Source organism: Arvicola amphibius, chromosome 3 (genome assembly GCF_903992535.2).
Source record: "Arvicola amphibius chromosome 3, mArvAmp1.2, whole genome shotgun sequence".
NCBI classification, from domain to species: domain Eukaryota; kingdom Metazoa; phylum Chordata; class Mammalia; order Rodentia; family Cricetidae; genus Arvicola; species Arvicola amphibius.
Window position 1 is genome coordinate 4,122,036 of NC_052049.1, and position 131,964 is coordinate 4,253,999.

A 131,964-nucleotide genomic window follows, 5' to 3' on the forward strand; every position below is an offset into this window, starting at 1 on the left:
CTGGCCTGGCAGGCCCTCCTCTACCAGGTTCTTTTCTGACCCTTTGTTTATTCTTTCAATCCCTCCTCTCCCTCCACAATATAACCCCCTCTCTTCATTTGTCAGACATCTGCCTCTCCCTTGTGAAATCAATGAAGACATAAAAAAAGCTATTTTTCAAATACTCATGAGCCCATCCTGACTTTCATGTTGGTCCCTGGCAACATCATTCAATTGCACACAGAGAATTCTGGATCCTTCTCCAGCTCTGGAGCTGCACTCTTAAGAACCTTCATGCTGCAGTTTGGTCTAATGGAAGCCAGCCTGACAGCCACCTCCTTTATCTGACAAGATGGCCTTGCTCTGGCACCTGTGTCCCAAGCCACCACAGGCTTGGACCTTACACGCTGCCCTCTCTGCTGGCAGCTCCTGTGCAGAAACTCAATCAGCCTTGCCATGCAGCCTGTCACCAGCACCTGGGCCCCGGTGCCCTTCCAACTCTGTGCTTCTCTGCATTTTCCGCCCAGAAAAATAAACACATTCCCTAAACAGCCGGTCTTATCTGGCAAGGAGAAAGACCAAGGCACTAATTTACTGCACAAATGTCCCTGAGCCAGGTACTTTATGCAGAGTCCCGTGCTGGGTCCTGGGTGAGAAGATGAAGCTTGAGCCAAGCCAGAGCCCTCATGCCCGGCACAATGCCTGGCTTTCAGTGTGAGCCCCTCTAACTTCCTGCCAGCCCTGATGAGGGAAACCAGGACTCATCATCAATGCTCAGAAACCACATCTCTACCCGCAAGACTGTGAGCTGGGGGAAGTCCTGGTTCAATGAACAGCTTAGAAGGCAGGAGGACTTCAGGAAAGGGGGCAGAATGGGCATGGCAGCAGGAAGGTCTCACAGTGACAAGACAGGCCCAGAGAGGGACAGGTTCACGACTCAGCAACAAGGTGGGGATCAGAGGTGAATAAACAGTACAATGAAGGCACAGGGTGCCCATGCATTGGCAAGTTGTAAGATTAACCTCGCTCTGCCTTCCAGCACCGGCAGGCACAGGCACTGAGGATTCCTTACTCCATACGAGAGCTGCTGTTGCTGTTTACTCTGATGATGATGGTGATACAATACGATCATAATGAAGATGATGTAATAGATGAGGTTGTGATGATGGAGATACTGATGCTGATGGTGCTACTGATGACGATGATGATGATGATGATGATGATGATGATGATGATGAAGATGAAGATGCCGCAGCTAGAGATGCTAATGGCACACACTAGTGATGAGACAGCCACTGCTTAGTGATGACAATGGAGATGATGAGCATAAGGGTGTGGTGCTGTTGAGGGGGTGATGATCAGAGGGATGGTGAAGATGTTGTTGCTGATGGGATAATGATGATGATGACAAGGACGAGGATGACGACGACGACCATGATGACGACGACGATGATTATGATGATGATGACGATGACAGTGATGTGACAACGATGATGATGATGATGATGATGATGATGATGATGATGATGACGACGATGACTATGATGACGACGACGATGATGACGATGATGATTATGATGATGATGACGACGATGACTATGATGACAATGATGATGACAACGATGATGATGACGGTGGTGATGACGACAATGGCGATGATGATGACAATGACTATGATGACAATGATGATGACGACGACGACGACGACGACGATGATGATGATGGTGATGATGATGATGATGACGACGACAGTGATGTGACAACGATGATGATGATGATGATGACGAGGACGACGACGACGATGATGACGACGATGATGATGATGATGATGATGATGACGAGGACGAGGACGACGATGACGACGATGATGATGACGGTGGTGATGATGATGACGATGATGATGACGACGATGACGATGATGATGATGATGATGATGATATGATGATGATGATGATGACACAATGATGATGATGATGACGGTGATGATGACGACGATGATGATGATGATGACGATGATGATGATGACGACAATGATGATGACCACGACGACGATGATGATGATGATGACGACGACAGTGATGTGACGATGATGATGATGATGATGATGATGACGACGATGACGATAATGATGATGATGACACGATGATGACGACGATGATGATGACGATGATGATGGTGATGATGACGAGACTGTGATGATGATGATGATGATGATGACAATGATGATGATGATGATGATAGCCAACATTCAGGGAGGATGTTCAGTAGGATCTATCATAACTTCATTTTGCAGATGAATTTGCTGGACATAGGCTTAAGCAGCTGAACTCAGAGACTCTGGACTCTGTCTCTGCAGAGGTTCTTTATCTGGAAGTGTCTCAGGACGGAGTCTCCATCGCTTCTCCTCCTGTCTTATGACAGGAAGTAAAGCATAGCCACGGTGGGACGGCCAGCAAGGACCAGGGACTCAAAGACGTGGGTCCTGTCACAATGGCCAACTTCTCCCAGGGGTTTTGTGCAGCCAGTCTTTCACTTACATGTTTCCATCATGGCTTCAACCGTTAACCCCACACTGTGGACACGGCTGTGCTGACTGCCAGGTATAGAAATAACACGGCCTTCTGAAAAGGCCCTCCCATACCACATATGACTGTGGGCCAATACTGAGCTGGTAGTATGACCTGAAAACCACATTCCTTCCAGAGAAGTTGGGCCGGGGACATTTGTAGAGATGACATTTTGGGGGAAATGCAGAGGATGACTCTATCTGTGTACACATTTGTGTGTGTACTCTGTGAGGGTGCAAGCATGCATCATTTGTGTGTGCCTGGAAGGGTAACATGAATGTGCATACCTGCACACACATGTGAGTGTGTTCCTCACACAGGTACATGTACATACCCACATGCCACACTGGGAGAAAGGTGAAGTTTTCTGTTTCTCTCAATGTTCAGGAGTTGTAAAGTCACTGGGTCCTGAAGGGACAGTGCCCATCTGTCAGCTGTAAGCTGTCCAGGACTGTGAGGGACAGACAGAAAGGAGGTCAGGGTCTCAGAGCCCTCTATGCTGGGATGCAAATTCTGCACCTGACTGAACACAATCACCAAACAGCACCTTTCTCCATCACAGTGAAAAGACTCCATTTCTCCCGGTTCAGTCATTGTAAAGACTCCAAATGTTATAGAGTATTAGCCCTAGTTAGCTGCCATTAGCACACTGAGTAGCCTTTGCTGGATCAACACACTGCAGACAGGTAGGTACCAGTGGGGATGCTCATGACTGGACTGCATAGCTCACAGTACCATTCACACATGCATAGACAGGTATGGATGGGGATTCCCATGAATGGGCTGCATAGCTCGCAGGTACCATTCACACATCCACAGATGAGCAGAGGTAAACATTTCATGGATGGGCTGATAGTCACAGATATCATCATTCAACCCTCATTTCTACTTCTACCAATTGCTGCCACCACAGTAAACTCATCTCACTCCCCTGTGACTGATGCTACATGCCAGAACATTTCTGTTCACACTTTCTGTCTTCCATCATCATATAAACCTCATAGACCTACCTACATACATGAATGTGTATATGGGTACTACTATATGTATTTGAATATATTGGAATACACGTACCCATTGTATACATTCATATATGTGTATTTATGTGTCTACATGCAAGTGTGTCTATGTATAGTAGTTGTCATTATTTACCTCCAAACTTGACTGTATCCATCTTTTCTCTTGTATTATTGCTTGCTTAGAGACATTGGACATTGGATTGACGTTGGATTTAGGCCCACAATATGTCCACAACCATCTTGAGACCCTAAACGCCCCGCCACTCACAAAGATCCATTTTCCAACAAAGTCACATTTACAGACCCTGGGGAATTTAGACATCTTTTGTAGAACCAATATTCTTTCTGCTACAAATGAAGAGTCAGGAGGGGGAGGAAGAGAGACAGAGACAGAGAGAAAGAGAAAGAGAAAGACAGAGAACAAATGTATAGGCAAAAAGAACAAATTTCCTGTGGTGTTATGAGAAGTTCTCGTGCTTACTTTAGATTCCTGAATGGGAACACTTCAGTAGACAGTCATTTTCTGAAGAGCTGGAATTGGAGTAGCAATTATGAGCAGGGACCAGAAGTCTACAGTTCTATTCAGGCCAACATCCCACTGAGGTCAGAGAGAGGCAGTGCTAGACAGGGGCCCTGAGGGAGTGGCTCCTGGATGCCCTGCATGGAAATCACTGGAAAAGAGACTCTCGAGGGAGCACAGGGCCTGGGCTGAGCTCAGGGCGTTAGTGCACAGACCTTGTGAGAACCTGTCATGTGCTTGCTCACTGAGATCATGAAAATAACTGTAAGGGAATTTCTATAAATCCTACAGCATAACGGCAAGAATTATGAACAGGAGAGGGAAAGGGAGGAAACTCATGTGATCTGAATCTCATTGGGGGAATGAGGAAAAATTAATTTAAAAGATATAATCGAGAGGACGGACAGAATTGAGAAACCCTTGTGCAGAAATGGCTGCTACACTGTTTATCCAAAGTAGACATACTTGCTGTACCAAGACCGCGGAAATTATGGCGGCAGTAAAGGACACTGGCAGTCACAAAGAGAGGAAGGAGCACACAGAACAAGCGACAGTAAGGTCCAAACAGCAAGATGACTGAAAAAGAAAAAGAAAAGAATTAAACCTTAAGGAACCGAGGAAAGAAATCAACACAGTGATGAAATGAACAAGGCAGAGGACAAGCAGTCTCCCCGAAGCCCAGTCAGACACACAAGCTAGCGCTTCTGTGTACCTGATTCCCCAGCTCTGCCATCTGCCCTCTTCTCTGTGGACATTTCTGAGGTCCTTCCTCCACAGTGGCTGCAGTCGTCCTCTCCTTCTCCTCTCTGGGAGACAGGAACCTGTGGTTCTCCTGAACTGTGAGATAATGGCCGGTCTGCATCTTCCCTGGCGCTGCTCCATGAGGAGAAGGCATCACCCTGGAGCCAGGGCCTACAAGAGCAAGTGCCTGAAGGACAGACAGTTATTTCCAGTCTGCCACATGCCCTAAAACCACCTCCACCTTGATTGCTCTTGCGTCCTCATCTGTAACTACAGTCTGGAAGCCTGTGACCTCCTTTGGGAGTGAAAGAAAGACAGCTGGAAAGAAATCACTAGCAACCAGCTTCAAAGGAGGCAGGCATATTGTAGCAAATCTCCTCCAGGCAGAACCTCAACAAAGCCTTCCAACCAACCCCCCCAAGGCCAGCCTGCTGGAGGCTCTGAAGACAGATGCTGTAGCCTCACCTGTGTGGCGCAGTTTTACGCTTGCTGGCAGCCGGCGTGTCTTTCTTCTCCACGCTCCAGCAGATGAGAGCCGCGCGGCCCAGCTTTGTTATTAAATCATGTGCCCATAAGGACTGCACCTGTGTTTTAGTTGTGGTTTCTATTGCTGTGATAAAATACTGTGACCAAAACCCACTCGGGGAAGAAAGGGTTCTTGCAGCTTGCCGTTCTGCATCACAGTTCATCACTGGAGGAAGGCAGGGCAGGAACTCCAGCAGGGCAGAAACACGGCCAGGAACTGAAGCAGAAGCCACAGGGGAGTCTGCTCATTGGTTTGCTGCTCCGCCTGCTTTTTTATAGCTCCCAGGACCGCCATCAGGAGTGGCACTGCCAAGTGAGCTGGGTGCTCCAGCACCAATCACCAATCAAGAAAATGCCCCCACCGACTTTTCTGCAAACTAGTCCCATGGAGGCATTTTCTCAATTAAGATTTCTTCTTCCCAGATAGCCCAAGCTTCTGTCCAGGCTGACACAAAAATTATCCAGCACAACACGTATCTATGGCAAACTCGCTGAATGGGTGACGGAATGGATGAGTGGATTGTACTATGAGTTCTGAGGCCTTGTAGAGACAGGATACCCCATTCTGTCTGAGGATTCTGTAGAGGTGAGAACTAGTGACTGGCTGCTCTGATTCTTTAACCTTTCTGCTTTCACCCCATGATATGTGACACCAGGTTTGTATTATTAAGACCAATTAGAATTCGTGCTGCATTGGATAGATGAAGCCTCCAGGTCTCCAAAAAGACAGGGTATCACCAACTGCTATACTGCTGGTCTTCCTCAGTCCAAGCACCATACGAGGCCAGAAGTTGCTCAGCTAATAGAAACAGAATTATTTCCATCTTCGCTCCCAGATCCAGACCCAGGGAAGTGTCCCCTTCCCTCTGAGCTTGTGTTGTGCCCCTGAATCATAGCAGACCTTGAGAAGGAAGCTCCAGCGTCCAGTCTCTTAAGGCTTGTTCTCACTCAGCTGCCATGCTTCAGAGAGCCATAAACCACAGGGATTGGGTCCTATCCAAATCCCAGACAAGCTTCTGGCTGGCACTAGCATCGCCAAGGAGGCGTGTGAGAGAGGCCACCACCATCGCCATTGGGCAGCAAGGCTGCAAGAGACCCCAAGCCAAAATCATCCAGCTGAGCCCAGCAGATACCACAGGAGTAGGAGATGGAGAATGAGAATTAATGTGTGGGTTTTAAGATAATTATTTTTGCCTTACGTTGCTAAGTTTTGGGGTGAATAGATACCCACCCCAAAGGTAAAGGAACAGGCAAAGGAGTAATACGTGTTGTTGAAACAGAGACAGCAGCTGGGCACCTGTCGGTCTCCCGACAGTAAGCCTCCCCCTCCATCCTACTTTAAAGCAGAACCACGCCACTCCTTCACTCCACTTCCAGTCCTTTGAGAGGCAGACGCCAGTAGGCATCGTCAGCATCCTATGCCAGAGAAAGAAGAGGCGGTGCCATTTAGGGACTCATTAAAATGTCCACTTGCAAGGCACGTCCCTGGGGTGATTCATTTAGGCTGCCGATTTGACGAGCTCTAGAAGCGCCGGGAAGACAGACATGCCTGTTGGGGATTATCTTTTTCTTTTTTCTTTTTTTTCTTTTTGGTTTTTCGAGACAGGGTTTCTCTGCCGCTTTTTTAGAGCCTGTCCTGGAACTAGCTCTTGTAGATCAGGCTGGCCTTGAACTCACAGAGATCCGCCTGCCTCTGCCTCCCGAGTGCTGGGATTAAAGGCGTGCGCCACCACTGCCCGACTGTCGGGGATTATCTTCACTGGGCTGAGTTCAGAAGACTTGCCCACTGTAGGTGGCACGGCTCCCAGGACTGAGATCCTGGACACATCCTGTATAAAAGATGAGCTGTGCGCTGACGTTCGTCTCCCTTGGCCTGTTGACCGCGTGTGCGATGCGACCGACTGCCCTGAGCTCCTGCTGCTGTCGCCTCCACTGTATGATAGAAAGCTGTGAGCACATAAACCTTCCTTCCTGGGCTGATCATCGGAGGGTTCTATCACAGCAACAGAAGAAGAAGTCAGACAACCCCCAAGGCCACTCCCACTGCAGCCTGAGCCCATGCAGTTTGCTCACTAATGTAGTATTTTCTCCCAGGCTCTTCCTTTGTGGATGTAAAACTGTTTGCCCAAAGACCCAATATTTGAGCATGAGCAAGGTTGTTTAATAATTGATCGTTAAATAGCTTCAACGTAGACCATAAGTCAAAGTGAAACCCAAGATGATCATCTGAATAAATATGGCTGGGTCAATAGCATCACTATGGTAAAGCCCTGATGTCAAATAAGCTAATGTTTGTGTGACAAGAATTTCAGTCACCTCAAAACTTGTTAAAGAGAGTCAGCGTGGGGGGAGAGCATGGTGGCATGAATCGGGAATACCAGCTCTCAGACCGCAGAAGCAGCTGTGTGAGTGAGGACGGAGAGGAGCTCGAGGGCAAGACCAGCCTAGACTGCACACGCTCCTCTCTCCATAAAGAGTCAGAACATTATAGCCAAGACCTGAGGGCAAACAAGAAGCCGTCTGGCTGTGTGGAATGAAAGCTCTTTGCTGTCAACAACATGTTCCTCCAGCAGAGTTTTGACAGAGCGTGTAGACTCTGGACCTTGGGGAGGTTAGCGTCCTTCCTGCTCCAAGGAGGACATTAAACAGGCACGGTCTGTTTTGTGGATGTTTTCAAAGCTACATTAAGGCTCGGTGCAGACTGAGTTCAGCAGTGGCAGAGAACACAGGCACCCCACGGTGGAGAGGAGTAATCAAGACCGTCTGAAGGAGCTCAGAGTATTCCAGCTCCTCACGTTTACAAAAACAGCCTCAGAAGACCCCCACTTGTTCCTTCTCGTTTACGGGAATCTAGCCAGCAATGTATGTGTATACAGACAAATGCACGCGTGGGTACGGTAGAACATGAAGAAGTAAACAAGAGAGGCTAGTTATAAGGGATGGCGGAGGACATGGTAACGGAAGTGGAAGGTGATCCCCAGCACCTGACCAACTTCCCAGCCACGCAGGACAGCAGGCAGTGCTGAAGCAGACCACTGAAGTGTCGACCACTGGAATGTTTCAAGCATTTGCAGACCAAAACCTGGAATTAACTTTGATTTTTAGAAAGATGTTGTCAGTAGTCCTGATCCGGTGAAGGAAGTCTGTTCCCTGCTGGAGACAATGTAGCTATTCGTTCACAGGCAGCTTCTCTTTGACACTTAAGTTCAGTTGACTGGGAATTGCCCAAAGCTTGGCAAAGTTGTTTCTGCTGAGGACGTTAGTGACGGAGTGGAATCAGTGCCAATGTCTTTCTGTAAATAAAGCGAAAGTGGGAGCCTTCCACCGTGTAAGCACAGAGGGATCAGAGGGCCCAGAGCTCTTTATCTAAACCTCTCTAGCTTGCTCTCTGGTTCATATGACTGTTCTGAGGGCTGCATAGACATAAAAGAAAAAAATAGTGCATGTCTCCAACTGAAAGCAAAGGATGCAAACAGGCCCCTTGTCAAGAAACGGCATATGTACTTGATATAAAAGAAGGCAGAGATTAATACCTACTGGCATTTATGAATGCAACCTGCTGGGAAAGTGTAGCCAACAGATGTATCAAATCCACTATGGTCCTCAGGTGAGGCTGCAGGTGTTTGAAAACGAGGAGGAGGCCCGGGAAGTACACTGCTGGGGTGGCATTGACAGGGCACACTGCATGTGCTTACTCGGGAAGATTACTAAGCAGACCTACCCCGCCCCCTAAAAAAACTAACAATATCAGTGAAAATGGAAAATAACAAAACACAATGAAAACCCATTTTCAAACATGAGGAACATAGAACTTGGATGTTCTGATTGTAAAAAAACATCCTCCAAGTCCCCAAACAGAGAAACATCCACCTAAGATGATTCAAAGGAGCCCGCCATGGAAGCAAACTGTAGAAATATTTCAAGAGCTTAGCCTCACTCTGTTGTTAAAGTCCTACACCCAAGACAGCTGTTTTCTGTTACAAGGAGAAGAACGTGGGATTGATTTCCTCAGAGTCTGGACACCTGAGAAGATAAGGATGGCTTTGAACCCGCTCCAGGACACCTGAACTCTCTCCATCCAGGAGTGATCACGAAGACCTAAGTTCAAAGGAAGATGGAGATTCTGAAAACAAACAGGTGGATGACAGGATGTGGTCGATAGACTAAAAGACACCTCACCTTAGAGGCCACCAAGCAGCCACACCGGACCAGGAGAATACCAAACAGGTGCTTGAAGTTCCAGCTGAAACCCCCAAGAGGAAACACTTCCAGCATCTCAGAGTCAGCAGGGGTTGTTGATGAAGAGTTGCCAGGAGACACCAAGGACGCTGTACCGGATTCCCCACCAATGTTTCAAAACCGTGGGACATTTCCTCAATCATGCTTGCTTTCTGAATCCCTTGGCGTGTTTTGTAGAAACACAGGAATTTTCCAGCCATGGCTTTCCTCACCAACAAGCGTGTGAAAGCAAGAACAGAACTAATGTGGGATTGTGGTTATGACACTGGGACACGCCTGATGGGGAATCCCCTGCAAATGTGGGTTAATAAGTGACAGGAAAAAAATAGCATAAGTCCACGCTAACGCCTGCCTACTCATGAAATCAGCGGAACCGGCCTACATTACAGCCTGCAGGAGCCAGTGGAGTATATCAGTTAGTTCCAATGTCTCCCTAGCTCTTGGAATTCATATTTTATTTAGGATTTTATGTAACTTAGGCTAGGAACAAAATAAGACTATTTCCATATGCATCAAGTATTGCTTGCTTTTACTGTCATTTAACTTTACATGAATGAAATGGAAATATATATTTTGTATAAAAACTACTGTACAATTTATAGCTTGTTTTTATATATTAAAGATAAAATTACAACAAATTTGTATGTTCTCTTAAAAATCTTATGACATGTGAGTCTAAGCAAAGTCGGTGTGCATTTTAAGCAATTTATAGCCTAGCCAAAGCACTTAGCAAGACAAAAGAACAAGGACTTCCAAATCAGAAAGAAATAATTTCTTTTGCTTTTAAAAAATTCCACACATATACAAACTGCTAGGGCTGTCAGAACAATTCCATTAACTTTCAGGGCACAAGCCACTTAGAAGTCCTTCTGTCTGGAGCTGCATTAACTCTAGAAATGCACCAGGGAGAATTTCTTCCTGTGTGATGCCATCTATTTTTGTTTTTATTAAAATGTCCTTATGTGTATAGGCTTTGTATGTATGGGTTTCAAAACTATCTTTTAGACATACTGTAAGGTAACTTACATGGAATTTTAAAATATTTATTTATTTATTATGTATACAATATTCTGTCTGTGTGTATGCCTGCAGGCCAGAAGAGGGCACCAGACCTCATTACAGATGGTTGTGAGCTACCATGTGGTTGCTGGGAATTGAACTCAGGACCTTTAGAAGAGCAGGCAATGCTCTTAACCTCTGAGCCATCTCTCCAGCCCCCATGGAATTTTTTATAATATCAGATTTGTCATTAATGTTATATTTAACTTTATATATAGCCATCTTACTAAACATGTTCCTCTCCAATAATTTATATGCTTTAATGTTTCCCTAATAATTACATACAAATTAATTCTCTCTTTTAAATTACATGCTGCTGATTTATTTCCCCTTTTAAAGTTCATAAAGAATTGCATACATTAGCTGGGCGGTGGTGGCGCACACCTTTAATCTCAGCACTCGTGTGGGGGCAGAGCCAGGCAGATCCCTGTGAATTCGAGGTCAGCCTGGTCTACAAGAGCTAGTTCCAGGACAGGCTTGATAGCAGTGAAACCCTGTCTCAAAAAACAAAAAAAAATTGCATACATGAATTCTGTGTTCACATCATATTTCACCCCTCTCTTTCCCCTCCAAAGCCTCCTGTATCCCCCACTCCATCTCAAACCCATAATCTCTTCTTACTATCGTTTTAGACACACACACACACACACACACACACACATGCACAGACACACACCTACACACCTACTCGAGTGCACACACACACACATACCTTGCTGAATCCAGTTAGTGTTCTTGTGTACATGTCTCCAGGACTGACCATTTGGAATCAAATAACTCATCATGGGGCTCATTCCTGAAGCACACTGACTCTCCTGCTCAGCAGTCATACCTATCTGCTGGTCTTCATTAGGGGCGGGGTCTTGTGAGGCCTCCCTCCGACATGCCAACTAATATTGTTGGTGACTTTGAGAGCATCTCAGATTCTATGGAGGCAGCTGCTGCACCATGTATAGGAGAAATGACCTCACAGCAGGCATCCTGAGCATCTGGCTCTAGAGTTTTTCTGCCCCCTCTTGGTTAGTGTGCAGGGGTTGCCTTACAGATGTATCAGCTGGAGATGAGCTCCCATGCTCGGTTTTCCTCTGCATTCTGACCAGTTAGGGTTTTCTGCACTATCTCTGTTTCATTCATGAGTAAGAGCTGCACTTATCTGTGGATATACGGATAAGCATTTACAACACAGAGATGATGATATCGGTTTGGGAAAGTGGCAGTCATAAAATGGGTCATCTTATCTTCCTGCTAATTTTAAAGCGGATGCTTAAACATTCCGTGACTAGAAATTCCGTGACTAGTACGCTGGCAGACACTCCTAACGGACGTCCCACCTAACCCAGCCTTTAGACCAATGTCAGTAACAAAACACCCAAGATAACTACTCCCTCCCCGCCAGTCCACAGAGCCTTTTTGTGTATGTGTTTTATTATCTCTAGGAAAAAGAGACCCAGGATTTTCCCTCCTGCGTGCTGTGTGCTTCTTTCTTGCTTCTTCATGCTCCATGAAGCCAGCTGAGGTTGTCAGTACAATGAAGCCAAAATGGCAGGATGGTGGGGGGAGGGGCTGTCTTCTGTCATCTTCTTAGATCTCTGAGCTACACATCAAATCTAGGGCTGGTCACTCCATATTTATTCAGCCTCCCTGAGAGGGTCACAATTTTCCCCAGCTCTGTGGTCATCAATGAGTCCAAATTTGCTGATGTGACCATAATTCATCATCATAGTTAGGAGCAGAATGATGGCTTTAGGGCGTGGTCTGATGAGGACCTGGCATTTCCTCTCTTAGAATTGTTGATGACTTTGAGAGCACCTTTCAACACTTTCTTGTGTGCCTTGGTGGTGGTGTGCAGAGATGCGCACCATGGTGGCAGTGGTGTGCAGAGATGCGCACCGTGGTGGCGGTGTGCAGAGATGGTAGAGAGAGGATAACCAGCTTGTTAAACTTTCCCATGGGCTTCCACCTGTGCTCTAGTTTCACCTCTGCTTTTTGAGGTCATGAGGAAGCAGTGACCCATGGCAGGAAAGAAAGAAAAGAGTGAAGGGAAGGGTTGAATATTCCTCGGTGACCTCAGCTCCTTTCACTGGGCTCCACACATCAATGACCTGCACCTCCATGGGGCTATTTGGCTAGAGGTGAAGTATTCTTAGAGAAAGCTCACTGCATCTTTAATCTGTATTGTAAACACCTCTTCATGCTGTTCCTTTTTCAGTTGTCTGTCAGGGGCAGTTTGGCTGATTGATTGACAGCTGTCTGACGTTTCCTGCTTGGCTGGCCACAGCAGCGGTTTCCAGGGATGACGACAGCTCCATGGGAGAGGCTGTTGTGACGGTGGACAGTATGATGTCGCTCCTGGAGGACAGCACGGGGAGGAGGGCAATCTCAGCGTCAACAGCACCCTCTCATAGAGGCCACTCCTTCCCCTGTTCCCCAAGCTGCCATCAGTACAGTCATGGCTGTGTGTGAAAAACGCTCTAGGGGGAGCCGTCAGGGGGTTAGGGAGAAACCTGGTGCTAGGGAAATTCCCAGGAATCCACAAGGATGACCCCAGCTAAGACCCCTAGCAATCAGATCTGTAATCAGATTGGTGACTACCCTAACTGTCATCAAAGAGCCTACATCCGGTAACTGACGGAAGCTGATGCAGAGATCCACAGCCAAGCACTGGGCTGAGCTCCTGAAGTTCAGTTGAAGAGAGGGAGAAGGGATCATTTGAACAAGGGAGATCAAGCTCACGACAGGAAACCACAGAGACAGCTGACCTGAGCTAGTGGAAGCTCACGGACTCTGGGCTGACAGCTCGGGACCTGCATAGGACCGAACTAGATCCTGTGAATGTGGGTAACAGTTATGTGACTTGATCTCTTTGCGGGGGAGGGGAACTGGCAGTGGGACCTGGACTTATCCTGTGTGCATGAACTGGGTTTTTGGAGCCCATTCCCTATGGTAGGATACCTTGCTTAGCCTTGATACAAGGAGAAGGGCCTTGGTTCTGCCTTGACTTGATATGCCAAGCTTTGTCGACTCCCCATGGGAGGTCTTACTATCTCTGAGGAGTGGACGGTGGGGTGGGAAAGGAGGAGGTGCAGGGGGGTGAGAAAAGGGGAGAGGGGGAACTGTTAGTATGTAAAATGAAAATAAAATAAAATAAAAAAGAAAACCCTCTAGTTGCCCAGTGAACACTTAAAACCAGTTTCTCCCCGAAGATGTTTTTTAGGTGACGCGAATCATTTTTGTGGCCACCTCCCCGTGTTTTGCCTCGGGAGGCTCTGCTTTGGCCATAACTAGTTCAATGACCCTGGGACCTCTCTGCCTAGATCCACTGCAAGTTTCCCCGCTCACAAGCACCCCGGATAGCAACGCAGTGGTCTTCAGTCTGACTGAGGAGGACTTCTCCCGTACACCACAGCTAATGTTCCTGAGTGCCAAGGCCAGGAGTGCTCTTTCAAATAGTTGTCCCTCGCTACGCGGCTTAAGCTCCAACAATTCTCCTCCACGTGGTTTCTGTATTGAATTGTGAGCTTTCATCAACGTTCGAGTGGGCTGTGCTTCTTACTAAAGAACAATCAACTCCCAGGGTAGGGCATCCTTAGGAAGAGGTAGAAGATGAGCTCCAAAGAGCAACCTGGTGCAGAAACGGCAGAGAGCTGAGCCCATGAAGGACGGCATGAGGACTGAGGAGAGAGAGGCATTGGAGGACAGAATGCAGACGGTGGAGCTCACGGAGGGCCAAGAACGCCAGGAAGCATCACAGATCTAGAGAGCTGGGGCCGTGGAAGAGCTCTGCAAAGCCATGCAGAGTTACCGGCTTCAGCCTGAGGGGGAGCTGTAACACCATTAAGTGTTCATTGTCTTCAGCCCTGGCTGTAGCACTAGCTGCTGGGCGCTGGGCCACTGGCACCTAAACTCTGAGCTAAGAAAACTCCCAGTGTTGTGGTCCCGACACCCGCAGTCAGAGCGGCTAGTGCTAGGGGCTGCACTCCTCCTAATCACATTTCCACCCAAGCAGAACAAAAGAAACTCAGCTTGTTGGTGACAGTCCCGCCATCTCCCAGCAGTTCCTTAGGCATGGGGTCAAACCTTCAACACAAGGCGCCTTGGGGCACAGTCAGCATCCACGCAATCCTTCACGCGGCATTAGAAACATCCTCTGGTGCTTCCAGGTAAGAAGGCTCCTAGTTTCATAGCGAGCAACTAATTTTATTAGACCCTTCAGAGATAAGTCTTTTTTCCAAAAATTGTCAAATTTTAGGTGTTCTTATATGAAACCCTGGGTCCCTGCATATCAGTTATTTCATTTTCTCATACAATGTGGTGCTCCATTTATTCATATCCTGCTAAATCATTGCAGTCATTTTCATAAGTAGGACAGGCATAAAATTGGCTTTTCTGTACTAGCTTTAAGGTCCCTGATCAAGACTGCTCATAAAATGAGCAAGGGTAAGACCATGCAAAAAAAATTATTTTTTTTTTCTGTCTCAGCTTGTCAGTTTCTTCAAATTAGCTTGCTCATCCCACTGAGCAAGATGGGAATAAATCCAAAGTAGGGCCAAGAAGTGTTTTTATATGTCATAAATTTATAAGTAGGAACCTGTTTGCATGGGCTTAGTTATAATTTCTTGGGGTGCACTCTTTTAAAATGCCTTAGGACAAGGGACGCAGTGCCGAAAGAGTATTTTACCTAGAATTCAGGGGGCCCTGGCTTTGATCTTCAGCATCACAGGACACAAAGAACAAAAAACATGCTGATGGAGGAATTACTGAGACAGGTTGAGTTTGAATGTCAAGGTTAAGCCCAGTCGCTGTTGTTAGTAAGGTGTCCCGAGTGAGTGTTTTCTGCAGCCTGGATTAACAGTGCTGCCTCAGAAGAAGCCAATTTTTCTCTCCAATAATCCAATTATTTCCATACAGAAATTTCATACACTCTCATCTTGTAATGAAGCAGTCCAGTTTATTAGACAGTATTTGCTCCCTGCTTGGCTTATTCTGGGAACACAGCTGGCCTGATGGGATGGATGGGGTGTGGTTCCCGGTTAGAGAACAATGAGTTGAGTGAGACCCGTGTGCTGACAATGATGCTGAGTCCAGCATCCGCACACGCAGGCTGCAGCAAACGAGGATGGTAATGAAAAAGCTACCTAGCACCAAAGGAAAGTGGAGCAGAGATGCTGATGACCCGATGTCCTTGCAGATTCCAGGACTCCGGATGCTGACAATGGCATTTGTAACATTGTTACACGGGAGAAAAAGTTGAAGGGACAGGTAACAAATAACTATGCTAATTGCTTAGTGCGGAAAAGACTTGTTAGAGGTACCAAATGCCAGGCGGGAGAAATAGATGGTGATGGTTTGTACCAAATGTCAGATGGGAGGAATAGATTGTAAGATCTGTTACAAGATGTGGCAGTGAGAGTTAATGATAATCCACTGTGTGTTTCAAAAGCAGCGGAGACTTTAAAGGAGCAATAAATACTGGGATTACAAATGGGTTAATTATCATCATTTCAGCACGCCATGGTGTATAGCGGCATCCTAACATCACGTGGTACTCTACAAATATATACAATTTAATTTGCCAATTAAAAATAGAATGAGATCTATTTTGACTTGCTTGTAAGGTTTTATCTTACCCTATTTGCAATGTGCTGGCATTTCTCATACGATAAGAAAAAAAATAAACGCATAACAATATAATTACAGTTAGGCTCTGGCTTCTTTTATTTAAAGGACTTTTTTTTTTCAAGAACTAAGTTATACATTTTAACTCCAGGATGGGAAGCAAGGATTTTTGTACAGCGCTCTGAACTTAACGCAGGTCTAGTGGACAGGTCTGCAATCCCAGCTGCTCTGGAGACTGAGGAAGGAGGATTCAAGTTCAAGGCTTACCTGGGCTGCGAGTGAAGCCAAAGATAGCCTGGGAAAATGAACGAAACCTTGCTTCAAAATGAAAAGTAAAATAAAAAGTAATAGGCAGCTCAGGGGCAGAGGGCTCGCTTAGTTTGTGTGTGGTGCGGGTTCAATCTCTGGTGCCCCCCCCCCAATAATAACAACAGAATAAATAAGGCCAAAGCGTAGAGTCAGGAAAAAATTTAGTGTGGCTTTTTCTCTGGAAACTCCCTCCAAGACCCTTTTCCTTTTCCAGGCTCCCCAGAAGCTGTTGGCTCATGAGGGCTGTGTTCTTGTGTGATGACTCAGGCTTCAGCAATGACAACCTGACTTTGAGCCTGGTGCCCAGCCCTTTAGGCAAGTTCCTAAATCTTGCCAGGTATCCCTTGAACTAACAGGTAAAATGGAATAACCTGAAACACATATTTAAGAATGAAATTCCTAGCAGACTACGCATTGCAAAAACTATTCAACAGGCTGCGTGTGGTGATGTTCGTATGTAGCCCACGCATGGGAGGCCAGCTTTGTTTATATAGTGAGCTCCCAGGGCCAGCCTAGGCTAAAAAGACCCTGTCTCAAACAAAACAAAACACATTCAACAGACAGGGCTAGCAATGTGCAGAATTGTAGGCACAGCTGCTCAGGGGGCTGAGGTGAGAAAGAAGAGCTCAGATTTAAGCTCAGCTTGGATGAAAAGAATATGAAAGAGAAGGAGGAAGAGAAGGTAGACGGGGGAGGGCGGGAGGGAGTATGAGGGAGGAGGGAGGAGGGAGGGGAGGGAGGGAGGGAGGGAGGGAGGAGGTCGAGAGCGACGAGGGGGAGGAGGAGGAAGGGAGGGAAGGTAGGAAGGAAGAAAGGAAAGAAGGAAGGAAGGAAGGAAGGAAGGAAGGAAGGAAGGAAGGAAGGAAGGAAGGAAGGAAGGAGAGGGGAAAAAAGGAAAGTTTGGAACTGGGACATAGGTCAGTGGTTTAATTCCTAGCAAATGCACACATGCACACACGCACACTCACACACACACATACACATGCGCGCACACACATTCACTATAAAACACTTACACCATTGATTATTGAAGATGCCTAGCAAATCTAAGCAGTCAGCAGAGTAGAGGCCTGGGCTCCTGATGGAAAAGGCAACATGGGATGCAGGATGCAGAAAGACCATGCCCCCCAAGAGCCTGGGAGACAACAACAGGCTTACTGAGCCCCGCCTTGTGTCATTACATCACCTGAAACGCAGGCTGCGAGCAGCCAGGCTTTATCCTAGGACCAGAGGCCTCCCTGCAGCACTGGTACCAAAGTCCTTAGCCAACGGGTTCCCACTGAAGCCATTTCCTGTAACGTGCTTGTTATCTGTTTTCAGCAGGGCATGCATGATGCAGCTGCTCCATTCCAGGCTTTAGCTCTAAGCCAACCTCCCTGTGTCTCTAGCTCCTCCTGGGACAGAGGAAGCCAGCTGAGTGCCAGCCTTCACTGCTTCTGAGAACACAGGATCAGCCGCCCCACACTCCTGCTGCCCTGACTTCCCCACCTTGAGAGGCCAGAGAAGAAAGCTGCAAACCAAAGGAAAGCCTCCCTCCCTCCCTGAAGCTGTTGTTGTCAGGTGAGTCATTACAGCCACAGAAAAAGACTAACGCTGGTGACATCTGGGACCTGCCTGTGTCCCTTTTGCTTTCCTGCTTCCTACCCAGGCCACTCTTAGGCACTCACCAAACACATGGCACTTTCTGAAGCGTGTCCAGGGCTGAGCCAGGGTAGCACCCCCATCATCAGCTTCCTATAGGTATGGATGGAAAACAATGCTCTCCCTCTCCTGGAGCTGGGCAGCGACTCCATAAACAAAACCATCACAGAAAAAGTGTGCCCATACTCTCAGATCTCACGGCAGACCGTGCGAGCGCACAGGTTCCCGACAGCCCCCCACCTTGACCTTCCTCGTTCATTCCATTGCTCTCAGAACCCCCCCCCCCCTCGAGCATGGCCAGCAATGCAGAAACTCTCTCCAGAGTAAGCTCTCATTTAATTTAAAACACGCTGTTTTACTCCTGGGATGTTTCCAAGTGCTCAAGAGAAATGATTTTAAAACAATTACGCTCCTCTCTCTAGGAAATTACGGCGTCTGCTTTCTTGTTCATGTTTCTGAGAGCGACTCTCCACTCAGAGATCCCACCAGCCACCCCACAGGCCGCAGAACTGCCCCCAAGGGAACACCTGAAAAGCCCTTCTTTTATGGCCAGTTCCGATCAGCAACAGGAGGAAACTCTGAGCCTGGCTGTCCCCAGCCCAGGACCCCAGGTAACAGGGCAAGGCAGAATGTAGACATCTGGAGAAAGAGGAGCCGAGCAGAGCCGTTCCAAACAGCGTCTTGTTTTGAAGTCTAGTGTGTGCAACACCGAGTTGTCCGTTTGATCCCTTACTCAGCCACAGCTACTGTGTGTAGGAAGTAAGACATAAAAGAGCCGATGGTACTTGCTGGGATCCACGCACACAGTTAATGACCATTTCCTTAGGGAGCCGAGTGTCCTCCTGTATTGTTCACTGCTACCATACAAATGACAAAGACAAAAGCAGCAAATAGGAGCATGTTCGTGAGTGTCCACAGCATGATTCATAGCAGAGATGGGATGGATAAATACCAGAAGGTAGGAATTCCAACACGTGGGAAGCCTGAGAACATCACACCAAAGTGGGGGGGGGGAGCCACCCAAAACTAAATGCTGCTACATGATGCCCTTCAGGGCTGACAACGTCCTCGGGACACAGAGCTGGCTGCCAGGTAGAGGGAGGAGCATGTGCCCAGGAACAAGAGCATTGAGGAGAGCTGGTGGAGAATAGGAATGAGGGCCAGGGGAGCAGGGGAACGGAGAGGGCTTGGGAAGGAGCCATGAGGAGGGCCTTGGGCAGAGCGGTGGGAGAGCTTCGGAAGGTGCCCTACAGTCGGGAAATGAGAGGGGGCGAATAGGAAATCGCTGCTTAATGAGCTTACAGTTTCTGTCTGGGATGCTGGAAATTAAAGTCAGTTTTATGTTAACGTAATTAATAATATTCATAGTGTGCATATTTTACTGCACACTAAGCCCCAGACCCCGTAATCTGTCATCTCACAGTTTCATGGGTTCTGGAACATGGCCTCAGCAGGCTGATGTGACGGTGTCAGAAACCTGTCTCCTGGATGTTTCACACGGGCAAGATCCACTTCTATCCTCCAGGTTGTTCGGTGGCATTCACTAGGACTGAAAGTCTGGCTGTCTTGTTAGCTCTCATCTAGGACGCCCAGCAGGTCTTTGTCCTACAGCCTCGCCCCTGACCAATGCCTCTTTGCAGGAGGACCCAGGGACCTCCAGATCAGTCACCTGTGAGGTCAGCTGTTCGTAAAGTAAGTGCAGGCATGAAATCCCTTTCTGGTTCTGCCTGATATCCCAGGAACGGTGCGGTAGGGTGTGCCTGATCAGGAGTCATGGGAACCATGCCAGAGTTTTACCTATGTGTCCAGCCTTTGCCTCAAGGAGTCCGGTTAACCCAGAAATGAGCGGGTGACGACGGGCAGGCTGACTGACGACGCCCTTCGGTTGGCATAGGACCCTTGTGAGAAAGAAGATTCTACAGTCAGATGTAGACCGGGGTGGGGGGGATGGGTCTGTTCTGGAGGCCCAGCCTGCTTTAAAGACCTGGGCAGTCTCCTTGAGAAGCCACAGACGATGGAAAGGCCAGCGCAAATCCTTCCTTCCATCTCTCTGGTAAAGGAACCCCTTGTGGCTCTCAATTAAGAAACACCAGCTTCATAGTCTGGCTCCAGCTGTTGCCTGGACATGAAAGCCATAAAACTGGGTCAAGCAAATGAATTCAGGCCTCCAGAGCAGGAGCTCCTGCTAATCAGTTGATCTAGAAGCTGCCGGTGCTTTGAGGATGGACCAAGTGACTGTTCCTCACCATGGCTCCCTGGGAGGGACCTGAGACCCATGCACCCGGCCCTGTCACAGTAGGCTCTCCAGAGTGGGCCAGGTCTTCTCAAGGCCACTTATGTGATCCTGGGTGACGGTCAAGGTGGAGAATCAGATAATCATTTGGGGACTAACTTCTATTCAGATAGAAACCATCTAAGTTGGTTTCCCTGGAGGAGCAGCCAGCTCATTAGAGCAAGAAGTACAGCCATTCAGGGAGGGAAAGAAACTAGCTGGGCACAGCTAGGGCAGAAACGGCTCATTTCAGGACACCCGGGCTCAGCTGATGAGCGCTTAGAGTGTGCCCTCAAGTACCAGATGCTAGAGGCACAGCCAGTTGCACACGAGATGGACGGGGATCCTGGCTCCAGAAGGCTGCAGTCTGCAAATGTGCTACACTGGGTGACAGACCCGTCAAGTGCTAAGGGCCTGGAATTTTTACATGGAGCAAAACTACCATTTTGTACTCATCATGGCTGTGCTAAGACAGAGTGTTCCTTTACCTCCTTTGCTCCTGGGAACTTATCGAATGATAGAATGCTGTGTGTGTGTGTGTGTGTGTGTGATGTATGTAAGTGTGCATGGTATTGTGTGTGTAAGTGTGCATGGTATGGTGTGTGTAGGTGTTTGTAGTGTGTGTGTGTGTGTATTGAGGCTTCACGTTACACCATTAACATCAGTTAGCCAATGTATCTGTGAGCGCAGACCATTGTGAAATCCAGGTCCCACTGAAGCCCCGCCTCCCTGCAGATGGGGTGCTCATGGGGAGCAGTGCCACCAGGGCTAAGCCAGGACCCATGTGCAGTACTCAGTAGAACCTGCCACATAGAGTGTGGGAAATCAGTGCACATTTACAGAACTGAAATGGACCAATAGGAACGCTCTCTTTTCTCCCACTAAGTCGGGACCAATAGGAACGCTCTCTTCTCTCCCACTAAGTCGGAACCAATAGGAACGCTCTCTTCTCTCCCACTAAGTTGGGACCAATAGGAGTGCTCTCTTCTCTCCCACTAAGTTGGGACCAATAGGGGCGCTCTCTTCTCTCCCACTAAGTTGGGACCAATAGGGGCGCTCTCCTCTCTCCCATTACATCCAGTCAGGCTCTTGGGGAAGCATTCCAGTCTTGAGGGAGCAAGAGCATATTGAAAAGGTGAAAAGAACACCCTTACACCAGAAGGAGCAGGCGGCAGGGATCCCAGGCAGCGGTGGTTGGAAACGATGGCTTTCTATCATTGCAGCAAGGGGTGGGCCATGCCAGACACTGAGAGGTCCAGAATGGGATCTGCACACGTGGAGCAGGAGCCTGCTTCCCAGTCTTCCTGAGCAGAAGACATGACGCTGGGCACACAGGCGTGTGTATCAGAGGGAGAGAGGACAGGAAAGGACAGACAGGGAAGGCTAGTAAGGAGGTGCGGAAAAGTCCTGGGACCTCGCTCTACACTTACCAGTACCTGTGTCAGGAGGCTCACAATTGCCCGACTCCACATCCGGGGCATTTGACACTTTGTCTTTGCCAGCATTGACATCTCAGGCACAAACCCACACTCGGACACACGAGCATACACACACTTAAAGTCTTTAAAAAAAAAAAAACAAAAACAAAAAAAACTTCATGATATGTACCATGTTGGAACATGAAGTTAATCTGAATCTATGTACCTGGGACATGGTCACTCATGTGTGGCTCCAGCTACGGAGCCTCTCCTTTCAAGTGGGAGCCAGTGCCGTTGACAGGAAGGTACAGCGCCTTCTCCGCAGACCTTCAGAGGAGGACTGGAAACGTCTGAGATTTGGACTAATGAGCTGCAGTCCTGAAGACACGAGGCTCAGAGCAGTCTCGCAGAATGCAGACCAGAAGGTTGAAGAGACATGGCATAGCATACAGACCCTGAAGTCCCATGTGGCATTTCCAGACTTTAAGGGTGTGTCGTGCAGTCAAGCTTCCTGACGTCCCAAGGCAAGTCTCAGACCTCTCCACAAGGGGGCACCAGAGCCCACATATCACAGGGACAGTCCGAGCGTGGTCCTGAGATGGGACTGGGATGGTGGCCTAGTGCTGGTTAGCTTGGAGGGGCTGAACTACATTTCCCAGAGGCCCCTTTCCCGTGTGTTCGGGTAACGTGGGTGGTGAGACGCTTCCTTTTTTGAGCAGCACATGTGCTCCCTAGGTCAGAGGCTCCAGTTTGCTCTACAGATTACAGGTTGCTCTAGTTAATGAGATCACCGCAGCCCTGTCTTGATGCATAGGGCTTCGGCTCCCACAGGTTGTCCTCCAACCTGACTCTGGCTTAGGCTCCTTAGCACACTGCAAGTAGTTCATGGGCAGATGCGGCCTGCTGCGCTTGGTCTCCGCTTAGCCTTACCTACCTGTACCCTTCACCTCCGCTTCCACAAGGGTCTCCCCGCAGGCTAGCCCTTGTGATGCCTGTGTTCTGGTCTAGCGGATCACTCCCTTTAGCCTCCCACTGCTCACAGGTACCCTCCTGGAGGATGACCTCAGCACCCCAGGACACCCCCCCCCCTCTTGCCACAAACATGGGTGTGGCCCTGCTGATCTCAGCATCCCAGGACTCCCCCCTTCTTGCCACAAACATGGGTGTGGCCCTACTGACTTCAGGCTCCAGATTAGTGACAGCTGCCTGCTTCTGTCCACCTGAGTGACCCACGTCCTGGCATGGACAGATTTCTCTCCTGAACACATTGAATTAGGGACTATGTAGGTGTTGGCTAGGTTCTGCTCCACTCCTTTATGGACTTGTGGGGAGTTTGAATGTAATGGACTCGTCTCATAGGGAGGGGCATTATTAGGAGGTGTGGCTTTGTTGGAGTGGGTGTGGCCTTGTTGGAGGAAGTGTGTCACTGTGGAGGTGGGCTTTAACATTTCCTATGCTCAGGACACCACCCAGTGTCCCAGTTGACTTCCTGTTGACTACAAGATATAGGACTCTCAACCCCAGTACCACATCTTGCCTACATGCTGAAATGCTCCCCTGCCATGATGATAATGAACTGAACCTCTGAAACTGTAAGTGAGCCACCCCAATTATTTTCTTTATAAGAGTTGCCATGGTCATGGTATGTCTTCATAACAATAGAAAACCTAACTAAGACGGCTTGTCAGGACCCCTCCCTAGTAACAGCAGGTATCGGCCAACAGGAAGCTAGCTTATCCATCACCTTGGTGGATTAGAGACCATGAGTGACCGAGTCTATTGTAAACCAGGAAAGGATGGAGCCAGACCACACTGGTGTGGGCCTCAGGAGGGTCAAGCAGGAGGCCATCTCCTCTCACTCCCATGGACCAGCCTGAGGGTCCTGGGAGCCCCAAAGGCTCTGGATGCTGGTGGAGCATAGTGCACTTGAGAGGGCGCAGGAGAGAGGGGAACCAGGTCTCAGTTTCTGACCAGGAAAGACAGAGCAGGGCCTTTTGCATGAGAACCTGGGGAAAAGCCAGCACCTTGGGGCCCAATGTTTAAATGGTCTAATAGTCAGGTTCAGGGACGTGGGAATAGGACAACTTCATCTCTGCCAGGCCTGTCACGATCCCGATGCCTGTGTGTGGAGGTCAAAGGACATCTCTCGCCTCCCACTGCGGGCTCCAGGCATGGAGCTCAGGTCATGACTGCCGAGTCTCTCACCACCTTACTATCGATTCATTTCTGTAACTTCCCAAGTGTTTGCATCGTGTCAGCAACACTGACATAGGACAAAATGAGAATGTGTATGAGACGCTTTCTTCTCGGGCTCAGCACCCCACGCACGCAGTCTTCTCCCTACAGCCATTATGTGTCCTGAGGGGACACGAGGTGAGAGCCAGGCTGGTGGCTCTGTGCCCTTCCACACCTGCTTTCTTTGCACACGTTGACGCGTACTAGACACACGTCAGCAAACATGGCCGCCTACTCTGGCGCCTGCAGAGTTTTGTTCCTGTGGACATCCCACAGTTGACCCAATTGTTCTGACCGACCCGTGATGTCGCTGCCTTCACGTTAACACTACTGCGGCTCAGGAGGCGAGCTTGTCCCCTCTTAACAAACTGTGCAGTCGAAATTCCTCCAAGTCCATTTCCTAAATCAAAGGGTTTGAACGCTTTTTATTTGGCAGCATTGATAAAGCTGCCATCCGTACAGGTTTAATTAACATGCACTTGGCCCATACAATATGACAGGAATGAAAACTAATTGCTTGGATTTGCATTTCCTAATGAGGTCGGGCATATTTTCACATGTTTATTGGCTGCTAGTATTTATCTATTTTGCCAATTTCTCTCTTTGGTGACCTTTTCTTGTTTGATTTGGAGGCATTCTGCATTTATTTAAAAAAAAAATTAGCCCCTTGATTCATCATGCTTTGTAATTTGTCGTTATCTTATGCTGTTTTGCATGTGGGATTTTTTTATGTAATTGAACTTGTGTATATCTTTCCTTTCATGTTTCTGGAACTTGGGTCATATTTTAAAAGATCTTCCCCACTCCAACACTGTAAAATCCAGCAGGCTAATTCATAACCCCCGAGACACAGTATATGAAACCCACTGCAGCTCACCCCCAATGCTGCAGAAACCAGCAGCGAATTCGCGCTTCTCCCGAGACATGGTGTAGGAAACCCACCCACTGCAGCTCACCTGCTTTGCACCTACCTGACAGCTGATCTCAACCGTCAGCTTCATGAGACCGAGAATTGCCCAGAATATGGCCCTCTGGGTGTGCCTGAGGGGATTCTCTCGGGTTAACTGAGTCCGGGGCTCTGTCGTACGGTGACAGCCCATCTGAGTTTCCTGCACTGTCCCAGCTTCTCATCTGACCGCCTCCCTGGCTGCAAACTCAGCACTGATCCTTGGGGGCCCTGTCTTGGAGTCACCAAATGATTTGTCAGATGAATTATTAAATGAAGTTCACATGGGCAGCAAAGGCATTGCAGGTCTTGCCAACAGGACTGACAACCTGAGTTTGATCCTTGGAACTCACAAGGTAGAGATCTGCCCCCTCCAAGCCCTTGGACTCTCCACACACAAGCCACAGCGTACGTGCACCCACACAGAGACATAAACAAACAAAGAGATTAGGCAGCCCCCCTTCCACAAACAAGTGTGAAAAACTAGGAAGTGTAGGCAACACAGAGCCAAAGGCAGTCACAGTATGTTCAGTGATGGAGAGCAAATTGTGTCAGGCCAGGTGGCAGATCAACACACGATGGACTTTCACAGTTTAGAACTGGCTCAAGTATTTAGAGATCTTGTTATTGGGAAATATCCGTTGTTACCAGAATCTGGATAAACAGTGACAGATCATTTGACTTGTTTAAAAAAAAAGCAATCATTCTGATACAAGGTTTATAAATTACCCAAAGAGAACACAAACCTACGTCAATTCTTGGTTACCTGACTACTTCTGAGAATGGAGAGGGTAAGTGGCAGAACTGGTGTGTGGAATAAACAAACAGCCACCTCAGAATTTCCATGAGCCCAGATGTGTCCTCAGATATCCCTTCTCTGAGCCACAGAGAAATGGCAGCAGTAATAAGAGCCACACAACACTGTGTGGCTGAGACTGTGGCTTTGACCCAGTACTTGGCTAAGTTAGTGGCTAGGTACCAAAGACTCCATACAACGCATGCTTTTACCCACCTCCTCTTCATTTCCTCTTCATCAAGGGTTTGTTCACTAGCTAAAACGGGAGCAATGATCACCAGTCAAGCTCAAGTCAGCGTCCAGCTGGAGACAGCCATGTGGGGCTGTATTGTCTGCTGGGATGGCAACATGACCATTTAGGGGTGTCAAAACAGTCAGCAAGCTGTGGGTTTCACTACACAACCCCAGAATCCAGTGATCTGAAGTATTACTTCCACCTCAGTGGATCCAAAGAGCCCAAACGCTCCGTAAACCTTCTGCTCATAGGTTTGGTGGCGGGATCCGGTTCCCCATGTGGTGAGCCTGAGTCTCTGTCCTTAGGGAAGAAAGGCCAGGCACAGGCTAGCCCTTAGCTGGCTTTTGGCCACTTGGATTTCACTTGGATTTCCCCCATGGGAGCCTAGAGTTTGAGAAGTGCCAGACAGAAGGCACCTCTGTGACCCCAAGAAAAACCTGGGGTTGATATTAGCTGAACCTCCCTGGAAGACCATGCTGCTTGCCTGGATGAGATCAAGCCTGTGCTGACCCCTCTGGAAGATGCTTGGAAGCAGGCTTCTTCTAGATGTTTCTATGTGTGGACTGTGTCCTGGCTAGATTTAGGTCAACTTGACCTCAACTGAGACAATGCCTCTGTGAGATGGGGCCATAGGCAAGCCTGTGCACTTTCTTACTTAGTGACAGATGGAGGAGGGCCCAGCCCATGGTAGGTGGGGGCATCCCTGGGGTGCTAGTCCTGGGTTTGAGAAGAAAGCAGGCTGAGCAAGCCAGCAAGTGTTGAATGAGGGTTTCTGTCCTGCCCTGTTCCCACAGTCGTTAAGTCCCAAAGAAGTCACACAGAGGTCTATGTTAGTTATAAACTGACTGGCCCATTAGCTCAGGCTTCTTATTAACTCTTATAACTTATATTAACCCACTATTCTGACCTATGTTAGCCACATGGCTCGGTACCTTTTTCAGTGAGGCAGTCACATCTTCCTTCTTCTGTATCTGGACAAGGACTGCGGAGGAATGGGCTTCCTCCTTCCCAGAATTCTCCTGTTCTCCTTGACCCACCTCTCCTTCCTGTCTGGTTGTCCCACCTATACTTCCTGCATGGATACTAGCCAATCAGCATTTATTTAAAATATAATTGACAGAATACAGACTATGGTCCCACACCAAGCAAGCAGCACCCCTCCATGGTCTCTACAATCAACTTCTGCCTCTAGGTTCCTCTCCTGTTTGAGTTCCCATCCTGATTTCCCTCGTTGATGGAAATTAAACTCTTCCCTGATCACAAGAGTGCCCTCACTAGGCCTCACTGATGCATTCCTACATTTTCCCCTGTAACAGAGAAAAACTGTGAGAATGGCAATGCTGAATCCCGGGAGTCCTTGGGGGCCTGGCAGAGTGACAGAAACTACAGACAAGTCACTATGTGTGGAATCTCCCCAAGCAAGACACGATAATCCACAAGGGCACGGATTCTCAAGTGGGAAGTCACCATCGAGGCGTGTTGATGGCCAGAGTCAGCATAAGCTACAGACCTCATGTGGCGAAGCCTGCCTTCCACCAAGAGGGCTGACAAGATTGGCAATGGATGCTCCGTTTACTCCGAGTGCTGAGGGGTCCTCACCCACCAGTGTGCAGTCAATGTAGACATTCCAAGGCTGATGGAAAGCAGTGAGCATTCCGCCCTGGACTCTCATATGTATGGCTTCTCCTGTGCTCCTATTCACCTTAAATCTCCACGGTTCCGTGTAGCTCCCTCCTGAGTCCAGCCAGTATTGTCAGTTTCTGTATTCTTCCAGTGTTGGGAACTCAAGACACATGCTCACAGTGCGTGGTGACATCTGTACAAATGGCAGCTTCTCACTTTCCTGCTCAGGTCACGCGCTGACACAGGACCTTCTGCTGTCACAGACAATGTGTGCAATGCCTTTGCAGGCACATGTCTAACACCCCTGCTGCTCTGATACATTGTCAGACGTAACATTATTTATACTCATCCCCTATCTTCCATAATTTCCAAAGTTCAAAGAAAACAAAGGTTCTGGGGTTTTCCCTAGATTTTGCTTTATTTTTATTTATGTGCATGTGTATGTGTGAGCAAGTACATGCAGAAGCCAGAAGAAGGTGGGTACATGGCAGTTTTGAACCACCCAACATGGGTGCTGGGAACCGAACTGAGGTCCTTTGCAAGAGCAACAAGTGCTCTGAGCTCCTGAGCCATCTCTCCAGCCCCAGAAGTCCCCACAGAGACGGTTGCTCCTTTACATATGCTCCTGAGGCTGCTTCAGCGACCACCTAGGAAACAGAATACACAACTGCTCTGTGCAAGGCCAGGAGACCCTACAGGAATCACACCTCTTACCTTGCTGACATTAAGAGAGAGGAAAGCACTCTTCGCCATAAGCATTCGCAGGAACCACTTTAACTACGCAGACACACAAGGGAAACGCATGAGCCCGAGTGGCTCCACACCTGTGTGGTACCCAGGATTGCCACTTGGCCTGCACTGGGGGGAAGGGTTTGAACAGTTTCTTCTGCTGAGAGGCTCTCTCGATGATGGCACCCATTAATGGGAATATGCCAGGACTTGGGAAGCTGAAGCAGGAGGTTCTCAGGTGCAGGACGCCTGAACTACGTAACAAAACCAAACTGTGTTATGGGATATTTGTGCACCGTGTGAAAATGTATTGCCGTGGTTGGTGTAGTAAAAAGCTAAAAAGCCAATAGGCAAGAGGAATAGGCGGGACTCCCAGGCAGTGTTGCGGGCTGCAGACCTCTGGCCCCTTGACTTTCTTTGCCTGCCTCAGACCCTTGGCCAGCTGGAGTGAACGGGGCAAAACAACTTGTTTACCTATGCCAGCGGCCGCTCTGAGCACAAGGCCCTCATGAGTTCCTGATGGCAGGGAAGTGGTTTCTGGTGAGCTGGAGCGTGGCTATCAGTTAGGGGTCCTTATATAAGCTTCCCTGGAGCACAATAAAGTTGGCATTCTTGTATCAAGGATAACCCGTGTCCCTGTCTGTCTGTGTATGTTTTTAAATCTCCAGCCTAGTTCCTGGCTCACGTCCAGTCCTGTAGTGCAGGCGCTACAGGGCAGAAAGTATGAATCTAGGCACACAGGCGACACCAGCAGGACTCAGTCAGACATACAGTACAGATCAGAAGTCACTGAACCACATGACAGAATTTACATTGGAAATAAATGGGTTAAAGTTATAAGAGCTAGTGGGACAAGCCTAAGCTAAGGCCGAGATTTCATAATTAGTAACAAATAGATAACCTTTGTGTCATTTGGGAGCTGGCTGGCGGGATAGGAAAAGACTCAAAAACAACAGTCTTGAAAGACCTCCCTTTAAAACCACATCTGAGTGGGGAAGCACAGCAGGCAGGGAACTTTGATGAGGACAGAAAACCAACAGGGAAAGGAGCCCCGGCTGTGCTGCCTGTCTAAACATTCCACAATCCCACTAACCCACACCCTGTAGGAGGCAGCCTGTGCGGCACTGGTTGAGAATGTCACCTTGTCATTTGGCAATCAGGTTTTTCCAATGGTTTCAGCTTAGTGGTCTTCTTAAGGTTATACTCAAAAATAAGACCCAAGGAGCCCCACTGTTGCTAAAATTCCTCTTGCGGGGCGAGGGGTATAAGCGAAGTCTGTCCTTCCTAAGAGTCCAACAAGCTTCACCCAAACTCCATGACCCTACCAAGGTTCATTCTGGGGAACCAGCGAGTTTTCGGGGCTTACTTATGGAGCAGGTGAGGGAGGGCTGTTGACAGAGCTAGGGGTGCCCCTCCCCTTTAGGCAGTGTCGAGCCTTCCACCAGCAGATGGCTTTCCCACAGCCACTTAGACGGAGCCCCCACCCTAGTTGTCTTCAGCCTGTATTTTCTAGCCCTTCTCCAAGGTGGAGTCACACGTGGTATGGTGTAGCTGTACTTCAGATGGTGCTGTGAGGCTCCCCAGGGGTATCAACAGCCAACAAGCCCAGCTGGGATGACTTTCTGTGAGCAGGTGCAGCTGAACTCCCAGAGGTGTTGTTTGGCTCAGAGACAGTTGAGCAGGCAAGGCCCAAAGCTATAACTGATGCTCAACAGTACAGACCAAGTACATTACATATACAGGAAAGAAAACGCTCTGCCTAGAACACTGCCTGGACAACCTGTGCGAGAGGCAAATGCTGTTGTGTTGAGAAGGCCGCGGAGACAGACATAACAAGTGTCGTGTCTGCCCTGCATGTCTGTGCAATAGGGGGTCAGCAGTCACTTCTGAGCGTGAGGCTGTCCAACACAAAGGGCTGGCAGGGAAGGCTGCTCTGGGAAGTCAGACGGAGCACTGCCGAGGAGGGGACATAGTACAGTTCCACCCTGCTCTACCTCGCCATTCTTAAATGCTGAAACCGGCAGTGGCTCAACCAGCATGAGGTTGGTTCTGTGCCAGAACCAGGCCAAGGATCTGGCAGTCCCCAGTCCAATCTGTAGTATCTCACCGAAAGGGAAGCTGCTCAGGACACAGGGGCTGACAACTCCGCAATAGCCCTGCTTCCTGCCTACAACAGAGGCAAGGTTTTCCTCAATTAGCCAACTAAGAGCAAATCAAAGTCATATGGTTGATTTTTTGTAGTTGGGAGTCGCGGCAGGCTGCATTCCCGCCCAGCTCCCGGCCACCTTATGCCCCAAATAACACACAAACTGTATTTTAAACACTGCCTGGCCCATTAGTTTCAGCCTCTTACTCACATCTTGACTAACCCATATCTAATAATCTGTGTAACACCACGAGTGGTGTCTTACCGGGAAAGATTCAGCATGTCTGACCTGGCGGCTGGCTTCATGGCATCTGTCCCAGAGAGGAGAGGCAGGGAAATTGTCTGAGCCATCTACCTCACTTCCTTCTTCCTGTTCTGTCTACTCCACCCACCTAAGGGCTGGCCTATTAAATGGGCCAAAGCATTTTTTATTAATTTCTTTATTAATTTTATTAATTAGTTTCCTTATTAATGAATGAAATCAACACAAACAGAACTCTCCCACATCAGTTTTTTTTTATCATAATAGCTCTTTATTATCATAATAGCTCATATTTCATGACCCAAGTAATTGCAACCCACTTAAAGCACCTGCTGGGCAAGCGCAGACCTGTCCCCAAAGCTGCTGCCATGATTCACTCGTCTTCACTCTGGGGCGCTTACTTCACCCCCAATACAAAGGCACAGAAGTCACCCGAGGCCTCAGGTGTCAGCATCACCGCACGGCGCACCAATGTGCAGTCCAAACATTATTAAAGCAAAGAGCTGTTTCCCAAAGAGTTGTAGTTTTCACTATAAATAATTTTAAAAAGACTAGGCCAACATTGACCCAACAAGAGACCTGAACTTCTGCAAAGGCTGTTTTGCATTAGCCTTTAGTAGCAGAAACATGGATCCAATCTGCCGAAGCAACTCCTTCCTAAATGCTAGAAAATACAGCTCCCCCAGACTGCTGCTACCCACCCACGTACAGGCCCTATCAATATACTTTGCAGCTAAGGATGATCTGGATTTCATCTAGAACAGCCAGCTCAGCATGTGGAGACGTCTTCACCGGGATGGTTCAGCTGCAGCTGGGTCGCAGGCCTCTTGTGCTATCTGCTCGGCACCCTCATCATTTTCGGGCTGCTCCGGGCTGTCTACACTCTCATTGTTAAGAACGACCCCATCTTTTTTCTTTTCTCCCAACACCTCCAGGCCCATCATCCTGAGATAATGAAGCCGCTCATTCTTAGGCACAAAAGTTCGAATAGAAGCCTTTCCCCGCCACCCACACAGCACAATGGGGCATTGGAGGGCATCTGGATTCCTGTCAACAAAGAAGGCTACATGTAAGCATTAAGCATCCCTATTAGCTACATTTAATGATACTGGCATGCAACCTTAAAAAAAAAAAAAAAGCTGTACCCACTGCCCCAATTCCCGCCACCGGGCAGCTGCCTTCTTACCATCTCTGCTACTTTGCTACCTGGAACTCCCCAAAGGTAAGGCCCCAACAATGCTGTAGTCCGGCACCCTCCTGCCCTAGCTTTCAAGTGTTGGGGTTACACCACGAGCTACCATGTCAGGCTACTTATCCAATAGTGAGGCATACACACTTACGCAGAATCCGGTTCGTACTTCAGCACAACACTTCCCTTTGCTGTAGGAAGAGAGAAAACAGACACGTGCCAAGGTTTTCACTCCTGGCCACAACGAAAGCTGAGTGCTGTTTTCAAGAGGATGACAACTCTCGGGGCAGGAGACTGAGAGCTAACTACTGGCCAATTCTCAACACTCAAGGTTAAATATAATAAAGCTCCAACTCCTACACCAAGCCCAAAATAATATCAGAGTTACCATGTCCTATCTCTCATCACCTCAAAGAAGGATGAGGGCGAGCAAGACAGCTCAGCTGGAGAAAGAGCTTGCTGTCTAAACCTCAAGGCTGGAATCTGCTTCCAGACCCAGTGAGAAGCTGCTCCTACAGGTTGCCTCCTGACCTCTGCATGCACCACACGGCACAGGCATGTCCACCCACCAACCAGACAGAAAATAAACCTTCATATAAAGTTCCTGTTTTAAATAATCTCTCCTTTGAACTGTGATTCTGCTGAGGAGATGGAGTAGGAGATAAGAGCTTACAGAACTCTGCGTGCCCGTGGCTCACACAGGGCGAGACAAGGTCGTAGAAACCCAGGGCCATGCAGCTGCAGAGTGAGCTGTCTGTACAACACACACTTGTCACAAGAACGCAAACAAAGGAAAGAGGGACCTGGTGAAGACGTCACCATCGTGACCTAGATGGAAGGGGACAGTGTAACCAAGACCGCGTGTCTCTCTCATGGAACTAAAACGGGGGAACCCGAACTCCAGAGGCCTACAAGATTGGTAGAAGAGTCAGACGTGGGCCTCATGGCCAGGACCCCAGGCAATAATCCTGCAAGGTGCAGACAAACAGGGCTCAAGAAGCTGGGCCAAGTGCTTTATAAACTCAGGGTGCTGCCTAGTAGCAGTACAGGTTCCATAGGGACAAAGTCTTTCTTATGAAATGGCAAGGGTTTGCACAACACCCGCTGACAGCCTCTACAATGTTATCTGTACGTCACAAAATCCCCTCCGGAGTGAACATCCTACCACAGCTCTTACTCATAACTTGCTGTGCAGCCAAGGATGACCCTGAATATCTGATCTTCCTGACTCACATCCTGAGTGCTGGGACAACAGGCAGGCTCAGTTTATGCGGTTTATGGGGCTCTGAGCTTGCTAATGGAAGACCCCTGTCAACTGAGCACACCCCAGCCAGACATGACTTTTGTCTCTCAGATATTTTCAATCCATGACTGGTTGAATTTGAGGATGTGGAACTCATACAGAGGAGTGCCTGCACTAGTACACGTGACTGAGAAAGGTGCCCTAGAAGTAAAACGCCTGTTACAGCCCTCAGGACGGTAACACTAGCCAGCCTCTAGATCCCTGTACTCACCCAAGTCCTTGACTTGACTGTAGGCCTCACTGCTGAGTTTTCTGAAGAATGGGTTCTCCTGGGTCAACAGTGTCTTCACATCTTCCATCGACACAGTGATGATTCTTGAATTAATAAATGGATACAATGTATATATCCCCTGTAAGAGTAGAGAAAAGCCACTGTGATCCCATGGGTTTACTGAAGGGCTTTCCTGTGGGATTCAGGGCTTGACTAAGTTCTTCCCCTGGGTCAAGGCCCTGGAAGAACTCAAGGATCGCTTAGGTGGCCTGGAGAGCTCAAGCAAGCCTTCAAGTACTGAAGTCTAGCGGCATGCCGTACGGCCTCTCTCGGCTGTCTCATAGCACCATGGCTAGGACTTTCCATTTCCAAATTACCTCCTGTGCCAAACGGAAGGCGCAGTCAAACTCTTCACCGCTGTTATTTCGACACCAGACTTTTATCCCAGTGTTAATGACCTGTAATTTAAAAATGAGAAGAAACAGGACCTAAGGACAATTGTTTACTGCAGCCCCTTCCACCGCGAGGTAAGGGCTCCTGAGAGCAGCTTTGGAAAGGGATGGGAAGAGAAGCAGCTCTTTCTGGAACTGGTATCCAAGAATCAACTCATAGTTCCAACCACTTCTATGACCACAGCTCATGACAACACTTAAAGTTCAACAATTAAGCACAAGAATAAGTTGCACACATCTCGGTATGCATCAAGACAGAAGCACTTCATGTCACTGCCTCCAGCAGACTGGACAAGGCAGTTCGTTCGCCTTGTAGGACACCAAAGGACAACTGTCTCGGGAGCAAACGAAATGTGGGCAGTGTGGGTAAGCGGGCCTGCTGACGCACGCCAGCCCCACCTTCATCTTCTCACTGTTGTTCAGCAGCACGTTCCGCAGCTCCTTGGAGACCATGTAAAGCTGCCGCTTCTTCCCTTCTGTAGTTCGGGTCAACAAATTCATCCTCGGGAATGAAGGGTCCAAGGCATAAAACTTCCTGTCAACACAGTGAAGCTGCTTACACGGACAGCCCACGGCCTACCGTCTACGAGACTCACAGCACCCAAGAGAACCTAACTTCCAGACTGCCCCTCGTCTCAAAGCACAAGCAGGATGTGCCTGCAGGAGAGCCAGGCCAGGGGCTGTTCCAAGAGCAGCGCTTACCAGCTGGAGCCCAGACTCCCACACTGGGCCAAACACTAACGTTTTTTACAATGTATGCTTTTCTGTGTTCCCTGTGCAGGGTAATTACTTCCCTTCTCAGATCTTTGATGGAGTTAAAGATTAGATAATTGTAGTTACCTTCCTCATGATTTAGCTAAACTTAATTTCAATACATTAGTTAGACTCCTTAAAATAAATGCTTAGTACAACTTTTGTTATGTGTTTCTTGCTTAATACTGTTTATTGCTTATAATTTTATATTTGGTATCTGTTCCTATTATATATAGTTGTATTGGGTTTGGATCGATATTGTTTAGACAAAAGGGGGAGATGATGGGGAAGCTCAACCAATCACATCTGGTTAGGGTGTGACCGCCTGGAGCCCAGGTAGAAAAACCGGGGTAGGTAGGCGCACGGCATGTGCTCTCTCAACGTGGTGCTCGCTCGCCGATGGATCATTTTGGATTTTGGACCTCCCACTCTTGTAGCGTGAGTTCCCTCCCTTTTTCCATTATTAAATTATATCTGTTATTCTTGAGCTGGTCTGGTTATTTACTGTACCGACCAAATAACGCCAACACGTACAAGGAGGGAGGATCTAACTACAAAACACCAGCTGGATGTGACTGGTAATGTATTTGCTTTGCTACAAATAACTTTCTAAAGCAAGATTTAAATGTCAGAATCCTTACTCAATAGGTGGGAACAAAGGGTCATCTTCAGGAATGAAGACAAATGGATCTTCTTTAAATCCGAACAACTTCATTTTCTTTGACGGAGGAGGGCTAGGAGGGAACGAAGGGCGGAAAGGCAGTCAGCAAGCACGGCAGGAGCCCACTCCAGAGCACCCACCAGGCCCCAGCCAGCACTCGGGCCTCAACTGTCTATCAAGCTGTGGGCTCTCCAAGCTGCAGAGCCTCAGACAGACGCTGTGCTGTGTCCCGACTCCCTGGAAATGGCCATGGCTGAGGCTCTGGGATTCCATTTGGCCTACATGCCCAGTGTAGCTCTCCTCACCCACACACGCCATCTTTCTTTTCATTAAGCTCTGTGCTCTCAGTGCACTGTGTTACTTCTGAGTCACCGTCCAGCTCAGAGCGGTCTCCAGGATTCCTCTCTGTGGCACCTACAGAGCTGGATGCTGTGGTCTTCCTGGGCTCTAAAGATTTACACTGTACCTGTAGAAGGGAACAAGTTCATTTTCATAATAAAGCAACACACTTCACCACTGCAAGAAAATTAAAACTATCATATTCACATCAACCAGTTGTATTTTTCTACGGCACTGGAAGACAGCAAAATTTTCTTCTAAAAACATATCCCTTTTAGAACTTGCTCTTACAAATGGAATGTGCTGGCACTGTTCACTCAGAGCCAACTCTCTGGTGCCCCACAGGCTGGCCTTGGTAGAGGCCAGCACAGCCAGGCTGCTCTGGGTAAGGCACAGGCACGAAAGAGGCCTGTGGGGACCGCTCTCCTCCAGGGCTCCAGGAACTGGGGTCAGAACCGGGGCGACAGTGACACACGACTGGCCTGAGTAAAACTAGTGGTTTCAGTCACCTGTCGAAGCTCTTGGGATTCTAGCACACTTGTCCAACATGCATGCTGCCCGGGACTCCACCACCACCACCACCAAACACCAAACACCCTATGAAGCGCGTGTCCTTTCTACAGTTGGATCTGTGAGAGTCAATCTTTCAGGTCCACAGTCAGATTACAAGTTAGGATGCTTCAGTGAAGCCCCAGCTCACCAAGTTGTTAAGAGCCAAATCCAAGTCACAGCAACAGTCAAGAGACATTTCACATAGCCCACTGTCTGCACCTTCTCTTTAAAGACACAGCACAGTGTCTGCTCCCCAAGACAGACTACCCCATGAGGAGTGCACCCCCGCAGGGTACACTGCTCACTCACAGAGGGCAGGCCACACACCCCAATTTAGTGAGACACAGAAAAGCAGCAGTGAGAGAGACATGCTAACACGGAACCCTGCAAATAACACAATGGACTGTGACAGGCAAGACAACCCATCAAAGGGGAGCCCCTTTCTACCGCACAAGTAGCTAGGGCAGGCAGGCTCCTCAGGGTAGGTAATCGACAGCACAATCAACAGCTCAGACACCAGCTATGGGTACAGAGCACACAGGACAGGAAAAGCATGTGCCAGACCAGGAGAGGACTCCAGTCACAACACCAGCTTCAAAGAGCTAACTAAATGCACGCCACCGTTAAAACAGTATAGGCAAACACGAGGCATCCTGACACCAAACCTCAATTGACTACCTGGAAACAACCTTGTAAACACATTGGCGTAAAATGCAAAAGCCAAGTAAATTCTACTTCTTGATAAGCACAACACTGGAGAAAGAAGACTGACATGGTTGGCATCCTACCTCTAACCGGAAAGAGTGCAGCTCAGAAGCTTTACTCCCACGGGGTTGGGATCCCCCACCTCCCCGGGAGTTAGGCCCACAGTCTCAGATCTCAAACAGTTACCCTGGGCCGCCTTTAACTGTGGCCAGAGCACGCTGCAATCTCTGAGAAAACAGATCCTTTGTTTTTCCAAAGCTGAGCAGTGTCAGTCCTAATTCAAGATGATTTGAAGAAACAGAGGTTTGCACAACTCCAGGCCACAGTCTCTAACCACACAAGTCTGATTTATGAGCTGTTTATACAGTGCTGGGCTAACAAACCTGAGGGAACGACATTTCCTCACTCACGGCCAGCACATACCGGGGCAGAAGGAAGCCCCATGGTGTAGGACCCCCTCTGTGAATGAATGTCAGAGGACTCTGGACTCACAGCCCTTAGTCCTGCCTACCCTCAATCTCACATCATTTCAACTGCTGCTGAGTAGCTGAACTTTAAGATGGAGACAGAATGCACTACCTAAATGGCCTTTCTCACCATCTCCTTCTGAGAAGTACTTGCTTTATGGAAAAATCTGAAATTTCGATGAATCCTCCTTCCTTTAGGCTTAGCCTCTCCAAGCATCCTCACCCCTCGAAATTTCCACTTTGCTCTGCATTTCAGATGAACTAACTCTTCCAGGTCCTGTCTTACAGGAACAGTGGTGAAGTCCAATGCTCTGCTGGCTGATTTTGGATTTAGAAGTCTTACCTTTGGCTGACGCTTATTCCATGGCATCGATGCTTTTTTGACCAGTACTGCCACAAAGAACCCTCCAGTATTCTGATGATGTGGTAGTATTCGAAGGCTAAAATAGTATATATAAAATGTCAGGCAAATGATTGGATCTTCCCTAACCGCAAACGCTCAGCCCCACTTACACAAGAGCTCACTCACACTGTCTTTGAAAAGTCCATGGAGGGGAACAGGGGAAGACACAGAACGGAGGGATGGATGTGATGACCAAGGAACACGGCATGCATTTATGAAGCTATCAAAATGAAGCCATTGCTCGGTACAATTCTTCCACACTAATGAATTAACAATGAAAAGCCCACACACTTTCCGAAGCATTAACTCTGAGATTCTAACCAGTTCTAACACTGTAAACATTGCCAGTTGCATCCAATGGGCACCAAGCTTACCACCTCCCCATTCCAAAGCCCACAGCGCCCCCAACTCACCATCGCTCTAGGTGCATTGCTTGCAGTCTCTCCAGGTCTTTTGGTGGGAACATAGTAGGTCGAACTTGTGTGTGCCTGCCCTGGGGAACCTCATCCCAGCTAGCAAACCACTGCCCATCTCTAGTCATGACCTGCAGAGACCAGCAGCATTACTGCAGTGAAGTGCACAGGGGAGCTGTGAGGTCACAGCAGGAGGGTAAACAGTCTCCACAGAAAGACTGCTTCCAAAGGTAAAGCTAAAACACACACGGCAAATAACTTACACAGCATCCTTTACCTCAAAGTCCAGGATAAACAGCATCAAAGTCCCAGACCAGGTCATTTATTTATTAAACAGAAAAAAATCTCAGACATAGCAGGAAGGTCAAAGAACTGTTTTGTTTTGTTTTTTATAAAAGCAAGATTAAATTGCCACCTCCCACACACTTAAAAAGGTAGCAAGGTTTTAATCTATGGGCATGAGAGTAAAGACAGGTTCTATATGAGGAACAAAACAGAAAAACAGATGTAATATAGTATTTGTCTTTAAATAGAATCTGTGCGTGGATTCTATACTATACAACCAGGTGATGCATTGATTCACAATACCCAAACACGAATGTTTTCCAATGTTTATGGCTCTTAAATCTTTGACTGAAGCCCTCATTGCAGAATTACCTTCCACTTGGAGACTCCAGGCATCCACTTCAGTCCTGGCAACTCGGCAGATACGTCAGCAAGCTCGAGAGCACCTAGGAACATACCCAAGGAAAGCCCCAAAGGCTGCCACATTGTGCCCATTCAAAGCAACAGAGGAAAGTCCACACAATGTGGCTTCATTCTAAGAATGTGCAGGGAAGGCAAGTCCACTGACAGAAAGTGGCTTGGAGTAGGATGGGGTGAATGCTAATGGCCACAAAGAACCCTCTGGGGTGGTGACAGACTCAGTGCAGTAACTTCACTAAAAGACATTTCATTATATTCTTAAAATGCAAATTAAAACTCAGTACACACACTGGTCAGGTGATCTGAGTCTTCATGCTTTTTTGTCTAACACCCCAGAGTTGAGTGTTTCAAAGTTTTCTATGCCAGGAAATTCTCTAAAGTTTCCCACTGGGTACAAGTGGAGCAGCCTTAGAGCAGGGCAAGTGTGAACAGACACCACTCCTCAGTCTCCAACAGTGGGTGCGTCTGTCACCATTTAACCCACTACCGCATGGACTCGTGAAAGCAACACCTGAGCTCCTTGGAGAAGCAAAGCCCCAGTAACTGTATAAATGAACCAAGGACCCAAGGGGACCCTTCAGGAGCAGGGCTTTCACAGAAGCGGTCCGCTCCATGAGCCTCTCTCCTTCAAAGCAAGCACAACACAGACACTGGTTCTCCATCCAGCAGGCTCAGTGGGCCGCATCCAGCAGAGAAGCAGAGCTGACCCTGCTAAGCTGCAGTCAGCCCACCCCATCAGCAACCTCCAGAGCATAACGAAGGACTGTACCAACTCTGATGTTTGATACTCCCTGCGTTCCCAGAACCCAAGCACTTTCTGTTGCTCCATTTCCTGTTCAAAGCTGTGACTAGGACCAAATGCCAAACACGAAGACAGAAGCAAGGCTCCTGCTCCGCCAGCCCAGGTCTGGGGTGAGATCAGCTGCATTTCAGTGCCCACTCTAGTCAGACGACTAATCACCAAGAAACCAGTCAGCTTTTACATCAACAAAAGGGCACCCCAAAGAGGATGAATCCCTCAATCCTACAAACACACCCAGAGCACACTGTTTCTGCACTGCTAGGTCAAAGCCCAGGGCTGTTCAGGCTGTCACTGAGCTACATCCCCACCCTGGGCTTATGTCTGTGCAGCTCAGACTGCTCTCGAACCCAGGTCCTCTGCTCCCTCTTCCTGAGGTTGAGAGCCTTGTGACTAAGCAGTGACAGAAACAGCTCCCAACAGTGAGGATGAGAGCTTCTCAGAGATCAGGGGCTAGGCTGCAGCAAAAGACAGACACGGAGTCTATTGTTCTAGTTACCAGAACCCCGTTGTTCCTAAAAGCCCAGCAAACAAAGACATAAATCTTAGCACGTTCAATTGTTTTTTTTTTTGGGGGGGGGGGCAGGGCAGGGTTGAGACAAGATTTCTCTGTGTAACAGCTGGATGTCCTGAAAATAGCTTTGCAGATGAGGCTCCAACTCACAGAGATCTGCCTGCCTCTGCCTCCTGAGTGGACACGCCACCATCACCCGGCACACGTTGGAGAGGGTCAGAGAATATGTCATTCCTCATTTCCTTCTCCACAAGCGCTTTAGAAGTTAAATACTATTAAAACAATCCTATCTTTACTAAGGTTAATATGTAAGAATACAAATGCACTGTATTAAATCTCATCTAGAGGACTCAGCTGAGGGTCGACTGCACAGTCCAGACCAGCCAGGGCTGCGACACACCCAAGGCAAGGGATGGCAGGTGTGGGCAACATGCCTCATGATGTGTGAGTACATTTCCTCCGTGTTTGTAAGGATGTCGAAACATGGAGAAAACCTACTGCCTGCTTTTAGAAAACTCCAATACAGGTTAAGTTAATAGAGGACGTTAACACTTCAGCAAAATGCTCAAACTGAAGCACCTGAAAAGCAGTGTGAAGAATGCTGTTTTGGAATACTGTTTGAAAATACTGCCTATCTGATGGCTCAGGGCAATTCAGTGTGCTAAGACCTTAAATCAGTGGGATGGGAACTAACAAAACAATCACAAGCCTGGCAAGGACGCGACACAACTGGAACCCTGTGTACAGGGTGGCCAATGATGCTGTCAGTACAAAAGCAGCCCTGTAAGTCCTCATCACAAGAAGAGTTATCAGAGGGCCCAGCAATGCCCTTGCAGATGCACATCCCAAAGCATGGAGAGCAGGCTGTCCAGGAGAAAACATTCACAGCCTCAGGCTCACAGCAGTTCACAGCAGAAGCCCAAGCGCCACCCACCGATGAGCCAGTGAACGAGGTGGGGTGTGTGTGTCACACAGACAGCTGGGTACTGCTTAGCTTACACATGGGATGAAACCCTGACAGAAACCTTATGAGGCAAACAAGGCCGTCATGAGAGGACAGCTAGATTATTACCCACCTACATGCGGACCCTAAAACCAGAAGTCCAGAGGGAAAAAACCCGAATGGTGGCAAGGGGACACAGCGACTTGCTTGGTTTTGCGGGTTGAGGAAGTAAAATGAACGCTAAGAGCTGCACAGTAATGTCTGTCCGTCCTAACACACGTGCAGCAGTCAGGGGATGTGCACTCACTGCCCCCGGAAGACCAGCACACACGCTCACCATCACTCTTTTCCAGCAGAGCCGCTATTACGGCTTCATCCTCGACGGGGTTCAGGGAACACGTGGAGTACACCATCCTGCCCCCTTCTGCCAGCTGCTCAGCACCCCGAGTTGCTATCCGGAGCTGAAGGCTAAGGGAGAGCAGCAGGTTAGCAAAAGACGGCAGGCAGAGGCAGAGAGAGCACCTACCCACCTCACCACACACAGAATTCAAGATAAAAACAAAACACCTTCCAAGACAGCAAATGAAGTTAGTGTAATCTCCTAGGAGCCATAGTGTTCATTCTTAAAAAAGAAATCTACTTTCACATTTTTCTCCTGCTCTGTCACATTTCTCAACAGTTTAACAAGAAAAGTACAACGTATCGGAGAATCTCTTCGTTAAAACCTCCAAATTTGCCAGGCGGTGGTGGCGCACGCCTTTAATCCCAGCACTCGGGAGGCAGAGGCAGGCAGATCTCTGAGTTCGAGGCCAGCCTGGTCTACAAGAGCTAGTTCCAGGACAGGCTCTAGAAACTACAGGGAAACCCTGTAGTGTGCAAGTCTGTTCACGAGGCAGCTAGTAACAGTGACTCCGGTGTCCACCCGCAGACGGTCAGGGGGAAAAGCGCACACTGGCAGTCTGCCCGTCTCCGGGTCTAACCAGCTCACTCACCCATGGAGCTGCAGGCTGTTTAAGGTGGTCCACTTCTTCCAGACGTCAATGTTTTTTCTCATCGTGCCGTCCCCACTGGAAAGAAGACATTTAAGAACTGAGCCACTGCCTGAGCAGATGTTGGTATAGAAACCGACTACAGCACCTCCATGCTCACATAGACAGTGCCTGCCTACTGCAGTTCTCAGAGCACGACACCAACACTCAGTTCCAGATGGACGCACAGGAGCAGAGACTCTCATTCGACTCTGAAGAGACTCCTTCCACAGGAGGATGATCCCTCATTCCCAGTGCTCTGGAGAAAATAAGTTCTGGGTGTCTTTGGAAGTGCATGAGGAAAACCAATCCTAAACACGAATCCACTGGTTTTGCACACACCTTACACACACACAGCCTGAGGATGATTATGGGTCACCTGAGCATGCAGTGTGCTGGCTGTGAGTTCAGGGGCGGCTGCTCACTTGCAGATCTGACAAGGACTCATAGTGCTTCGGTTTCTGAAGCTCTCTAAATATTCAAAGTTGGGCTTGTTTAGCCTGTAACAGCCACACTAACCTGTACACCTACAACACAGGCCCTTACATAAACGCTCCTCAGAAAACTGGTTAATAAAGAGTGACATTTTAAACTAGAATTACACTTGCAAAGGTTGTGCCACAGTAAATTCAATCAAGCCGATTGACTACAGTTACCAACTTTCTACACTGATTTGATATTAACTGCACGTGTATTTTACAGGACAGGCCCCGTCACCCTAGCTCATCCACCAGGGTCCGTTTCTGCCCTGGCTTACAGCTTTGCACAGCTTCACTCCTCTGAGCTTCAGGGCAGACCTGATACACAGTCCTCACCCTGGCTGGATGCAAGGGCTCCTATGGTAGAAACCCTACCATAATTTCAGGAATTTCGTCAGCCTATACCAAGGGTTTGTAAGACTAACTTATTTTCAGAATATTAAAAAAAAAGGTTTTTCTTTTGATTTTAAGACCATATATAAAACCACACGGGTAGAACAGAGGTCCTTCAAGGTTAAATACTGTAGCCAAGGAAACGAGAATTCATGACTCATGTGTTTCACACAGAACGCTGGTTTCGCTCGCTGTCCACGCTTTCACATGCGTCTCACCTCAGCCGCACTTGGCTTTACCAGCTACATTTTCTACTAAGTTCTACTACGAGCAGTAAATGTTTAAGAAAATGACGTTTCCCCAGAGAGGTTTCCTAAGACTCTGATAGGTCATTTCTGACATTAATTTTGAATTATCAATATACAGAAAAAATGAGTTTCACAAAGGTTTCAATTTCTTTCACCGAACTAAGTAACAAACTTCAATAGAAGACCCTAACATTTTTAATATACACACTCCAAGAGAAACTTGGGATGCAAATGGATCCAGTGATATCTTGGAATTCATCCTGGTATGTCCATTGTGCATGCATGTCAAACTCCACTTCTTTAAGGATGTCATCTCTCGTCTGGCGCTGTTCCTCACGCTGCTCCACCCCAGCAACGTAACGCCCTTCCCAGACTCCTGGCCACAGTGACCATGTGCACCACCGCCTACATACTACTTCAGTTCACCTAGTGCACATGTGATTGGACTTCCTGACAGATTGTGGGCTTTCTGGCCGGTAATAATATAAATACCTGCAAGGAACATCACACAAAATTCGATCATAGAAGAGAATCTCTTTCCTTCCGTCCACATCTACCGTGAGTCTAGGAATGCTGGACGCATCATGGTTTACCACCATGATGCAGGGACTGCTCAGCCTTTTGGCCTGATGAACGAGCAGATAGCAGCGCTTGTTGTCCACGTCATTTGCGATAACAAATCCCTCTAGGAACATAAAATTGTAGTCAGATGAGATGCGCAGGAGAAGCATTCCCTGAAACACATAACCACAACCTCTAGTCGGCAGGTGAGAAGGATCACTCTGCGAAACATAAGACTCGGGGCTTTCTAGAAAAGGGAGAAAGAGCTGCACCCAAAAATACCCAACGTCTCCTTTGTTAGCAGCTGTTTACAGCTGCTGTGCTAGGGACTTCTCTAGGACTATGAACCTGCACTTGGGCCAGAGCTCTGCTCTGGAAGGAAATTCAGGCTTTGGGCAGGGTCCTGTCACCTGAGCCCATCAGCTGGCCCTGCTACAGGGTGCTGGTGTTCCACGCTCAGAACCACCCCTGAGAAGTTTCCTGAGTGGTGCCCCTGCTCATTTCTGGTTCCTCCCACACTTCAGCAAAAGACAAAAGAAGCTTAACACCATTTCCAGCCAGGACCGCTCTTCCCCACGTGAGGACCACAAGACATCTGAACAGAGAGAAACCGCTCCTGCCAGCTAAGTAAGGCCCTTCACCGACTGCACAGAAAGAACTAAAAACAGACAGCTATCAATAAGATGAGGGTTAAAAAGAAGACAAGCAAGGGGAGAGAAACGGCTACACTGTTAGCAGGTATGCAACTGAAACAGAACTAGGCCTGGCAGCGCTGAAAGCCAGCGAGCAGGAGACGGAAGCTGGCCTGGCCAACACTAGGCACGCTGAGCCCCTCGCTCACGAGAAACTGCACACTGCAAAAATGGCTGCCACCTTATGAGCACGCTGCTGCCTCCCCACACCACTGCCTATCGCCCCCCACTTCAAATATGGCACCCAGTGCTGCCCCAGCAACTGCTGAAAGGCGAAGGGATCTGAATGGAGGGGGCTAACAGCAACTACCCAGAACAACATGCCACGCTCCTCACCTAAGGCAGAAACTGAACAGAGCAGGGAAGCTGCTATGCCATGTCCTAGTACAGACAGCTCATACAGAAACGCTCTCAGAGTTGAGCGTGCTGGTTTGAGAATGCATCAACACAGAGCTACCTTCACTATAGTCACAGGCCACTCCACTGCCCAGGAAGCAGGAAAGGGAAGGACTTTAGTCGCCCACAACTCACCAAAAAGCCTCCCTGCCCCCCAGTGATTACCTGGAAAGGGGACACTCATGTCTGCATGCAACATTTCAATTAACTGTGTGGTCTTCGATCCAGGGGCCGCACACATGTCTAAGATCTACAAAAACAAACAAGAACACACCACTTTTTAAAAGCTGTAAGACTCTACATCTGATCTTAAGCCATCCTGTGAGTCATTCTAATATGCTGACTTGCATTCCATTCTACACGACGGAGAGAATGTTCTCTGCTCATAAAAGCACACAGCGACAGAGACACGGGCTGCAGAAGGACAGGACAGAACGACGCTGGGAGCCACAGACTCAAAAACCAGAACAGGAGTCGCCCCGGCATGACACCGAATGTCAGCTCCACAGTAGGACCCACTCCCTTCCCTTCTGCCTTTTCCTCATTGTTCCCAGAGCGTTGTAGGGACAAAGTTAAGACTCCAATTTACTTAAAAATTCTGCGATGATGCTCAGAACTAATGCGCTCCATGGAGTCAACGTGACTGAGCCAAAAAGACCACAGGTTATCCCTGTATAGTTAATTTACTAAGTTAAAAACAAAAAACCCTTTAAGAGTGAAGCAATTTTTGTGTAGCTATGTGTATTGTAAGAAAGAAGACAAAACTACAAAACAAAACCTTAAAATACATAGCATTATCAAACAAACGCAGGAGGGAAAGGCTAGTACTGAGAGGCTTCAGCAGAGTGGACACAATGTCCATACATCCCCTCCCCTCCCCTCCCATCTTCTGTCTGGTACACTACCTTATGATGGGGCTCAACATTGAGAAGCAGTGGGGGAATCATGCTGACAGCCTCCTGCCGGCTGATATTTCCCTGGGGGAGAAAACCAGAACAGTAAGAAAACAGCACTTCAAATCAGGCACGTATGAAGGGCAATAGGAAAAGGTCCCGTAACCCTCCCGGAACAGGAAAGCCTCCACCATCACACAAACTATTCAGTGAGGAGATATTTCTGAATGGATAGTCGCTTGCTATCTAAAGATGTAAGAATGACCCACTAGCACCAAGGCTGGAATATCAGTACAGTCCTGGAGACTAGTACCACATCTCTTGAGCTTAGGATTGGGTGAGCGTCCCCAAGGGCAACCTCCTATCTACAGAGCAGCAAGCAGCTGGAAGTGTAGGAAAGAAAGTGGCCATCAGGCAACAATCCTCTTCCATGGGTCTGCTTTATCAGGGACCCTCAAGGCACTGTCTATACCAGCTACTGATCCTGTCTGTAACCTTTCAACAACTATTACTACCCTCGAGCTGTTTTCACAAGGGCATGGGAACTGGCAGGCACCAGAGACACATTCAGAGGCAGACAGGGGGATGCAGACTAGCACTGCCTCGGTCAACTCTACCAACAACCTGCAAGCTGTGCGGGCTGTTCACCAGCCACCAGCTTTTCAGCACCCAAAACACTGGCCGAACACCGACACCTGACAAGTCAGAACTGACATCCAGACTTTCTGTTTCCACCTCTTAGGTGTCTGTCAGCAGTGAGTCTGTGGCGCCCTGGTCAGCTCTCCTGGGCACACTGACTCTACGCCTCCAGTTTATCCGCAGACCTCGAGGTCCAGAACTCTGCACAAGTTACAAAGCCAACCCTGTTCAGTGACACAGCCTCACTATCTCGAAGCCTTCCTTCCCAACAGCTACCTCCTCTGACCACAACGGACGCACTAGCTGCCTAGCACACTGGCCACAGCCTCTGCTCCACCCAGGGCACAAACCTCACTCTCTAATGGCTTACTAAATCTTTTTCTGAGCCACAAACCTGGATGAGGAGCTGGGCAGAGCACACTACAGGCAGAGATGCAGAACCTCTCAATTCTTACTATCCTATCCAGGAAGGGAGAGCCAAGGCAAATTCATGCCCTCTTCCTATTCTGACAGAAAGCCAGGGTGGCAGGAAACAGCTGGAAATGGGGACTGAGCGCCATGGCTGGCGTCGGGAGGGGTACAGGACCACAGCTGCACACAGGCTTCACCTAACCAGAAAGATGTGGACAGGAAGAGGAGAGCCCGAGTGAGATGTGAAATTAAGACTCTAAAAGAAGGAAAAGAAAGCTACAGGGTGCACACTTATCCATTACAGGCAAAGAAAAGATAGTGTCTGCTCTGGGGACACCTCTGGCTAGACCTGTGACTGAAGCTGCTCAGAGCAACCCAGGACAGCACCTGTGAGACCCACAGCTACACCTGCTACAACCCAGGAGGACAGCACTTGTGAGACCCACAGCTACACCTGCTACAAGCATTTGTTCTCATTGGTAAATGGCAAGATACAATAAGATAAAGTGTCAATTAATGATGCCAGTAAAAGTAAACGAGATAAACTCCATAGTCCACTAAGTAGTCTTAAAATCTCGGACTTTGTACGTATGACAGGCAAACAGAAGAAAAAGGAGTTACACTACACACAAGGACCACGAGTGACCACGCGTCCTGCACTCATGAACATACTAAAAAGGAGTTAGTTACACTAAACACAAGGACCACGAGTGACCGCGCGTCCTGCACTCATGCACATTCTAAAAAGGAGTTACACTAAACACAAGGACCACGAGGGACCGCCACGTCCTGCACTCATGCAGATTCTAAAAAGGAGTTACACTAAACACAAGGACCACGAGTGACCGCCGTGTCCGGCACTCATCCAGATTCTAAGCCCTGTCAGCGAGGAAAGTGCAGACTCGTCAATACCAAGAGAGTACGGCTGGCGTGTCCTGACCACACCCCTCTGCAGTGGATGCAACGATGCAGCACTAGGTGCTTTCAGGCCCAGCCCACCCACAGAACAACTTACACACTCGGTCTCGCTAACCAGGAACTGATGAAACTTTGCCAACAGTGGGGATTTTCTCAAGATTTTCCGACTTAAATTTGTGTGCCAGGCAAGTTCCTCAGGGTACCTACATGAGAGGAGATGAAAGATATGAAACTCACCGTTTTCACACAATGAGGCACGTGTAGCAGATATGCAAATGTTTGGCAAATATCTGATACCATGACTGTCTTCAACTATTTTCTATTTTTACACAAAGAGTTCCACAAGGAAACCACCACTGTGCTCATTATTGCCTCCTGGACCAGCCTCTTGCCCGTGTCTCCTATGCACATTCTATCCTCATGAGGTCAGGACTGGGAAAGGCATCCACACCTGGTCTGGCTTCCGCAGAGGCGGAAACAAGGTCTCTGATGTGACCCACAGCACAAGGCTCGTCATGCCTCGTTAGCCCAACGTCACACTCAACAGGCGAGACAGTGATCAATGCAAATGTCACTGAGGACTGTTCGCCTGGAGCAGACAATGAGCTCCGTTAACAACAATGCTCACAAAGGTTCTATGTATCCATCTGTAGCCACAGCAGCAGCCAGGACAATGAGTTCAGGCTGACTGGAAAACAGACACAGGTGACGAATTTGAAACTTGGGAGTGGTACAGAGAGAGAGCCAACAAGCATTGAGCATCTTGGGACCCTACTCAACAGCCGTGTTTTAAGATATGTGTGATAAGTTCTGTCTACTAAATTACGAAAATGGAACTGACTGGACTTTACACACAGTACCCTCCATTCAAGACAGTACACTTTGAAGTTGTGTTCTATTTATCAGGCAGTTAAAAAAAATAAGGCATTCATTCTGGTTCACTGAAGGTAGTAATACAGACACTCCCAGTTTTGGCTCCTAGTGCTGTATCTGAGGAATCTACTAGACCATTCTGTCACCTGAAACAGTAGCAAAAGGCTAAATTTGATATAACTTCTGGCAACCCCAAACTTGTCTATGACCAATGACAGTAAAGCTGTACAAATTAACAAGTCACCAGAGCATCACTGTGAATGCCATATACCGCTGGGGCTTACTAGAAAGAACTGAATTTTCATTTCAAGCATGGGGAGCAACCCACACATAGTCTGGGCAATAAATAGCCTCTATGTTCTTCATGGGTCAGTTTCTAATACCGACAGCTAAGGTGGAAGTTTACTAAGATAAGCTTCAAGTTCTCCTGTAGTGAGCACGACAGCTAGTGAGCTCACGATTAAAATATTTTACAACTTCCAAATTGCTAAATGCTTAAGTGAAAATGAATAAAAAAAATCAAATTGATCACACAGCTTTAGACCGGCCAGAAAATACATACATACATACATACATACATACATACATACTTTTTCTGCCTACCCCTGCATTCCAAGTGCAGGTCCACCTCACCAGCAATGGCAAATATTTGAAGTCATGTGCTTTTAAGACCGAATACTCATGAACTTGTATATTTGTGGTGGAATAATCTTTTTGTACACTCTGAAGACATGTCTTTGCCAAAATGCCTTCTGAACAGCTCAATAAAGAGTTGAATGGCCAATAGCTGGGAAGGAAAAGAGGTTAGGCAGGATTTCTGTGGACAAAGAGAGAGCCTTGGGAAAAAGAAAGGCGGAGTGGCCAGCAGAGGCAGAGGAACAGAAGTGCAGGAGGAGAGATAAAAGCCACAAGTCACTTAGCAACATGTAGATGAACAGAAATGGGCTAAGGTATAAGAGTGGAACAGGCCTAAGCTGTGAGCCAAGCTTTCATAATTCATAATAAGTCTCCATGTCATTTTTGTGAGCTGGCAACCCAAAGAAAAATCTATTGACATGTTTGGGGGTTTTTTGTTTAAAGAATTTTAAAGCCCATCTGAGGTTTCTCGGAAGACAGAAGCAGCACTGCTATCTTTTTTACACTATGCCCCACTGTGGCCAAAGGCGAGAGAAGACCCTATGGCTGGCTGCATTTTGAGCAGAGAAAACCACAAGTCCCAAAAAGCTGCTGTCTGACTGCTGAGTCTTCCCAGTGTCCAGCACTGACATGCACACCTGATTAAGTAACTGTCACTGATAATGGGAAAAGCTATCGATTAGGAACCTAACACAGTTAATCTTTTATCATTCTCCGGCTGTCTTCAGAAAACTAAGCACAGCACAGCCTTGCCAGCCATTGACAGAGAAAAGTCACTTTCCTTCCTCTCCCTCCTCCAAAGGCTTCGGAAGGCTCTGCCGGATGCCCACACACGACTCTTGAGAAGGACACGGGACAGCAGCTATGGCATTAGCCAGAGTTAGGTGTTCAAGGGCTTTCAAAGCAAGGGCCTGTTTCATGTAGTTTGTGGGGAAATAGAGAACAGAATGATGACAGCAGCACGTTTCGTAGACGTGCGCTCATCTGCAAGGCCTTCCCGCTCAGTCACTGTACAAGGGTTACAGGACAAATGTCTCCGGGTGAGATGTAAAGCAGCAACTCCTCGGGAAACCAACACGCCTGATGCCTCCCCATCAGGCAATGCACAGGCACCAGGACCACCAGTCTCCAGCCAAGGCTCAAGGAGAGGCCAGCCAGCTGGGGACATGCTGAGAAGCGGCCACACGTTATTAACCAGTCAAGGACCAAAACAACTGACAGCGTCTTCCTTTCTCTTGGACTCACTACAGCAATACACGTGCAAGTCATTCTCCTATATATTACCTTCCAAACTATTAAAATCTAACAGAAATGCATAACTGGGGGGAGAGGCAGCGACACAAAGCTTCAGGTCTCCGTACTCTGCAGCAGTGATGATAGGCTTGGCTCATCGCTGCACACTGACTTTAGTGTCTGATACCCAGTACTCATTTCAATGAGCATGTTGTGCCTAACTATGCTAAGGAGACCGACCACAAATCCAAATGGCCAGTGAGGAGAGGCCAGCTATCTGTCATGATTAACAAAACCCTAATATTTTGTGTTGATTGCCTAAAAATAAAAGATAACACCAATTTATAAATAATCAAATGCCAGACATGGAGGCACAGGCCTTTAATTCCAACAGGAGGAGTCAGGGTGTTCAACCTCTGTGATTTCGAGGCTAGACTGGTCTACATAGCAACTCCCAGACCAGCCAGGGATACACAATGAGACCCCATTTCAAAATAAAAAGCACAAAACAGCCAAAACCTACAAAGTTACCAGAAAAGACTCAACTAAATTCATCTAGCAATGACTTAAAAAATACTTTTCTTTTGTGAAAATTCGATCCCCAAATCTGAAACCTGAAACCATAGTTGAAAACATCTGTTGAGTCTGTTCAAGCAGGTATGGAGCCTCTGGGCTGGGCTAGAGCACTTCAGGTACCGCAGGAGGCATCCTATGCCTTAGGCTTCAAGGATCACAGGTCATGAAAGCCCCTCCATGGAAGTGCTTGGCTGCTGGACACAGGGGAAGACTGAATCTGCCCGGAGGCTGTGCCGGGAAACACTGGGCCATAAGCCACACCAGCCAGGGGTGAGGCTTTGCCAGGCAGAGTCTGGTCTCCCTTTCTGAAGGGAAAGCAACTATGCTGAAACTCTGGTGTGGGAAACTCGGGGTTGAGAACAGAAGTGAGAAAAGCCACTCAGGATCATCAAAGACCAAAGGACTGAACCGTGTGCAAAACATGAATGGCAAGTCCTTTATGAACATGTGCACACCAGTTTGAAGTTGGAAAAAGCATCAGGGAAAACAGCGTAAGATGCTGGAAAAATTCACCCAGGCTCTTTATGCCAACAGCGGTGACAAGGCTGAGAAATGCATCCAAGGGACAAAAACATAAAATAAATACAACACAATAAATAGAATAGAAATCTAAGAAACGCCCAACATGAGGGAGGATTCTGTACCTACCAGCTTAGTGGCTGTGGAACTTCAACTTTCTGCCCATCCACCTCCAGGTCCTCCAACTCCTTAAAATACCTGTTCTTCAAGCAATGAAGAATCTCTTTTGCATGGCTATTTAAAAAAAAAAAAGTAGGCAATTTTCAGTGACTACAAAAAGTGAGTTGATATAAATGCAATAACTTTAAGACTAAAAATACTTTACAACTGAAACCAACTCTGAAGCGTTCCTTAATCATGCAGGGCTGTTAATTTTTTACAAATATTTGTTTAACTGTATTTTACGTGCATTTGGTAGGAAGGTGTCAAGATTCCCTGGAACTGGAGTTATAGACAGTTGTGAGCCACCATGAGGGTGCTGGGAAATGAACCCGGGTCCTCTGGGAGAGCAGGCAGTGCTCTTAACCACTGAGCCATCTCTGCAGCCCAACATTGTTAATGTTTAAGAATTCACCTTGTCCTCACTATGGCTGCTCCTCCTCTGGGCCCACCCCCACAGCATCTCTTCTGTGTAAGACCTGGTTTCTATGAGGATGAGAACCAAAAATGCTGGATGGTCCCAAGCCTGCCATCCACTCCTGGCCTGTTTCCATTTCAATCAACTCAACTCAGGTTTGGCACCTCTATGACCATCAACTTGTGGCAGATAGAATTCTCCCAGGGTTTCCCCCTTTCCCTTAAGTTTGACCTGTCTTCCTACGATGTGGCGGAAATGTTCTATGATGTTTTACTGGGGGACAAATTTAATGCTCTGGAAATTAGTGCATCATTTCCAGACTGGCTCCATAGAGCAACTGGTCCTAAGGCTGGATGGACGGCTACGACGGTCTCCAGTCTGACAATCTCCAGTTTAACTACCCTCCCCCCCCACCCCGGCCCTGCTCAGAGCTGAACTTCAGGGAATTGCTTCTGCAAGCCGGGTCTGCCTGTGTCCTGAGCCTTCTCCCTGGCTGCATACAGCTGCGGCTTTCTTGCTCCCATTGTGCCTCCAATGCTGGCTCCACAGATGGTCCTTCTAAAGACCCCTTCTCCTCTGAACCCCTCTCCTGGGCTCCCGGTGCAGCATGCCCCTCAGGTGGCTCTGATCTGGAGGTGCCTCTGGAGCAGGAACGGATAGAGACTCCATGCCCTGCAGATCTCTGAGCTGCCAACACTGGCTAGAAGTTGTCCTGGTGCTGGGCAGAGGACTCTGCTCAGCAGCTTGAAGGCATGGTGGGATACGTACAGGGGGCATCTGGGGTACCTCTCCCACAGGTTCAGTTCTTGGCTCCTAGAAGTGATGCTGACCCTAACCCCACCCCACTCCCACACTTGTTTTTAACCAATTAAATTTTTACCACTTTAAAAAGAATTCACCTTGCAAATCAACAAAACCAATATACTAAATCCAAAACCCCTCTGGTTCTACTGTGTAGCTTTGGAACACAGGTTGGATACACCTTAAAAATAAGTTCAATGCAATGCTGCACTTTTGCCCAGCTTCACTTCTATTTGTGACAAGTCTCAGGAATGATGTACAATGACGGGCGGGGAGAAGGGGGCAAACTGGATGCCAAGAGTTTTCCATGCTCCTCAGATGATCCCATCAGTTCACCCACCCCCACAGGAACGTTCTCGGGTTGAGTTTTCTCGCCATAGTCTGACCTTCCACCCGCAACGCCTAAGCAACCCAGGCTGCTCCCCTGCACCCGATCTCCACAACAACAGCAAAGACACATCAGACTTGCCTTTTGTAACCAGTGATTCTCAGCGTGGCCGGGAGGGGCTCGCGGAGTGCGTCCATGAATTGGTCCCACTCTCCCTCGGGCACGATCTTGAGTTCCTGATAGTAGTGCTCGAAGAGCTTGTTCTCCTTGATGATCTCGGGATAGCCACCTTCCCAGCCCTGGCGGGACAGAGAGGGCTGAGCGAGTCCCCCATCCCTGCTAACCTGGCCCACCAGCAAGCCGCCAAGCCCGAGCCCACGGGGCGCCCCTCCCTCCCCGTGCCTACCGCCTGGTCGCGCTTCCTGCCGCCCTCGGTGTCGTCCTCCGCGCCTTCAGCCTGCGGCTGCAGCCGCCGGCCCCTCGCCCGCCGCCCCATGGCCCACGCGGCTGCACACGCGGAGCGAACACCGCGACCAAGCACAGCCAGCTCGCACGCGGTACTTCCGGCTGATTCCCGAGGACCCCAGCGGCGGGGGGTCCTAGCTGAGGAAGGCAAGACATATGCCGTGTAAGAAACAACACGATCGTGCCGGAAACGCACGCGAGGAAAGCATGACTACCCTACAGGGAAGATGCTTCCGCACAGAAACCCCCAACACCGCTGAGCACGCATCATCCCGTCTGACACGGAGCCTCAGGCACCTGCGTGGACGACCCACAGCAAGGCGCGTGCGCAGAGAGGCGGGCAGCTCCGCCGCTGTCAAGGAGATAGTGGAGGGGCGTGGCTCGGGTTGCAGATCCGGGCGGTGCGGGAGGCTCAGAGCCAAGGGGCGGGGCCGTGGCTGGGAAAGCATGGCTTCGGGGCGGGGCTGTGGCCCGGAGTGGGCGGAGCTCCGGCTGCAGGGCGAGCGGGGATCTTGCTCTTCGTGCTCGCCGGGCCGCCGCCAGAGGAGCTCTCGGCCAACGGGCGCGCAACTCTCCCGGATCGCGGGCGGGAAGAGGCGGAGCTCTCTGCGCAGGCGGGGTCTTGCGCCGTCGGGCTCTCCCCAGCAACCTCTGCGGGAGGGCATAGTCTGGTGGTGCTAGCTTGTGGTCCAGTCCCCGCCCGGACAGGTGGCTCGCCCCTCCCCTGGGCAGGTACGCGCTGCTGCGGAGCGGGCTCTAGTGGGCCGCTCTGCGCCCTCCTCCTGGGCTTATATGTGGCCACATTTGAACGCTCGGGCATGGAGCACGCTGCTCGACCTCAAAGATGGACTTGGACGAGTTGTTCCTGCTGGACAGCCTCGCCTACATAGAGGGTGTCTTGGCTTTTGTGTTCTTCGTGTTGCTCACTCTTGTGGGCTCTCCCTATGGCCGCTACTCGTGGCAGCATCCCGGCGTCCAGGTGCCGGCGCGACCGGCCTGGTTCCTGCAGGAGCTGCCCTCGATGGTTTGGCCGCTGTATGAGTGCGTCCGCCCTGCAGCCGCGCGCCTTAGCAGCCTGCCCAACCGGGTCCTGCTGGCCATGTTTCTGATCCACTACGTGCAAAGGTAATGATCTTCCCTCATGCTCTCTTGCTCCTCCCCACACTTGGTGCTTCCCTGGGGACCCGCGCTCAGAGATTTAATTCCGAAACTCATAGGGTTGTCTGGAAAAGGAGGGAGAAAGGACCGCATGAAAGAGGTGGAAGTACATGCCTGGCCAGGGTTAGTGGTACGGTGGTCCCGATTTCTTCTCTGGCTCTCTGCAGACTATCAGCGATGTCACCGATGATCAGGATGATGTTACTGCATTTCTACTGTTTCCCCCTTGGGAAATCTTTATCCCTGCTGCAGCCTCTCTTTACCCGGCTTCAGCTTGCTAACAGCTTAGTCTCTCGGAACCACTCTGGACCCTGAATGTGGACTTGAGCAATTTCAGAGAAGTGGTGCCTTCTTTGTTTGAGAGGGACTGGCTTTCTAGGCACGCAGTTGGCTTATGAATCTTTCTCGGGAGAAGTTATGTGAAGAGCGTTTCAGTGCCTGCCTCAAGTCTTCAGGGTTTCTAATAAACTGGACTGGACTGTCTAGTTCTAACTGACTCAACATTTAAATGTGTTCATCTAGAGTCTGAAAACTGCCCAATAAGAGAAGGACGCCTCTGTATCTGAGGAAGTTGAGTTCGGTGACGTTTCCAAGTCTCTCATCCTCTGATATTGGGGAACTGTGCTAAAATACCCTTTTCCTAGAGAGGCTGGGAGAATTCAGTGTTCTGTTGGTAGTCTGTTCTTTCTTATATTCCAGTGAGGCGGGCCCACAAGTCCTTGGTGTATGGGGACACAATCAACGTTCAACAATGACTGAATTCTTTATGCTTCAAACTGTTGGTAGAGTAGTATTCCAGAGGCTGGGGAGATGACTGCGTGGGTAGCTGTGCAAGCCCCGCGACCCGAGTTTGCATCCCACACAAGCTTCTGTAATACCAGCGCCACTGTGGAGAGATGGACAGCAGAGATAGGAGACGGGGCTAGTTAGACTGGTCTACAGAGCAGGGAATGAGAAGGCAAAGAGGTTGTCTTGTGACCTCCACATGTTCTCTGTGGTGTACACGCACCCACATCCACTCACACATATACACACCACACACACACACACACACACACACACAAATAAAACCACAAAGAAGCTATATTCTACTAAAAGAAGTTATCAATTTGCTTGCTCTATTTTTATGAAGGGATGGGCATTGCTGCTGTTGTAGTATCCAACGGACTCTTGTTCATGCAAGTGCCTCCATAAAAAGTCGGTTCCAGGAAGCAGACTGCTAGAGGTTTCTCCATCTAATAGCAAATCCCAGAGATTCCCTTTGGACTGAGAGAGTAGCTCCGCCGCAGGGCATTCGCTATCGCTGTGCAAGGAGGGCTGAGTTAGGGTAGAGAGCACAGCACCGAGAAAGGGGGGAAGAGGTCACAGGCTATTGGAATGAGAATGTGCGTGCCATATTACGTTGTACAGCCAAAAAAGGTGATCAGGAGCAGCCTCAGGATTACATACAGTATTTTGAAACTAATATTTGGCTTAAAGAGTTCCAACTGGGGTTGGGGGCATCAATAATCTAAGGTTAAACAGGCATCCTTCCAGAAGTTATTTTTGGTGTGAGGTTGTGGTGGCCATTGCCCAAGGCTGTAGTGCTAGCAGAGTCTTTTTTGTGAGATCAGTCTTGCAAGAACACACTTGTGCAAGCCCCTCCCCAGTGACTTCTTGTCCTTATCTGTGTCGTTAATACTTGGCAGAAGTGGTTGTTATTTGAACAGTTGTCACCTTTTCCCCGTTGGTGGAGTCCTTTCTCCGAAGGGCTGGATTTGGGCGTAATTTGGTCCTATGAACAAGGAAATCAGTGTTCATAGTGCCCACATCTCAGGCACCTGTGAACAAGGAAGTTTAGAGGGAGTGGCTCTCCCAAGCCCATTGTGCGACTCCTCTAACTGTGTGTGAAGACTCTCCTTCCAAATTCCTGGGTCTGGCAAGATCCTGTGGGAATCCATGCACTTGTGGAAGCTTGTCATAAAATGTGTACAAAATTCAGTAAGGAGCAGCGGCGAATACAGGTTGGTAGCAGGAACCAGGTCTTAGAGATGAGCAATGAAATAAGTCCAGGGATAAATGGGAATAAACGGAAACGCGCTGCGACTTTCAAACCTCACCTGCCACGTCATAGAATGGGGTCTCAGTTCCCCCAGAGATTCATGCAGGTGCAGCATGGAGCGCAAGTGTCAGCACTGCCGTGATCTTGCAGTGAGAATACCTGTATCCCACACACGTGTCCAGCACGGGTCGTTCTCATGTCGCTCATGCTTCCCAAACCTGCCGCCTGCTCAGCCCCGTCGCGCGCGTGCTTCATCTTTGGTTTTACTTCGTTTCTTTCCTCCCTTTCTGGGGCCATCCAGCTATTCAACTCAGACCATAAATCAGTAAAAAAGAAAAACAAATCATCCTGCCGCACAGAGTTCTTTCTCATCCAGAAATGTCCCCGTTGCTCTGTTTAACTTTCCGGACCTAAAATCCACCCTCACAGCTGTCGTCTTCTTCAGGGGCTGTCTTTTCACCTTGCTTATCTTTCCCTTCTCACGTTTATAGCTTGTCAATAATCTTATCTTTAAACCCTCCAAGGTAGACAAGTCGGTCTACTTCTCACCCAAAGGACACGTCTTACGCTGTATGTCTAGTGTGCACAACCAAAGAATAACCATTTTGATTCTTCTCACGCCCTGTATATGATGAGACAAAGCTTGTGGAAATAAAAGTCGTCAATGTTGAAATTTTCTCATAGGCCAATGTTTCCTGTAAATACACATTTGATCATAGAGAATTGTTTAAGCTGGTCATGCGTATTGCTGTGGGATACATAGACCTTTGTGTAGAATTTAACAAGCCCAGAGGATCTGAATTCACATTTAGCTGTTGGTATCTCAGAACTTTCACTTGACTTAGAAATGACTCAAATGCTCAGTGTCTTCCCTGCACACAGAACTGAGTTTGACGCCCAGGAATGCAGACGAGAAGGAAAATGGGAAAATGGTGGAGAGAAGAAGTCGGCCCCTCTCAGACTTTAGCCCAGCGTTATGTAACTTGACATAACTTTCAATTTCAACTTACAGGCATGTACTGGCATGCTCCTTTAATCCCAGCACCCCGAGTGCCCAGCCAGAGATGCTAATTTTTTTCAACTGACATGAAAAGTTCTTGTATAAATACCCCATTTACAATGACCTAAGTTCATTAAGTGTTATCCTAGATCACTGTGAAAGGTGAGCTATCGATAGGCGCCCATCATTTGGAGTTACTTTTCTCTCCAAAACTTTAGGGAGTATGGTCGTGCACACTGTTTGGTTGGAAGCAACACCACAGCCCCTGGCATCCATATACCCAAAGAGTCGGGAATGTTCAGGTGGAGGCTCCATCCCAAGCCCCCTCGCCTGGGAGTTGTCTCAGTCCAGACTCCACCCCTGAAGCAGAGAGTTGGACTGAGGATGTGGGTGAGGTGAGGAAGGGCACACGTCTGGTGGAAGTGTGGCTGTCATACAGCCGGAGGGAGATATGTCATCTTTGCTCGCTGATGCCTTAGAATCTGGAACCTGCAGTTTGAGCTTCCTTGGAGAAGGGAGAGCGGCGCCTGCCATTTGCCTGGGATCCAGACACACGAGGAGGCCTTCGGAGACACGTCTGCTTCTCTGTGTAAAGAGTGAGGGGGCCAGAATCAACTGTGAGGACGGATGGAGGGCAACATTTAGGCTTAACTTAGGCTGTCTTCTTAAACTTTTATAAATAAACACTTCCAAAATGTTTTCTTCAAAAAACAAACAGAAAGAAAAGAGAAAGACCCTGAGGGTACATACCTACATACCGCCTTGCACTCTCAACTGCACGTCTGCTTTAGGAGCCGCTCATGTGATCTTAAACCCCTGACAGAGAGAAACCCCCCCCCCCAGGTCTCCCTGGCCTGCCAATCAGCTGACAGCCCTGAGGCCATTGCTTTCATTTTGCCAACAAATTTCAAAGACGTTCTCTCATCAGATTCATTTAAAACATGGACCAAGGGAGTTTTGGTGTTAATTACTTTAAAAAATAAAATACTATGCACTTTGGAGTTTTGCCTGCATGTATGTGAGTACCACATAGGTGCAGTACCCAAGCTGTGCAGAAGAAGGTAAGGCGTCAGCTCCCCTGAAACGAGTGACAGATGATTATGAACCACCACGTGGATGCTGGGAACTGAGCCTGGTCCTCTGGGAGGGTGCTGGGTGCTCTTAGCCACTGAGCCATCCGTCCAGACCCTTCAGGACTGCTGTTAACACTGATGGTTTAATTGAACTGTAATTTGTAAGTCAGCCTCGGCGCAGCTGCATAAGGAATTTTCCCTTGCAGCACGATTCACAACAGGTGTGCCCGGGGAACACACAAAAATCAGAGAGTTCCCCCTTTAGAATGTCCGCCGTGTGTCAGAAAAGCAGGGATGTCAGCACATTGGTGAAAAAGACTGAATCCAGACTGTATTTCTGCCAAAATGGGACAAGTTTAAGTTTTGAGATTTTCATTTTCCTTGATGAGTAATCATCAACCAGAAGAAGCCATTTGAATTAAAGCAGGTCCCACAGCAGTGCTCTTGGTTTGGCTTCTGTGACACAGGATCTCGGTGCGTAGCCGAGGCTGGCCTTCCACCTTTGACACTTGTGTTTCAGACTCCCGAGCGCTGGGGAGCAGGCCTGCTCCTTCGTACCCGTCTTTGCTGTTTTCCCTTAAATTCCCTTTCACCTTCTTTCACTGCTCAGTTTAGGGATTAACACTTAGTTGTTTATCTATTTCAGGTAGGCCTATTGGAAAAAAACGCCACACAAGCCTTTGGAATTTAATAACAGAATTTCTTGGTTTCCAGTAGGAAGTAGGCAGTGCAGGTGGGACACATCTTAAAAGGCTGCAAATGTTTGAGTTCCCATGGCCCTTCTGGCAGAGCAAGTTTGGTTCATACCAGACTAAGGGGTCTTTTACTATTGCTCAGAGCACAGGGATTTGACCCAGGAAAGAAGGCGGCTGAGTAGAAAGGCACTCATTTTTCCCCTTTCAGAAAGAGGTACCAAGCGGAGAGGGATTTTCCTAGAGGGTACGACACACACCTTTGGGAGTAGGAGAGGACAGCAAGAGGAACACCAGGGCCGATGCACGTTTTCCACGTTTAAGACAGTTGGCGGGAGTTGGACTTTGCCAAGGTAAATAAGGAGAGAATTACACAAAGGATTTTGAAACAGCAGTTCTTGACACCCAGAAGCGGGGGTGAAGGTGGAATCTGCCCAAGACAAAGCACTTAACATAGAATGACTTTCTGTTGCTTTGATAAAACAAGTGGCCTGAGAAACTTAGAGGTGAAGTGTTATTTGGTGCTCATAGTTCTAGAGAGGTACAAGTCCATCCCCAGGCATGGCGGCAGTAAGAGCTGAGAGCTCACTTCCAAAATCAAAAGCAGGAAACAGAATGAACTTAAAATGGCACATCTTAACCCCTCAAAGCTGCCCCCAGTGAGATACTTCCTCCAGCAAGGCCATATCTCCTAAGTCTCCCCATACAGAGTCAAAAGCTGAGGAGCAAACCTTCAAATGGTGAACTAAAGGAGACATGTCATTCAAGCCCTCACAGCCTCATGAAAATGTCTTGTAGACATCGGTTTGTTGTTGTTATTCATTTGTTTGTTTTGTAAGGTAGACTGGCCATTGTGCAAGCTGTGCTTGTAAGGAAAGCCTTTCCAAGTACTTGTTTTCAGGCATACACGCAACAGATCCCGTCTCCCTTCATTGCCTTCCTAATTTATTTATCTATGTTTTCACTGTTGTTTGTGCTTGCCAGGGGGATTATTTGTTTTTTAGAGACAAGTTGTGACTGCTTTGCCCTGGCTGGCCTGGAACTTGATGTGTACCACAGGATCAACAGGCCTACTGGAACTTGAAGAAATCTTCCTGCCTCTGCCTCCAGAGAGCTGGGATTAAAAGCACGTGCCTCCACACTTGACTTTATCTGTTTTGTTTTGGTTTTTTTGTTTTCGTTTGTTTGTTTTTCTAGACAGGGTTTCTCTGTGTAATGGTAGCCGTCCTGGAACTAGCGCTTACTGACCAGGCTGGCCTTGAACTCACAGACACCCGCCTACCTCTGCCTCCTGTGTGCTGGGATTAAAGGCCTGCGCCACTATCACTACCTGGTTTGTTTCGTTTTTTTAATAGAGTTTGACAAAATGAGCACATTCTGAGTCTTTCTGCTATCACAGGGCTCTCCCAACACCATGTTTCTTGGGGTAAGTCCCTACACTGTGCAGGGTTTCCCACTGATGACCTGAGCTCTTTTCCTCCTGATGTCTAACCATGGAGGATGGGTATTATGATAAATAGTCTGTTGTCTGAACAGTTCACATAGTACTGGCACATCTAAGGATTTGATAAATGATGACAAGCCCTGTTTTACCTTGGCATATGTACAGGCCTATCTCTGTGTGTATTCTGCTAGGCTCAATGCCAGAGAGGAACTTCCGAAAACGCGAGGTTAGAAACAAAGGTAGCGCTTCTAGAATTTTGTTTAGTGATTTAAGTCAAAGCCTTTGGATGTGAAATGCCATGATTAATTGTAGGCAAGGGAGAGAATGGAGACAGCCATGCAAATGCAAAAGTCATTCTAGAGTGGCAGAGGCTGAGCAGACCCCTCTGTAGGGAGAAGAGTCCTGAGCACAGCAACGTGTGTTGATGTTGGGAGGCTGGTGCCACTAGAGCTCTGATTATCAGTGGCTTCATTCATTTATTTGCTCTTATTCGTTTTATAATATTAACATTCAAAGTAATGAGCAGTTGCTTGAGTACTTCATGATGGTCAACTGTTGTCTGAGATTTCTGTCCTGCCCAGTTCCCACACTCATTAAGTCCCAAAGAAATCACACAGAGGTCTACATTAGTTTTAAACTGATTGGCCCATTAGCTCAGGTTTCTTATTAACTCTTATATTAACCCATTTTTGTCTATGCTAGGCCACATGGCTCAGTACCTTTTTTCAGCAAGGTAATCACATCTTGCTTCTTCAGTGGTGGGCTCACAACTCAGGCAGCAGTTTTGAATCTGTTCTGGATGTAGAATTCAGACATCTGGGCCATCTCAGGTGGTCTTTCTTGATCAAACCTTGTAGTGTGGGGCTGTGGGCCGGCTTCCCGCCGCCCTATGCCCCAAAATAATTACACAGAAACTATATTCTTTTAAATACTGCCTGGCCCATTATTTTCAGCCTCTTACTCACATCTTGACTAACCCATATCTAATAATCTTTGTAAAACCACGAATGGTGTCTTACCGGGAAAGATTCAGCACATCTGACCTGGTGGCTGGCTTCATCGCATCTCTCTCTCTGAGGAGAGGCAAGGCAGTCTGCCTCTCTTAGGAGAGGCGTGGCAATTGTCTGAGCAATCTACCTCACTTCCTTCTTCCTGTTCTGTCTACTCCACACACCTAAGGGCTGGCCAAGGCAGTTTCTTTATTAGCGAATGAAATCAACACAAACAGAACACTGCCCCACATCAAAACCTGATTTTTCTTTTTTTTTTTTTTTTTTTTTGTTTTTCGAGACAGAGTTTCTCTGTGGCTTTGGAGCCTGTCCTGGAACTAGCTCTTGTAGACCAGGCTGGCCTCGAACTCACAGAGATCCTTCTGCCTCTGCCTCCCGAGTGCTGGGATTAAAGGCGTGCGCCACCACCGCCCGGCAAAACCTGATTTTTCTTAACTCAGAATGAATCCACAGCCTCTCATTTCCTGTGGAAACAAAAGCAAAACCTCTTCTCCAAAGTAACATTTTTTTTTTTTTTGTTTTTTTTCGAGACAGGGTTTCTCTGTGGCTTTGGAGCCTGTCCTGGAACTAGCTCTTGTAGACCAGGCTGGTCTTGAACTCACAGAGATCCGCCTGCCTCTGCCTCCCGAGTGCTGGGATTAAAGGCGTGCGCCACCGCCGCCCGGCCATATATTTTGACTTCAATTTTGAAATCAAGGTATTTTTAAAATACCTATCTTGGATTAATTTAGCAGCATTTATAAACAAATATCTTTTAGCAGCTGTTGCTCCTTCCTCAGCATTCAAACAATTCAAAGAGAGCACAATAACATACAGTATCCAGACTCTCTGTGTATTTTTCATCTTTATGTGACTTTATTTTACCTCCCCCCTTTTTATTTTTACTTTTACTTTTTGGCTTTTTGAGGCAGGTTCTCTGTGTATCTTTGGCTGTCCTGGAACTCACTCTGTAGACCAGGCTGTCCTTGAACTCACAGAGATCCACCTGCCTCTGCCCCCCAAGTGCTGGGATTAAAGGTGTGTGCTACCACAGTTGAACTCACAGAGATCTGTCTGCCTCTACCTCCCAGGCATTCAGATTTAAAGACACGTGTCACCACACCTTGAACTCACAGAGGTCAGCCTGTCTGTCTTCCAAGTGTTGGGATTAAAGGTATGTGCCACACCCAACTACTCTCTTTAAAAAAAAAAAGACTTTTAACCTTTTTCTTTTCTCTCCCAAGCCTGTATATAGTTTTAACACACTGTAAAACACTTAGAGTTTTTTTTTTACTTTGAATCTTTCTTTTACTGTATATCTCTCTTTTTCTGACCTCATGAGTCTTTAATTTGCTATGCAATATGGAGAAGATTAAAGCTGTGGCTTTGGCGGCTGGATCCAGCCCATTCCTTAGCTTTCTGAGATTCCAGCCTCATGAAGGAGATGCCGTATATAGCCATGTTTATTGCCCAACTCTATGGTGTTTCAAGGTTTCTGCCACCAACATGAAAGCATGTGGTCAGCTTTTCATCAACACCATCTAAGTGTTTTGTGGCAGGAAATCTTTAAAGAGCTGCAAGATTTTTCAGCTAAAGCTGAGTGAGGAAGCCCCTCTTAAATGAGAGTACTTGCCTCTAGCAAGCAGAGCCCACCTGAGAAATGCTGATATCAATAAGCCATGCTTAATCTATTCTTTCCTGTCTAGAATTACTTCCCAAGCTCTATCAGGCTTTATGTGGATGCAGTTGTCCACATGTTGAGCACCATTTATTGTCTGAGATGTCTGTCTTGACCATTCCCACAATCATTAAGTTCCAAAGAAATCACACAGAGGTCTACATTAGTTATAAAATGATTGGCCCATAAGCTCAGACTTCTTATTGACTCTTATAACTTATATCAACCCATTATTCTTGTCTGTGCTAGCCACAGTCATCCTTCTCCTCGCCCCTCCCTGCCCCTCTACTCTCACCTGCTGGCCCCTTTTTTCTTCCCAGTTTCTCCTTCTACTTTTATGCCTCATCTGTTCTGTTGCCGTCTTTTTATCTCCTGTGCCCCTCCTCATGGTTCCCATTCCAGTTCTGTGACCTGTACCAGTATAAACATTTATGTCTGCACATGTGTAAAAGCTATCTAGGATCCAGCCAGGTGATGGTGGCAGACACCTTTAATCCCGGCACTGGGAAGACAGTGGCAGGTGGATGTCTGTGAGTTTTAGGCCAGCCTGGTTTACAGAATGAATTCTAGGACAGCCAAGGCTACACAGAGAAACCTTGTCTCAAACTCCCCCTCCCCCGAGAAATCTAGGATCCTTCACCCACGAGAAAGAATATGCATTGTTTGTCTCGCCGAGTCTTGCTTACTTTTGCTGAATACAGGGATCTCTAGTTCTGTCCACTTTCCTGCAGGTGCCACGACTCAGTTTCCTTGTGGCTGAGTAGAAAACTGTTCCAAAAGCACTTGTTTTGCCAGATGTGGTCTTTAAAACTTCTGGGAGATACTTGTGTGAGAGTTAGGGGTGGTGGTGGAGGGAGAGGGAGAGATACATGTCGCTAGACACAAAAGCCCATGTAACTTGGTGACATTTAAGTTTTCCCAGTAGAAAAGATAAGCAGTTTCCATCCCCCCCCCCCCCAAGCATCTTACTTATTAAACAGTCATTTGAGCTCTATTGGCAAGTCCTGGAAAAAAACAGGGTGGAAACAGCATTTAGTACAGCCAGTCTGGCAAACTCTCCCCGGCCCTTGTTGGCACAGGGTATTGTGGATGATAGAAGCCAATTGAGGGAGCAGTAGAGAACAAAATGACATGGGCAAAGCCCAGTAGTGGCACTAACAGAGTCTGTCCTGGCTCCTGCATGACTGTACCAGTGGGAAGCCAGATCCTGACCTTGGGAATAGGAGCCACTGTGTTGCTGAATACAGAAGGGGAGGGAGCAGCACAGAGGTGCCTGGGAGGTAGCCAAGGGTCATGGCAATGGTCTGTACTCTTTGGGGAGTCTCTAGGACCCCCTCAAGCAACAGCTCGAAGAGAGGGTTCCACGCCTGGCCCTGGGGGTTTTGTTAGATACTCTGAGGCTCTTTTGAGGCCACAGAAACCTAGTAATATCAGCTCCCCATCTGCAGTTTCAGTGGGACATTTGAAAAGCTCGCCTCCTTCTGTTAGGTCCATCCTTTGGCAATGCACATTCCATAATATTATAACCTTGCAGATTAATTTCTTCAGATCTAATAGATAGATGGCAACTGCCAGTTACCCAGAGAGATTTTTAAAGCATGAAGATCTGGCTCACGAAGCATTGGCAGAGCCACAGCCCACATGCGCAAATGATGTTTGTTGCAAATTAACATGATAATCGGGATCGCATGTTGAATTTGGGTGCCACAGAAAAATCTATGAAGCACTTGACATGACTAGACTCCAACAGCTTTGACATCAAACTGTAGTATACTTTGCACATTGATGCTGTTTGCCTTTAGATGAATCGAGAAGATAGTTTATCTGGTCTGCAGAGAAGCTCCTTCCAGAAACCCTGCAGAGCTCACCAGGAGCTTGAGGGTCCTCCTTCAGGACATGTGTGCCTGAGTTCAGAACAGTGCACAGACACCTGTTTAGACGGCCAGACTGCTGTGCCAGAACATAGCCGCAAGTACGGCCAGTTTCCTCTGAGTAGAGCAAAGGGGGGTGGTCAAGTTCAGATGCATTTATCAAAATTGTTCTATCATTAATAAAAACTCGGGAGTCAGATGATGTGGGAGGGTCTTCTGTTTTGTGTTGATTTCATTGGTTAATAAAGAAACGGCCTGATAATTGTTATTATTGTACATAGTTTCATTATGTTAGATTTAGACTCTTTCCTTTTTATTTAGACAAAGGAGGGAAATGTTGCCATACATTTGATTGCACTGTGACACTCTGAAACTGTTAAAATGTCAACCTTGAATCAGAGGGCAGAGTTCATGACTAGCTGACCAAAATTAGCATAGAGAATTTGGAGGACCCAGAATATGGTACAACAGAAAGGTACAGGAAAGATCAGGGAGGGGCTTAAAAGATTCACACATCTTTTCAATCTGGGAAGGTGGAGAGAGAGAGTCAGCTAGCTGGTCATTTCCTGCTCCATTCTTGATCAATCAGGTTTTTATCTCACTTTCTGACTGTAATGATGAGCAGCTGGCAGGCCTGCTTTTTGTCCCACCCGGCTCTCACATGGTTAGCTTTACACCAGAAATAACAACACACAAATAGTATTCATTTAAACATTGCCTGGCCCATTATATCTAGCCTCTTCTTGGCTAACACTCATATTTTGATTAACCCATTTCTATTAATGTGTGTAGCACCACAAGGTGGTGGCTTACCAGGAAGGATCTTAACGTACATCCATCTCGGGTCAGAGAATCATGGCGACTGACTCAGAGAGGAGAGGCATGGTGATTGCTTTACTTCCCTCTTCCTCCCAGCATTCTGTTCTGTCTACTCCACCCACCTAAGGGCTGAGTAAACAGGAAGTGCAGAGCAAGCAACTTCCAAAACTGTAGTGTTGTGGGTTAATCTTTGTACCCTGTGAAGATGTGTCTCTGCCTAAGGTGCCTTCGGATTGCTTTAATAAAGACCTGAATGGCCCATAGCTAGGCAGGAGAGAGTAGGTGGGATTTCCAGGGAGAGAGGAACTCAGGGTTAGAATGTAGGCACCCAGGGTTTCTCTGTGTAGTTTTGGAGCCTGTCTTGGCACTTGCTCTTGTAGACTAGGCTGGCCTTGAACTCACAGAGATCCACTTGCCTCTGCCTCCTAAGTGCTGAAATTAAAGGCATGTGCAGCTACCATCATGCTGAAACAAGTCAAGTTTTAAGAGCTAGTTGGGAAGAAGCCTAAGCTAAAGACTGAGCTTTCATAATAAGTTTCCATGTCATTGTTTGGGAGCCGACACTTGCAACCAAAAGTCCCACAAGAAAGTGCAATTGTACTATAGAAATGACAAAGACAGATGTCTGCCTGGACAGTCGCCCAAGGTTACTCTGCAACACTGGGGCATCTGTCTTTGGCCTCCATGCCCAGAATATCTGAATGACTATTCTGTGAAGCAGAGATTTTAAAGGACTGTCCACTTTGTTTTGCTAAAGTTTGGCAGTTGCCTTCTTCTATATTCTGTTTGTCCAATTTGGACAACATATTGTTAGTAGTTGAGGCAAGGGCATTTTCTTGCTCAGTGCCTAAATTTGTCACAAATGTAAGCAAACAAAGGTTCTTTGATTCCCATCATATTCTCTTGAAGTAGATTGGTGCTGCAGCTAGGAGCAGACATACATATCTCACTGTTGTAAAAAGCCTTATGTTATTAAAACATCTTAAATGCCATATTCTGTAGGTCTCCTAAGTGTTTGGAGTCCACCTATCTATCTAAAATAGATCTCTGTTTGACCTTGAAAACATACCTAACATGACTACAAGTTTGATTGTTATAGATGACTAACCACTAACCTGCACTTCCTAATTATCCTAAATAACTTGTAAAAATAGCTTTCGAGGACTAGAACTTTACATTTTTAAATGAGCTGCATAGGTACAGTACCTTAAACAAGAGTAGAAACATGTATACAGTACTTTCTAACAAAAATAACCTTAAATTTGTATCAATATACAAAAATCCATAAAGTATTTCAGACTAGTGGTTGCTTTTTAGTTTAAAAGTAGATTCAATTATCTACTCTTTTATCCTATCATTCCTATATTCCCCCCCTTTATATCTTTTCAGCAAGAGATCCCTGAATCTCACCTCCTTTGCTTAGTTTCCTCTTTGATCATGACAAGTAACAATGTGCAGCCAACCCACCTAAACGATGATAAACATTCATAACCCACTGAATGACCAAGAACCGCCCACTCCACCTCTTGGAAATGTGGGCATCAAGTTCTCAAAATTGCTTCCTGTTGTCTGGGGGCAACAGCTTCTTCAGGGGACCCTGAAAACATTGAGAGAAGGATCAAGTCCTGGGAGAGCGAGCTATTGTCCAGTCTCAGTGTGTTGGGAGAGTGCAGGACTTAGCTGAAGTCCTGACTGGAGGAGTCTATGAGGCTGGACCATCTTAGCTAACTGCTTTGAAGTTTTCTTGAGCAGTTTGTAGTCCAAAGCTGATCTTAGGATGTTGTTTGTCAGCTGAGTGGCATTACCACAATCCTGGTGAAATTGTCATCGCAAAGTCCCATCATCATCTTTGAGACCTCAAAGGTCACTGCCAAGAATGGTCACACTTCACTGCAAAAAAAAAAACGCTTAAACATTTGAAAAGTCATATGCAGAAGATCACTGAGAGGTTAAAGGACTGCAATCCGTTAAATACTCTGTGTTATACAAACTTAGCCTCTAGTTACCTGCTTCAGACTTAAGCCTGAAATTACATACAAGAAGATAGATGAAGCTTATTTGTAGAATTAGTTAGTACCTTAAATGGTCATTAATATCATGACAGAAAGTAGATGAATGGATAGATAGATAATCTCAAATTTTGAGATAATATTTATACCTTAAGAAAAATTTTAAAGAGTCAAGATAAAATGAAAGGATTATGAGATTAGTGATAATACAGTAGTCCCTTAATTTTGGTTTTTCTTCTATTCCATACCAGGTGGCTCTTCTGACATGAGACAGAGATTTTGGATTTTCTTTTAACAAGCATACTTGGGTTTAGAGAAGGAGACACATCAACTCCAAAGCCAGATTTAATTTTTAAGCATATTGGGACTACCAAAAGACAATTTACCTTGTATGTCTGTAGAGAAGACCAGAAACAAAATATTTAGTAAGATTTATGAAATTCTATTCTGTTGGAAATGTGCTATATACCACTAGGCCAATTTATTCTTTTTCTTGGGACATTTTTTTCTTGATTCATCTGATATATGATATTTCATTTGTCTGTCTAGTGGTCTTCAAATTACTTAGTAGAATACTTTTGTTCTTCTAGAAAGACAAAACCAAACCCATGCCCTAACCCTCACTTTGGGAGCTTCCCTTTCTTGGCAGGTTATGTCTGATTAGATGAAAGGCATGTTAGTCTTTTAAGTTAATTTAGATTGAATGGCGACCCTGTTTGATGACGAACTATTGCCTCTCCTAATCAAGAGGTCTCTCCTGTACAAATCCAATATTTATCAATCTTGATGGTATCCATAGCTTTTCTTCTCCTGTGGAAACAAAAGCAAAACTTCTTCCTCAATGTAACACATCCTGGTTACCATTCTGAGGTCAATGCATCTCTGAAGTGTGATTTAATTCAACAGTTTTTAGACTCTTCATTGTCTCTCCACAACTGTCATTCCTGTCTCATCAGCATTTAAAAATTTTAAAGTTAATAAAGCTTTGTGTAATCTATCTCCAGAAGTCTTTATTACCCCTTTCTGTTTATTAAGCAAATCTTTTATTAATGTCATTAAATATTTCTATAACTGCTTGCCCTGTAGAATTGAATGGCATACCTGTAATATGCCTTATGTTGTAATATGTAAAACAAAATGTTTCATTTCACTAGAGAAATATGCTGGAGCATTATCAGTCTTAATTTGTATGGGTATCCTGATAGTGTCCATAACTTCTAATAAATGTGTAATATCAGAATCAGCCTTTTTAGAACTTAAAGAAGCTGCCCATTGAAATCCTGAATATATATCTGTGGTATGGTGCACATACTTTAATTTTACAAACTCCACAAAATAAAGCACATCCATTTTCCAAATTTCAATTCTTTGAGTACCCTTGGGGTTACTTCCTGCAGGTAACAGAGTTTGGTTATATAAAGAACAAGTAGGACATTTTCTTATGATTCCCTTGGCTTGTTTCCAAGTGATAGAAAAAGCTTCCTTCAAAACTTTGCTATTAACATGCTGTTTCTTTTGAAATTCTGAGACTTCTAGTACATTTCTTACCAATAGCTGATCAATTTTATCATTTCCCTGTTACCAGAGGGCCTGGTAGACCATATGGGATCTGATATGTGTTATATATGAGAAATAATTTCTATTTCTGATTACATGTTGTAGTTGTATAAATAGCAAAGTTAATTCTGAGTCATCTGGAATAAGTTCAGTCATTTCAATATATAAAATAACTCTGCATATTGAGAGTCAGCAACTATATAAGAGGTTATAGAAAATCTAATTAATGTTGTGAGAATAACATATAATTTTGATTTTTTAAAAAATATTTATTTATTTATTATGTATACAATATTCTGTCTGTGTGTATGCCTGAAGGCCAGAAGAGGGCACCAGACCCCATTACAGATGGTTGTGAGCCACCATGTGGTTGCTGGGAATTGAACTCAGGACCTTTGGAAGAGCAGGCAATGCTCTTAACCTCTGAGCCATCTCTCCAGCCCTAATTTTGATTTTTGAATGGTATCCAAATAAGGGTTTTGATCCACTTTACTTTTTCCCCCGACTTATAACCTGCCTTTCCTGATTTGGTTACATCAGTATAGAATGTATGGCCTCCAGAAATTGATTTTCCTCATACCGTGTGAGAAAGGATCCAATTAATTGTTTTTATAAACTGAAGTCTTTTGCTTTTGGAGTCTTTGTTGCTAATCTCTCACCCAAAATTACTGCCTTTGTCACCTTGTAATGTCTTTATCACCTTGTAATATTTGAAGTAAATTACTTAATTCCTGAGTTGTTAATCTAGTTGTGGGCCATAGCCCACAGTTTCTGAGAAATCACTAGGAGTCTGTAATTGACCTCTCCTGAGTTGTACTTCCTGTGGGAATTAATAGAATCTTCTTTTTGTATTTTTTCAGGAGCAATTTGTAATCTCCAACAGGGCAAAATTCTTATTTACTTCATCATTTTTCTAAGGTGTCTGTGTCTGAATCAGCGAGTAAGATGTCATCCATATAATGGTAAATTATAGATTGAGGAAATTATTTATGAATTATTTCTAATGATAATTCAAAATATTGAGACAAGGTGAGACTGTTTAACATTCCTTGTGGAAGAATTTTCCACTGATACCTTTTAATAGGCTTGGAATTATTATAAAAAGGTGCTGTGAAGGCAGACTTTTCTCTGTCCTGTTCTTGTAAAGGTATAGTAAAAATGCAGTCTTTTAAATCAATCAGTGTAATAGACTGTCCTTTAGGTAGTAAAGAAGGCAAGGGAATTCCAGACTGTAGAGAGCCCGTTGGCTGAATCACCTTATTAACAGTTCTCAAGTCTGTTGCCATTCTCCTTTTTCCAGATTTCTTTTTAATCACAGATATAGGAGAATTCCAAGGACTGGTCGATTCATCAATGTGTTGAGCGTTTAGCTGCTCCAGTACCAGCTTCTGGTCAATTCGTCAATGTGTTGAGCGTTTAGCTGCTCCAGTACCAGCTTTTCTGGTGCCTGTAATTTTTCAGAGTCCATTATTTCACCCGGACAGGTCTGTCAGTTAACCATTTTAAAGATTGGCCTGTTGGTGCCTTGGAAAGATCAACAGCTGTTGTCCCCTGCTATGTACAACCTGAGTGGTCAGTGACTGTTGTTGATCATACTTTAATTCCCTCAGGTTTTCTCTCAGAAGCATTCTTTATTTTATGGTTGGTTTCTGAGATTGGAGGGTTGTTAATCTGTGTTTAACAAGGCACAGGAAAGAGTAAGGAGGGGCTTAGAAAGATCACAGGTGTTTTCCGTCTCAGAAGGTGGAGAGAGAGGGTCAGCTCGCTGTTCCTCCACTGCTTCGTTGATTCAAGGTTAACTCTATTAAACGTCTTGGAGTACAACAGTACAACCAAATATCCCGAAACAAGTGATGCCCTTCCCAGACTGGCGGATTAGGAATATCAGATGCAGCAAGCCAGAGAAGCAGGTCAACAGAGTGGCGCCTCACACTCAAAACGTCCCAACCCACATTTGCCACTGAATTCAGCATTGCCCTTAGGACTGAACTGGGGAAAACTGATGAAAGTTTGCTGTCCGTGATTCCGGTATCCTGGAGAAGTGGCCACCCACAGAGTTACCCATCTCAGCGTGTCATTCACCCCTTGGAAATAGTCTGTGTATGTTTTAGCTTCTTGATTTCCTTTCCTATTTTTGAGCCTTTCTTTTGTATCAAGACTGGAACACAAAATGGGTTTTGTTCAGCTCAGCCGTGTGCATCTCCTATGGGCCAAGGATAGTTGGTACTTTTTGCTGTTGGTTCATTGTCGAGATTCAACCAACTCCTGTACTGAGATATTGTAGAAAAATTACATCTGCATTGAATGAGATGGAGTTTTTATTATGTTAACATTCCCCGAATAAAACAACATAACACCTGTTTACATTTGGTTAAATTGTGAGTAATCTAGAAAATACACTGAAAATGGACACACATTTTATTATGCAAATGCTATGCAATTGTGTATGGAGATGAACGTCCAATAATTTAGTGTTTGCAGGGTTCCTGAAACCATTCTCCCCAGGACAGAGGGACAAATACAAACACTCTGTGTGTGTGTGTGTGTGTGTGTGTGTGTGTGTGTGTGCGCGCGCGCGCGCACGCACATGTGAATATATGTGATATGTGTGCCTGTGGAGGTCAAAGGACAATCCTCGGGTATTATTCATCAGACACCATCTACCCTTGTGTGTGTGTGTGTTTGTGTCAGGGTCTCTGGCCTGTGGTTTTAAATACACACTGGGAGCTAGCTCATTTAGTAAAGTGATAAGCACTTGTTTTGTAAACACAAGGCCCTGAGTTGATCCTAGAACCCACTTTAAAAACTGGACATAGATTATATGCTGTCACTGGCACTGCTGAGGTGTGGACCAGAGCATCCCTGAGCTCTGATTAGGCTAAGGTGACCCAGGATCTCCCTGTCATGCCTTCCCCAGTGCTGGGATTGTAAGTGCTCACTTTTTTTTTTAACAGATGAGTACTGGGGGTTAAACTCAAATGTTTGTGTTTGTAAGACCAGTTCTTTACCAACCGGTTATCCCTTTAGCCACCAGTAGACAGTATTTTAATGGGCATATTTTCTTTTAAATTTTTAACTATTATTTTAAATGATGTGTGTGTGTGTGTGTGTGTGTGTGTGTGTGTGTGTGTGTGTGTGTGTAGATGTGCAGGTTCCAACCGAGGCCAGAAGTATCAGATTGCTTTGGAGGTGGTTTCAGGATAGGGGGACTTTCTCCGTTTTTCTCTTAAGTGGGTGTATCTGTTTCATTGTCTGTATAATTAGAATCCTGAGTACAGTGATTGATGAACGCGAGCAATGCATAGTTACTCCTTTATCTAAAAGCCTCTGATTTTAGCATAGAGTAAACCAATACAAATCTGAACCAAGGATGGCGTCTTTACAAGAAAGCAAACCCAAGTCGTCGAAAATGATGCGGAAACAGACCCTCTCATTCTTAAGTTTGTTTCTTACTTGTGTTTCCTAAGGACTCTGGTTTTCCCGGTCCTGATCCGAGGAGGGAAACCCACGCCCCTGATTTCCTTTATTGGAGCAGTGCTGTTCTGCACCCTCAATGGCTACCTGCAGAGCAGGTACTTGAGCCAGTTTGCGGAGTATGCGGACGACTGGGTGGCCCAGCCCTGTTTCCTGACCGGTGAGTTCACAGAGATCAGTCCTTCCACTCAACGCCCAGAGGTTTCTACTAGAAAGCTCAAACTAGAGAAGGAACCACAAAGAGGCTCGAAGCAGGGAGGATGAGACTGTCTTTGCTCAAGCAGGGAGGGAAGGCCCGACCCAGGTACTTTGATCCCAGTGGCACTGAAAGGCATGCTGTAACACCGAGAACTTAGAAACAGCTGCAAGCTGCATCCTGGTAAGGGTGCTTGACGATACAATGGCTGCTTCCAACTCTGTTGTCTGTGGCACCAAAATCTGGCTATCGAGAATAAGGGATGGAATTGCTTTTCTGTCTCTCTCTTTATTTATTTTGGGGGGGGGGGCGGGCGGGATGAGTTTCAAATGCTTATTTTTTAATTTATCTTTTGAGAATTTCATATATGAATATTATACTTATAGCCTTTCCACCCCTTCCTCTTCCTCCTCCAATGCCTCTGATGCCTTCCCAACTTCTTCTCAAACCACAACCTCCTTTTCTTTAGTTATTGTGACACACGCACACACACGCACACACACACACACACACACACACACACGCACACACGCGCGCGCGCGCGCGCGCGCGCACACACACCCACCCACAACCTCCTTTTCTTTAGTTATTGTGACACACGCACACGCACATGCACACACACACACACTCGCACACAGGAAACCTACTGAATCCACTTATTATCACTCATATGGGTATGCGTGTAGGACCGACCACCTGGGGCGGGATAACCTGTGATGGAGGTAATCCCTGGAGGAAACTCGCTCTTCCTCTTCTGCAGCCATTAGTTGTCTGAGCTCTTCATCTTATGACATTCCCCCAACCACATTGGCGAGCCACCTGTACTGCCATTCATTGTGCAAGTCTTGTTTAGATGACCGTATGTTGAGAGTCCATGGGTGCACCTTCCGTGTCAGGACTAGAAGATTCTATGTCACAGCTGATGTCCTGATTCTCTGGATCTTACGGTCTTTACGCCCCATCTTTCTTGATGTTCCCGGAACCTTAAATGAGACTGTCTTTGCTCAAGCCAGGAGGGAAGGCCTGACCCGTATTTGTGTTTCAGATGTATCAGCTGGTGCTGGGCCCTCCATAGTCACTTGTTCTCTACATTTTGAGAGCAGTAGATTTCTGTAACGGTCTCTGTCTACTGCAAAAAGAAGCATCTTTGATGAAGGATGAAAAGCTTTATTCATCAGGCCGAGCTGCTGTACAGGCTGCGTGACCCCGTGTGAGGACAGCATGAGGGGGTGTAGTCCTAGAGCACCCACCACGCTGGGCTGCTGCACAGGCTGCATGTTGATTCACTTGTGTGATAACAGCCGTTCATTTGCGAGCGTGTCACCGTCTGAAGCAGCCCACTGGGCACATCGCCTCACCTCGCCTCTGCAGCTGCCTAGTGGCTGTTCGCAAGCCTTGGACTCCTCCACCACTAAGTGGAAAAGCATGAAACATGCCCAGCAGGAAGCGAGCCAGATGGTCTCAGTTATATGTGGGTATCATTCAGTGTTGCTTTGTGAGGAGACAGGAAGCCGTGTGGGTAGGTAGATGTCCTTAAGCTACTTACTGCCAGGAGCAAAACTCTAACAGAAAATTTCCCCTAACAAGTTGTTGTTGGAGACTGCTGGTTAGTTCCCAGCTGCTCAGCCCCAAAATAATCACACAGGAACCATATTATTTGCAATATTGTTTGGACAATAGCTTAAGCGTATTTCTGACTAACTCTTATATCCTAAACTAACCCATCTCCATTAACCCATTTCTGCTAGTCTGTGTGTATCACCACGTGGGTATGGCTTACCGGCAAGGTTCCAGCTCATCTGTCCTGGTTAGTTTGAAAGATTTGCCACCCCAAGCAGCAATCAGAGTGTGGAAGTGCACAGACTGCAGGTGCACTCAAGGAGGCTGAGGCAAAGGGGAAGCTTTGAGAGCAGAGTGAGGGAAAGTGTGCCAGGCATTTACAAAGATAACAAAGATATCTAGTCAGCCTTAACTATCTCTGAGGCAGGCCCCATGTGGACACATCCCCTAGATGTTTCAGTGGCTCTGGAAGAGCCTGTGTCCTCCTTCCTACATGTGTACATGCATGCCTCCCCATTCTCTTGTTCCTACATGTATATTTGCATGTCTTCCCCACTCTCTTGTTCCTACATGTGTGCACGCATGTCCTCCCAACTCTATTGCTCCTATGTGTATGCATGCATACCTCCCCCACTCTCTTGTTCCTACATGTATACATGCATGCCTTCCACCACTCTTTTGTTCATATGTGTACATGTGCATCCCCTCCCCAGCTCTATTGTTTATTGTTATTAATAAAGCTTGGCAGAAGTGGCTCCATTTCAACTCTGATAATGTGTCAGTTACTAATCTCCTTAGTGTGACAAAATGCAAGACGGAAGCAGCTGAAGGAAGGAAGGAAGGGTTTATGCCGGTTCACGGTGGCAGGAGCACGAGGTAGCTGGTCACATGACATCCACAGTCAGGACATGGAGAGAGGTGGATGTTGAAGCTCAGCGGGACTTCTCTTTGTTCAGCTAGACCTGGAAGGAAGACACCAGAGCTGGGCTCCCAGGATCTACCCTTTGCCCTCTAGAGGCCTTGTACACTCAGGAACCCTCTTATAGATGTGGCCAGAGGTTATTTAAACCTCATCCTTTCAGCAAATGGCATGGTTTTCCTGTTGGTGCGGCGCTTGTTAGCCCACTTTTGGAGCTAACGAGCCAAGCTGCAGCCTAGATGGCTTTCCTGTCTTCAGATTCCTTCCGCCAAACAAATTAGCCCACTGCCCTTGAGTTTGTTGGGACCTAGAGTGCTCAGAAGTGGGGACAGACCACTCCAGCCTATTAAACCATAAACAAGCTTTAATCCAAAATTAAATCAAAAGAAAATCATCATGTGGCACAAAGCTTCCAGTTGGAACAACAGTCAGAGTTTGGGGTTCTGAAATTATGGGTGGTTTCTGAGCTCTGCTTTTATAGTAAGAAGTAAGCATTAGGTATGGGCAAACAAGTTCTTACAGCCTCGAGGTAAAAGTTAGATACAAATTGCTTTTTACAATTACCACTAACATGATTTTCGACTAAATTAGTGTTTATTGGTCTGAGGCTTCTTCCGTGCACCCTAATGGTGTTTGCAGAAACTGCACTTTCCTGAGCTTTCCATAACAGGGAGCAGAAGTCCAAACTGTTGTTAAGGCTGCAGAGAGCCATTGTAGAAACAAAAAAACTAACCTTTGGTCGCAGACCGACCAAAGCAAAGAAACCCATTGATAACAGTTAATCCCTGTTTGTGGACAGGGCTGGTGACCGTCAGCTGCCATTTCCTTCAGACTTACAAATTTGTATTTCTGCATGTCTACATTCCTATTTCTGGATCCTACATCTCTTTATTTCTGTTCCTGTATCCTTCAAACTCAGCTTCCTCCTAGTTCCTGGGACATGGGTAGAATGCTGCCAGTCTTTGCCAAGATGTAGCGAGTGGCTTCTAGCCCGCTTCCTGCTCCACACTCCCGTTGTAAACTGGTTCCCCCTTAGAGGAACCTGGTGGTCAGGTCTACACGGCAGCAGCGACAACTCTGGTTCCCGTTGCAGTTGGTTATCTTTCTCCTTGCTGTAACAAGAATCACGATTTGAGAGGACAGTCCCTGTGTGAAGGAAGGCCTGGTGGCATGAGGTGAGGTGTCAGCCGTCAGAGGCAGAGAGGTGAATGTGCTGATTCCCCCAGTTTCCTCCCTTTATTTAATCCAGGACCCCAGGCCACATTCAGAGTGGATCTCACTCCATCACTCATGTCTAGAAGTCTGTCACCTGGGTGCCTCTGGATCCTGTGGTTATAACTGTCACAGAAACATTTGTAAAGACTTCCTATGATTTTTAAATCCCACGAATTAAATTCACTGTGTATCTTAGATGCACACAAATGCTAGTTTTCCTCAGTACAGCTAGTCTCTCAGACAGGAAATGGGGTGCGTAAATAAGTGATCTGGACAATCTGATTTTCTTTGTGACTTTATTTAAAAGCTAAATCAAGGAAATCATGTAAACATCTAAAACCCAAAAATAAAAAGAACTACTGAGTCCATTATAATCACCAGGGTCCAGTAGACCTTATTGTGACATTTGATATATTTAGGGGAAAAAGGACGTTTCTGGTGGCAGAGTCAGGTTGGGAAACCCAGGAGCCTGCTCTGAAGGGTCTGCATACTTTTAGAGGGTGTCCTGTGACCTGGCAGTGGGTCCAAGGGTCGACACTCTGCCAACTGCATGTGGACTGGTAATATTTGCAACACTGTTTGGCCTTCAGATTTTTTTGTTTGTTTTTGGTTTTTTATACATTTTTTATTGATGTTTATTGAGCTCTACAATTTTCTCTGCTCCCCTCCCTGCCTTTCCCCTCCCCCCTCCAACCTTCTCCAAAGATCCCCATGCTCCCAATTTACTCAGGAGATCTTGACTTTTTCTACTTTCTACTTCTCATGTAGATTAGATCTATGTAAGTCTCTCTTAGTGTCTTCATTGTTGTCTAAGTTCTCTGGGATTGTGATTTGTGGGCTGGTTTTCTTTGCTTTATGTTTAAAAACCATCTATGAGTGAGTACATGTGATAATTGTCTTTCTGGGTCTGGGTTACCTTACTCAAAATAATGTTTTCTATCTCCATCCATTTTCCTGCAAAATTCAAGATATCATTTTTTTTCTGCTGTGTAGTACTCCATCGTGTAAATGTACCACATTTTCCTTATCCATTCTTCAGTCTAGGGGCATTTAGGTTGTTTCCAGGTTCTGGCTATGACAAACAAAGTTACTATGAACATAGTTGAGCACACGTCCTTGTGTCACAATTGAGCATGCTTTGGATACATACCCAAAAGTGGTATTACTGGGTCTTGAGGAAGGTTGTTTCCTGATTTTCTGAGAAATTGCCACACTGACATCCAAAGGGGCTGTACCAGCTTACACTCCCACCAGCAATGCAGAAGTGTTCCCTTTACCCCACAACCTCTCCAGCATAAGCTGTTATCAGTGTTTTTGATCTTGGCCATTCTTACAGGTGTAAGATGAAATCTCAGAGTTGTTTTGATTTGCATTTCTCTGATGACTAAGGATGTTGAACATTTCCTTAAGTGTCTTTCAGCCATTTTAGCTTTCTCTGTTGCTGGTTGTGGTGGCCTTCACGTTTTTAATATCTCAGAAAAATCAGATTTTTTTTTCCTTTTTGTATCAGAGTCTTTTTTGGTAAAGCCGAGTATTGGTGTTTCACCTTCTCTGACTGAAGCTAACTGGGGTCATGCCAATGCTCTCTGTGACCAGGACTTCTGAGAACCTCTGTCTATTCTGACGTCTGTGCTGAAGCAGACACAAACCTATCTTTAATAAAATCTCACACTCTGCTTCATAAAACCAAGAAAACTCCCGAGGATTTGAAGGATCATCCCAGGGAGAGGAAGCTCCTAGCTAGGTGCTGGGGTGCTAGCCAGAGCCATGTGATTTCCAGGCCCTGGGGATAGGAGGGAAGGAGAAAGGGAAGCCAAGTGGCAGAGGAAACCTGACTGGGGAGCTGGGAGCAGACTGATGGGGTGAAAGCCAGGGATACGCTCTGCAGAGTTGGGAGGGAGGGACAGAAAAGGACCACAGCTGGGATCCTAGGCTCTGTTCTCCAGGGATAGGGTGTGAGGCCAGCAAATATTTGCGTCTCCTATATGAAGGGGAGACTTGCTTTTCCTTAAGCAAAAGGGGAGGTAAACATACCTGCAGCCTAATTTCTCTGTGCCCAGGCCCTATGTTCTGTTTTCTGTTCCTGTCATGGTAAAAAACACAGAGGAACCACAGGTGTTTTGGGTAGAATAGATGTCTATAACCATAATCAACGAGGCAGCCTATCGCCGTGGCTAGCACATGGCCAGCACAGGCGCGTGTGGAGTTTGCTGCCAGCCATGGTTCCTGCTCAGGCTCCCCCCAATACAAGGAAGGCAGTGTTCTGTTCAGTTGAGCGTGGCTTTCTTCACTCCGGCCAGCGATTAACCATAATAACCTTGTTTGTTCTTTAGGTTTTGCCTTGTGGTTAATAGGCATGGTGGTAAATATCCATTCCGACCACATCCTGAGGAATCTGAGAAAACCAGGGGACACTGGATACAAAATACCCAGGGGTATGTACCGAGAGGGATCTTTCCAAAAGGTCGCTTTGCAAGTGGCTGGTCTCCCTTCGTTTCTCAGCTCTGTGAACTCACAGCATCTGTGTCTAGTGACTGGAAGTGTTTAGTGTGAGCCACAGTCAGGTCTGGTTTCTGGGGAGATGGTGAAGCAGGGGATGCTGTCTGAGGAGGAGGACTCACAGGCCACAGGACACCCTCTGTGATGTTAATGACCAGCTCTGTGACGGAATCTCCCTCTTGAAAACTGTATAAAATATTGTATGAGATTAGAAAAACATTTAAAACACATTAGTGTGCTGTGGTAGTTTAAATGAAATCGGTCCCTGTAATCTCATGGGAAGTGGCACTATTAGGAGGGGTGGCCTTGTTGGAGTGGGTCTGACCTTGTTGGAGGGGGCAGGCTTTGAGGAGGTTTCCTGTGCTCAGGATACCACCCAGTGTCCCAGTCGACCTCCTGTTGCCTACATGTCTGGAAGATGTAGGACTTTCAGCCCCTTCTCCAGCACCATGTCTGCCTGCACGCCACCATGATGATAGTGGACTTAACTTCTGAAAATGTAAGTGAAGCCCCTCAATGAAATGTTTTCCTGTCAGGGCTGCTGTGCTCATGGTGTCTCTCAAAGCAGTAGAAACCCTAATACATGAGCTTCCAGGAAAAGCCGTCATTAGCAGACAGTTGACTGCGTGCTAGAATTCAGAGGGCACATGGTACCCCTCAGGCTCACCCGGACTCATGGCCCGAGGAACTAGAACATCATGTTTCAGAGCTCTATGGACTGGAGGACTGGATCGGAGCAGATTTGAAAGGCGAAGGGGCCGATAGCTGAGCTCACAGAAAGGAGGTGATGCACGCCGTGAAGGAGCCGATAGCTGAGCTCACAGAAAGGAGGTGATGCACGCCGTGAAGGAGCCGATAGCTGAGCACACAGAAAGTGGAGGTGATGCTCACAGTGAAGGAGTTGATAGCCATCTCCAAAAGAATGACACAGAGACTTCTTATTAATTATGAAAGGTCAGCCTATAGCTTAGATTTATACCTAACTACCTCTTATGGCTTAAATTAACCCATTTATTTTAATCTGTTGTAGGAGGCCACTTGTTTGTTCCTGGCTGCATAGCCCCAAAATAATCACACAGAAATTGTATTATCTAAATCACTGCTTGGCCCATTAGCTCTAGTTCTTACTGGCTAACTCTTACATATTAATTTAACCCATTTCTGTTAATCTGTGTATCGCCACATGGCTACGGCTTACCAGGTAAAGTTCCATCTGGTTCTGATGGGGCTCCATGGCGTCTCTCTGACCCCCGCTTCCTTTCTCCCAGCCTTCACGTTAGTTTTCCCCGCCTAGCTCTGCTCTGTCCTATCACAGGCCAGGACAGCTTCTTTATTCATTAACCAATAAAAGCAACACACAGACAGAAGGACCTCCCACACCAATCTGTGTTCTATCACGGGATGTCACCTCTCTTCCATCTGGTACCCCGTTTCCTCTAGGTGTCTCCTGCTGTCTCCTGTGCACTGGATCCTCCTCCTCTTCCTCTCTCCCTGGAAATCCCACCTATACCGCTTGCCTAGCTATTGGCTGTTCAGCTTTTTATTCCACCACTCACAGCAAATGCATCTTCACAGAGTGTACAAATGTCCAACCACACTCCGCGCTGGTCTTAGAACAAGCTAAGCAGGGCAGCAGAGGCTGGTGTCTTCCAGACAGCAGCAGATAGCAGCAGCCTGGAAAGGGCACGGTGGGAACCATGAGGCTAGGCAGGCATCTCCTCTCGAGTTCATCGTTTCTGACCGCTTAAGTTAAGGTGCACACCAAGGACAACCAACACAACCAACAGCTCCCACAGACGGACATAGAATGTGGAAACGAAGTCTGAGAGACTCGGATTCACGATAGCTGCACAAAGTATGGCGGAGGGCGGGCTAGGTGGTCCTGAAGGAGGACGCAGAACACACCCTGAAAACTAAGATAAGAAGGTCAAGCCTCCAGCCCGCCTTTCAGAAGAGCTCGCCACGTGCCAGGGAAGCAGACAGCCACCAGAGGCACCTGGAGAATCCTCGGCTGGGTGGCTACTCAGATCCTTGAGTGCCCAAGGAGGAAACATGAGCTTTGCCTTCACATTCCTTGCACATAGTCTCTCAGTGGTTTTGAGGGCCCAGGGTACTGGGGATGTGGCCGCTAGGCTTCTGCGACAGCTCTGAGTTTTAAACCGACCAACTTCTTGCACGTTCTGACTTTCAAGGAGGTTTTTCAATGTGACAGTTGACATGGCTGTGTTTTCTCATGCATGGTGGTGTCTGTGCTTAAAGATTGAGCCATACCTCACAGAGTTGTTTACCAGAGCGGATAGCTACTCTGACGTCACCAGCCAAGGCCACATGAGATTACTCCGTGGGTCCCTGCAGAAGCAGGCGTAGATGGGGAAGTATGATCCTTGCTTGTCTGCACACGTCCCTGCAGAGAAGGCTCAGGCCCAGACCACGCCACCCAGATCGGGACAAAGGGCAGGCGCTGTGGGCTGTAGGTGACAGTGACTATCCACGGCCTTTCTGTTGCTGTCCTTCAATTAAGATATTTTTAAAAGTATGTAAATGCCTGATGGGCTGGTTAGCAGGCCCCAGGGATCCTCCCGTCTCCAACTCTCCAAAACCCAGATGACAAGCATGTGCGGCCGTGCCGGGCTTTTTGTGTGGGAGGTGGGGACTGAAACTAAGTCCTTGTGCTTACAAGACAAGTGGCTATGCCGTGCGACCCACCCTTAAGCTTTATAAAACTGGCCTGTGTTAATGTAATGAGCAGTGCATTCATTTGTGACAAATACACACTTGACATGCACTGTCTTGTGACATAGCATTCCTGCGCTGCCCGTATTAAAGGGACAACGCCTTTAATCCCAGAGTGGTGTCTGGATTCCTAGCTAGCTGTGTGCTCACCAACCTCTGCCTCCACACCCAGGTGCTTCCACCAGATAGTGAGCACTCCACACTGGACACTCAAGAGGATGGTCACTTAGTGACCTGTTGCAGCGTCCACCCCAGGTTGGAGTGGTGTGGCATTTGAAGGGAGGCTGCACATGTGCCTGCTTTGAGGATTCAGGCAATTTTGTTGTTGTTATTATTATTAATGTGGGTATGTGTATATGTGTGTGCGGCACACACATGTGCTACACCACATGTGTGGAGGTCAGAGGACAACTCAATGGAGTCAGTTCTCTCTGTGGGCTCTGGGGTTGAACTCGGGTCATCAAGCTAGGCAGCAGGCTCCCTCACCTGCTCTGGGCCACACTTCCAGACTCTCCCCTAGACACTACCTATACCCCGAGTCCCTCGTCGTATCCCTAAGACTATCTTTTTCAAGACAAGATCTCATGTGTCCTATGCTGAGGTGATGGTCATGTACCACCATGTCTGGCTTCTTTTTCCTGTGGGGGTGAGTGAGACAGTGTCATCGCAAGGAAGTGTCTGAAGGACTAATTATCCTTCACAGCCCCCGGACTCTGGCCACAGATGCATGCGGACAGGAATTCTTAGAAGTACAGAACCTGAGGAATGTGTGCACGCACGCACGGGCGCGAGCACACACACACCCTACGCGAGGTCCCCTAGAATTTGAAACTGACTTGTAAGTGTTATGTTGGGTCAGTTGCCCTCTTCACTTCCCCGTCTCCGTCAGTGACATGTCCTTGCACAGTTCTAGGGCTTTGAACCTGACAGAGTCAGTGAGGGAGTGAAGAAAAAAGACAGACACAGTCATACAGAAAATCTGGGATCCCGTGGACTGGGCTCTCTGGTGGTAAAAATGCAGTCCTCCGGAAGGGCATCGTGTTTATTATAGAGGGTAGAATTGAGAGCCGAGGTTATTGCGTAGGCTGATAAGGACCATACCAAGGTGTATGGTTTACAGCTGGATCAGAGAGCGAGGTTTGACTGATCATGTTGGGAGGTCTCTCTAAGGGAACGGTCTTTAGGCCTTAAATATCTGTGGGGAGAAAGCAGTGGTGGTAATTTTCTTCATACACTGTCAGCAACCACACACAGACCAGAGGAGGGCTTTGGCACTCCTGTAACACTGAGACCCAGTTCCTTGACTTGACCATGCCTGGTCAACACACATTGTCTCATGTTACACACTCAGGACTTCCTCAGCTCCCTGCACCTTGGACCAAGAGTTAAGAAGCCCTGCTGTGCTGTGTGGCCTTGTACCTACAAGGTAATTGAAGAGTCCTGCCCAGTACCTTGCTTCTAGGCATAGGCCTGGCTGTACCAAGTGCTATGGAACTTCCTCTCCAGGCCTGAAAACCTGAAGTCAGAGATCTCTGCCTGGTGTTTGGGGATTAGAAGTCTTTGCCTTCAGGCCTTTCCTGTACTGCACTGCTGTTTCTCTAATGGTCTCTCACGTCTTTTCTGATAAGTAGGCCACCTCAGCTCTCCTGGGGCCCGTGGTGCACTTTGGTGGCCTGACCATAGCTGGTTTCCGGCATTGGTTTTATGACTTGAGAGGTGACCACCTATTTGTTTGTTCGGTTGGTTAGTTTGGTTTGGTTTTTCAAGACAAGGTTTCTCTGTAGCTTTGGAGCCTGTCCTGTAACTCCTTGTAGACCAGGCTGGCCTCGAACTCAAAAGAGATCCGCCTGCCTCTGCCTCCCAAGTGCTGGGATTAATCCACCTTTTCAAAACAAGGTCCACAGCAGCTTCTTACCCCACTTATCATGGGTACAGAGTCTCTGGCCTGCCTTCATCCTGCCTTCCTCAGGTGCTGGAATGTGCTGGCTATTGCTCTCCTACCGTGGGGTCTTTGCTGTGGCCTTGTTTTTCCCAGAACATACACAGTAACTTCTAACCAGACTGTCACCTCCTTAGCAAGATCTACTTCCTACAATTCTGTCATGAGTCCTTTCTACCTCATCCCAGTGTTCCCATGCCCTGCCCTGCGTTTCTGGGCTCCTCAACCAAATCAGTCTCTTCTCCTGTGTGACCGCCCTTCTTTGTTACATTGGAGTTCATGACTAGATGGAAGAAGGGGCTTGACCGAGTGCCTGGAACAGAGCCTGGCCTGGAGCAGGGACTCTGTGTGGCTTGCAGGAGTGAGTCTATGCTTGAGACTGAATTCCCCTCACTTGGCCATAGGCTCTGTATAAGCCCCCCACCCACCCCACCCATTACACACACACACACACACACACACACACAGAGAGAGAGGGGGGGGAGGGAGGGAGGGAGAGGGAGAGAGGGAGAGGCAGAGGAAGGACAGGGGTCCTGCGCCTTCTGCAGCTGTCTCTGAAAGAGGCAGGACTTAAAGCAAGGAGTCTGTCTGAACGATAACTGCTAACTGAAGTCTCTTACTTTCATAAGCTTCTCCGTTTTGGTTGAGCTGTGATGGGCCCAGAACTACAGAGATTTGGTTTCTAGAAGTAAATTAACTTTGTCTTTAGATTTGGTCGCTGACCTGCCCCTTGAACTCCCCAGTATGCAGTAATGGCCATCCAGGAGAGTTGGTTTATCATCACCTTGCTTTAACTTGCTACTCCCTGGTGACACCTAGCTGTGGCCAACCATGGGCCAAAAGGGGAGAGGTCCCACTTTCTCCCCTGCCCTCCATGTTTATCCTGTATTACTAAATGACAAAAGAAAGAAAAAGAAATGAAATGGAAAGGCAGGGGCATGATTGCTCCTCAGTATGTACATGGGAGAGCATAGCCAGAGGCAGGGACCTGACCAGGCTGAGCTAGGCCTTGTGGGGAGGGAGGGGAAAGGAAGAGAAAGAAGGAGAACCAGGTACAGCAGTCTGGAGGCCAAGGGTATAAAAGGGGCCGGTAACCAAATGGTTAAATTATATAGGGACGGACAGCCCAGCCCCTGGGTTGGAGAGTTCAGGGTAGGGAGCCATACAGAAGGACCCTGGAACAGCAGGGGCTGAGGGATGCTGGGAGAACCTGGAAGCCAGGTTCACTTTGATGTGGTAAATAGGCACCTCTCTCATTGTACCCAGTTTGAGACTTAAGAAGGTACAAACCCCTGTTTGTAAGTAAATGGTGAGCTCTCAGATCCTTACAGACCTTTCTCTAGGTCTCCCCACCCCCTACTCCGCCCACCCCACTCCCCACAGTAAAGGCCTGTATAGTCCCATGTCTTTCATCTCTTGTCTCTCCTTGCTGACTTACCCTCTGGGGTCTTCCTGCTCCTTCCTCTCCAGTTCCTGTCTCCAACCCCTCGACTCCATTCTCCTGAGTGCTTTGGACCGGTCCTCTTTGCCTGAGTTACTCATCTGCTGAGTTTGAATTTCTTTCTTTTCTCCAGAATCTTCTTTTCTAACCAACCTGCAGGTGGACTCCCCAGAAACCGTAGTGTCCCATGGAGAGTTTCCACAAACAGAACCACTGGTCTCCCCAGTGGAGCAGCCTCAGGTTTCTGAGCCAATGGTTGGGGACACGTCTTCCTTTTCTATTGGGAAGACTCTTTTGTACCCCTCCTTGTGGCCATTGCCCTGTAGTCCTCTGACGGCCTAGACAGAATCTCTCTACTGAAGCGCAGCCTGGCTGAGGTGTCTGATGACTAACTCTGGCCAGAGGGCAATTCTGCACGTTCGAAAGGACCTTACATTTCCTGGCCTTGCATTTACACACCAGAATATCACCTAACATTTCCTTCATTTGGGCCTTTCTCTCTCTGCCTCTGCCAGGCTCTCTGCTCATCCTCTGCCTCTCAGAGTCTCCTGTCGGTCTCCCAGACCTGACCCCCTCCGAAAACCGCCATCTCCCCTAATGTCTGCTGCTTGCCAAATCTGCTTCTAAGACTTACTACGGAAAAAGGCTGTTTTCAAATCCTGCTGGCGGAGGACAGCAGCGGCCTTGAGTGACCCGAGCAAAACCTGTTTCTCAACCAGACTCCCGCTGTGATCAGATCAGAAGGCTCTTAGTGACCTCTGCCTCCCTCCGCCTTGGCAGCTTCCCTGCCTAACCTTCCCATTTCTTTCTTCTTCCCTCTTCCCACTCCTTCCCCCGCTGGCCAGCCTAACCCTGGAGCGCCATTCCCTTCCGCAGGGTTCTCCAGCTCAGACCCTGAGTCCAGCGATGTTGTGTGGACCGCTAACCACTCTCCTCCGCCCCCTCCCCACATACCCTGTGTAGGAGGAAAACTTTCGCTGATCCGCCTCCCCCCAGTAAAGGCCTGTACTGTCTTTAGTTCTTTGTCCCTCTGTCTGTCATTCCATCTCATTAACCTTTCGGTTAACATTCTTCCAGAGCTTTCTCCAGCCACTGAACGTGTGCTCTACGGATCACCCCCAGGATCACCCAAGTGTCCCGCTAAGTGCTTTTTGACACCACCTTTTCTCTCTTTTCTCCTAGGAGGCCTGTTCGAATATGTCACTGCAGCCAACTACCTCGGGGAGATTGTGGAGTGGTGTGGCTTTGCACTGGCCAGCTGGTCCCCCGCGGGCGGAGCGTTTGCTCTGTTCACCATCAGTACGCTGCTCACCAGGGCAAGGCAGCATCACCAGTAAGTGTGAAACCACGTGTTCCCAGTTTGTCCTTGGACTGGAGCATAGCAGTTTCCAGGCCTGACTTCCATAATGGTAATAGTGAGCCGCTAGCCCCACTGCTTGAAGGAGAGAGCTAAGGGAGCAGACCTGCAGCGTTGGGGTCCTCCCTTGTGCTGGCAGCCAGTGTCTTCCCGTGAAGAGGGTCAGGGGCCACCATGCCTTTGTCGCCACTTGGTCGCTGAGAAGCGACATCACAGTCAAGGCGACACTTAGGAGCTTGCTTACAGCTTCGGAGGTTCAGTCTGTTATCGTCCTGGATGAAAGCACGGTGGCATGCAGGCAGGCACTGGAGGAGTAGCGAGAGCCACATCCTGACCTGCTGCTTGGGGAGGGATAACTGGACTTGACAAGGGCTTTGGAAACCTCAAAGCCACACCTCGTAATCCTTTCAAATACAATTGCCAAGTCCATTGATCTGACTGCACAGAGAAGAATAACATTTATCCTTTGTCCTATTGGGGTGAGGGAAACCTAGGCTGGGCGTCTGTTAAATAGATTCCAGCAGCCAGGCGGTGGTGACGAACGCCCTTAATCCCAGCACTCGGGAGGCAGAGGAGGGCAGATCTCTGTGAGTTCGAGGCCAGCCTGGTCTACAAGAGCTAGTTCCAGGACAGGCTCCAAAGCTACAGAGAAACCCTGTCTTGGAAAAAAAAAAAAAGATTCTAGCTTAGGTATTTTATGGGGCTTCCCCTTTCTCCTCGTGCTAGTTTATGAACCTGCCCCATGCCTTCCTGTTCTTTCACCTCACACTGCATTCTGCAGACAAGTGGCGTTCGCTTTCCCAGTCTACTTAAGTCCCTCTAACCCTGCTGACCTCCCCATCTCAGGGATCAGCACCTACCCTGTCAGGGAGCCATGCAGCTCTAGAAGAGAAAGAACTCTGAGGAGGCGACTCCTGGGCTGGTCCTGGTGGCTTTGGTAGAATTTTGGCAGGCAGTGTATCTCGAGCTCTTTCTGCAGAACCATCTGTAGAAGCAAAGGGCCAGATGGCATGGAGAGAATAATGCTAGAGGCCACTTTAGTGTAGCCCAGAGTAGGCTAGCCATTGCCCAAAATGTCCCACAGCCGAGACTCGTCTTGAGAGTGATGAATTGAATCTCCTTTCAGGCATGTTGGTAGCTATTGGTGTGGCTAGAACCACAGTGAGAGATGGCTCCCAGAGAGAGAGAAGACATTTAACTACTATTTGATTATTAGGTTAAAATAATAGTGGACCTATCTCTCTTGGCTTCACATAAGTGCTTCAATGTTGAATTGAGCCCAATGTCCAGGGAGTATGATTCCTTAAAACCCCAAGGAATGCATGCCAGTCACGGTCGTACCCCAAGTGTCCCTTCCTACTGGGTGTTTAGGATCACACCTGTAGCCAGAACTGGCCACTCTTACCTTTTAGTACCAAGACTACTTAAGAGTCTGGCTTCAGCAGAGCCCCTGCCCTTTTCCTTAATCACTGACTCCAGAGTTGAAATGAAAGGCCTTCCTTCACTGTGGCTTCCCTCGGAAGCATGCAGGAGAAGTCTCCTCTGGACGACCCTCTTCTTTGTAGACCAGACACTGGCTAGAGCTTGCTGGGTGGGGTCACCAGGTAACTCCCCACAGTTACAGGACTTTCTGAAGGATGCCATGGTTCCCCAGGACCTAAAGTCTCTCTGACTACATTACCATAGCCTCCAAGCATGCTTATTGAACACCCTGCCATCTGTATATCGAACTTTGACCTTTGCATATCTCATTGTCCTAGTAGGGTTACTATTGGTATGATGAAACACATGAGCAAAGCAGTCTGACCAGGAATTCTTGGAACTAGTTTGTCCATTGAAAGCAAGCTGGGGGAGGAGAGATCACAAGATCTTGGGTCAGCTTTTGCCTACTTGAATTCTCATCCACCTGAATGGGGATGTCCAGTCTGTCAGCAGGGAGCTGCTGCTCGGACAGTCTCATCTGTCCTCAGGAGAAGTCAGGCTGCATAACAGGATTTCCACGCCTTACCCATGCGCAACTGGGTACTCTGTCTACCCAGCTTCCTCCTTTAGTAAACCACACCAGCCTGAGATCAGCCAGGAGCCTCATTTGCTGTGTCTATTCAGCAGCTGCTCTAGACCGGCTTCATTCACCTGTGTTCACAGAGTCAGAGCCAGGGTCAGAAGGAGGAAGAGAGGCACCCACTCATTAGCCCAGTAACATACTAGGGGAGCCAGGGAACCAAGATTTAGATGCCTCATTTTGAGACCCATCCACCTGCCAACTCAGAAACATTTCTTGTCATTCTAATTCCAAGAGGAAAGAACCAGGGCGCAATGAAAACCAATCACAGCCAAACAAAAAGTCATCCAATATAAATAGCTCATTACCAGATAGCTGGGATTCACTCACAATCTCCTGAGCTCTGAAGGGTGCACACAGCTTTGCCTCCCCGACTCTGCACACATGGTTCCTCTCATTGACTCCGGCCAGCTTTGCTAATACAGCTGCTGCTGTCCTGGGTGGCCATCCACAGTCCTGATGCTTCCTGCAGCTTTATGCCACTACCAGCAGGACTGTGTGGGAGACCCTGCACATTACCAGTGTGGGGCTACCAGCGTGACTTTCAGCTTTGACCTCCTTGGGACCATAGCCTCTGTGTGCTGACTCACAGGTGATGGACCTCAATGGCACTTGGATTCTGTGCCACTGGCACCCAAACATCTACTGTCCTTACTCCTAGTGGCTGTGGGGGATCACCTGGATTTCTACCACACTCGTCCTGATTGGGGTATCCCTTGCTTTAAGGAGGCCCTTGGAATACCCAGTGAGTCACAGTCACTTCTGATGCTTCTCAGTTTTCAGTCAGGTATACAGCTGTCCTCTGAAATCCTGGACTGGGGGTGATGGGTATTGTCTAGGGAATTGCCACGTTCATTCCCTGACATGAACAAAGAACTGAACAACTGGAAGTGATAGGAGACCACGCCATGGAGATTTGTGTGCAGGACGGGAGAAGTCCAAGGCTGGAAATCTACTAAATGGACACTGGCTTGGGTTTGGGGCACTTTATAGGGTCCCTGGGACTCCCCCTTCCCTCTGTTGGTCCTCTCTAGATTCCTGCCCCCACTTCACGAAGCTTACTTTCACCTCCCTGTCCGTCCGTGTCCCACTAACTCTCCTTTAGTCAGAAACGGGGTTACTATGGTGACTGGACTCTATTGGAAGGCAGAAAGCTCTCATCCCAGGCCCTGTATACAGTCACGGATGTGACTACATGGGACAAGGTCATACTGGAACTTGGTATGCCTGGGCCACTGTAGTGGGGGTGTTTATCAAATGTGGAAAGGGACAGGGTTGCATATCCAGAGGGGAGCACCATGTGGAGACACAGAGATAGGGAGGCAAGACAGCCTGGCCACCAGGATCTGGTGGGTGAAGACCTTCAGAGAGAGCGTGTCTGTCCTAGCTATGGTTCAGGCTTGTCAGGGATGATCTCATGATAATGAGTCCTGGTGCTTTGTTAACACCTACCAAAAATGGACACATCAGACTTCAGCCATTTTAAACTGGCTGACCCTTAAGGAAGTAAAGGCAGTGAGTTTGACCTCTGAAGGCCCCAGATCTCTCCGCTCGATGACCTGGAATAAGACCGGATGGAAACTGTGTCCACTGTAACCAGGTTTTACAGCACAGCCAGAGCAAGGTTACCACGCAGGAGCAGCGCTGAACTGGCCTCCTGGAGTCGGGTTGCTCTTGGTGTCCCTCCTCCGTTTTCATTTCCAGGCTTCCTGTGCACAGGGACCGTGACCGCTTACGGCTGTTGTCTCATCCAGGCGTGTTGCTGCTCTTCACATCTGTGGCGTCTGATGGGAAACCGAATGGCAGCTTGTCTCTAAGTGGACGAACAAGCCGTCATACTTTTGAAAACTAATCGGGGGGATTGACTGGACAAACAAGCCATCATATGTTTGAAAACTAACTGGGGGGATTGACTGAACGAACAAGCCGTTCATACTTTTGAAAACTAATCGGGGTGGGGGGGATTGACTGGACGAACAAGCCGTCACACGTTTGAAAACTAACTGGGGATTGAACAAGGGGCGGTCGAGTCCACCGCGGAGCACTTTCCTCGAACAAAACAGGGACCAGGAAAGTCCTTCCCGACACTTGAATATGAAATACACAGAAATGGGAAATAAATAATTCAGATTTCCAAATGAAAGCCTCACTAGTGAAAATCCCAGGGAATTCTTTGTGTTGCCAGGGACATCAGGGTCCCTTCTCAATCTCATCAATAAAGAACTGTAAAGTGGCATTGGGAGGAGGCTGGGAGACAGTTTTGCTAGGACAGGCAAACTGTGCATCGTGGCAGCTGACTGGGGGGGGGGGGGTGAGGAGGACACAGAGGAGAGGAAGAGAGACCAGGATGCAATGGGAGGCCGCGAGCAGCTTACATGCGAAGTGCAAGGTGCCCGAGAACACAGGCGTAGGCTTTGACCAGCGTCGAAAAGGAAGAGAAAAGGAGTTACCCTTTTAAGCTCTGGAAGCGGGCACACTTGGCAAAGCCGTGCGCTGGTGGCATGATTAACAGCACTGAGGGCTGGCTTCTCAGAGCGGAGAGTATATTATCTCTGGAAGGGTTAATCATTCCCCCTGTCTCTTTAACATGGCTTTAGGCGAATGTGACCTCTCGAGGGTCCGTTGGCCAGGTGACTCACAGGCCTGACTGGATGAACTGTGTCAATAGTATGAACTGTTCCATGTGGGGGAGTAGATCAGAATGTAAGGCCCCACCCAAGGCCAGCCGCAGATTCCAGATTCCGATCCCTTGACTAGCAGCCCTGTCACTTTCTCAAAGGCCCTCACCAGAGCCCTGATAACCTCAGGGGCCTCCAGAGCTTCCGTAACATTTTCCTCCTTAAGAATAAGGAGCTTAAAATCACTTAGAAAATGGGCCAGCGTTGGGGGTGGGGATGCATATAACCATGACCACCATGAAGGAGTTAGCATCCTAACTTGCCCTGCCTCAATTACAGACTCCAGGCAGGGGGCTCATCTAGGAGGAGCGAAGAAACCAGCGCGCCCCCTGCTGGCCAGAGAACTGAAGACATTTCTTGCTTCTGACCTTGAAGAATGGCCTTTGCAGTCCCCACCCCTAAACTGCTTAGCCAGTTCCTATCCAGGTCCTCATCATTTGTGGGGCATAGCACGAATAATAAAAACCCAGAGACAGATATTGGGGTTCAAACTGAGGATCAGAAAAGCAAAACAGCCAGCCGCTAAAGAAGTCTTACTCTGCCAAGGCAGGGTGACCACAGACTGAGTCCCAAGCCTCTGTCTCCTCCCATGCTATATGATTTCTGAGTTGAAGATGCTTTTGTTGAAATTGATGTCAGTGTGGGGTAATTTTGAGTCCTAAAGAGTAACTCAGTTTTGTGACAGTATATTCATGTATTTGTTGGTCTTAAAAGCTTAGGACAAAATAATTATCCCTTTGCACAGTCTTGTTATGTTACCTTGGCTGGTTTGAAATTAAAAATCCCATTGCCTCAGCCTCTCAAGAAGCTAAGAGTATAGGCATGTTGTCATAGGGCTAGCTATATATATATATATGTATGTATGTATATATACATATATGTATATATATCCCAATAAACCCCACAACTAAACCATCAGATGAATTACTCAGAAGAAAACACTTCAAAGAGCAATTCCTGCTTTTGTATTCATTACAGTATAGCAGAATTGTCTGGCCATGGAATTGTAGTAACAGAGTAGCATTGCCCGGCCATGGAATTGTGTTAACAGAGTAGCATTGCTTGGCCATGGAATTGTGTTAACAGAATAGCATTGCCTGGCCGTGGAATTGTGCTGACAGCTTTGGAGTCTCAGTCTATAAACACTCCTACTGATGGTCAAGCTCTAGACCTTCAGCTGTTGCAGCTTGCTAGTAAGCCTACTCTTCTGAGAGTAAACTGTAAAGATATTTAAGGGGAGACTGCCTTCTCCAGGAGCCTGAGCAGCGTTCTTACTCAGCAGTGCACCGGGTGTGTGACAGCTCACAACTCTCCATGCAGTGGCAGACTAGATACAGACATGTGCTTGTTCATGCAAAACGCTCGAGCCTGAAGATCAGCCATAGAGGAGACTTGCTGAAAATTGAGATATTAAAATAATGTACTATTTAACCTTTTAGTTAAGTTCATGTCCCTTTTAAAACCACCTCAGTGGAATTTTTGCAGTAGTGGTTTAGAAAAAGGAAGACAATAGAATGTGTTTGGGGAGTGCTGGCTATCCCCGCTGCCTCTCCAGCCCAAGACTCAGAAATGTGGTCTGTGGAGTCTTGGCCAGTTACTCAGCCCTTCAAGACATGAAGATAAGCCCATGACTAGGACCTGCTGCAGAGAAGCTGGGACCCTAGGTGGAGAACAGTCTGAAGACTGATTGGCCTTCACTGGGCATGAGGGGATGGGCAGTTAGCTTTGCTGCAGAGGTGTGTTGGGTCATGAGCTCAGTCAGCAATGGTAAGATCACTGAGAAGTGGGAGTCAGACCTGCTCTGGGTCACACAGGGACAGATTTAGTTCTAGGGATGGAAGACAAGAAAAATATAATGACTCTTTAAAACTAGAAATCTTACAATATGCATTTTTGAGGTAGACTTGTGACTGCTCATTTAATGAGCAAGTGTTCTTCAGTTGTTTAACCAGCATTTCTCCTGCCTGTATAACAGTTTTTCAAACTATTGACAAACAGCCCCTTTACATAAGAGGCCTTCAACTTAACAATGGTCAAAGTTATACAGTGTCCTCCAGCAGTATCCCAAATCATATAACCGGTGGATATGCTCACCTTCACTGACTTGTACTTTCCTGGTTGCTCTGCCCTTGCCCTCCTGAGACCACTGTCATCTTCGGTAGGCAGAAGGATCAGCCTCTATCAACGTGGGGCGTCTGTAGAGGTATCCCCAGGGCGTCTTAAGAAGGAGCTGTGCTGAGCGGCAGAACCCCTAGCAGGCCTGGGTCCTTGGTCACATTGTGAAATGGGTACCTTTTCTGCGCTGGTGACTATTGACAAATTCTGGGAAAAACTCCTGTCACTGGTCCCATGCCAGAGAGGTGACAGGGGATGCAGAGGCCCGGGCAAGCTTCTCGTCCTCTTTCCTATTGCATATGCAGCAGATGACAGCGACTGGCAGTTGGCCCCACGGGTTATCGTTTCTGTAGCTGTGGACTGCAGTTAGACCCACACAGGGACAGCAACCTTCACGGCCTCCCTTTCTGCTCAGTGTCTTTCTGCTGCACGAGTAAATGTTTGCTTCCCTTAACATCTTCCGTGCCTGGGGAAGCTTCTTTTTACTGACTATTCCTAAATCCTGTAAAGAAAATAAAAAGACTTTGGAGATGAGGTCTCATGCGCCGATGCCCAAGCTGGCCTCCGGCTCCTGGGCTCGAGCCACCCTGCAGCCTGGCCTCTCCAGGCGCTGCCACTCTAGGCACGCGGCGTAGCGAGGCACCTTCGTGTCCGTTCTGATTCTGCCCGCGTCGTCGTCAGCCTCCCCAGCTGGCTGCCTGTGTTGGTGCACGGAAAATATTGCTTCAAGGGAAGAGCCGAATTGCCGACACTACCCACTGTATGTTCAGTTCACGTCAGCGTCTCTTCCCAGAAAGGTGAATTACGCAGGGCGCTCCTGAGACACATTTGACACTTAAAATTATTCACGGTGTGGATACATGGCAAGTCCTTATTGTTTTAAAAAAAAAAAAAAAGCAAAACCAGAAAACAACAACTCAGGGCTGACAAGATGGCCCCTAGTGGGCTAAGGTGTTTGCCACCAACCCTGAGAATCTGAATTCAGTCCCTGGCACCTATGTGATACAAAGACAGAACTGATGCCCAGAAAGCTGTCTTCTGAGCACTGTGTGTATGATACACACATATTATACACACACAGACACAAACTTTTAAAATGTAGAAAAACCACCTAGGTATTTGTCACATAATCACTTTCATTACCATCTTTGAAAAAGCTTAAATAACACAATGAATTGGTTTTTTTAGACCCTTTTTTCTCTCATTTTAGGTGGTACCATGAGAAGTTTGAAGATTACCCCAAGTCGAGAAAAATTCTCATTCCATTTGTGTATTAATGCACTGTTGGCAGCATCATCCTTGAAGAGCTCCTGGCGGCGTCTCCCTGGGCAGTTATCAACGAACTGTTTCCTTAATTCTGCAGCTCCACTGTTTTCAGGAAGGGCTCTGGGGGTTTTCATCCCCTGGTAAAGGAGTAATCCCACTGTGTGCTGTTAGGGGCTGTGCTGCCGGCCAGATCAGGAGTGGGGAGCACTGGACCATTGCAGCTAACTGTCTCTGCCTTCAAATGTGCCTCTTTGCGGTTTTGGTTTTGTTTCTTTGTTTATTTCCAGATTTTTGTTTGTTTGGTTTGGTTTAGTTTTTTTGTTTTTTTTTTTTTAAAGACAGGATTTCACTGTGTAACCCTGATTGTCCTGGAACTCGCTCTGTAGACCAGGCTGGCCTCCAACTCACAGAGATCCGCCTGCCCCTGTCTCTTGAGTGCTGGGATTAAAGACGTGCGCCCCCACCACCTATTGTTTGTGCATTTTTGAGGCCAAGTCTCACTGTGTAGACCAGGCTGGCCCTACACTCAGAGCGATGAGAGGCCTCTCGCGTAAAGGCGTTCACCTCCGCCACTCCATTGCCACCAAACCTGGCAGTGCCTCTGGGTTCTGTGTGGCAGAAGTGGAAGAAACAACCGATTCCACCACCTCTTACAACCAACCAACCCTGCAAGGAATGCACACAGGTTAGCAGAAGTCTCCTGCCTCCTCCATGGATGTGTGTTCTGCCTGTTCAGGCCAGGCCGGAGAGGCCTGGGGCTGCCTGCGGGAGTAGTCACGGTCAGGGAGAGATCCCAGTCCACTGGCTGCCCTTCACTGCAGCTGCTCCGCTACAGCGCAAGACTGGGGAAAGGCCTCTTCCGCTCAGCTCTCCTGGTGGCATGCTCCTATAAGCATGCTACAATGTCACGACTCACTCACTGGCCATACCTCTGCCCTTCCTTTGGACTAGGTGGAACTAGAAGTCTTTAAGGCACTTTTTAAAAAAAAAAATATCTTTATTATAAAAAACAAAACATCAAAACAGATCCTTATTTTGAATGTGCCCAAAGACCAATCATAGCCCCTGCCTGAAACGCCAGCACTCGGGAGACTGAGGTGAAAGAATGGAAAGCTCAGGGCCAGCCTGGGCTACACAGGGAGATCCCGTCTGATAAAGAAAGAAAGAGAGAGAGAGAGAGAGAGAGAGAGAGAGAGAGAGAGAGAGAGAGAAAGAAAGAAAGGCGATACTGACACCCATCGGCTACTCCTCCAAGGAAGTAGCTGCAGGCAATAAAAGACACCGCAGGTCAATAGTTTAGAGGTCCAAGGAAAGAGTTAGGGTGCAGTTGAGTGATAGAAAGATTGCCCGGCATACACTGTACAAGGCCTTAGGACGACCAGCCCTGCAAAAGAGAGAACAGGGAGGAAAAGAAAACTTACCCAGGTGTCTTCATTCAAGTTTCTTTTGCTGTGAAGAGCCACCATGATCACTGCAACTCCTATAAGAAAGACATTTCAGTGGGGTGGCTCCATTACAGTTTCAGACACTCAATCCGTCATCATCACACAGGGAGCATGGCGGCATGCAGACAGACATGGTGCTGGAGAAGTAGCTGAGAGTCTTCTGTCTTGCAGGCATGTAGGCAACATGAAGTCAGTTGGGATGCTGGGTGGTATCTAAGCATAGGAAACCTCAAAACCCATCCACTAGAGTGACATACTTCCTCTAACAAGGCCATACCCACTCCAATAAAGCCACACCTCCTAATAGTGCCACTCCCTATGAGCTTATGGGAGTCAATTACATTCAAACTACCACCTTCCTCTCCCTGACCCCAAAAGCATATAACAATATCAGTCAATGCAAAATACTTTTAGTCCAACTTCAAAAGTCCCCATGGTCTATCACAGTCTCAACAATGTTTAAAAGTCCAAAGTCTCTTCTAAGATTCATGCAATGTCTTAATTGTAATGCCCTGTGAACTTAAAATCAGAAAGCAGATCACATACTTTGAACATACAATGGTGCAGGGTATACATTACCATTCCAAAATACAGGGAAGGACACACAGTGAGGAATACTTGACAAAGGCAAACTTCAAACCCTGCATCTCCATGTCCGATGTCAAGATGCTCTTCAGATCTGCTTTGTTGACCGCACACTCTTCTTGCTCTTGGCTGCCCCCACCCCGCCAGCACTCTCCTCAGTGGATACCCTCGACTCTGGCAGCTCTAGCATCTTGGGGTCTCCAAGCGCGGCTCCATGAAATGGTCTCTTTAGGGACATGTCTGACACATGCCTGGCCTCAGCAGCTGTCCTTAGGCACAGAGACAAATTCCATAACCGCTTTCTTCTATCCTTGACTCTAAAGCCAGAACCACGTGGCTGAAGCTGCCAAGTTCTGCTTGCTGGAGCTGGAACACAGCCCCCTTGTTCAATTACATCTTCACCAGCTTTCTAATTTCCTCCTTCACTGCCTGAGCGTGGATGCCCTAAGACTCGCTCTGTAGACCAGGCTGGCCTCAAACTCAGAGATGCACCAGCCTCTGTCTCCCTAATGCTGGGATTAAAGGTGTGCACCACCACACTGGGCACCAAACTGTTCTTAAATTCCTTTTCACAAATTGGACACTTAGCTGGGGGGAATCTTACCCAGAGGTCACCACTCCCTTTATTCCATTTCTTAATCCATTTATCTCCTTAAACATGGGCCACGCGTTAGTTCCATTCCGCATCCTAGTGCCCACTTCTCCCCAACATCACATTTGTGACTTACCCTGCTTAATTTGTTCCTTTTCCTTATAAATCTTCATTAGAGTCACCACGAATAACAACTTGACAGAGTCTCTACTAGGCTGTTTTGAGATTTCCTCTGCCAACAGAATTAATCCAATTTCTTTGCTTTAGCCTCGGGCAGACTGGGAAAGGGCAAAGGCAGCTATTTTCTTCACCAAAATATCACAACAACGATCTCTAGGCGACATAATAAAATTCTGCTCCTCTGAAACCTCTTGAGTGAGCCCCGCACAGTTCAAATAACTCAGCACCACTCTCTTTCATGCGCCTGCCAGTAGGCAGAGCTTAAAGCTTTCCATTGCTTTCCTAACCCACACTCCCAAAGTCCATAGTACTCCAAATAAAATCATGGTCCAGCCTATCCCAGCAATACCCGAGTCCGGGTACCAACTTCTGTCTTCGTTAGGGTTTCTATTGCTGTGAGGAGACACCATGACCATGGCAACTCTTATAAAGGAAAAACATTTAATAGGGGTGGCTCACTTATAGTTCAGAGGTTCAGTCCATTATCATCATGGTGGACATGGTAGCGTGCAGACAGACATGGTGCTGGAGAGGTAGGTACATCTTGGAGGCAACAGGAAATGGTCTGAAAGTCAACAATGAGGGAATCTGAGCAAAAGAGACCTCAAAGCCCACCCTCCCCATAGTGGCACACTTCCTCCAACAAGGCTACACCCACTTTAACAAGGCCACAGTTCTTAGCAGTATCAGTCTCTATGAGCTTAAGTTTAAGTCTCTATGAGTTCAAGCTAGCCTGGGCTACCTATGGAGCTCCAAGACATCCTGTGCTACATAGCGAAATTTTAAACTAGCATCATCCTCAGCAGAGGTTTCAGTATGGTACAGAATAACCAGGGCCAGGGAAGGGCTGGCATCAGGTAAGATGCAAATGCAGTACTTAGCAGACGACTAGCTGCCACCAACTCAGAAGCTTGACAATGTCATCAGATAACATCTCAGGCCTGCAGCAAAGCTTCCGCCATCTTGCGGTACCCACCTCTCTGATGGACCCACCCATGTGTTTTAAACTTGTCTTCTTATGACTCTCTTTGTTCTGCAAAACTATGAACCTTCAGGAAGCTGCTTCCACATGGAGATGTGGAATCTGGGGTAACCTAAATCTATGTAGCTGGATCACAGCCACTGAAAATGGTTCCAGAACAAACTATGTCTTATTCCCTTTAGGAAAAAAGCTGTTTGCTGTGTGGACAGAACGAGAGGTCCGTGCTGTCTGCGAGACGCAGGAGCCAGTCAACGAGGGCCTGAGCTGGGCACAGCAGCTGACGCTTTGTTACATGGCATCTCAGGCTGATGCCACAGATAGGGTCTCCCGGAAACACCTGGACTCTTCGGAACAGTCCCAAGCGTCTCCAGCAGACCAACAAATGTGAGTTTATCTTAGGAGCTCACCATCTACTGCAGTAGTCAGATCTCTGAATCTGACACCACCCAGCCTACAGGGCTAGTTTCAGGACAGCCAGGGCAACATAGAGGAACCCTGTCTCAAAAACAAACAAGCAAACAAAAAGTAAAAAAACGTGAGAGAAATTCTTAACTCCTCAGTGTCCTCCACCATCAGTGGTATCATCTGATGATATCTGGAGGTATCATCCAGCATGTTTGAAGTCCCCATGAAGAGACTCTCAGGTAATGTGAGCTCCCTCGTCTAGGCGTGAGTTACAGGTGCCTCCATACACACCTAATCTTTTCGTCAGAATGGAGTCTTTGATATGATGTCTTTCTTTTCTTTTGCTTGAAGAAATCATCTGGTTTTCTTTATCCGTTGTGAAGACTCTGTAACTAATTTAGAATTTTAATTACCATACTTAAAAGTCCTTTTTAACACATAAAGCAGGCTGGTGTACCAGATGGCCGTTTATCTCCAAACACTTTCTCCTTTTTGGAAACCTTGTCGCCCACCCCTACCCTGCTTTCTCTTTCTGAAAACTTGCCTGTCTAGCTAGGGAATGTGTGTCGGGTCAGTTTTCTGTGCTGCCTTTGGGATCGACGTTGTGGGAACTCCTTTCTGCCATAGCTTTTTTGGGTACCAGCCTTAGGGAGTGGCTTCTGTGTGCAGGTGTGATCTCTTATAATGGAGAGGAAGGATCTCGCTCGCTCTCTTGGGAGGTAGGAGCAGAAGCAAGCTTGTGCGGCTCTTCAGCCTCTCCCCAGGGCAGAGCAGTGGGAACAGTGACTTTCATCTTGTTCGGTATTCTGTGAGTCTGTGTTTCCTTTTGAATCCCCTTTCCTTTTGCATCGCCATAATAAAGACAGTTTGTAACCCTTGCGTGACCTATTGCTTTAGTTAGATTTTCTCAGCTTTTACCCTGAGACCATCTTCTCCAGTGGGTTATTCTGCACATTTATGCAATCGTGAGGGGACCCATGAGACTGGGTGACCAAGCCCTCATATATGTCTTCCCAGGTGAGCCAGTGCAGTTCCTTCTGACCTAGGAATAGGATATATTTATTGGGTTTCCCTATGAGGCCACTCTACATTGCAGGGTGTTCCACCTTTGGGTGGGTGGAAACAGGTACATCTTGTCCTCAACCTTTATCACCAGGTGTTGGTAGAACTTCTGAGTTCAGCAGGGTCACAGGAGAAGCAGTGAAGAAATGCAGGGTTATGAATTCGAGGAGGAGTTGCCAGGAGACAAAGGTCACATGACAGCAAATCAAAGCATTTCAAAGACAAGACAGTGCCTTCAGAGTTCTGAAAGCAAGCAGAATCCAAAATGCCTTTTAGAGCTCTCAAAGCAGGCAAGCAAGCAAAACAAAATGTCTAGACGGAAACGCTTTCCAAACAGACTAGATACTTTACACCAAATACTTTGGAAGCAGACCGAAAAGGTGTCTATCAAATGACCACAAATCCCATGCTTTAATGTAGAAACAGTTTCGTGAAGGTTTATACCTTTGCAGAACAAAGAACGTCATAAATCAAAGCAAATTTAAAACATGTTGGTTTTAAGTTGGTTTAAAATTTAAAACACTTCAGAGAGCTGGTTCCAGCAAGACGGGGGAAGCTTTGTTGTAGGCCCAAGATGCTATCTGAGGATAGTCTTACTTTTTGAGTTGGTGGAAGCTAGTGGTTTGCTAAGTTAATAGATTTCAAAAGGGTTCTATCCATTGGTCACAGGATGTTAGTTCTGACACAGAGGTGGCCAAAGAGTGGCTATTCTGGGGGTTCGAGCTAGTTCTGACATAAGATAATTAGCCTCTGCACCTGCAACACCCCACCCTCTCCACATCTCTGTAGCTGTAATCAGTCAGTCAGTGTTTCTGGGTGTGGCTTCCTTCCAGGAATTTTCATTAACAACTTGAACACAGGCACCACACGTCCAGACACCCACTATGTGCTCATCCGAGGCTCAGGTACCTGCCACGTGGTTTCACACTGTTCCTCCCTGGCCTCAGTTGTCTCAGACATAATCACCCTGTTGCCTCTCAGTTACCGCCCACCTGTCTCCTCAGAGGGGCAGGACATTGTTGACTGAGTTTTCTGTCCTACCTGGTCCCTCTGTGTTAGCCACGCCACCCACAGCCGTTTAGTCCCAAAGAAATACACAGAGGTCTACATTTACTAGAAACTGATTGGCCTATTAGCCCAGGCTTCTTATTAACTCTTACTTATATTAACCCATTATTCTTGTCTATGTTAGCCATGTGGCTTGGTACTTTTTTGACGAGGCAGTCACATCTTGCTTGCTCTATGTCTGGCTTCCTCTGTGTCTGGATGATGACTGCAGACTGACTTTTCCTCTTACCAGAATTCTCCTATTCTCCTGGTTGCCCCGCCTATACACACTGGCCAATCAGCATTTTATTAAACAAGTACAAGAAACAATCTTTACAGGGTAAAATCATTGTCCCCCAGCCGGACATGCAAAGTGTTACAAGCTCTGGCCCAAGACCTAGCTCTGCAGAATCCCATCTGTGCAGTGTTGATCATCCCCTCGGGTAATGAAGGCATGGACACTTGTAGAATTTGAAGTGGTAGATGCAGACGTGTTCACACGTTCAACAATAACATGCATACCCTTGCTGGGATGTTTGGATTCTCATAGAATGTATCACAACAACACTCTCCATTTTGAATACCCAGATACTTTGGCTCTGACCCACTTACCACAAATACGCTTTGCTGCCAGGTGGTCCTGGCTCATTGATTTTTTGTTCTGAGCCCACAGACACCTCTGTTCCATTATTTCATGATATGAGTGCTGTTTTTCTTGTGGAATGAGAGTGACATTCGTCTGCATGTATGTGAAAGATGTATGATCAGAGCTGACTGATCCTACAGTGACCCCAAAGACCCCACACCATGGCATCACAGTCTGTGTGGATGCTCTCATGGTAGGAAACAGGAAGGTGATTGTGGTAGTCACAACCACTGCCACCTTGCCAGGGGATGGTCCCTTAGTAACGCGGCTGTCATTGTCTGTGTTTCCCTAGGGAAGGGTCTGGGAGGAGCTTAGGGTTCCTCAGTAGGCACTGAGAAAGGAGTGAGATCCTCACACCTGCGATCAAGGAGCTGAGAGCTTTCAACGGTCAGCTGAGTCTGTGGCAAGACCATGGTCTGGATTCTAAGACTGGAGCCTGGCAGGCCCCTGTGCAGTGGACATCATCTGAACCCTGCCCAGCGCCTTGGCTCTCCGAACAATGAGGTTTCATAACTCTGGTAATGAGCACAATAATAACGACTATAGTAACTTGCTTTGTTTGCCAAGAAATGACCAAGGACATAAAACTTCATTAAGTATTCATGTGTCGGGACAGGCTAGTATCCTAGTTGGGGTTGCTATTGCTGGGGTGGAACTCCGTGAGCAAAAGCAGCTCGGAGAGGAAGTGTTTGACTGACACTCCCACATCACTGTGCATCACAGAAGGAAGTCAGGACAGGAACTCAAACAGGGCAGGAACCTGGAGGCAGGGGCTGATGCAGAGACCATGAAGGGGTGCTGCTTACTGACTTGCTTCCCATGACTTGCTCAGCCTTCTTTCTTGTAGAACCCAGGACTATCAGCCCAGCTGGTAGTGGACTGGACCCCTCCCCATCCATCATAAATTAAGAAAATGCCCTACAGGTTTGCCCATAACCCAATCTCATTGAGGCATTTTGTTAATTAAGGCTCCCTTCTCTCTCATGCTGTGTCAAGTTGAAGTAAAACTAGCCAGCACAGCTAGCTTCACCAGGAACCAGAGCACCGCATCCCAAGAAAAAGCATTGTCTGTTCTAAGACCAGCACTTGATGGGAACTGGCCAGGGTGTTGCCCTAGCTGCTTTAGGTAACTTCACAGACTGACTCGTAAGAATGTAAATAGAACTGCTAAGTCAGCAAAAGAGTTTTCTGAACTTCAAGAACATTCTCTACAGTGACGCACTCCGATCAGCACTACCAACCAACTTCAAACCAGTTTAACAACTGGAAGGTAGGACCACGTGTTCCAATTTTACTTCTAACGCCACTCTCTACTTCCCCTGAGGAGCATGGAGCTGAAAAGTCCTACGGTACCACTGCCGACCGGTGGGATGTGAGGATAATATTTCAGAACGCCCACCTTTTACTCAGAAGAGCCTTGTCTCTTGCTGAATAAAACACAGATGAAATAGAATACTGCTCCTGCTTCACTGCCTGGTCCTCCCAACACAGCTTTGACATAAAATGACTACATAGCCATGGGAGAAATATAAATGTCCCTTGGCATTTAGCGGTCTATCTGGATGCCTGTTGGCAAATGGACAGGTGTCTGCGGGTAAAGCCAGGCATGAAGACAATGGCACTGTCCTGAATTCTGGGAGGAGCTTCCACAGTCTACTCTAGATGGGCTGACAGGGGAGCAGAAGGAGGCTGTGCACAGAGAACTGAGGACCTGGGATTTCATTCTTTCATGTAGCTCGGCCCTTTGGAAGGCATTGCTGCTGCTCCAAATAGAAATTGGAGCAGAGGTGGGGGGCTATATTCTACATCCCTCAGGTGCTAGGCTCGTGTTCTGTCTTTTGAAGGCTGGTTTAATGCAGCTCACATGAGAGAAGCAATCTGCCCATGGGTGCCCCTTTCTCAGCATGCTCCTCTGTGTTCCTTCTCCATAGATGGTGGAAATCATATTACTTTATAGATTTTTGGGGAGAAATAGAGTCTTCAGTATCTACAAATAAACTGCTTGAGAAAGAGTGGCAGAGACTCTTACACTTGTACTTGGAGGGAAGAGGTCAGTGATGTCAGCATGAGGGCAAAGTCGCAAGGGAAGGTGAAAGGTCTTTGGGCAAGACAAGCCCTGAAGTGATGACATCCCACTCCCCCCTCTCCCTTCCTCCCTCCCTCCCTCCCTCTTCCTTCTTCTCTCCCTCCCTCTCCCTCTCCTTATTCCTCCCTTCTTCCCTCCCTCCCTCCCTCCCTCCCTCCCTCCCTCCCTCCCTCCCTCCCTCCCTCCCTCCCTCTCTCTTCTAAACAGGGTTTCTCCTTGTAGCCCTGGCTGTCCTAAAACTCTCTCTGTAGACCAGACTGGCCTTGAACTCGAAGATTTACCTGCTTCTGCCTCCCCAGTGCTGGGATTAAAGGCGTGAGCCACTACTGCCTGGCTTTCCGTGTCATTTCTTACAGCTTGGCCAGAACGAGCACAAAGAGAAGCAGAGCCCGTAGCTGGGGTGAGCAATCGCAGGCTCCTTGTCAGGATCGTGCACCGGCCCCACCCACTCACACAGCGTTCTAGGATTGCTTCCTTCTCCTTCAGGCAGACAATGTCAACTACCCGCATCCATCTAGAGACTGGGAAAGTTCACGCCATGGTCAGTCTTGGCTACTTAATGCTGTTTGCATCTGTGGCCATCCCTACTGTAGTGCTTATTTCAATTTTGCCTTGCCATGGAGACTTGCCTTCCCGGAGGTTGGTTCTGAGCCTTGCTCTTTTCAACTATTACAGAAGGTGTGGAGCTTAAGATGTATGTGAATCCTTCCATCTTAGTAAATACAGTGTTTCTATACTTAGGGTTGATAGACTAAAAAACCAGCTGGTTATATCAGTGAGATAATGCTTTATTTCTTTTCTTAAAATCTAGGCAATCCAGCCTAAAATATACACATGGGAGGGAGGACTGAAAAAAAATTCCAAATTAATTAGTGTCTCTCTTAGTACAGAGCGTGGCTGGTTGCTTCTCCTCTGCAGAACCACACTCTATTCTCAATGGCTCCGCATGACTGGGGTGATGCTCCCCCACTCACTACTCTGGAAGGGCATAGTTACTCCTTAGCATTCTTAGCACCAAACTCTACTGCTGGATTTGAAAACATCTAAAAAGAAAATATTTGGCATGAGTTTCTCTCCCTATCAGCTTTGAAAGATGAGTTAGAGGAATGTCTGGCCCAAACAGTCCAGAAATATATTTCTCCTGTAAGTGATGTTTTTCTGTTTTGGATCAGAAATATCTCCAAAAGGCCCATGGGAGAAATAAACAAAATTGAGGACCATGCATATGAAAAGCTCTACATGCTACCCCATCAGGGAACTGCAAACCAGAACAATAGGATAGCATGACACATCTATTTGAATGGCCCAACTCCATGACACTAACAAACCAAACACTGTTAGAATACAGGCCTGAAAGAATGTCCTAGGATGTCAAAAGGTATGAAGGCTTTGAAAGACAACCTGGCAATTTCCAAAGAAACTAAACATAAATTAAAACTTCACTAAGGAGCTGGAGAAAGGGTTAAGAACACCCGCTGCTTTAGCAGAGGCCCCAGAGGGTCAGCTCCCAGCATCCACAAGCTGGCTCACAATCATCCAGAAAGCCCGGTCCTGGGAGTCTGATGCCCTCTTCTGACCTCCTCGGGTACTGCATGCGTATGGTACATAGACACATGCAGGATAAACACCACATGCTCACAAAGTGAATATTTAAAAACAAACGTAATTCAGACAAGCTTCTACTTACCCACAGGACTTCAGAACTCATATGCACAGGTAAAGCAGTACTTAAATATCTAGACTCTAGAGTAACTTTACTCAGAATCAGTCACAGGGCCAGTAAGACGGCTCAGCAGGTGACGGTGCATGCCATCAAGCCCGACAACCTGAGTTCCAGCCCCGGGACCCTCCTGGCAGAAGGAGGGAACCAATTCCTACAAGTTTTCCTCTGACTTCTCCGTGTATGGAGTGGCAAGTGAGTTCACACCCTCACCCTCATCCAAACACAACCAAGAAGTGAGTGTAGTAAAGGTGAGAGAGAAAGAGAGAGAGGTAAAAATACAGGAGAATAACAAAAAGCTTTCTTTTGTGTGTCCTTCAAGCCTGGGTCTTGGGTCTTGTTATATAGTCCAGACAGGTCTGGAATGTACAGTTTTCTACTGCAGTCCCCAAAGCAGTAAGGATAATAAGCACGTGCCACGATGCTCAGTTAGGGAAAGCCCTTTAAATGGATTATATACGTGCGTGCATGCATGGACATGTGCCACAGAACATCCGTGCCAAAGCCAGATGATGACTTCTGAAGTACTTTCTCTCCTCCCACCATGGACCTGAGGGTTGAGCTCACATTATCAGGTGTGCATGGCACGTGCTTTATCCTCTGAGCCCAGAAAAAAAGAAAAAAACAACCGCTTTTTAAATTTAACTTTTATTTTGAGGCAGTGTCTCACTGTGTAGCTCTTGACTAGACTGGTACTCTCTAGATAGACAAGGCTGGCCTTGAGCCCACAGAGATCCACTTGCCACTTTGCACTCAGGGCGTGTCAAGTGCGCTGGCCCTTGGTATCACACTGATGCTTTGAAAGCCTATGCCTGTTGGACCCAGCTCATCATTGGAGCTGAGATACAGTTTAGCTTAAAAGCAGAGATCAGCAAGGAAGGAAAGAAAGATAAAGTTGGTGACAACGGCTGTGAGATGGCCAGGACACAACTCTGAAGACCTGGCAGTTAATCCTATCACAATGTCACACAATGTCAGCCCCTGGGAGCCCAAGAAAGAAGCAAAACTTGGGCACTGGACACTGTTTTCAGCCAAATAGAAATAGGCTTCGTGCTGAATGGATATCTTTCCTTCCGCCTACCCTAGTTTGTTCGTTCAGAAAGTGCTCCTGTCCCCTCTGTGCCAGGAATCCGGCTAGGATCTGAGAGTGTGAGAATGAGCTGGGCAGGCATGCTGTGCATGCAGAGTCCACGGCAGGATGTTGCCTTTGGATAGTTTACACAGACAAGGATTCTGCGAAGTGGCCATCTGTACAACTCATGAGGCTTTCTCCCCCAGGGCCAGTGTGTGGTTAGCAGGACAGATGTGCAGAAAGCAGGGACAATGTTCAGTCTTCTGAGAACTAGACAACGGCTTTGAAGTGACACGAATCTCTGGAAATAGTACTGCTACTGTCTGACTGGTCAGGGAGAGGCTTGTGTTGTGGAAATGGAAAATGGGGATTGGCCTACATGCCACAATGGATCCCGTTGGCCATGCCACTCTGGTTGGTGTTCTTGCCCAATGCCTCACAACAGTATCGGAATACACACAGCCAGCAACTGGATGACGGCATGCATCGCTCTTGGTGGTGGTGCGTGTGCTGGTACAACAGAAAGGGATGCGTGGGTGTCTTTGGATGTTTATTTCCATCTAAGTTAAAAAAAAAAAAAAAAAAAACCGGCAATGCAGCGCCGGCAGCGCCGGGTGGTCTGCGGTGATTCACAAGGTCTTCGGAGACTCGAACGACGCAGGGGCGGTGATGCTGGCGGCGTTGCTAGTGACTTTGACTGGCTCGTTCTCTTTCTGTAAGCTGAATGGGGCTTACATTCATGCTGAACTCCCTGGACATCTTCTCAGACATTATCTGGGTATTTATGGATTTTCATAAACTCACTCGGATTGTGCGTCCGGTAGCAGCCATTCACCCTTTCTTGTCATCCTGCCCAGACGGCATCAGCCAAGCTCCTGGTAGTTTCTGTGCAGCAAACTCTCCGACAAGTGCATCAATTTTCTCTTCTAATTTGCAAACACCGGAGGTTTCTTCTTGCCGCCCCTGTGCTGTCTTGCCTCAGAGTTATGCTCACTCTCCTTCTCTCTGCTCTGCTCTATCTGTCTGTGAGAACTTGGCTGTTTTGATATCCTGTGAAACACCACACTGATTGCTCTCATTGCCAGAGCCGTGCAGGTTGGATTTGGTGATCAGGAAGTAATCTGAATCTTTGGTGCCGGGTTGCTCAGTTGCTGCCATGAAGTACCACACCCCAGGTGGCTTAAACAGTAGTGGCTTATTTGCTCACAGTTCTAGAAGCTTCTAGTTAGGCACCAGAAGGGCTGGATTTTGGAAGAGCAGCTCAGGCTGCTCTGTCTGCCTTACAAAAAGGTTTCTTCTCACTGTGCAATTACATAGCCTCTCTGTGCCCACAGACGGACCTCTGGGGTTCCTCTTGTCACAAGGCAAACCTGTCCTTGTCCTGTGAGCTCTCAAGCAACACCATGACCTCACTTAACCTAACTACCCCAGAAGGCCCTACCTCTAATCATGGGCCCATTGAGCATTAAGGCTTTCACTTGTGCACTGCAGGGGACCACGATTTCATCCACAACAGGTGTCTCGAGTTCATGGCAGATGCAGGGTATAGGCATGCCAGGAACTCTAACAGGCTCACCCTCTGAATAACGTCTTGGGTACCAAGCAGTCTGAAGTACACTGGGATGTGATGCTTCCTAGGGAACGGAAAAGTTACTGAGTGCCAGTACATTTACAACTGGGATGATGCTTCTGATGGTGGACCTGGTGCTGCCCACTCCACTGCATGAGCATTTAATTACCAGGAGGCTGCTGCAATAGTTTAGCTGGCTTCTGGTACATGAGTGAGCCGCAGAAGTACATGACCAGTACTGTGTGGGTCTGTTTTTCTCTGTGAGGATTTGTCTTCCTAGCCCCCAAGGAAGAGGTACCCCCATGCCTTCTCAGTAGATGGCTCCTGATAGAGAGGAGCCTGCTTGACAGGCTGCTGCATTAAGATCAAGCAGGGAGAACCCAGGAAGATCACCAAGCTGTAAACCCAGTTGTCCACCTGTCTTCCCTTTCCTGGAATTGCATTTTAGGGTTATTTTAAAGACAGTTAAGTGCTTTAGTGTTGAGGACGTGGCCCCCGAGACCCTGGATTTCTTGTAAATGACTTGTTATGCTTGCAACTGCTCTGAGCAAAACAGATTTTTTTTCCTGAGCTTTGCAGCTGCACTGAGCACAAGACCCTGATGGCAGGGGAGTTCTGAAGGGTTTGCAGCTGACCAATCCTGAGAGCTGAGGCATGGCCAGAGCCTTATATAAGCTACCCCTGAGCATAATAAAATGGGCATTCTTGTATCAAGGATGACCCGTGTCCCTGTGTCTCTGTCTCCGTGTGTATGTGTGTATGTTTTTAAGTCTCCAGCCTAGTTCCCTGCTTGTGTACCATAGAATGTAGAGCAGACGCTGTGTTTTACATTTTAGTATGCAAAGCAACAGGGCAGCCTCAATTTGAATGTGCAAGAAGATAGTTATGACAACTTGAAAAAGAAGCAGCCAAACCACCCTGTGTAGACACTAAAACCTTTCTGTATAAAGCCAGGAATACCCAAACCTTCCCAGGATGTCCTGGTTTCGATAGCCCTGGTCAGGCTCTTGGGCACCCAAGAAGATGAGTTAAGATCATCCAAAACCCTTGTGCCAGCAAAGATTCATATTCCTTCTAAAACAGTAGCTGCTGACCATCTCCCCCTTCTCCTCCCCCTCCTCCTCCTTCTTTCCCTCTTCCTCCTCCTCTTCTCCTTCCTCCTCCTTTTCCCCTCCTCCCCCTCCTCCTCTCCCTCCTCCTCATCTTCCACCTCCTCCTCATCCTCCCCCTCCTCCTTTTGTAGAATCCAAATTAAAAGCTATAAATCACCCCATGCAGTTGGTTGCCCAGAGTCATTCAGAAGAGCAAGGCTTTCTCCAGTCTGTGAGCCGGGTTTCAACACCTTGGACAGCACCAGACAGAGCCGAGTCAAAAAACAAATGCAAAGAGCTGTAGGCAGCTTAGCAAAGCGGCCTGAAAACATGCATACGAGTAATATTATAAGACCTGGAAAGGCTATATTTAGGAATGTGTGTGCATGTGTGTGTGTGTGTGTGTGTGTGTGTATACAAATATGCATGCAATAACAATTAGTGTGTAAAAGAGGCCACTGAATTTTAAGGAGAGCAGGAGGGGTATATGGGACAGTTTGGAGTGGGGAGAGGGAAGGGAGAAATGTAACTATATTATAATCTCAAAAATAAAAGATTTAAAAGAACAATACAACAGCACTCCTAATTTCACAGCCTGTTCAGAAGAATTCAAGTTCAAGAGAATTGTTACTGTGTGTGAGTTTGTGTTAAAGTAGATTGTAAGACCTAATACCTGAAATCAGAGACGGGCTAAGGATGTCTCTGTTAAAATTTAAATGCCTGTCATCTCAGAGGGAAATGCAACTAAACACTGCCCAGCTGTGTAGCCAACCCTGGGGATGGCTTTTGTAACAGGGACAAGGCTGGACCCAGAGCTGAGAAACGGCAGACAACCAGCACAGAGCCAGGGCTGCCAAGGGGCAAGAGACTGGCTTTGCAGACTGTCATGGAAAGCATCCTCAAGTCCTGGTCCTCACTCTGGCTGGGTACCTGTAAATGGGGATGCTTCTGTCCAGAGTCAAGGATGAGGGACATGAACTGGAAGGGGGGTCTCAGAAGAACACTGGTTATTGTTAAGACCACCTATCCAAGAATGTTTCCATCATCACTTCCTGTTTAGATTTTCAAAAACTCGGCTTTTCTGACTCCAATGTCCAGCACACACACACACACACACACACATGCACATACACACACATGTACGCACACACACACATACAGCTGCACATGTATTCACTCATACACACCACAGACTCAGTGAATTCAGCTCCTCGTCTTCATTCTCCTGCTTTTGAGAAGCCAATGAGAACTGTCTGCATTGATGCTGGGAGAGCCCAGGGGACAGCTTTGTGCCTACAGCCACAACACTGTGTATCCCCAACTGTGGTCAAGTGAATAATGTCCTTGTCCTAAAACTTGGAAACCATGCGAGTTGCTTACATGGCAAAAGGAACTCAGCACACATGAGCAAGGATCATAGCAAGGCCTATTATCATAATGTGTTCAGGTGACTCAATGACATCACAAAGACCCTTTCAAAGTAGAGGCAGTGGGGCCAGCATCTGAGACACTGGCATGAGACAGCGGATGATGGAGGGAAGAGGAGCAGGTGCGTGCGAGCCAGGGACACTTGCTTGGGATGGTCACCCACTAGAAGCTGAGGAACAAGGAATGGGTTTCTCTCCAGAGCTCCATGTCCACAGACATGAGCCAATGAAACCAATTTTGAACTTCTGTCCTCCAGAACTGTCAAATTTACAAGATTTCAAATTTCTAAATTTGTGGCAGCTTCTTGTGGCTGCCACATTAAATCAAAATGTCAATTGTTTTACAGCAGGTGTACATGCCTGTGTGTGTATTTCTTTCTTTTTTTGCCAAATGGAATCATGAAAAGTTGGTGGTTTTGTGCTGTTTGGAAATTGTTGGAATCAATCCCTAGCATAGCAACACTTAAAAATATTTTCATTTATTCTTGGAAAATTCCATACATGTGTACAATATATTTTGATAACATCCACCCTTTGTTCCCCATTAGAATGCACCCCAAGTCCTCTTAACAGTTTCCCCTCCCAACTCCATGGTCTCTTTAATTAGGATGTGTGTTTAATAATGTAAAGATGTGTTGTATCTGTTTCACCTTGCCTACCTGAGGCACCTGACTGGTCTGGCCTAATAAAGAGCTGAACAGCCAGTAGTTAGGCAGGAGAAAGGATAGGCAGGGCTCCCAGGCAGAGAAAATAAATAGGAGGCGAAATATAGGCTTTAGAGAAGGCAAAAATGAGGGACACGCCTAGGGCAGGAAGCAAGGACGCCAGCCAGCCAGACATAGAGGAGCACTGAAAGTGAGATACACAGAGGTAACAGAGGTAATGAGCCCCAAGGCAAGAGGTAGATACAGAGAAACCGGTTAACTAAGTCAAAATAGCTAGCTAGAAAAGACCTAGGCCGAGCATTCCAAGTGCACAAGTCTCTGCGTCGTCATTTGGGAGTTGGTTGGTACAGGATAAGGCGTGGAGTGGTGGAGAAAAACACCAGTGCCCTCTCTGAGCACCGTTTTGCACCCACGCCCACACCTGTACACAAACCACAGATGCACATGCTCACAAAACACAGAGAACTGATTTGTTCTCAAAAAGACATGTAACTTACAAAAAGTACCGATCCTCAGTCCTGTGATTAAGACCCAGTAAACTTAAGTTGGAATGTATGAGATGCCATGTGAACCAGAAACATGAGACATGGACAGAGAGAGACAGGACTGGGTCAAATCAGTGGGTACATGTGCAGATGTTTGTCAAGGCTGGGTGAGATGGGCCATTGGTGATACCAAAGGAAGCCAACAACCTTGACAAGACAAGCTCCTAAGCTCATAATAAATTATCAATATAGTGAATGAAGAGATGGTCAGGGGTTAAGAGCACATCTTGGTCATGAAGAGGACTGGAGTTCTATTCCCAGCACCCACCACAAAGGGTCTTCTGCCCTCTTCTGGTCGCATCAGGTACTGCATGCAGTATTCATAACCATAATAAGCTAATTATTATTAATCAATTAAAATACCACTACAATCATTTCTAGAATCAAAATCAAAGCCACTAACTTCGAAAGGACAGAGGATATAAAATGTTCCTACTCTGAGCTCCCAAGCTCCTGATGAGAAGCAAAAGGAGGGAGATCATGAGCAAGGAAGTCAGGACCGTGAGGAGCGTGTTTACCCATTGAGACGGTGGGACAGATCTAACGGGAGACCACCAAGTCCAGTTGGAATGGGACTGATGGAACAAGGGACGAAACCGGACTCTCTGAATGTGGCTGACGGTGGAGGAGGACTGAGAAACCAAGGACAACGGCGATGAGCTTGAACTCTACAGCATGGACGGGCTCACTGTGAGCCTTGTCAGTTTGGTTGCTCACCTTCCTGGACTTAGGGGGAGCTGGGAGGACCTTGGACTTAACATAGTGAAGGGAACCCTGATGGCTCTTTGGCTTGGAGAGGAAGGGAGTGGGGGTATGGGTGGAAGGGAGGGGAGGGAAGGGGGAGGAAGAGGGAAGGAGATGGAAATTTTTTATAAAAAAATAAAGAATTAAAAAAAATGTTTCTACTGTGCCAGCAAGAGAGATGATGAAGGAAGAGGAAAGAACAGGAAAATTCAAGGAGTAGAATGTGTGTTTGCAGGGCTGACCGTTTGGTATCGGGTTAACCAATGGCTGTTGCCCTTCCCTGGGGAAGATTGTTTCTTCTGCTCTTAGTATTCCTTAGTTGCCTGCAGTCCTCTGTGCAGGGCTGAGGTCTTGCACACATTTTTTAAGGTTTATTTTTAATTATGTGTGTGAGTGTGAATGTGAGTGTGAGTCCAGGAGTCCTGAGGGATCAGGTGTCCACGGAGTCCAGGAGTCCTGAGGGATCAGGTGTCCACGGAGTCCAGGAGTCCTGAGGGATCAGGTGTCCACGGAGTCCAGGAGTCGTGATGAGGGATCAGGTGTCCACGGAGTCCAGGAGTCCTGAGGGATCAGGGATCCACGGAGCAGGAACCATGGGCAGCCATAAGTCACCTGACATGGGCACTGGAAGCCAAACTCTGGTCTTCTGTAAGAACAGAGTGCATTTCCAACTGCCAAGCCAGATCTCCAGCTCAAGGTACATATTTTGATATGCCTATTTCTAGGTTTTCTATTTCAATGCTAATTTCAGTATTTTTTCCTATTAAGGTCATATTTTGTCAATTTTATTCATGTATATAATGCATTCTGGTTATTCTTTCCCCATACCCTCTCATCTTCTATGTATCCCTACCACCCTACACACACACACACACACACACACACACACACACACACACACACTACCAACCAGTCCATTTTCCAGATTCATGACTTTAGCTTTGTTGTGCGACCCGTTCAGTGTTAGGCTCTTTAGTTTCACATTCTCCTTCTTTGCTGTGGGTTTATAGAAACTGTGGAGCTCTGAATGACAATTCCCCACCATGGGTTCATAGTTCATATATCTGAATGCCTGGGCCCGGTTGGTGGAGCTATTTGGGAAGGATTAGGAGGTGTGGCTTTGTTGGAGAAAGTGTGTCACTGAGGCTGGGATTTGAGGTTTTCAGAAGCCAAAGACATTCCCCTTAGCTCTCTTTGTCTTCTCCTTGCAAAATAGCATGTGAGCTCTCAGCTAGTGCTTGGCACCATGCCTGCCTGCCTGTTGCTATGCTGCCCCACCGTGATGGTCATAGGTCATGAGCTCTGCTCCTCAGCAACTGTGAGAGCCCTCAGATAAGTGTTTTCTTTAACAAGTTGCCTTGGTCATGATGTCGTGGTTTGAAAGAAAATAACCCTCCAAATAGAGTGGTATCATTAGGAGGTGTGGCCTTGTTGGAGGAAGTGTGTCACTGTGGGGTTGGCTTTGAGGTCTCTTGCTCAAGCTTCCCTTAGTGTGACACCCAGATCACTTCCTGTTGACTTTAAGTCAGCATGGAGCAGATAATTCTCCAGGACCAGGCCTGCCTGCACATGGCCATGCTCCCCACCATGATGGTAATGGATGGAACCTCTGAAACGCCAACCCACCACCTCAACTAGATGTTTTCCTCTGTAACAGATGGCACAACCATAGTGTCTCCTCACAGCAATAGAAAATCTAACACATGCAGCAGCAGGAAGTAACTAAGACAAAAGCTGATGCCTGGAATTGGGCGCTGCTGGGACAGGCCTGACTGCTGTTTTCTGGAGGAATGTGAGAGCCAGGCACACTACAGAGACACCGCTCAAGGTTTCAGAGGGAAACGTATTAGGAACAGGACTGGAGACTGTTACATTTTGACCAAGAATGTGGCTTTTGCCCTTATCTTAATAATTTGGCTAAGTCCAACTGAAGAGTGTTGGACTAATTTCATTGGCATCAAAGATTTAAAAAGCCTCATGTTGACTCTGGCCTGTGGTTTTAGTGATCATTCTTAGGCAGATCTACAATAAAAATGAGCAATAGCCAATTTGACCATTAAGTCATGTTGCTGGCCCTGTTCTACAATTCTTGAATCAATAAATAGGTCAAGGATGAAAGCATGTAAGATATGTCAACAGACATGAAAAATATCATTTCTATGTCTTCAACAAAGCTTCTAGAATAGGGGTGAGGATGTCATTTTCTTGATAATCAAATAGCTTAGTAGGAATCAATAAAGTATACTCAACAATGAAAAATGGAATACTCCTGTTAAAATCAAGAGGAGAAAGTGTCTACTTGGCCCATCACTGGTAGATGCTTACTGATTTGGAAACTTTAGATGGTAGTATTATATAAGAGAAACATGGCTCTGTATGTCACGAAATAGGAGAGGGGTTTATTATCCACCTGAAGAGCACATGGGAATCAATCCATCAAAACTAGTTAGTAACGAATTTCAGATTAGTGTCTGGTAACTAACCGAATACTCAGAAACTAATAACTTCCTGGCATGGCAGTGATAACTACTGAAGTTGAAAAGCTATCTACATGTTTTCTTTTTTCTTGAAGATCTAACACAACATGGGTGTTTTATAACATGCATCATTACATATCACTCACATGCACATATGAATAGCAGTCATGTCTGGGTTTGATAATTCCTTTAAATACAGCAGCGTCCGACTGCACAGTAAGCATCCTTTCCATCCCTGACTCTGGCTCCTAGTACAGGCTGGACAGCCACTCTCTGAAATACTTCTTCAGGCACACAAAAGATAGGACTGAGAGTTTTAATCTGCTCCTCTCCCGGAAGTGACAATCCACCAAATAGGTATGAAGAGTACCTGCCGTAACCCCTGGCCTCTCTGCCAAACCTCCAGTCTCGCCATCTTGACAAACCATACAACTTTTCTTCATCAATCCAATGCAGTCTCCTGATTATCTTCAGAGAGGCCAACCCCCACCCTGAGCATCATGCCTCTGGGAACTTCTCAGGTCTCCCGTTGAGGCCACCTGAGGCAATTGTCGCTCATGCATTCACAAAGCCACCAACCAAGTCAATCAGAATTCACCTGATGCAGCTGAATGGTTATTATTGTCAGGAATCTAATGCAACAATAGATCTGCCCAGCATGAGATTCGGAGCCTGGTCTGTGCTCAAACCCATCATCAAAGTTCACACAGGACACAACAAATTCAACAGCCTTTCCCACACCCATAGCTCCAGCCTGCCCAGGAAAGCCAGAGTTATCACTGCAGGAAAATGAGAATGTGGCCATCACTTTCTCCCCAAATGCTTCCAGCAAGAGAATGGTCTCCTTTCTGTGGACTTTGAACATATGACACAACTTTGCTTACATCTGTGACACTGTGACATTAATGCTATGACCCCCACACAGTGAGAGTCTGGGCAGACGAAGGGTGTCCAGAAGATGTGGGTCATGCCCAGTGCTAAAGCTGTTCCCCAGCACTCATGCTGGCACAGCTTGATACATATCAGTATTTCCTCTCTGTTCATACAATGAAGCTCTCCATTAGATCCGTTACGGTCAAGGCCCAATAAATGCCACGAATTTTCAAATACTCAGATACACGGTATTCATACTCATCTTCATTTTTAAGCTGTAGGAGGCAAAATAATCAGCGTGCTTCTCCGCTAACACCCTTCTGCGGTCTACATGTTTTCAATAATAAAAATTAGCAATCCTCCTAGGGAGACTATGCAGTCACTGTGAAGTAATTGACACTATTGCAAGACAGTTTTTGGACAAGTGAAGACAATGTTCATTTCTGTAGTAGACTTACATTAATTCTTAGATATTCAGTTACAGTTAAATAAAATTATAGATACTAAAATGTCATATAATTCAGTGTATTTTAATTTATAAAATCATTGGAATTTGGTTTTTTAACTTATACATCTAATATTGTTCTAAAATTTAATTAATATTAATATAGCTAAAATACGTATTAACAATTATAAAATTGTTATGTGTTCTATCTGGACTAATATACCTACTAGGATGGTGTGGGAGGTCCTTCTGTCTATGTGTTGCTTTTATTGGCTAATGAATAAAGAAACTGGCTTGGCCTACAGCAAGGTAGAACTTAGGTGGGAAAGGTAGGCTGAATGCTGGGAGAAAGAGGGCGGGAGTCAGAGAGAAGCCATGGAGCCACTGCCAGAGACAGACATGCTGAAATCTTGCTGGTAGGGCACGAGCCTCACGGTAAAATATAAAATAATAGAGATGGGTTCACTCTAGATGTAAGAGCTAGCTAGCAATATGCTTAAGTAACTGGCCAAGCAGTGATTTAATCAATACAGTTTCTGTGAGGTTATTTCAGGAGTCTGGACAGCCGGGAAACGAACGAGCGGCCTCCTTACAACACTAGGATGTATAGTTTTACAAGATAATGTTCAATTTGGGAATTTTTCTTGTTAGTAAACATACCAATAGACTGATTTAAACTGTGTATTTTTGGCAAGAGGTAAATAAGCAAGTCACGGGCAGGGCAGAACCGTAGAGCCCCACGCCCACGCGTGGCAGAATCAGTCTCACCAGTTGAGTTTCATTTGTCGGGACAAATGCCCGATCATTTAGATAAATAAGACTTCGTTACATTTTTCCAACCTGTTTTTCTTATGTGTCCACATGCTTTTCATTCAGATTAAAAAAATTTAAAAGCATCAGAGTTTTAAATGTGAGGCACAAAAGCCGATGTTGGAAATCACGAACACGTGTATTCAACAGGCGAGGTGCTGAGACGTGACTCAGAGTCGGGAGCGGTGTCCCGCAGATAGCCCCGCCCCCACCTCACAACTCCTGCTCCTTACGTCAACCCTTGTTTTTAAAAAATACTTGGAAGCTGTCAGCATCAAGACTGATCACTTGTGTCGATCCGCACAGAAAACAAACAGAGCTGCACGCTGGCTCGTGAGAGACGGGCTCTCTTGGGTGACTGACAGCTAACCACCACACCACTCAGTCACGCGCAGAGCCTTGCAGACGCCCTGCGCCTTACCCAGAAAACACTTCTGCGCAGATATCCGCCCACAAACTGGCTGCTCCTCCTTGGAGGGGAACTGCCTTTGCGACTGCTCCTTGCAATTGAGAAGGACTGTTTCAGCGTCAGTGTGTCTTGTCGAATCCTCATTTCTTTCCTCAAAAAGCTTCCTCTTGACTTGACCTTTGAATATACAGGTCACCCGGCAAGCCCAGTCACAGTGACGCAGACCTCACCAACAGACCAAACTTGCCTTTGGAGCATGTGTCCTTCCTCTCATCAGACTTGACAGTCCTAATCCATGAAACCTTTATGTTTCCGGCCCACAGGCTGAGACCTGTGTGCTCATTTATCCTCAATTCTCTAGCAAAGCCAAGCAAAACCATCAAACAAAAGATGACCATAGAAAGTTAAAAGATTCTTTTCCCCCAGAAATAGGCTCAAGTTGATCATATGTTTTCTTTTTCTCCCATGGAATTATGCTGGATTTTATACATCAGAAGAGTTTAGGTCCTAAGCAGTTGCAACTCAAATTTAATCCTTTGTGGCTTGTAAAAATCTTAACCAGTGGGCAACACTCATATGAAGTTATTTTTAAATCTCGCATTCTGGACGCGCTTCTCCAGGGCAGCCTGCTGAGTCCTCTGGGGGCTTTGCAGAGCCCATGCTTTCGGAACGGGCTTTCTCTCTTTTCTGAAATAATCTGGGAGCCATCCCAGGATGTGCCCTTCATTGTTTAGACTGTCACTCATCACGCCTTCATTAACTGCTAGCTTGTCATGACATTTGTGCATACATTTGCTCCGGCTCCCCAGACTCACAAGCTCCTCTTTAGAAACTAGGGGCAGGCGGGCCAGGGTGGCTCTCTGTTCTCTGCTACAGCCTGTGCCTTCTGGAAGGCATGCGCCAGGGCCTGCATCTCAGAAATATGCTAAGAGCATTTCCTGAAAAGAAATAGCTTCTGTGGAGACAAAAAGAAGAAAAACAACTCAGACAAAGTTACACTCTAACTTGATGTTAGGGATACCCACCAATCAACAAGTGCGTTGTTGCTGCAATGCCCACGGCCCACCGCTAAAGAAGTAAGAGAATTTTCAATTAATTTTGCAGATGGAGCCGGAAACAACATAAACGAAACACATCTTTTTATTGTTTCCTTGAAAGTTTGAAACACACAGATTTGGTTTTCTTCATAAGCAAACCACTTCTGCCTACCAATCGTCATTTCAGATGTGTGCAAATGCCCGCTCCTCTTCCAGGCTGGCCTCCATCTCATGGTGGATTGGCTCAGGGTCTGCCAGCGTTGCCTCCAGTGGGTGTGCATTCAATAGCTAAGGCTTTGGGGTGTTTTCTGGTCCCACACTCTCCGTCTTTTCAAATGAGTGTCACCTCTCTCGTTCTACTTTAGGGTTTTCTAGTTTTTCTCTAGAACCTAATCGCTGCTGGGGAACTTTCTGGGACAACTCCTTGGAAGGCCGGTTGCAGTCCGGGGGACTCCTGTCTCCAAATGAACGATGAAGATGTACAGAAGCAGGTGGGCAAATCCACACCCCAGAAACACGTGTCAATTGAGTGCAGGCCCCAGAGGTGGGCTGAGGAAGGGCTCAGATCCCCAGAGGCAAGACTCCTGCTATGACAAAACCTGGTAGTGCATGTGAGATACTCAGTAAGAAAATGAGATGTTAAATATCTCATGTGTCATTTAAGCCATTTGTTTTAGGCAATAAAAGAATAAGCTAATTAAGGCAGCAACTAGTCCTAGTGCTCATTTTCGTATCTGTCAGTCGCTGTCATGGTGACCACAGATCTCTGTCTCCATTGCTTTCGGGGTGTGTGACCGGGAGCCCCTTATGAAGGTTTTGCAGATGGACCTGGGTCCGGAAGGCTTAGGTTGTACTGAGGAGGGCAAAGACAGAGGTGAAGGGGCATTCATGGCATGCATGGTGGACCAGTCATGAGCATCTGATGAGTTCTAGCAAGTTGGTCTGGAGCTTGTGAGCCAGGTAGGGGAGATCTCAGATGCTAGCTCATTCATTCAGGTGACACAGAACACAGCTCTTGCTGCAAAGGAGGCTGTTTGGTCTGGGTCAAACATGAGGAACCCCAGCCTAGGAAGGTGGCTTTTGGTTGCTTTGAATGACATGTCCCTTCGTGGGAGAGTTTACGTGAACATCTGTCACCACAACAAGAGGAAACCGTAATTAGCACATTCACTAGATACATGCTACATTCAAGACTGCAGACTGCAGCAAACTAGGGCATATCAATTATGCGGTTCAGATGTTATCTTGTGATGTTCATTCTTCGATTTGAGTCGGTGGCAGGGAGTGATCTGCCAAGGTAAAACATGCTTAGGTGGCTAAGAAGGGAACTAATCTTCACCGTTATTCTCCATCTTCCCATAACTGGGATGTTCTAATCAGTGAATCAATCTGCAGGATTGATCCTGGGCTTTCTCAGGAAACGTTATAGTCAACAGCGACACTTGGATAGCCTCTTCCAGGCTCTTGTTTGAACATGCAGGGGCAGTGCTGGCGGTGTGCTTGCTGCTGAACCCAGGTACAGGTTTGGGACAGCAGAATCCTCAGATGTAGGAATGGAAGTGAGTAACCTCAAAGAGAACTAGCCACAGGTCGGAAACAAGGACAGGAAAGATGGCTTCTCAACGGATAGCTAGGCCAGATGTTAGCCTGAGTGGAACCAAAGAAGAAGAGCAGCTCAGTCAGGGAGGAGAGCACTCATGCCCGGCAGAGTGGAAGGAGGATGCAGCCACGGGGCTGGAGGCGTTCAGGTGGGCATGGCAGTGTACCGGGGAGGTACACAAGTCCACACGCTGAAGAGGGGTCCATCAGAGAACAGAGGGTGGATTCTGAACAAAGACATTCTACAAAGGGCTGCAGTCAGATGCTGGGCCATGGACAGGGAGGAAGGGGCTGGGCAAGCATCTACCCACTCTGAAAAAAAACGCAGTGTCTTTCCATGGTGCTGGTGACAATCTGGGACAGCAGGGGGCTTCCCTTCTTCTAGTCTTTAGAAACTCTTGCGACAGAGAATTTGATAAGAACCTGAGCTGGCTCACAGCCTCTTCACTGCCCACACTGTAGGCAGCGCGGGAACTCAGTACAGCCTTGAACACCTGCGGCCTGAAGGATTTGCCTTGTGCGAGCTCAGAGATGCAGTCTTGGGTGTTAGAGACCACGGGGGAGGGGTACCAGAAATCATAGACTCGGGCTCAGTGTTAGAGACCATGGGGGAAGGCTATCAGGTATCATAGACACGGGCTCCGTGTTAGAGACCACAGGGGAGGGTGTGTGAGCTCAGAGACGCGGGCTCGGTGTTAGAGACCACGGGGAAGGGTATCAGGCTTGAGTCCTCATCTGACCTTCTAACGGAAAGTGCCACGGGCGTGGACTTCTGCCCTTCCTTGCCTGTCCTTTCTTGCCGGACACCCATTACTTACCCCACAGCAGAAACATGTGGATTTGTTGCCTGATTAGCAAGTTATGGGTAGATGAATTTATCTAAGATCAGATAATAACTCACAAAAACAAAGTGAGATTTTGAGTCTTATTCTTCCCCTCCCCCTGTTTCCAAACAACTTGGAGGCAGAACACCCATTAGTTTTAAATGCTTTTATGATAAGAAGTCACAGACTTGTTAATGGCTATTTTTAAAGTTAGTCAGATTGAGGCAAAAAAGATCAGACAAGCGCCAACTTGGAACACTGTTTGTGGATTAGGTCAGTGGACAGACAGACAGCTACAGGGACACAGTACTTTTTTATATCAGGGGGAGAGCATCCTGCTGCTCCTCCTTAATCTTTGCCAGAGAATCGCATACCCCACCCCACATCATGAGGTTCACTGTGCTTCCCTGAGGTTGGTGCCACCCAGGAGATGTGATTTGAGGTGACCGCACCGCATCTCTGTGGCATCGGCAGGGCCTTTACCTGAGCGCTGTAGCCATGGGAATGAGGAAGGATGCTAATCCAGTCTCTGATCCTGAATGGAAGGATGTGGAGTGAAGCCAGAGGGAAGACCCAGCATTCTATGTCATGGTTTTCTGACCAGCCATCAAGACCTGGGGGCTGTTGCTCTTTATAGAAGAAATGAGAAGTCACTTTATGAAGCCGTTCATATTTAGAGAACCTTGGTCACACAGAACAGGGATTTAATCTCATTTTTTGAGCTGGTTGTGCTCCATCGGACATCTGACCACCCTCCAGAGAGAAAAAGAGCAAAGTCTTATGACAGATGCTCCCTCAGACCCCAGCCCATATCATGTGTGTGTGTGTGTAAGCGCGTGTGCACATGTGAGTGTCTGTCTGTCTGTCTCTCTGTGTGTATGTGTGTGCACGCGTGTGCATGTAGTTGTGGAGAGTTCCTGGTAGCTACAACCAACTCCTATCCTTTTTTGGAGGATTCACCTTTTTTGACTGGATTACCAAGAGGTTAGAATACTGCTGCAGACCAGCGCCCACACCCGGGTGAAGCCCAGAGTTCCTCTGTGGGGTTGCCACACTCCTCAGGGTGCTGACAGCTCAAAGCTTCAGAGCGGCAGCAGCAGATCCCACTGTCCTCTCTCAGATGTTGGCCTAGGCACCAGCCCTATGTCATTTCTCTGCTGGAAGATGACAAAAATGAACAAAACTGACTCCTTCTCAAAACTTGTTTCCTGTGGGATGGGGCACCACGCGTGTTCAATATGTCTGCTCTCCACTCTCTCACCTGCTGTCCTTGGCGGAGTGTGGGCTCTGGTCACCATCCGTCCGATGACTGAGGTTAAAAAAAGGTAGGTGGCATTCCAAAGAACAATCCAGAAGGAAGGAGCCCTGCTGGCAATAGGCAGCCAATGCCTGGACCAGAGAGAGAGCTGGTCATGGCCAAGCTTTTGCGGTAGGCGGTGTCCCCTGGAACGCCCGGCAGGCAAGGCTTTGAGCCCAGCCTTGGTCTGTCTGTGTCTGGAGCTGGGGGGGGGGGTGCCTCCCGGGCAGCCAGCGGGCCCGCCAGGCCTTGCTGTCATGAGGAAAGAATCTGCAGGTCTGTAAACTCGCTATTTTTAGGCCTTTGTGGGACTGAGCCAGTTCTTCAGTGTAGTAGACCCACATATTTTACTGAATAGGACCTTGAAACGTTCTAGCGCATGCCCCCACCCTACCGAGAAACTTCAGGGGGCTGAAATGCCACGTGGCTAACTCATGAAGACCAAGGGGCAACCCCAGCCCCCTGGTTCTCTCTGCTTCCTCCCTGGGTCCACACCCACTTGGGCGTGCTGCTCACCCGGTGCCACCACTATGAGTCTTCCTGCATGTGCTCCTGGTTAGGCCTGGCCAGGCAGCTGTGCTCAGTGCCAGCCACCATGTCAACTAGCTCAAGGTGCCTCTCACACAGGGGGCATTTCTTGCTCGCCCTGTTGTCCCCTAAATCAGAAAACCAGAACCTCCAGTCATTCTAAACCCATGTCCCAGAAACTACACTCTGCCCAACTCTTCTGGTGGATTTTTTTTCAAGATGTATGCTGCCTGTGGCTACTTGTCCCCACTGCCATTCTGCAGAGTTCTTCCCCGGGCTTGGCATGGTCCCCAGCCTGCTCCTGTCCATGGAGTACACTGGATGACCCTCTAGAGAAGGCCTCGGAGATTTAGTCTAGCTGCGTGGCTCAGAATTCTCCAGGCCTATTCTGGTACTGTGGGTGAGAAAGCCCTGGTCCGACACAGGTGCTCAGGGCGGCTCCCCCCTGGAGGCTTCCCTTGCTACTCCTGTCTCCCCTTGGTAAACGCCATGGATACAACCTGGATGTGATGGCTCGCACCTGTAAACACACTTAGCACCGGAAGTAGGAGACTGCCCCAAGTTTGAGGCCAGCTTGGGCTGAAGAGTGAATTCCAGGCCAACCAAAAGGGTGGGCAGAGAATCCAGAACAACCTGAGAAATAGAGATGAAGAGCAACCCTACAGCTGGTGGGAGAGAACCACCCCTGGGAGGGCTGGGTGTGGGTCTACGCTCTGCCTTTCCACCTCAGAGGAAAAGGCCCAGAGATGCTGGGAGTCTCAGAGGAAACCCCAGCTTCTTGCAGAATCTCAGAGCAGTAAGAGTTGCCCGCTTATAGGGTCTGTGAATGGTCACTCTTGAAATCCAGCCTCAATTAGTTTTTATATAATCCTAAGTGTAAGTGACCAGGATCATCCACCCCTTCCTGAAGATGCGGCGTGCGAGGTTAGAGGTTTACCAGATTGTCCAAGTTGAGAAACTGGACCCACAGGCCCTGGTATTCGCAGAAACTTGAGAGGTTGTTTGACCTAATTACAGCCTCGGTTCCCATAGGGGTTCTGCACACTTCCCCTGGGGTGGAAAAGCTGGGTTTACTCACCTAGGCTTCCTACCTCGGTGGAGCCTCTCCTTACTGACTGCTGGCACCCCAGGTGGTGAGGTGTGGCACTGGGCTGTCCTGAGACGTGACCTCAGCCAGGAAACACAGCCAACTTGGCTGATTCAGCTGCAGGAAGTGTCCAAGGGTGGCCTGTGGTGTGAACACCGGCCCTCAGCAATCACTTCGTGTTTTCCCTTCAGACTACAACCAGGACAGCGAGGGGATGTGGAAGAGAAATGGGAAAACATGGATGGTCCTGCCTTATTTTTAAGTTACTTGTCTTCTGCACTATAGATTTTAGTCGGTTCCAAAAAATAAAAGAAACATTCTATAAGCTGAATACAAGCCGGAGACGCCAGTGTTTGGTGTCAAGGGCTCCATGGAGATTTCACCATCATTCATGCTGACTTGCGCCAGCGGTGGCTGCCATGTTCACACCTGAGCCTCCTGCCACAGTCCCTTCAGTGGAACCCCACAGCTCCTAACACCCATCTCTCCTGCCTCCGCACCGAACCAGCCATGGATCCTGGGACTTCACCTCTCCCACATGTTCATAGCAGTTGGCACCACACATCGGCTGGCTTCAGACTTTCTTGGGAATACATATTTGAGTTCTGGATGTGAGAGATGTACTGATCACCCCAGGCTTGGCCACTCAACCTTCTTCAGGACCTTCTTTCTATTTCTCCCTCCCCTGTTTGCCCTCCACCAGGAAGCAGAGGACTCTCAGGGCCAAGGGAATGGCAATATTGGGAAGATGCCTGAATCTGAGGGAGTGGATGGCGCTGAGTCCCCACCTCATGCTCAGTTCCTTATTGCCAGCTGAGAGGTCTTTTATTCCACCTGGATAGGGCCACAGATAGGAAAGAAACTTTCCAAATGCGAGTTTCCTTCGGTATTTGACAGCAGTCAGTTGGAGCAAGAGGCAGGAAGCAAGTAGCACCCTTTGGGCAATACCATTTCCACACAAGTCTTGGGTACTGGGACCCTTGGGCCTTGGACAAGTTCGGTGTTAGAGCTGTCAGCCTTGGGTCTGAGCCCCTTGGGACAGTTCTGTGGAGGTCTCCCGGTGGCCGGGGCCACAAGCTGTAACCCACTCTGTCACCGTCTTTCTATTTCCCGCTGTCCTCCTGTCCTGACTGTTCTCGATCTGCTCAGCCCTCAGGTGTTAGTGACTGCATTCAGGACTCAGCTTCAGTCACCATCTCTGCTGGAAAGCACAGAGCTGGGTTGCAGCCGCAGCAGCTGCGGCATCCAGAAAGCTAGGCAGGAATTGGGCATTGGGTGCAGTTGGGATCAGTCACGAGCAATCGTCTCCTCCAGTGGGTCAGTGGGATGCCCAGGTGGCCTCAGTGGCCACTGTCACACCGGTTCTATCCTCTGCTGATTCTGTCAGCAGCTCAGCTCATTCTACTGGAGGCAGGACAGACTAGTCAACACAACTCTTCACTTCACCAAACAGGAAGTAGGAGGAGGTCTCCCAGCCAACTCACTGGGAACCCAAGCAGTCTTCCTACACAGCCTCAAAAGGGGCCGTTTGGACCAATCCCAGCCATTTCTTTTGGACCAGTTATGGTTATTAAAAATTGTGCTTTCGACCAATCATGGTCTTGCTACAAATCATAGCCTTCCCCCTACCAGGGGATGTGTTTCCTCTCTCCCAGATAGGAATGGTTCAAGGAGGCTTGCGATTGCAAGCCTGGTACAGATTGACAAGCCATGTCTAGGTCTGTGCCTCTGAGAGCCAGGGCAACCATCTGCGGTGTTTCACAGTTATCTGAAGGTGTGCACGGTGTGTTCAGAATGGCTGATGCTGGCACAAACATTATCCTGCCAGCGACAGGTCTTTTTGCTCAAGGAAGCTAGGGCAACAAGAGAGAGTTCTGTATCTAATTAGGTAGTCAGGTTGCCCATCCTGGTGTCTTGGCTTATTTGTAGAAAATGCCCACTAGAAGGAATGCTTACAAACTTAGACTCACTATTAGCATTAACAGTGCTTTACCAATGCTTAGCCCCTGCCCAGTGCCCAGAGAGAGCCCACCTGTTCTGTTTCAGCTGAGCCCTGTACACTGCCCTCAAATCCTTATCTGGTAGAGCTGAACCCCCTTCTTTCCCACACCCTTGATCCCCAGATAACGAGGTAGAGTTGAAGTCCCTTCTCTGTCACCCACATCTCTGGATATCCAAATCCCCTGAAAGCTGGGTGGGGCTGAGTCCTGCCTATACTCTCTGCCCACCTTGGGCCCATGCTGACAGGGTTGTGTCAGAAATAAGCTCTTGCTAGGCACACACCATTAATTCCAGCACTCAGGAGGCAGAGGCAGGCAGATTTCTGAGTTCAAAGCCAGCCTGGTCTACAGAGTGAGTTCCAGGATAGTCAAAGATACACAGAGAAACCCTTCCTTGGAAAAAAAATAAGAAAAGAAACAAGCTCTCAACACATTATTTCCTCCAGCCTGAGGTTGCTTCCTATAGTGGCCATGGTCACTGACCCTCACTGTCTCCTTCTGAATGATCTCCACACTAAAACCTGTGCCTGTCACTGATTTCCTGCTGTCGCCTCAGCCAGTCAGGCAGAGTGGGCTCTTCTAACACAGTCAGATTGCATTGTCCTAGGAATAAACCTTTAAAGGGGTCTCCTCAGTGTCAGAGCACGACACCTCCTCATCCCAGGCCTGTTACCATGTGCGGGCTTCAGCATGTGGGTCATTGCCCTTCCCCAGACCTCCCCCTGGAAGGCATCTGCCCTGTTACTGGTCTGGAAGCTCTTCTTGACTCCCCCTTCTGCCCACCACCAGGGTGCACCCCCACTTTCTCCACGGAGAATCTCTGGGCTCTCGCTCACACAGAGGCTGTGCAGGTCATCTGTCTGTACTGAACAACTGCAGGGACCTTCCAGTTACAACAATCAAAGTGCCCTCTTGTGGAGACACAGTCAGTCCTGCTGGCAATTCCTGCCCTGGAGTGAGCTGGGGAGAAAGCCATGTCACCTAGGGCCCTGAAATCAGAGGGCTGCATTCTCCTGGTGGAGTTTATTCTAAGGATGACCCAAAAAAGTCAGAACAGGCTTTTAGACTGAAGACACGTCCGTTGGCTTTGTGCTCCCCTCCCCTAACTGGTTTCCCCTTTGTAGCAGATTCCCCCTTCTGTCACTTGTCCCCACTCATGCCCAGTATAAGCCATGACTCTGTTGGTTTCTTGTCTCATTTCTTAGCCTCTCTGGCAGTTGAAAATGGCTATAATTATGGTCAGTTCATCAGTACAATGTAAGAAAAAAAGACATAGAAAGGTTTTCTTGGAAGATGATTGCTGTTCTGACCAAAGAGGTCACATGCAGTAGACACTGCCCTTTACTTCCCTTCACGTCCCCAGTAGGGACATGAGGGCCGGGTCGGGACAGCCCTCAGCAAAGGTCTGGGCTCACAGGCAGGACCAGCTTGCACAGGCTAGGGTGCTATGCCACTACACCACTGGGCTGCTATCCCAGGGCTTCTTACAATTAGAGCAAAGGAACCTGCCTCCAGGTCTAAGCCTCTGTAGAGGGCTAGAGAGAGTCCTCTCAAAATTCACTCTCAGAACCTCCGCCCATGACCTTGCTTGGAAATAGTTATAGGTATAACTGGTTAGGGATTGTGAGATGAGATCACCCTGGATTCAACGTGGGCCCTAACTCCAACGATTTGCGTGTTTGTAAGAAGGTGGGGGTGGGGTGGGGTGGAGAGATGGCTCAGTGGTTAAGAGTGTTTCCTGCCCTTGTAGAGGACATGGGTTAGGTCCCCAGCCTCCACACTGGGTGGCACAGCATCTCTGTAACTCTAGTTCCAGGATATGCAACATCTTCTGGTCTCCTCAGATATCTGCATGCATGCATGAGCACACAGATACATGGACCACTTACAAATAACTAATAAACGAATCCTTAAAAAGTAATAAATAAGAGAAGATACAGACACATGGGGAGACAGTGGAGCCCCTATTATTAGCTGTCCTGTATCCACATACCATGTGTATGATTGCAGCATCATCCATTAAAACAGAAAGACCCATGTTTGTGTTAAGATAACACCTGTCACTTGGGCTCACGGTGTGTTGAGAAAGGATAACATGCCAGCTCAAAGCTTGTGCACACTTGCCTGCTTCTCGCCCTGCTCAGCCACACTAAGGACAAGCGGTGACATCTTGTGGCATGAGGAAACACATGAGGTTGTCAGCCTTGGTGCCCCCATTGTCTGCCAGCCAAATGTCAGGTGCATGAATGTGACCTTTGGCCGTCTCAGGCACTAGGCTGACTTTGAGAATTACTAAACACGACCTTGTCATTGGGTTTGAGGTCAGCCTGCTACCCACCAGTTGCTGACCGATACATCACTCAGCCTGAGAACTCGGGTCTACACTTTCAGACCTGACTGTGTGAGCCCTTCGAGCCCCAAAGGGAAAGTGTTGGCTTTTTTCCTCCATGGAAACTGAAGAGAAGAATGATCTCCCTGCTTAGGGTTTCCAAGACTGATTTTCTTCTCAGCATCAAGGAATACATGGCTTCCGTGGTTGGAGAGATGGCTCAGCAGTGAAGAGCACCTGCTGCTCTTGCAGAGGACTTGGGTTTGGTTCCCATCACCCACCCGGTACCGTGTAACTATCTGGAGCTCCAGTTCCAGGGCATCTGACACTGCTCTCTGGCTTCCATGGGCACCAGGCACATATGCAGTGCATTTACCATACATGTAGGCAAACATTTATGCACATAAAATAAAAATAAGTAAATCTCAGAAAAAAAGATATGGCTTCTATTTTACATAAAATGTTTGTGATCAAAACCTTTGTTCTAAGTACAAAACTTGTCTGGTGGTTGATTGATGGGGGGCAGCTAAAGGCAACTGTAAAGACAGAGCATGAGACTATATGAGAAGAAAACCCACAGTAAAGCACTGTAAGAAGAAAATAATGGCAGCATGGATGACAGACTCTGGGAGCTAGCAAGGAGACTGCAGTGCTCTCATGCTGTTGGCCATTCTGCTAGCACTCACGGGAGGACTTACTCTCAGTGCTACACTGTCCTAGAGCTGACGTCCAACAGAGAAGAGGACCTGTCACTCTGATGGAGTAGAGGGACCACAGAGAAACTATATTAGATGGTGTAGTGGTGTTCAAGCCATTGTCCTGGGTACCTGAATGGACTTATAAGGAGACAGATTTCACAGATGTTCTCAGGTTATGCTGATGCTGTTAGGGTGAGCCCAGTCCAACATGAGGTGCCCTAGGAAAAGACACAGACGCCGGGAAAGTGTCCTGCAGTGGTGGAGACAGGTTAGTGCTGTGGCCAGGCAAGCAGTGCCCAGGACTGCCAAGAAGAGCAGTCACTTAGAGGAAAGCGGGAAGCAGCGGCTGGTTTTTGCTGTACCACCTTCTGAGACAACAGGGCCTGCTGGCATTTTGATGCCAGACTTCCCAGTCTCCAGAATGGGGAAGGAACAAACTTGTCTTCTGGGCAAAACTTGTCTTCTTGGTCAATCAGAGAAAGGAATGGGGAAGTTGAGGACAAGGTCTGCAACCACTTGGAAGTCATGAAAATGAAACGGGGAAAAAGGAATCATGTATGTCTGGAGAAGACCATGCCAAGAAGCTGTAAGAGTCAGCGTGAAAGCTCTGGGGAAGGAGTGTGCCCCACCCTGTGCGGCTGGTGCAAGCGAGGTTATGGGATAGCCGTGGAGAGGGAAAGATGACAACAGAGTCTAGAAGGTGAGCATCGAAAGAGCAAGCCCCTGTACGATTTTGAGGATGTAGATGATCTGATTTCTTAAACATAACAACTTAAATATGTATGCATACATGTGTGGACATAAAAGCACACAAATCCCTTAAAGAACCACCTGCTGTGTGGGTAAAAAGCTAAAGGGGTCGAGGATGGGATGGATACAGGAAACCGACCAAAGGTAGAGGTGATTGGAAGGACTAAGGAGAGGAAAGGTAATGGTTTGGTTTTGGATGCGCCTGACAGCCAATGGGGCAGAGAGAAGGAAGGCGAAGAGGGCAAGGAATCGAAGTATTTTCCCTGATCTATTAAAATTGAATTCCAATCTAAGGACTGTTTTTTTTCCTTTCCTGTAGTATTCAACACAACACACCCTTATCTCTTTGGGACAGGGCTTCTTTGATTTAGACTGGCTTGTACTGTTTGCAATCCTCCTGCCTCGGCCTCCCAAGTGCTGGAATTAGAGACATGCACCGCTGTACACAGCTTAACGCAGGCTCTCTCAGCACTGGCGGTGATCGCCACATGGACAGGTGGTCAGAAAACGCCAGAAATGAAACATTCATTCGTATTCACGCCCCCGACCAAAGGAACTAAGTCCGCACTATGGCCCGTCCACGTTGGTGCAGCCTTAGAAGCGCCAAGCACTCAGCACGGTTTGCGCCTCCATGGCACAGACCAGGAGCGGAGCTGCTCCCTTAGGCTCACAAATAGCGGAGCCCGGGTGCAGCGGGGCCAAGCACAGCCGGAGCAGAGAGCCTGCATCTGCCCGGCACCTGCCCTCCTGCCCAGGCTCGCCCCGCACATCAAACGCGCAGGACGCTGCAACTGCTTCCGACTTCACCGGCCGCGTGGCCCGTGGCGCATCCCAAACCACGCGTCCCGGCGGGGCGCTGGGGGCTGCGGTGGGACATGCGGGTCAGGGCTCTACCGGGTCACTTGACCGCACAGGACGGGCGAGCAGAGGGCGGCGGCTAATCCCGCATCCCTCGCCCGGCGCAGTCGCAGCAGTTTCGTTTTCCCGGCCAGCCGGGACCGGCAACCGCAGCACGCCAGCCGCCACGGAAACTTCCACCCGGCCGTCCGAGGCCTCTGCGCACGCGCGGCGCGACGGCCCGCGCCCCGCCCCCTCCGGCCCCGCCCTGTCTGTCTGGTCTGCAGGCGCCCTCGCCGCCGTCTCCCCGCCGCCGCCTCCCAGGGCGCAGGCGCGGTAACCAAGGCGGCGAGTGTCTAGTGA

General features: G+C 47.7%; 2 protein-coding genes, 3 long non-coding RNA genes and 2 pseudogenes across 7 annotated transcripts; 2 read left to right on the forward strand and 5 right to left on the reverse strand.

The window, feature by feature from the left end:
- Positions 1-11,372: 11,372 nt before the first annotated feature.
- Positions 11,373-18,143, reverse strand: LOC119808866 (annotated as a pseudogene).
- Positions 18,144-18,549: 406 nt separating this feature from the next.
- LOC119810086 lies at positions 18,550-25,467 on the reverse strand. The gene is made up of 2 exons (XR_005284713.1): positions 25,112-25,467; positions 18,550-20,113 (listed from the first exon to the last, which is right to left on the reverse strand). It is a non-coding gene; the product is annotated as an uncharacterized LOC119810086 (long non-coding RNA).
- LOC119810085 lies at positions 23,346-29,093 on the forward strand. Its single transcript, XR_005284712.2, has 2 exons — positions 23,346-23,497; positions 27,434-29,093. It is a non-coding gene; the product is annotated as an uncharacterized LOC119810085 (long non-coding RNA).
- A 2,157-nt stretch (positions 29,094-31,250) lies between these two features.
- On the reverse strand, positions 31,251-54,250 carry Nsun2 (NOP2/Sun RNA methyltransferase 2). The gene is made up of 19 exons (XM_038321919.1): positions 53,894-54,250; positions 53,629-53,786; positions 51,911-52,015; positions 48,042-48,147; positions 45,989-46,060; positions 45,249-45,333; positions 43,927-44,119; positions 42,279-42,353; positions 41,624-41,754; positions 38,983-39,056; positions 38,326-38,456; positions 37,853-37,949; positions 35,752-35,912; positions 35,427-35,519; positions 34,432-34,567; positions 33,958-34,038; positions 33,581-33,719; positions 32,218-32,257; positions 31,251-31,924 (listed from the first exon to the last, which is right to left on the reverse strand). The coding sequence occupies exons 1-19, from the start codon at positions 53,981-53,983 to the stop codon at positions 31,666-31,668; spliced, it is 2,226 nt and encodes a 741-aa protein (XP_038177847.1). The 5' UTR covers positions 53,984-54,250; the 3' UTR covers positions 31,251-31,665.
- A 390-nt stretch (positions 54,251-54,640) lies between these two features.
- On the forward strand, positions 54,641-95,982 carry Srd5a1 (steroid 5 alpha-reductase 1). 2 transcript variants are annotated; one of them, XM_038321752.1, is made up of 5 exons: positions 54,641-55,077; positions 73,751-73,917; positions 79,981-80,082; positions 87,442-87,592; positions 91,383-91,821. In XM_038321752.1, the coding sequence occupies exons 1-5, from the start codon at positions 54,797-54,799 to the stop codon at positions 91,528-91,530; spliced, it is 849 nt and encodes a 282-aa protein (XP_038177680.1). In that variant the 5' UTR covers positions 54,641-54,796; the 3' UTR covers positions 91,531-91,821. The 2 variants fall into 2 exon arrangements, with proteins under 2 accessions (XP_038177680.1, XP_038177681.1); XM_038321753.1 differs by lacking the exon at positions 91,383-91,821 and adding an exon at positions 95,682-95,982 and having other exon boundaries at positions 54,652-55,077.
- Positions 83,858-91,565, reverse strand: LOC119809055. Of its 2 annotated transcripts, XR_005284615.1 has the most exons (3): positions 89,022-91,565; positions 88,477-88,601; positions 83,858-84,074 (listed from the first exon to the last, which is right to left on the reverse strand). It is a non-coding gene; the product is annotated as an uncharacterized LOC119809055 (long non-coding RNA). The 2 variants fall into 2 exon arrangements; XR_005284614.1 differs by having other exon boundaries at positions 88,477-91,565.
- A 20,285-nt stretch (positions 95,983-116,267) lies between the features above and the next one.
- LOC119808868 lies at positions 116,268-122,062 on the reverse strand (annotated as a pseudogene).
- Positions 122,063-131,964: the final 9,902 nt, after the last annotated feature.

Bases quoted from the DNA above. Each gene is read 5' to 3' on its own strand.
- Srd5a1 (XM_038321752.1), top strand. From the start codon at position 54,797: ATGGACTTGGACGAGTTGTTCCTGCTGGACAGCCTCGCCTACATAGAG. The intron at 80,083-87,441 runs GTATGTACCGAG...CTTTTCTCCTAG, and splicing joins TGGATACAAAATACCCAGGG to GAGGCCTGTTCGAATATGTC. The intron at 87,593-91,382 runs GTAAGTGTGAAA...TTTCATTTCCAG, and splicing joins AGGGCAAGGCAGCATCACCA to GCTTCCTGTGCACAGGGACC.
- Nsun2 (XM_038321919.1), bottom strand. From the start codon at position 53,983: ATGGGGCGGCGGGCGAGGGGCCGGCGGCTGCAGCCGCAGGCTGAAGGC. The intron at 38,457-38,982 runs GTAATTCTGCAA...TGGTCTCTGCAG, and splicing joins CTGGAGTCTCCAAGTGGAAG to GTCATGACTAGAGATGGGCA. The intron at 35,520-35,751 runs GTGAGGAGAGCT...GTTCCCTCCTAG, and splicing joins AAGAAAGATGGCGTGTGTGG to CCCTCCTCCGTCAAAGAAAA.